This window comes from Phaethon aethereus, assembly GCF_964289735.1.
Source record: "Phaethon aethereus genome assembly, chromosome: Z".
NCBI lineage: Eukaryota > Metazoa > Chordata > Aves > Phaethontiformes > Phaethontidae > Phaethon > Phaethon aethereus.
In genome coordinates, this window is record NC_138577.1 from 59,203,034 (window position 1) to 59,347,212 (window position 144,179).

The window sequence follows — 144,179 nt, forward strand, 5'->3', positions numbered from 1 at the left end:
TATGTATGTGAGTCTGTGTATGAGCTAGCAAGTGGACATCTCCAGTAGAACTTGGCTTATCTTACAGTTATGCAGTACCTACAGTGCTGTATTGAGAAGCCCTCTGTATCTGTGTCTGGGAAAGGCAACAAAGACAATGGTGGAGAGAGACATCATCCCACCCTACTAGCATCAAGGGATGCCACACACTGTTATAATATTAATTAACTCGTGCACAGGACTGGGAAGCATTCTCACTTTATGCCTTTATAGTACCTAGAGACTGAAACCTACAATTTACAGCTGGAGAAACTGGGTGGGGCAGAAAAATGTGACTCCCCCAAGGCAACGCAGTAATTTAGCATGACACAGAGCAGGCATACTCAGGATTTCTGGATCTCCAGGGACCATGGCTAACATTCAGGCCACCACGCTCTCCCACACATTGCAGGAAGGGGTGGGAAGGACACAGCTGCAGCCATATCCTGGAACCTAAATGTCCAATCCTGCAAGCACTGCTGGGAATGGGACAATTGGACATGGCACTGGGCAGAAAGAGGAAGGTTAGTTAATTAGGCTGTGTATTTGGTCATTGGCTTCAAAGGGGCCGGGGAGGTTCTCTATCAGAACATCATGCACTGTCCTGTGGTTTCAGCAACCGTCTGACTAAATCTGCTCTCTCAAGTTAAGTGTATGGCTAATTCCCAAAGTAACATGACTCTTGCTTAGATTCTGAGGCATTTAACTTCTACCCAGCATCTGAGGGCAGATGACTCACTTCCTCCACAGTTTTGATTCATGTCAGTTTTGTAAATCATGCATGATTTACCTTCCAAATGGTCTCTTATTTATGTCACTGATGAAATTAAAACAGAAAATCTCTGTTTCCATGGGAGAACTGAAATATCCCTTTGAAGGGCAGATGTGCTTAACAAATGGCTAGTGTGAGCCAATCAACAGGAACACTAATAATAGAGACTAATAGTTATTATCAACAATAATAAAAAGAGAATTAAAGAAAATTAAAGAGGCCACTGTTCACACACAGTGAACGCTCCTTCCTGCTTTGGAAGGAAATGCATGTGAGGTTGTTCCTTTTTTATGCTTAATATACAGTTGCCTTATTTAGCATACATAGTACTATGGCTTATAATAAAAGTTGTGTAGTCTGCAGCTTTTTAATCTTTACATCCATTCAGAGGCATCTACTGGATATGACTATGTACAAAAAAAGGAATGGATGAGTCTTGGGGTGGAGGGAAGGGAAAGAGGCAGTCAGAAGGGAAAGGGAAGCAAAGGGACTCCCAGTGAGCAGTAGAGGACAGAGGTGGGGAGGGCTGCGTGATGGATGGCAAGATTCTAAATCCCCATTGGGCAAAAGAGAAATCCTTTGCAGTACTGTTTATGCCCATCTAACAGTCTGCAGGTATTACTTCTTGAACATGTCCTGCAGGGGCCCTGGTAGGTATTTGATGACTGTGTCTAGAATGCTCTCTTCTTCCTCCTCCTCCTCCTCCCCACAGCCAGGAGGGATTGCCTTCTTTGGGCGTGTCAGACTCCCTTCAGCATTAGCTTCCAGTGCAGCCTGGGCCTCTGCTTCCTTTTCTTCCTTCTTCTTTATCCCATACTGCAGGGGAGAGACAACACATTGTCAGTCACCCACTGAACAGGATGGCTGATGAAGCCAGCCATCACACATGGCTGCAGTATGAACATCACTGTTAGTATTCTGCTTTTTCTCTTTCATACAGACACCCAAAATATCAATCCTAACAACTCCCCCCTAAGTTCAGCCCAGTGGATGGACACCTCTCACAAGAGAAGATGGTTAGATGCTCAGATCACTCAAAAACAAGCACGGGAGAGACTTTCGGACTCTACATCTGTGGGCCTAGCAAAAACAATACAATCTTTATGTTAGTAAAGTTTTGGGGTTGTATTCTGCTGGTGTTGATCCTCCTCTTTTCTGTTAACAAGTCTGATGCTCAAGTCCATCACCCACAATGATTTTGAAATTCCATCTATAACATTTTATAGTAAAAGCTTATGGATAGGGCAAAACTTCAGGAAAAAAATAATTATCAATAAAAGAAAGCGAACAGGACAGGACAGACAGGCAGACTGCAGTGAAAATGACAGTTTTACATATTTTCCTGCAGGAGATGATACCCTACACAACCCCATCCCTGTTCTTTTGGTATAAGTGGGACAGAAAGACCTCTTAGTGAAAATAAACCTTCATGAGAAACTGTATTTACACATTGAACTTTGTACTTCTGGCAGTAATGTTGACCCATACTGTCTGAAAAGAAAAATCCTTAAGTCTGTAAGTAGAATGAATACCTGAAATTTGCAATTCACATTAAGAATTAAAGGTATGCCACTAAGACTTTACATGAGTAACCAGAATCTCATTTTATTTTATATTCAAAATTCTAGATCTAATAGAAGAGTAAAGATATGCCTTTATATCTTTATATAAATCAGACTAGGGAGAGAAGTGCTGTAGTATCTCAGCTCCCACAGTAACTATAAATTTCTTTCCAACTGCTAGTTTAAAGGCATGTCCAAGGAAAACAATTTCTGCACCACCAATCCTCATGACTCCTCAGCCTTCACACATTTCAGTAATTCTCAGGTTTTGATGCTATTTCCTTAAGTGTCTGCACAGAAATTTTGGAGATTATGGTGATACAGAATTTTAAAAAATAAACTCAAACTGTCACATGCAAATCTACAGCAACAAGGATACCTGCAAGCTACCCTCTTTATTATAGAATCATAGAATAGTTTGGGTTGGAAGGGACCTTTAAAGGTCATCTAGTCCACCCCCCTGCACTGAGCAGGGACGTCTTCAACTAGAATCAGGTTGCTCAGAGATCTGCTCTGTTTATCCAAGAGCAACTCAAATTTCCCAGACTGTTTCCACTTTTTCTGGCAATAAATGGAGGTTAAGATTTCTTGGTTTTGTGATCATTGATGCAATCTCAGGAAGTGTCCCATTTCTCAGTGCCCAGCTGTGCTTCAAAGAGGCCAGCTGCATGTTTTAAGGATGCTTCGGGTCCCCAGGGTCACAGCTCTGGGATTGGCAGGAACATTCTTCTGCTCAGTCATTTCCCCTTCTAACCAGCTACCTTTATGGTTGCTCATACCCTCCTGCTCCTGCCCTATCAGGTCCTCAGCCACCAGTGACCGCACAAGCACCTGCACAATTACTTACAATCTTTTCATTTCAGCTATATTAGGGAGGCATTTGACCTTTGTGAGGAAGAGGAAAGGTATTCAGGTTTGCTGTAGCAGCTATATGAGCTTCAAAATTATTGCTTTGTAAAAGCCATTCCTTTATTTATACCTAAATTTTAATTAAAGTACCAAATGGAATTAAGATTGCTCTCAGTACACCAGAACCATAAAGTAACTAACCTAAACCCATGCAAATGCCAGCAAACCATTTTGCATGAATAAGCTTGAAAAGAACTTCAAAAATAAAATTAGATATGATTTCAAAAACATCAAAGAATTATGTTGGTGTAAAGTACTCACTGTTTTCTAGTATCAATAGTATGGTACTGCTGAATAGACATCAAGTAGATGGTCTTTTCATAATTTTCTTTTTTCATTTTTTCCATTAAGAATAGAACAAATTGTTTACCAGTAAAGCAAAAAATGCATTGCTGCTGTAATGACTTTCTTATTTCAAAGGGCTCTTCAGTTTGACAATAAATTCCTAAACACTTATAAGTAAAGACAATATTTTTGCTTCCTTTCTCCATCATCATTAAGAATTAGGATGACAGCCTGCAAGGTTGAAACAAGTAACTTCAAAGACCCCTAGTTCTCTAAATCAATACTTTCAAGCCAAAGTGTTCATTATGGACATTTGTCTTATGATTTTTATACCCAGTGGATGCCAGTCACACTAGATTTCACGGCAGAGATGTTCAAGACAAATGATGTCTCTAGTCATATCTGAGGTAAAGGAAGCATTTGATCAACTTGTAGTTACAGGGCTGAACACCACAAAGAAGATCCAACATAGGACCAGCAACCACTGCAGGGGGAATGACATACACTGCTAGGCTGTGGACAGTCTGTATGGCTGGCTGTTACTCATTCTCCCTCTCAAATCACAGGTAGATGTCTCTAGGTGATTCCCAGTGTAAATTATCTACAGTCTTTACCTTCCTTTGCTAGCTAGAGAAGAGCAGTAGTGGAGACAACACAAACCTAGTAACACAAAGGTCCCCTGCATGCTTTCAATCCTCTATCTCAAAACAAGTATCAGCTTATGGTAGGTTGATCATCTAGCTCATGAACTTGTTGAACAAACATAGATAGGGAAGATCAAAAATTATATGAAGGAATTAGCTTTCCTTAGGAAGCCTCTACTGATTGCCCTCAGAGAATCGCACAGTGCTAGACAGACCTTAGCTCTTACAAGATATGGCCAGTCTTACAGGGCAGCTGCAGAATGGGGATTGCCCCATTCATGGGGCATGACTTGGAAAGAGATTTTTCACAGTAAAAAGGCATTAAGAAAAACCAGATACTATTGTATCAGCTCACTCACACAAATGCCAAGTACAGAAATTAATTTTTCTTGGTTCTTACAAGTAGTGATGTTACAACATGCCCATTTCCCCCAAGTATTTATGTAACACACAACACAAATTTATTTTGGACAAAAGTATACTTCTTTTGGAGAAAGATGACATTGCATCAAAAGCAATTTTTATAAGAAAGGGTCAGCTTTGAGAATTTAGGGTTATAATTTAAACCTGGTGGTATTTTGTAATGCTTTACATTAATCAAAATGTAATGCTGTGATAATTCATAGATGAATAAAATTGTGGTTTTCAGGTTTGAAAGTGTTTCAGAGGAAATTAAATTATAGCAAAAAAGTTTTAATATAAGCAAAATTTTTAAAAAGCATCTTAACGTCTTCACATGAAATCTTTTAGGTGAAGTCAAAATGAATTAAAAAAAACCCCCAAAACAATGAATCTTTTTGGTGCTCTGGCTTTACTGAGGATGGGAAATACTGCATTATCTCAAATAAAATTGAAGAGTGAGAACAACTTAATTCTTTTCAAGGTCCAGCCCAAAAAAATTTAATATCGGAGGCTGTATTTTTATCATTATCTGCTTGTCCTTCACTCCTGTCACCATATATTTAACAATGTAGAATTATGGACCTAACCCAGCAAGATACTGAAACATTTTAAGTAAGTGAACCACCTTGCTGCTCCTAAAGTCATTACTATGCTGTCGTATGAGAATTGTTTTCAGTGGATCGTATGTTGGTGAAACACTGGTGGCCTGGAGTCCTCAGTCACCAAATGGAAAGAATAGGGAAAAGATACCATGGCCCTTGGTTTACCCCACACTCACTGACTGCAAGTCAGGGAAAGACCAGAGTAACAATGCTGCCATCAACTTCCTCCCCATCTCTTTCTTTCCCTATTCCTCTGCTTTCTACAGGAAGCCAAAGTAAGTGCATGAACTAGAAACATGCTGGAAATTCAATCTAACTCTAATGGCAGTAAGAGTGTCTAGGAATGGGAGACTGTTGAGCCCAGGTGGATCTGCAGCTACAACGTCAACCCACCACAAATATATTTACCATTTCTTACAACAAGCTAACCATTGCTTACTAAAAATGAGCATATCTATCTAGCAAATATCTAGGCCACAGAATAAATAAAGCAGTAATATCACAGTTAAAACACTTGCAGAAATAACTGCTTATCTCTGGGTCAGTTGTGGAACTGACTTTCCAGGAAGACAGCTGCAATCAAGGTGCAAAAGAATGATTATCTTTAGATCAGATTTGGAACTGACTCCTTAGGAACAACAAGTGATTTATCTGGAAAAACAAAAGAAATGCAGAAGCGGTTTTGCGGGGGATACAAAGAAAACTCAAAGACAGCATGGTGGGGCCATCAGAAGATTATCAGTGCAGAGGATCGTGGAGTCTGCTGCCAAGATGAACCTCTTTCCCATTGACATGCCAGGCAGGATGCCCCTAGGACTCCCATACTCTGGATGGGGATTCAAAAGACCAACAGAGTGGTCTTCCTGACCTTAAGAGGTTGGGTTAACCGTAACACAATAACCATATCATTATGCTACTCATATTTACCATGACTGTATGCTGCTAAGATTATTATAGTTACTCATTAAGATTATTACAGTTACTGACATAATTGTATCTGCCATGGTTGAACTATCATATTTTACAGTCTCTATTAAATATCACTATGTAGATACTTCGTATAGTCACAGCTTCTTTCATCACTGGGTATTTTCACTGAACACTTTTTCTCCCTCCTAGTACCTAGATAAGCAGGGAATGAAGACTGGTGCTTTTGGTACTACACACTTGTCCTGCAGCCCAGACTTGCAGCATCAGCTGCTGGGAATGTAAAGAAGATAAACAAAGGCATGTTTCAGTCCTTGGAGCAGAGAAAGGAACATGTTTCCTCAGCTAGCCTGACATATTTACAAGACTGACTAATAGAAGGTTCAGCTGACTTCAGGTGGGCATGTGAAGCCTACAGCAGGCAGTGGGATGCAAGTAAATGTCATGCCTCACTAAGATAAACTCATACAGCTCTGGATAGCAGGAATTTTGTCATGGAACAGCATGTCCTAGGTGGACGTGTCTGGCCAGCACTTCTTGTGGTTGGTAGCAACTGTCAACCAAGTCTCCTCCACTGTGGCTGCAACTGTGTGATTGAAATCTGGAGGTATGCATATAGGAACCCCACAACACAGCTGTGCACCACCCATGGTGCTAGGAATTGTTTATTGCTGGTTGTTTTCACTGTGGACAACTGACAATATTGCTGCTCTTTCACTCAAGAAACACCTCTTCCTCCCAAGGTGCTCTGAGAGTCTGAAATTGGTCTTTGGTCTGCATCCCAAGAAATAATACTGCATATCAATTAACACTGAGTTTTAGTTTCTGGAAAAAGTTTGGTGTATGAATGATACTGGTTACATTTCTCTTCAGAGAATTTTTCTACTCAGTGGTTTTGTGCAGGCGCAGGTAGTACTGAACCTGTGCCTGAAAAGATGTGACAAATTCAGCTATCTCTGGAATTACTGTTTTATTTACCAGCTGAGCTTTTAAAAGCTACCAAGAGATTTCAATGCGTGTTCCTTATCTTCCTTCATATATAAATTAGGGGAGACCTTTTTCTCTTCTTACACAGCCCTGTTTGTTAGTTTGTTAAACTTCATTAACATTCCAACCCACAACACAACAAAAAAAGAACAAATTTATTAACCAGTCTTGAAAGCATATAGTTAGAGAAGACACTGAAAGGGCAATTTGCCCACCCTTCCACCTCAAGGGTTAACTTGACTTGAACAAGTCTTTTTCTTAGAGATCTCAGTTGATGAAGAACTCTCACCGGCTCTGGAACTTAACTACCCTTTACAATTAAAACATTGCTCCTCAAGTCTAACATGATTCTTTCTGAAATGCCTTTATAAAAGAAAAAAAAAAAAAACCCTGGAAAACTGAAAAGACAAAGCTAGTGCAAAAAGATTTATACTTCTCCTGTCCTTTTAGGCTTAATTTATTATATGTGCTAAGTTATTTTTTTTCTCTTCCATTACCAAAGAGAACACGAGCCAATGAAGATCTTCCCATCATTACCTCATGGAACCTTCTCCTAGGACTATATGTCTGGACTAGGACTGAAATAAATCAAGAGCAATAGGTAGCGTTTAGTACTGAGCTTTAGTTCCACAGCTGTGAGAGTCTGGAATACAGAAAAAGACTCTACGTTTATTTCATTTTTACAAGCCTGAAGTCTGTCTACATGTTTTCTTTGGTCTCTCCGTGAGTGGACAGACTGCCAAGCACATCTTTGGCTTTATCTTTCAGGTGAAGATGAGGCAGTTTTCAGCAGAGGCTTAGGAAAGTATCTGCCATTGTGATGGACTATGGTCTGGTTTTGTCTTTTTACTGATGCTACAGTATTGCTTACAGATCTTCCTGTGGTGAGAGTGCTGCTGTGTGTTTATATGGCAATGAAAACAGCATATTTTTCCTCCCCTATGCCTATTCCCTCCAAGGCTCTGAGCTAGGGATGTTACAGAATGAGAGAAGGGCTTTCCTACAGGACATGACAGTACTGAAACCCAGAGCCCTGAGTACTCTCTTCTCAGCACACAGACCTGCTGATTCAAAGAAATTCAAACGTAAGAAATTTAAACTCAATAACATCAAAGTGTTATTAAGCAGACATCTTTATTGCAGTGCTGGACGCATGGGAGATATCTCCTCCTAACATGGGTGCGTTGAAACAGAAGGTTGTCCTTTATATACCTTAAAGACATGAATACTCACACATTTTCCAAGAAATCACCGCCTCCTTTCTTACCTACTACAATTACATAATGCTGGTGTTGCAAAACTACACTACGCATATATTGGGGTCTCAGGTGGCCGTCGGTGGTCATTTGGGGAGTTAGCGCCCTACTCCTTTTTCTCTTTTATGGTCACAGATCTCTTGAGTACAATTTATTCTCCCTGGATGTTTGCCCCTTCTGTTGTTCAGCCAAGCAGTTCCTTATCATCCTTGTTAGAGCACTCCTGCTAGGATGTTTCTATTCTCAAGGTTAAGATACCTTCTCTGTACTCATTAATTTCTCAGTCCTTGCTCTTAACTATTTTCCTATTTGTTATCTCCACCTGTCTTCTCTGTTTCTACTTGTGTTTTAATTTTCATGAGCCCTGCTTTCCCGGTGATTAACTGTTTACACATAGTTACAACATTGGCATTGAGGCAAACACAACCTAAGGACTATGAGAGTAGGCTGTTAAACACAATCACATGGTTATTAGGCTAAAAGTTAAAGTAAGCCCCTAATCAATAACCTTCCAAAGTTAAACTAATCCTCTAATCAATAATCTTCCAAAAAGTACATATATTGAGCCTTGTTTCACTGCTGTGATGTCTATCGAGCGCAGCAATGTGCACTGGCTCTTCTTCCACCTCAACGTTAGGGAATTTTTTATTTCATTTGTGTGTGAACTTTGAATCTTTATTTGTTGTTTGTTTTTATTGGTCTACTTGTCTTTCTGATCTGTTCATTTATCCCTCCTGTCTTGATGTCCCAGGAGTTGCTATGCAGAGGGGGAGAGGATTAGTCCCCAGAAAACTTCTGAAGCCTTTTAACACATTTGAAAGGAGGACACTATCTTTGTCCTCAATTTATCCATTTCAATCTAAGCCATGCAATGTTAGAATTACCCAGACTGCCTCAGGCAGCTCAGCCATCCTGACCCTGGATAATCTCTGTGCTTTGTGAGGAGTGATAAACAAAGAATCACAGCCTGCCACATGGGAAACTGCGCAACATTCCAGTTGTGGTAGAGAATGAAAGCTAACAGAGAGTGCTGGTTGTCTCAATCCCTGTCCCTTGCTAGCGGTGTGTGTGAGTGGTGTGTCTGAGTGTTCTTGTCACCACATGCTGCTGCATAGATCTGCTGACCAGGACACTGTCACTTTTTTAGTGGAAGAGGTCTGATTAATAGTGGAAAAGAACAAGGCAAAGTCTGATAACTGCAGTCCTAAATTACGTTGTTCAACTGCATGTGAGCAGCTTGCACCACATGCACAGATCAGATGTGGATTTCAAAGGTCTCATCTGATATTCATCTGCCTCCCATCAGTATCTTTTTCTGGTGGCGTTGGGGGAATCTGACAGTCACTTCCTTCTCCCCCACAGCAACATCGCTGCCCGAGAATCACAAAACTGTTTTCCATTCTGATTGGCTGTGGGATTGCAACACATTCCTATGGAATACCCATTTCCCCCAGCATCCACAGAAGTGCTGCCCAAATCAATAGATATGAAATTTGTTTTTCTGCTGCCCCACAATGGAGATAGTGGAAGATAAAGCACTGCTTTCCTGAGCAGATTTGATCTGTACTCAACAAGCCTTGCTGCTTTACCTTGCAAAGTAACATCACATCTGTCCAATGCTTTTTTGTTTGTGTAACTGTGAGTTAAAAACAACTCCATCTGGTTCCTGGCTGCACGAGTCACTGAATTTGCTGCAAACTCAGATCAAGGGGACTCTTTCCATTGGTCTCAATGAAGGTGGGACCAGACATATATGGTTAAAGGACACAGATCGGAATTATGTTTTGCCTTGATCCACTATGGATGCTGACTCTATGTTGAAACAAATTGGCCATTCTGCTCACTGCTCAACTGCCTGGATTATGCTAGGTTGCCCTAGCTTCTTTGTCAAAATGCTTCTTTCCCATTACTACATCCAGGTGGTGTGAACTACAATTTGTGAACACATTTACTCCTCTTTTGGAAGAAAGATCCTATGAGAAAGAACAGACATAGGTATCACATAGCATGATTTTTTTTGAATATTCAGCAGAAAACATGTTTTCTTTTTCTCTGCATTTGCAAATACATTAATTTTGCTTCCTCTTGTGTATGCAGCATCCATATTAAAACAGTGCCTTAATGCATAATGGTCAGCCTCAGTGAGAGGGAATGAGGCTTAGAAAGTTTCAGGAGTGGAGGTAATTAAATTACTGCTGAATAGCAAAGACTTCCATCTTGTAATCAGAGAAGAAATATCCAGCGTAAGCAGAGAATATCTGACTCATGAAGAAGAGCATAGGATCAGAGGCTCTAAAATATTGATTTTAGGTACCTGGACAGTTGACTGAAACCACCACACTGACTCGTGACCACAGAGCCCAAGATAAGTACTATACAAGTTGTACTCCTAAGCCTGTTAGGTGCTTTAGAAAATCTCTCCCCAAGAACCTGATTTGTGGCTTCAATTAGGAAAATCTGAGTCAATTCTATTCTTCAAAGCAGCTAAGACAGAATTAAGAAAAGTTACATATTCCACAGTAACAATTACAATTGTTTATATGTTACAGTGAAAATTTAGTTTCGCTGCATGATCACGAGGATGGGGTTAAGCTGCAAAAGGTTCCCATGAGAACAGAGGGATTTTCCAGTGATGGAGAGCAGATGTGTTCCTAGCCAAAGTGGGATATGATTTCTTGTGTTTCCAATGTCTGCATTTATTTTTTTACAAGAAAAACTTCCCAGAAGCCAATGGCTGGGAACTGGAAATGCACAAATGCAGTCATTTGTATAAGTTTAGAAAAAATTATGTTACAGCTATATATCTCACAACATAATAAATACGTAAGATGTATCTGTGTTTATGTGTGCTTTTTCCAAGATCAGAACATGGAGTATAAGCTGATCTTCCTCCTTCCTCCCTCCTGCAATTTTTTGCTTTGCCAAATGAAAGTCTACCTTGTAGTACAAGGCTGGTAAAATTAATTTCCCGGGATGCTGCAGTAATTTATATTAGATATAGCTATTTATTTTCCATAGCCTTTTTTTAACATATGTGAAAAACTAATTTTTCTTAAAAAAAAAGTTTTATTTTTGCATTATTTAATCTTATTTTGAAAGCTCTAGTCCAGTCAGTGTAGCTCTGTGCTTGTTTTTCTACAAGAACCTAATATAAGTGCTCCAGTGGATGAGGAGTGGTTCAATGCAAAATGAGTAGTCAGTTTTGTCTTAAGGTGAAAATGCAGGTAACTGCCAAAAGAAATATTATTTATCCTCTCCAGGGGGATAGGGAACTCGTTGACTGTTCATGAGGCTTAGAAATTATTATTATCCTGCATTGCTAGGTTTGTGCTTGCCAGAGTTCATAATTTCATTGCCTTTTTGATCATAAGCACTTTGGCATACTGGAGGTTGAAGCCAGCAGAAATTCAGAGGCTAAACCCTAAATGGCTGATTTGTTTCAAGTTCTCATGTGAGCTCTCTGCTTCTGATCACTTTGCAAATCTCTGTGAGGCCACTAAAAGTAGATATAAAAAACCCCAGTTTCTGGGTGCCAGTTTTTTTTCTAGTATGTAGCATTAATTTCTCTGTGCACATGTCAGCTATTATGAACTTTAGGTTGTGCTTCACATTTTGTAATATGCTAAAAAGTGCTCTTGAATATGTAGGAGTGTGTTACCAGCAAAGAAAAGTGGCAGGTAACAGAGCTCATCCCAGCAGATCAAGAAGGAACTTAGAAAGCGTTCTGGAAGTGATATTGTTGTACATGATTGGAAATATGCTCCAGCTAAATTTATGTTCCCTGCTGTAGTTCAGCACTGTGATTGACAGTCACATTCAACTGTACCCTTCTATTACATAGCAGAATTGAGGGAAATGAAAAAGATGAAATTGTATCTAAACAAAGACAACAGATCATAAACATAGCTTAATTGTTACACAAGCAAAAAAAAAATATTAGCAGAGAGTCAAGTAACAGTCCCAAATATAAAAGGAGCACTCATATCACCACTGCTGAGAATCCTGGGGACCAACCTGGAAGGAAAATAGTCCACTAGACTGGCATTTAGGTATGCATCTACATTTTTCCCTAGCTTTCTGTGTGACCTGTGTGGGAGAGAATTAAGTTCTTCTTGGTGGACTGAGAATTTAAATAAGATTTACCCTTCCATAGGGGCTGTAGTGAGAGCATTTGCTCTGATCCACAGTCATTGCTTGTAAAGATGCCACACTGAATATAACAAGTTGCTTCCATGCCATCCTGATAAGGTTATTCTGTCCTCAGTAACTCCCCTGGATTGATAGGATGAGTTTGTCAGGACATTAATCTCCCTCAATGTTTTCACTAAGAATTTTTTTTCCTTTAGTAACCTGCACCAATGTTTTCAATGCTGACTTTGCTGACAGCACAAGACAACGTAATTCTGCAACAGTAAAAACTCAGGAAAGGTTAGTTAGGTGATTGATTATCTTTAGTCCTTGCTGTGAGAGTATTTAATTTTTGTCATCAACTCCTTGGGGATTCTTTTGTGGAATAAATCCTGCCATACCCCATGTGGTTAGTATCTAATTAGCACACCCACCCTGATAGTACCTCTGTGAAGACCAAGGCATTGCCCACAAGCTCAGAGCCAAGATTCTGATTTTACCAAAGGTAGTTAGTCAATTAGTTTCAAACCTTTGATACACATTTCGCTCTGAAGTACAAAAGTGCTTCTCAATCCCATTAGCTGGCAACAGAGAGAAGAACTCTGATATCAAAATGTGAAGTACATTTTTTACACCCAAAAAGTTCAAGTAAGAAAGTGTGAATGCTTATTCACATGCTGTAGCCCTTCACAGGGACATGAAAAAATGAAGGGCATGTCACTGGTCTTTCCCCAGCCCTTTTTGATCTGGCACACCAGCATTTCCCTTTTGTAACTCAATGTAGTTTTCTTGCTCCCCAAGAGGCTGTAAAGTCATGTTTGTAGCGAGTGAAAGTTAGTAAGGGAGAATATCTGGTGCATCTTAACAAGCCAACAGAATAGCTGTAATGGTGTTACAGTGCTAGAGGGACCCATTCAGGCTCTAGGGTGCTGCAAGGTTGGGTTGCTATTACAAATTTGGAGAACTGTTGTCACCTGTAAACAGCCACCGCATTATAAAGCTCCCACCACCGCAACAGCCTGCAATTAGCTTGGGCCGATAGCTCAAAGCCCACACAAGAGATGAGGTACATATTTCACATTTCTTCCAGATGGAATCAGCTGTTGACCTTTTCTCATTCTTTCTGTTGACTAGCCATCAGCAGAGAACAGATGTTTAGCATTGTCAGTGATATGTAAGCAGGGGAAGATCCCATGAAGCTCACAAACCACATCAAGATAGGAGCTAAAGGGAAAGACAAACTTTGTATAGAAGAGTTTTCTGACTCTACTGTACATTTTCCATAGGCATGCCTATGTTTTATGGCAAGAAAACAAAGGAGTTTCATTTCACTCCTAGCAGCTTCTAGTTACTAAAGTAAGAAAAGGATCCTTTTCAAGGGAGAACAGTTACTATAATAATTTTCAAAGGTTCTTGAGCTCTTGGTTGTGACCTGAAGTTTTTCTTGCCCTCTCCATATGCAGGGCCTCATAGCAATTGAGACAGGAGGGAATGGAACAACTGAAACGTTAACCTCTCGCTGGGTGGAGGCATTCATCCTCCAGACAGTGAGCCAGGAAAAGAGTCACAAGCCCATCTAGATTCTCTCCTTGACCTGATTGGGTGTTTTTTTCTGACACAGCAACAAATGGGATCTTTTGCAGTGGCATGTTGTCTTTTCATCGTGTCCATTTAAAAAAGTAGCAGCTCTAAGTACTCACTTATGGGATAAGTAATACCCTGCCATGATCATGTTATCCTCCTCAAGCAAGGCAAATGAAGGCTGGCTCTCTTTTTCACATTGTCTGAGCACTTCGGCATCGTCAATGAGACTTCCAGTACTCTTGGGGGTGGGATGTGAGAGAGAGACCTTACAATCACATTGAAATTGGGCCTTGGATGACAGGAAGTGGCAGAGTGTCTTGGAAGGAAACATATTAATTACTAACTGAGCCTGCACATGCCTGTGACCATGCACATCAGAAGCATCCTCAGCTGACCATGCAGTTCCATGCCTCAGACCACTATTTAGTACCTTTCCACAATTTTCCCATCATAAAATATCTACATGTGCCTAACACGGGCCATGAACCAGTGGGAATGCTGTCATTTCAGAAATTTCCATCTCTCAGGCTATTAATGAACAGTTATTCTTCAAATGTAAAAAAAGTAATTAAAAGAACAACTAAAAAAACACCTCACTGAAACACACATGAGCTTTTTTGGATCAGCTGGGTTTTTTTTAATAGGCAAAACCTCAGACATTTGGGTAAAGGCCCTAGTTAACCAAATTGCTGCTAAAATATGGAATCTTTTAATGTAATAGCTTTTGCTGAGAAGCAGGGAGAAAAACCCTTTTAAATCTCAGTGTTTGCAACCACAAAAGAAGTCCTGTGTTAGTGGAAGTATCTCTTTCATTAATAGTAGAGTACTTCAAAAATTACTACCATGCACATACACACTGAAGAAGATAGCACAAATGCAGTGAGGAAAATGGAAACTCTGACATTGGAAGAAGAAACACTGTTGCCTCTGAGAAGCACTAAAAAGAAAGGGCGCTCTGGTTTCAAAACAGAGAAGCTGGCAATCAACTCAGCCCAACCTAGAGCCAGGACAGGACAAGCAAAAAGGACACATAGAAATTATGTTCTGTATCTGAACTGGCTGGGTTGCAGGACTGAAAGATGTTGTGTCATGCGCACTGATAGGCAGCTCCTGGCATCATGTCAACAGGTCAAGCAGATATATTACCCTCCGATTACCTTTCAGGTCTTGCTTAGCAGATGCTGAGGTATGTGTTTTGAGTTCTGTCACTTGCTGCTCTTGACCTGATGTGTTCTGAGGGTGGAAATCCCTCATCTGCAGGAGTTCTGCCAAAGGGGTTTGTAGAGTGTGGGAGGATAGGAAGTTTGCATGTTAGCAAAAAACTTGTGTGCAGATTTTTAAGCAGGGCACAAGCTTCTAATTCTGGAGTTCTTTCAAAAAGAGTGGGAAACATGGTATTCATTTTCTTGCTGATTGATAGAAAATTTCCCTCTTATTTACATACTCATGCATTCTGGGCATCCTGACTGGTAACAGCTTGCCTGTCACTTTCCCAATGTAGCAGGTTTCTCAGCCCCAGTTCCTGCTCTTGTTTGACTTGGTTCTCCCTCCATAAAGAAACCAGCCTCTCCCACAGGTGTGTCAAGAGAAAAAAGTGGGAGCCTTAGAAACACACAGTCTCTGATCATCTGAAGGCAGAACCACTCACTGCCAGCATGATCATAGCTGGCTTTAAAAGCACCTACTTGCTCTCTAGATTACCCATCAATATTCCATCAAATACCTGCTTCCCAGCACAGCACAGCAAGCCTGAGGACACTGTATTATTATTCAGTAATGCTGTGCAAAAATGTCATTTGCCTGACTATTCAGGCTTGTATTTAGAAAATTACTTTTCTATGGCACTAACTTCATCAGCCTTTATCAGAGCAGGTGTGGAGCTCCCAAGAGAAGAAGGTGCCAGCTCATGCAGGAGGAGGGATAGCAACACTGCAAACAATGAAGAACGTAGGAAGCAGGAAGCTGCTTTATTTCAATGAAATTAATTAGAAGACATTAACACTATTTTTCCGACTTTGCCCTGTGGCTTTTCCCACTGGGATATAATCTGGTAAGTATATTCAAAACAAAAAGTAAAAACTCCAGACACTACAGCAATTCCCCTCTGCACCATACTTTAAAAACACAGGGCATTTCTACAGCACAAAGGACAAAGACTGGGAAGCGACTCTGTATTGGGTTTACACGTCCACATGCTGGCAGCAGCGGTCTACTAGGGTGGCCTCTGTGACAAGAGGCCAGGGGCTGCCCTGTGCCAGACACTGCCAGTTCCAGCTCCAGAGAGAGAGACATGGAGTGCAAACTGGTATCTGATTTAAGGCCATGATTAAGAGGAACTAAGCCAATTATTTAGCAAGATGTTCTCCCATTTGGGACACTCCTCCATTTAGCAAGATGTTCTCCCATGTGAGGCTTTGCAATGAGCCTGGTAATAGAAGAAGAGGCTCCCCATGAGAACCTTGCTCAGTTTGATAGCCAAGTTAAGCATCTGTTCGGAGCTTTTCTAGTGACTGGGGAGACACATACACTGTGAAGAGCAATACATCCTGTCCCAAGGCAGGTACCTAAGACATCATCCTGAAAGGGGGTTGTGGCGACATGGGTGTTGGTGTCTTCTCCCAACTAACTAGTGATAGGATGAGAGGAAATGGCCTCAAGTTGTGCCAGGGGAGGTTTAGATTGGGTATTAGGAAAAATTTCTTCACTGAGAGAGTGGTCAAGCATTGGAACAGGCTGCCCAGGGAGGTGGTGGAGTGACCACCACTGGAAGTGTTCAAAAAACTTGTGGATATGGCATTTCGGGACACAGTTTAGGAGGCATGGTGGTGTTGGGTTAACAGCTGCACTTGATGATCTTGAAGGTCCTTTCCAACCTTAATGATTCTGTGATTCTGTGAGGCACACATTTCTCCCTCCTGAATACTGAGGAAGAATTGACTACCAGCTCAGATGGAGACAATGAATAGTTTCATAACTAAAGCTTAATAAGGCACTTCATGAACCTGGTTATCCTTAAAATGATAGCAAAATATTCCCAGGGCTTCCTCCTCAGCTGAATTAATTTCCCTCTCACTCTGAACTCTGTAAGTGCCCATTGTGAAGTTGGTTTTGTTTTTTTTTTTAATAGATACTTAATTACCTGTTCTCATTCTGACCAATTCACTAGAATCAGAAAGCATTTTCTCTCTCTCTCTCTCTCTCTCCAATTCCCTTCCCTTAGGCATAATCAATTCCTTCTGCAGAAATGGAAACAGCCTGGGAATACATTTGGGTTCTGCTAATGAAAGCTAGCAATAGCTATGAGATTCACCATAGCATGTCCCAACTAGTTCCGATGCATATTATGTCACACACTATCATTTCACAGCTAACAGCTAGCACAAAGAAAAAGAGTCTTTTAAAATGAAGGCCAAACTACCTTCACTTAGTGCTGACTGAATATACTTCTTGGCTTATACATGGATTCAATCTAGATGTGGTTTCAGGATAGTCTTCCTGCAATTCTCGTTTCCTTACAACAAGACTTTTTGTTGCATGCTAGATCTTAGCTCTTTTTAAATGTGAGGCCTATCTCTTTGAGGAACCAAAGATCAGCTTCACCAGGTCCTGTTCTTAGCCTCTTTGGAAGAAAGAAGATGTGTCTCCCCTGACCGATATGAAGTTATTAACTCTTCCACAGAGTTAATGGCTTCCCAGTCAGGATGGTAATACTCGCTACCTGCCCCTCAATTGAGAGATCATGCGCTAAATGATCATTTCAGCTGTGGAATGCGCAGCAGGAATAGGTGAGTTCTTGAGATGTTGAGACTGATGTCCCACCTCACTAACTATCTGTTTCCCTCAGTGACCTGTGGACCTTTTCTAGTGATGCTGCTAAGCTGGACAGTTCCTGCATGGAAAAGTTCAGGGAACAAGCTTTTGCTGTTTTTCTCTCCACATCCTGAGCCACAGAGCAGTAGGGTGATCTCCCAGCAGATATTTTCTTTAAGTACTGGTCTGCCACCACTACTCTCCTGAAACCTGAGGCCCTCCCAGACTGAATCCTTGAAGGGAACTCATGGGTCTTAACATTTGAATGGTTGCATAGTACTAAATCTCATCAGCCTAACAGAGTTCTGGAGAACACTTTCCTTTCTGTGAAGAATTAAGATTTTGCTACAAGAATGAGGTTTCATCGGGGAAGGGAAGGGAAGGGAAGGGAAGGGAAGGGAAGGGAAGGGAAGGGAAGGGAAGGGAAGGGAAGGGAAGGGAAGGGAAGGGAAGGGAAGGGAAGGGAAGGGAAGGGAAGGGAAGGGAAGGGAAGGGAAGGGAAGGGAAGGGAAGGGAAGGGGAAGGGGAAGGGGAAGGGGAAGAGGAAGGGGAAGGGGAAGGGAGGGGAGGGAAACCACAGAGCAAAATGAGTAGAAGGATTGCAACGGTACAGCAGAACTGTAATACTGTTTTAGATCAGGAATCCAGTTAGCTGGGCAGAAGTTGCTGCTTCGAGAAGGACTGTAAAAGTTAGGGTAATATTAAATGATCCTGCCTCTGGTATCAACTACTTTAAATCATCAGCAGTTCAGGGATATTGTAAAACCAAGCTTGCATTTGGGCTGTCATATTTCTCCATATCTCTCTTCTCCATGAATGGATGTAATGTTTCTTCTTTTTTAATCCAGTTAAATTTTTGCATTTGCAGGTTGCAAGACTTCAGACATTATGCTTGAAAATTGATGCAATCTACATATAGAATACTGCAACACACCCAAAACCGTGAATCCTTTAACAAGGATTTCATAATGCCTGCAAAACTCTACATCCATCCCTCCACCTTCTCTGATGAGTTGCTAGAGTGGCTTGCCAAATCCCACCCTTACTGGGAATCTCTGTGAAAATTTGTTGAGATGGATGCAAGTGTTGCACATTCTTCTGAGCTTCCATGTTGCAACATTATACCTTCGGTGCTCTTTCAATCACAGCTAGAGACTGAACTACTGGGTTAAGACTGAATTCCAGACAGCATGGAAGAGAGAGTGAGTGTTATGTGTGGACGTGACCATTATTTAGTCTGAAGGAGCACTTGTTCACTAAAAAAAGTTTCAACAAATTCAACAAATGGAGCACAGTTAAGATACTCTGCTAATTGTTTATTATATATATTTAAAGACTTAGGCATACAGATAACTCTACAGCTACATGGAAATCAGAGGTCTACCTTTATTTGGACTCAGCAAGGAAGTCTGAGCCCTAGAGAACATGCCTGCTAACTGTCTTCTCGTTCAAAACTGTAGTGCAGAATTGGGACAACATACGCTTAGAGGAACACTTTTGTGCACAGTCTTCCCATTCTGTGTGTTTTCAATTTTCAAGGCTTTTTAAAAAATCAAGTGACTCTTTAATAGTTAGGGAAATCAGTTCTTTACAGTCCCTTGTTTGGCTTCTGTGTCTCTTTTCTAGGCAAAACTGAAATGTGCTCTGAACACTTTTCCAGTGTGTCCTTGTCATGACTACTGGTAATTTACAGTCGGCAAACAAAAAGCTCAGAAATGTGTCACCTCTTTGTCATGTTTTGGAAGCGTATAATTAGAAAATAAAAAAAAAAGATCTTAACACTTCATGAAAAACATACCAGATAAACGTAAAATACATCGTGTATTTTACCATGCTAGTCTTTAAGATTGAATTAAACATTGTTGTCATAACGAGACTTTACTGAGCTTATTTACACTGGTCTGAAGATACAGGTCAGAGTTGACTTTCTAATTTTACATTCTGTGAATGTACCAGATGTACTTATTTCTAATTGCTATGCTTACCCCTTTCTGAGTTAAGCACATTCATTCCCTTTACAAATTTACATTTTATAAATCTTATAAAACTGTATAAATCTTATAGGCACTGGGGCCATATTTTATTTATTACTTTGTGTCCTCTGATCATAACACAAACTTACATTTCTTAATATAAGACTGTTTTTTTGACTGTGATTTCAAGCTAACTCAATGCTCCTAAAAAGATCAAGTCATTCCAATCAATAGTAATGAAAGTCTCTCACTGATTTTTCTGAGCAGGGGATTAGGCTTGGGGCTCTCTTATTTCTTCTTATCTCTACTAAATTGAATAAATTTTGCAAATATTACTCTGCTAATCATTTCAGTGCGTTTGCACAAGGGAGTCTGTTTTGCCAAGTCTGCCAGGGTACAAAGTACATGAGCGCTTTGTTTTTCTCCACACCACATGAATACTGTGGTGTTATTTTCTTCTTACAGTGTTGGAAATCAATGTGATTACCTTCTCATGCTGAAAAGCTATACAGTTAAGCCACAAAAATTATCAGAGGGATGGAACACCTCTCCTATGAGGACAGGTTGAGAGAGTTGTGGTTGTTCGGCCTGGAGAATAGGAGGCTCTGGGGAGACCTTATTGCAACCTTCCAGTACTTAAAGGGAGCTTCTAAGAGAGATGGGGACAGACTTCTTAGCAAGGCCTGTTGCCATAGGACAGGGGGTAATGTTTTTAAACTAAAAGAAGGTAGATTCAGACTAGATCTAAGAAAGACATTTTTCACAGTGAGAGTGGTGAAACACTGGAAGAGGTTGCCCAGAGAGGTGTTAGATGCCCCATACCTGGAAAACTTCCAGGTCAGGTTGGACGTGGCTCTGAGCAACCTGATCTAGTTGAAGAAGTCCGTACCCATTGCATGGGTGTTGGACTAGATGACCTTTAAAGGTCCCTTCCAACCCAAAGATTCTGTGATTCTATGTTTCTACGATCCTACATACAGCATACGGGAATTCAAGTGACATGGATTTTTTTCAGCTTTGCCACTGAATTGCTGTGTTGTTTTGATGATGTCACTTAACTCATTTTGCCTTCACAGAATCACAAAATCACAGAATCACTAAGGTTGGAAAGGACCTTCAAGATCATCAAGTCCAATGGTTAATCCAATGCCACCATGTTCCCTAAACCATGTCTTGAAGCACCACATCCACACGTTTTTTGAACACTTCCAGAGATGGTGACTCCACCACCTCCCTGTGCAGCCTGTTCCAATGCCTGACCACCCTCCCAGTGAAGAAATTTTTCCTAATATCCGATCTAAACCTCCCCTGGCATAACTCGAGGCCATTTCCTCTCGTCCTATCGCTGGTAACTTGGGAGAAGAGACCAACACCCTCATCGCCACAACATGCTTTCAGGTAGTTGTAGAGAGCAATAAGGTGTCCCCTCAGCCTCCTTTTCTCCAGACTAAACAATCCCAATTCCCTCAGATGCTCCTCATAATACTTGTGCTCCAGACCCCTCACCAGCTTTGTTGCCCTTCTTTGGACACACTCAAGCACCTCAACATCCTTCTTGTAGTGAGGGGCCCAAAACCGAACACAGTATTCAAGGTGCGGCCTCACCAGTGCCGAGTACAGGGGCACAATCACTTCCCTACTCCTGCTGGCCACACTATTTCTGATACAGGCCAGGATGCTGTTGGCCTTCTTGGCCACCTGGGCACACTGCCGGCTCATATTCAGCCGGCTGTCAACCAGCACCCCCAGGTCCTTTTCCGCTGGGCAGCTCTCCAGCCACTCCTCCCCAAGCCTGTAGCATTGCATGGGGTTGTTGTGACCAAAGTGCAGGACCCAGCACTTGGCCTTATTAGACCTCATACAGTTGACCTCAGCCCATCAATCCACCCTGTCCAGATCCCTCTGCAGAGCCTTCCTATCCTCCAGCAGATCAAGACTCCCACCCAACTTGGTGTCATTTGCAAACTTAGTGAGGGAGCACTCGATTCCCTCATCCAGATCATCAATACAGATATTGAACAAGACTGGCCCCAGAACTGAGCCCTGGGGAACACCGCTTGTGACTGGCCACCAGCTGGATTTAACGCTGTTCACCACAACTCTCTGGGCTTGGCCATCCAGCCAGTTCTTTACCCAGCAAAGAGTAAACCCGTCCAAGCCACGAGCCACCAGTTTCTCCAGGAGAATGCTGTGGGAGACACTGTCAAAGGCTTTACTAAAGTCCAGGTAAACAACATCCACAGCATTTCCCTCATCCACTAGGCGGGTCACCTGGTCATAGAAGGAGATCAGGTTGGTCAAGCAGGACCTGCCTTTCATGAACATGTGCTGGCTGGGCCTGATCCCTTGGTTGTCCTGCACATGCCCTGTGAGCACTCTCAAGACAAACCGCTCCATGATCTTCCCCGGTGTGGAGGTCAGGCTGACAGGCCTGTAGTTCCCGGGATCCTCCTTCCGGCCTTTCTTGTAGACGGGCGTCATATTGGCAAACCTCCAGTCTTCTGGGACCTCCCCTGTTAACCAGGACTGCTGATAAATGATGGAGAGTGGCTTGGCAAGCTCCTCCGCCAGCTCTCTCAGTACTCTCGGGTGGATCCCATCAGGCCCCATAGACTTGTGGGTGTCCAGGTGGTTTAACATGTCCTTAACTGCTTCCTCCTGGATTATGGGCGGGTTATTGTGCTCTTCATCCCATTCTTCCAGCTCAGGGGGCTGAATACCCTGCGGATGCCTGGACTGGCTATTAAAGACTGAGGCAAAGGCGGCATTAAGTACCTCAACCTTGTCCTTGGAGACGATGTTCCCTGCCATATCCAGAAAGGGATGGAGATTCTCCTTGCCTCTCTTTTTGTTGTTAATATATTTGTAGAAGCATTTTTTATTATCCTTTACAACTGTGGCCAGACTGAGCTCTAGCTGGGCGTTTGCCTTTCTAATTTTGTCCCTGCTTGACCTAATAAGATCCTTGTACTCTTCGTGAGTTGACTGCCTCTTCTTCCAGAGATGATAAACTCTCCTCTTTTCCCTGAGTTCCAGCAAAATCTCCCTGTTCAGGCAGGCCGGTTGCCTTCCCCACCAGCTCTTCTTACAGCACATGGGGACCGCCTGCTCCTGCACCTTTAAGATTTCCTTCCTGAAGACTGTCCAGCCTTCCTGGACCCCTTTGTCCTTCAGGACTGTCTCCCAAGTGACTCTCTCAACCAGTGACCTGAACAGGCCAAAGTTTGCCCTCCGGAAGTCCATGGTAGCAGTTTTGCTGACCCCTCTCCTTACTTCGCTCACAACTGAGAATTCTATCATGTCGTGGTCACTAAGCCCAAGACGGCCTCCGACCACCACATCTCTCACCAGTCCTTGTTCTTTGTCTTTTCTCTGCTGTCCTGAGTACTTTATGACCAAGTATTTAGACTTCATCTTGCACCACAGAAGTCAATAGTAGTTTCGCTATTGGCTTTAAAAAAAACTTAAGGGCACAATACTTTTGCTGTATTGGAAGAAACTCTCTGTGTTTGATTTTTTTGTCCTTCACTAAAATTGTTCTTTATTTTAAAAAAAGTGAAGCTGTACTACATGAAAATCAGTTCCAAACAGAGGCTGAATTGATCTGTTTTCCTAAAATTAAGACATTCCACTTACACTGGTCTTTTCACTCACTCTCAACAATGAGGTCTTGTTTGAAGAAGTATTGAAGAAAAACATTTCCTGAGATAGGGCTGTTTCATCAGGCCAGAAACATTTGGTTCTTCTATTACTAGATGAAATGTCTTTCAAATTAATGTATTTTCTTCAAAGGTCTTCAACATCAATGTTTTCAGCTACATTTTCTTCTCTGACAATTGGTTGATGGGACTTCCAGAGTGGCCCACGGCACACATTCTTCTCACTTAACAGTGATTTTGTTTCAGGTCTATAATGCTCCATTGATGAAAACAGAGTTACACTTTAGGCAGTCAGCATAAATTTGTCTAAAATTCATCCTGCAGTTGTTTGTTCCTCTGGGAGAGGGGAAGAATTTGGTGCAGGGAGGTTGCAAATTTTTACCCCCTTCCCTCTCCTCACTCCTGCCAGGAAAAAGAAAAGAAAGCAACCTGAAATCCATTCAGATTTCAGATAATGGCGATTCAATTCTGGCAGCATCAATGGTTTAGGGGTAGCTAAGTGAAATGGAGTCATTTCCAAGCAGAGCTGTGCTCCTACCCTAACATCATCCAAAGCACAATTAAGTGTTTCATTCTTGCCTTTAATTGTCTAAGAGAATGCAAAGCAATTTCCAACGCTAGAAAAAATATTTTTATTATCAAATGCCTTTTTCCCTCGTTTGATTTTTTTTTTAAGTATTATTTCAATAAGGTTCAACAATGGTTCTGAGTAAAGCTGCAATTTTTGAAAGAATTGGATTTGCCTTTGTTTCCATTACTAAACCACAGGCTGGATGGCTCCATTTCATATATAGTGAATATTTCTAATCATGTAAGAAGATATTACATACAATATCAGGGTCTCACATTTTCTTATCAGTTGACATTTAGTGATACTGTTTCAAGAAAGAAAAACCACCTACAGCATGTGTGAAAAGCAATCATGGAGCAGAAAGGCTGATGTCTTGGGTCAGCTAAACCATAAACAACTATCCCATGCACACATACACCAGCGAAACAAGTTTAACTATCCACACAGAAAGCATTTCAAAGCTTCCTGCTTTACAGTATGTGCAATATCTACAGCAAAACAGCCCTGCATTTTTCCCAAAGAGTATTTCCATGAGTTCAGAACAAAGAATCAGAGCACACCAGCTCTTTCAGAAGCAAAAGAAAGGGAAAATCATCCTTTAGTGGAAAAGATTTTAAATGTTGTGATTAGCATAACAATATCATTGTTCCTGTATTAATCTGTAAATTTGCATTTACACAAGTTAAGTACTGTAGGACATTTCTCTGCAGTTTAAGAGTTCCAAATAAAATTGTCTGTTATTTTAATTTGCAGCTAATGTTTTTGGGTTTTAAGTGGAAAAAAAAATCCATGCATATATTATCTTGTTTAAGCTTATAATCAGCAACCTACTGTGACTCTGAATTAATTTGAATTCTTTCTTTTTTTTTTTGCTCTGGGGGGTGGGAGGCAGAGGGTGGTGTGGAATCCAAATTTGATAAGGGACATAGACTCAAAAGAAGCTTGTACATGTTCTTGCTATGCTCTGTGATGGTCTTCACAGTGGGATGGCTCTTTAAATGAACAGTGTAGCACAAGTGATAGGAAGCATGACAAATTTAAATTCTGCTGCCATCATGAGGATAACAATCTATAGCTGAATCATTAACAACACTTCTCTACCACAGAGGATTTTTCTCCTAGCTGTGGTATCATCCTCCTAAAATGTTCTGCCCCACAGCTAAAGGCATCTGGCTGAGTAAAGGAGTTAGAAAAAGGCCTGTAGTATCATAAACCAATTTTTCAAGCAGGATGGAGGAAACCACCCACCAATCTGTAACCCAGGCCCTGTCACACACCTAGCCCACACCACATGGCCTTTCTACATCAGCTTTTCCTTTCACTTTGGCACACTGGTCTAATTGTCCTCAGGACAGGGATAACTATGACACCAAGTGCATGCTGCCCTTCCCATGCAGGTCTGTGGAGACCAAATGAACCGTCTTATAGCCCTCACTCAGACAATCACTCAAACAGAAGCCAGGCTGCTTCTTGAGACAGAGATCTTCTTCTCTGGGCTGCACTGGAGGTGAATTTATCCCTATTCTTATGTGTCACTTCACTGTTCACCATGTCACAAAAGTACTGCCATAATTTCTGTTTTAAAAAGCATGAGGCTTCTTGCTGGGGTGGCATTTATTGTATTTTGCAGATTATAAAGCCACTACAACTCTCGGATTTTCCCAAGCACTACCCATAACTACAAATGAGGTTCTAGACTTCGAGTTCTACTTTTGTAAACCATGAACGATCAGAAGTTTTAGCCACGGTGATCAGGACTATGCTGCATGGAGGACTGGAGGTTTTTACAGGAGGGGAGCTGCATTTAAGAGCATGATCACTAGGAAAGTGCATAGACTGCCTGATTTAATCAGACTTGTGAAGGCAGTGTTGTGTTTTATTAATCAAAATCGTGATAAATCAGTCCAAAGTATCCTTTTGTTAGCTCTGCACCAACTTATAAATTAGTCTGTTTCCACAGGCATGCCATTGTGCAGCTTCCAGTTTGATTTTTCATTCATATTGTGAAGTTGTTCAATGTGCCCTTGAGTACAGTAAAGCCAGAGACATGGCATCTCCTAGCAAGACCCAGATGCTTTAATAACTATTACTCCATTTAGCCAACATTTCAGAGCTTTCACATTTGATTTGAATTAGAGGAGCTGTGTCATTTTTTAGTATCTTTTAAGCAACTGCCTTACTTCACAGTCATGATGCTCTGATTACAAAAGACTGGGGGAACAGAACTATGCAATGCTGTTACAAATCATCTGCACTAGGAAGAGGAATACTTTTGTCATGCGGGATTCTTAACAAACTCCTTCAAAGCTGTGCTTACCTAGTGTTGAAGCTTTGAATTTTTTATTTCAGGCTTCTTTGCCAGAATCATGTACAAACTTGTATGTGCACAACAGTGCAGGGCTTACCATGTTCCTTCTGAGTCACCTCTGCGCAGATGTCAAGAAATGCTTCTAAAAAAGCAGAGTTATATTTTGTGTTAAAAGCTTGTAGGCTGTATGTGTGAGATGTGGGAATGGATTTCATGCTCTTTGGTGCTATCAGGGCAGACAAAGCACTTTTAGTGGTCTCTCCGTACCTGCATTACCCCCCCCGCCAGTAAATCTGTAAACCAGTAAAGCTGGTTTCTCAACTCCATTTCACATCAGACTTGGGAGAAATTGATGGATTTTTACATTTCATTTTTTAATAGAGATTTCAAATTTCTTTCTAAACTACTTAGGCCACTAGAGGAAAACAGTCCATATCAGTCAAATAAATCATTTCACTAAGCCTGAAGTATGCTTTTTTCACTCCTGGACATCCTTACTAAAAGCAGACCACAAATCATAGACAATCTTTCCTAGAGCTACTGTGGTTATGCCAGTGCTCATACCCACACTGATCAGTGGCTAAGACACTTGCACATTGTAGAAATAGGCAAGGAGGAACTTTGAACTACCATCTCCTGCCTAGATTTCAAATATTATCTCTGCCTGCCTCAATAATATATACGAACAATAAAAGAGAAACACAGGGGTGCCTAAATCACTGGGACTGGAAACAAAGACGTCTCAAAACTGTCCCAGTGGTGAGACTTCTTCTTAAAAAATATAATATCACTGAGCCTAAAACCTTTCACCAAAGAAATTTTATCAAATGTATGGATTCATAATTGTGTTAAGCAGATTTAAATTCTTTTAATGCGTTCAAATTCTATGTTACTGCCGGATATTTGCTCTTCTTACCTGTCATGTGGTACCTCTAACATTCATGTGTTCATGTGGATCATTAAATTGAAAAGAAGAGACAGATACATTTTAGGCAGGTCAGTTCCCAGTTCTGATACAGTGTGGGATTGCTGAATCTAAGGCAAAGGACCCTGCCTTCTCTCCTTTACCTGATGCCTCTGTAAGTGCTCTTGGTATTCAAAAATCCCAGGTTTGCTCTTGAGAAGTAGCTGTATTTTGCAGGACTCAGCCTTTTGGAAACTTAGCACCAGTCAGTGGAAGGAGAAGAACATAGTCTTGTTTGTTAAAACCTGATTATGAATTTGTGAGGCAGGCAGAGATACAAAGCGGTGCTGGGAACATGAATTGACCATTTTATGTAAACAGCACAAGTAAACACCCAGAAGGTGGAAGAGAAAAATCAATACAAATGTTGGTGTGTTGAGTTCTTCCATAATCTGTGATTGCTTCTGCCCCGTCACTGTGATTGCTTTTGCCAACAAATTCACTCAAAGATTCTTGCCAGAAAACATCAGTGAACAGACCTGTGACTCAGCCTGTGGAAGGGCCTGGAGGCTGCAGAGTGCCTTTTATGGCAGGCTCTAATGTGACATATCAGAGTGAGAGGCAGATGATGACTCATGTAAGTGACAGGCCTTTCTCCTTGACACTCAGTGAGCCAGTCAAACGAGGCTGAATGCTAAATCTCTGAGAAAATGGAAGCTTAAACAAGGGACAACATTCACCTGTCAAGGGAAAGAGCCTCCAGCGCAGTTCTGAGCTAGTTAGACTCCTGCTCCTTCCCTCAGTGTCAGATGCCCTGCAGGAGCAGGGATATCCCTATCTCTGGGCATAGGTTGCAAGCTTCTCGTTTGAGATTTCCCCACTAGTTGTCAAAAGTGAAGCCCTGATGATTCAGGGCAACCCCCTACTTCTCTCCACCTCCAAATCAACATCTAAAGCCTATGGCAGCACAGAATCAACTTACACCACTTGCCAAACACCCAGTCTGAATAACCAAAGAATGGCCATTCATCCAAAAGCAGATCAGTGCTTTTCCATTTGTTTCCTTCTGCAGATCACCCTTCCCTAGCAAATCTTTTGGAGGAAGGAGGGAGTCTTTCACCATGCATTGAAATTTAACAACAACACATTTTCTTTTGCAACAACTTGTAAGAACCTACATTGAAAACCATTGGTTTTGCGATGGGATGACCACTTTTCAAATGCCTGTAGACAGATGAGTCCACAGCCCTCTCACTGTTCAAGTTAGATTTCCCCAGCAACAATTAAACATAAAGCTTCCCTTGCAGCTCTCAGCTTGATCTGTGGTCCTCAGTTCCTCTTCTGGAATCTGCCTCCTTTCTCAAGACATGGGAGAAAAGTAAATGAAGAACAAAAGCACACATCAAGACTGAGAGACTGTTTCAAGAGCACATACAGGTTATTGCCTCTTTTATTGAAGGAGACTGCATAGTTAAGAGTGAGAATTGGCTCTCTAAATTAAAAGGGACAGACTTGCAAAGGCTCAAAGACCAGCTGGCACATGGATAGAAGGCATTAGTGTTGTACTTCCTGACTTACAAAGCACTGTCAAACTTTTAGGAGTTAACTAAAGTAAGCCTGCTTCTGTTAAACAGAATCAGACTGACAGGGCCCTGTGTGAAGTCAGGGAACTGTTCTCAGATTTCCAGAAGGCTCTGCATTGTGTCCAAGGCTTTGTGGAGAACTGAGCATGCCTCAGAAACATCTTTCTCTGCTTCTGCTTTAAATCTTCTCACTCATCTCTCCTATAAGAGCTGGTCAAGAGCAAAAACACTGTAGAGAAGAGTTTTAGTAGTAGTAGCAATGAGGTATGGATGGATAATATTCCAGAAGCCTTTCTCTTCTAAAACTCCCAGCCTCAATTCCAGATCAAAATTCAGCTAATATCAAGCCACAGATTTGAATTCCTACCTGGAAATAAAAATCTGTGATATATGAAACTAACTTGAAGTGGGAAGGAACAAAAAATTCTTCATTGTCAGTCAACTAGAGATTGACTGCAGACAGTGGAGGTGCTGTCCTTCAGCTGATTGAAGGCAGTTCACTGGCTTCTTCCCTTCTAAGCAAACCTAATACCCACTGCAAATTACAGTGCATGGAAATCTGTCATTACATCAGAGCACAGGAAATGTGAAAATAGCAAGAGAGAATTTTCTAGTCAGATATGCAGTTGGACCAAGCACACAGACATGATGAAGCTGATCCTCTGCTTCTCTGCAATACTGTTTTGCCACTTTTGCCTTTGCTGGCCAGGTTTATAGTTTAAGTTGGCAGGTTCTGCCTATAGCATCTTCAGCAGTACAAGACAGTCATTAAAGAGAGGAAAGAAATGCTTTCAGCATCACCCACAAGTCAACAACCAGGGATTCATCAGAAACACCAGAATGTGACAAAACTTTCTAGCGATTTTCAAGAGAGGTACACTGGGATGTCTCCATCCCCCAAACTCTTTTGCAGCAGCTGGAATAAACTTCCACGAAGGAAATCAGGCATGCAAGTCCTAAACAAAGCCAGCTACAAGCCCCATTGTGCTTTCTGCATTTGAGTGGACAAAGTTCTCTTCAAGGAGAAATTTGCCAGCAGCCTTTCCCACATCAGGCCTTTGTTTGGACTCTATTTCTGTTTTGATCTCTGGCTGAAGAACCCTTCCTCTAATTTAGGGTCAGCCTGTTTAACAAGGAGATAGAATTTACATACCTATTACTGACCATGACAGAAATAATCCAGCAGCTGTAGAACAGCTAGTGAGATCCTATAGATCTATATGGTGCCAGTTTTAAAAGTCATTCCAGCCCTATTATGACCCTACATTTCTAATGGGCTGCCTGGAGGTCTGGCTGGGACTAAGAGCATAAAAGCATTGTACCTGCTCCACAGTACTTGATTTAGGCTGATGGTCTTGTGAAGACCATGCCAACAGTTCCAGGCAATGCTGAGAAATTTGAATGTGGTACCCTGCAGCTGACAGACTGCATGCTTCCTCCTTTCTTCCTAACTGAGGAAAAGCAATTCCTCCATGAAGTCTCCCTCTCAGCAGATAATGAATGACCTGAGTCTTGCTTCCTGGCAGGACTAGGAATACTTACATGCTATTTTGGCAAAGAAGGAGGCCTACAGCAGAGACAGAACTCATGGTTGTGCTGAAAGGAAAAGGAGGGAACCCTGGAAAACCACATCCAGTGGAAGTGATGAAAGGGCAAATGTTTCCCCATATACCTTACTTCTCCCTCAGCAGCAGCCAGTCTGTCTTCCCCAAACTCTGACATAGTCAAAGGAAGGTCACAGCCCTTCCCTTGCATCAGCAAGAGGGCTGCCCTGGCCTGGAGCCCCAGACAGGGCATCTTGCACTGGAGTCTTGTAAGATTAAGTCAGCTCTATTCATGACTGCCTCAAAGCTGGCCACTGAGGAAGCGGAGTGGACTCCTGAGGCCTGTCCCAGACCCTCAGGAAGGCCATATGAAATGGCACTGACTAGAAATGGAGTCATGCAAACCCTCCCTTCTTTTCCCAGCTTAACCATAAGCAACAAGCATCCATGGGGAACAAAGAAACACAGCAGGCAAAGGCTACACAACTACCACAACGGAAGCATGCCCCAAACTTTATCACCCTGTACCACGCATGAACTCAGATCTGGCTTTGCATCAGCCCTTCTTCTTTCAGGCATATGGGGTGACTAATTCTCCCTGACAGTCTTAAATCCCACGCTGATGAAACTGAAAGCAGTGTCAGAACAGATGCAGAGCTTCGTGGTGAGGCCAGCACAAAGTCACATCTTGCTCTAAGGAAGCAGCAGCATTTCAAAGGCTGAGCCTGGCTCTCATGACTTTTAACAGAAAAAAATGATGCAACCATTAGCTGAGCCATGAAGGCATCAGGCTGCATACATCATATAAGTTATAATAAACACAGATCATACATTATGTATAATAAAATAAAATAATATTTTTTTTTTAAATAGATGTTGGAGACCTTTTGGAAAAAAGCCCTTCCTCTGTGCAGTTTGATCTTGCTCATTGATGTGAACAAGAAACATCATTTGGCCACACTTAAAATCACAATGAAGCATCAAAAAGGCAGAAAGAGAGCTAATTTGTATTTCAGAGGTGAATGCATATTGTTACCTTTATGTTTCTCACCAGGAGTCCAGGCAGAAACCCACTGAAAAGACCTGCTAATGTTTTCTTCATACAGGTTCTTAGTTCCAATTGTACAGACTTGGGCAGTTCCTGTTCTGGACAGCCAACATGAATGACTGCAGCCAAAACTCAGGTAGACAGTGGACTGTGCCTGCTCTGCTGGAGAAGTCATCTAGGACAAGTCTGCAGCCTTTGTGAAAAGAGAAATCTGGATCCAGCATGCATGGAGGTAGTTTTCCTTCCTTCCTCATGTAGTGGATTTGACCTGTCAGTGCAGGGATGACTGCGAATGCTACTACCCAATAAGTTATAACTCAATAGCCTCTTTGTACAGGTGTGTGGAGTAATTGCTGAGGGGTACTTTGGAAATTTACCCCCTAAGAACAGCCTTGAAACCAGGTGGAACGTAGCACTCATGTACAACGGGTCTGTGCCATGGAGACACCCTGGACAGCCTTGGATGTTGGCAACATCAGGGGCGCCTGGTGTGCTGACTCTGGGAGAGATTACATGGAGGGTGGAGCGGAGTGGAGACCTCGCGGCCACGCTCTGTGAAGAGGGTAGTTTAGGGATGCACGGTATGTACATTAATAAGCTGCGCTTGCGATGCCCTGGGCCAAGGACCTGTCAACTTTGATGAAGTGCTGTACTTGGAGTGAACTTACTAATTATAATATCATTATAATACTAAAACGCACACCCCTCTCAAAAGTTACCACCCTCCCAAGGTGCGACCCCTCCTCAATGAGCGTGCGCACTGAATTTTTCCTAGTCTGTACCTTTAAATGCGAAGCAAGAGAATTCTGAACCAATCCTGATAAAGGTATGTATGACTAGAGTCACTCAAGCTCCACTTGCAAAGTAAAACACTATAAGATAATGTTTTAAGAGCTGGATGTTAGGGAAGATACCATTGTCGTGTACTATTCTAACTTCTGGGATCAGTCGATGGGCTGAGCCTCTCTTCTCCCCCATCGGGACGCCATTGGGTAAGATTCGAACACTTGGTCATACCAAGTGCCTCCCCAGGAAACTTAGAACTCTCTATATAGAGTCACTTTACATCTTTTAACACATTTATAGCCAAGTAGTATCACTCCATTTTTAGCATTTACATGTGCTTTATAGATAGTGAATTTATCACCAGCAATCCAAAGAACCTGTGTATCTGTTGCTTCAATAAATCACACTATTGCTTGACTCAGCCGTGTGTGTGTTGTCCCTGAACGCAACCGTACCTCTGAGTGCGGCCGTGTTAGTTCAGGAGGTGTCCAGCTGAGCAGGTAGTGTGATGTTAGTAGTGCATCCGGACCCGTGATAGTCCAACAAAGGTGTTGGGCGCGACCGGACTACTAATGCTGACTTTGGGCATCACTCAGAACCTAAGCTCAGCCGCCCCCAGTCCCTTTGATATCTGAGGATCGACTGGAAAGCAAGTTTCTGCCAGATTGCTCTGCCTCTTAACGTAACAAGGTATTAACCATTGCTAGGCCCCTGACGAAGGCAAGGTCCCTCACAGACTTCCTCAAGCTGTGGACTAGACATGGTGAAGAGTGAATGCAGACTGCCATTGAAACTGGAATGAAGTAAGGTTTTGTCTATTATGCAGACATTCCCTTTGCATTCATCTTCTCCTATATGCAAAGAAAAAAAATCTTTCTGATTCAAACTCTCTCTGTATACATTTCTCTCTGTATACACGCACACAAGCTTGGTAATATACCAAGTGGTTGTGTGTACTGTTGCCCTATAGTAATGATGTTCTCCAGAAAAAAAGGATTGCTTCATAGATCATACATTCTTGCTCTGCAATGTAGTCAATCTATCCTGGCTCTGAAAAAAGGAAAGCTCCTAAAACAGAAATTCAACCAGGAAAAAAAAAAAGGCACAAGGGAAAGAGAGGGAGGATGTATTATGTGATCACACAATAAATTAGAAACAGTTACTGCTTTTCTACCTTTCTTGTCCTCTGGGTGATAACATAAATAAATAACTGATGGGAGTGCTTACTAAAGAGTTCCTTACTATGAATACAGAATAATTTGTCAATTAAAATTGTTGGATATTAGTTTCCAAACAGATCTTTGGTAACGGGGAACCGTGGTATGAGGGCCAGAAGTGTAGATTGGACTGTGACGTGGCAGAACAGCACCCCCAGCAGAGTTGCAATGTCTGGCTGTTCAGACACAGATGCTTAGCTGCAATGGTACTGGAAGAGAACTTGCAAAAGGCCATTTGTTGGGGTCCATATTTCTTGTCTTTCCAAGTAGGCAAGCCAAATACTTGGAGTTTCAATAAGTTGCAGCCAGGAAGGCTTGAGACACCATTCAGATGTCCTACCTAGCTAAATTCCAGCATAATCACTGTATGTCATCTTCTTGGGTTTTGCACCAAGTCCTGAGTGGGTGAATCTGCTCAGCTGTGTGCATAGGTTTTCCCAGCCAGCTCAGTGAGACAAAAGTTATTAAAGTGAGGATTTCAGCTGAATGACTCTACAAGACACACTAGTCAGTAAAAAAGTAAAAAAGGCTGCATTTCAAGAGACATTTCAGTAACTGCAGAAGCATCACCCAGTGGGATCTTGTTAGCAAGTATCCAAAGTGACATCTACTGGTGTAGATTTGGATTGGTGTGAAACATAGAAATTAAGTTAGAGCAAGGCAGAGATGCACAAAGAAGCTGAATAACTAGCTCCAAAAGCTACCAGTGGGGGAATCAGCAGTGAATCTGAACCTGCTGAGTTCTGCTAAATAATTGAACCTCTAGCTATTATGGAAGGAGAAGAAAAAGATGTCAGTTTGCTTCCAAGCTCCAATGGTTTGCTAATGTTGCCTCCCTTTTCTGAAATTTAAAAATGGCCTACAGCTACAGTGCAGGAAGAAAAACATGCAGCTTTTCCCATCAGGGAAGCTCAGCTAGTTTAATGCCAAGAGATAAGACCTGGCAAACACACTTTCATTCAAACGACCTAGAGATTTCTATACATGTAGGTGGCTGGATTCACAAAGACCAGGACATGTTGCATACCAAGATGAAACTACAGGACCTAGGTAGGAACCGATTCCCTAAAATCACTGTGAAGATGACTATGTTTAATAATGGCCTTGGAGGTCCTCAGCAGGTACACTGACCCCTGCTCCACATTGAAAAGCACATCTGGGAAGGCACCGTTCTCTCTCTCGACTTTCAAGAGAGACTTCAGCATATCCAGATAACTTTGTTAACCTTTAGCTTTCTAGTTGTGCTTCCTTTTACTGGAGGAGACCAGTTTGTTCACCTTCTCACAAAAGACAGTTGCTGCCTTGCAGACAAAGGGACTTTTTTTGAGATACAAAGCAGAAAATCAAATCTGGTTGGGATTTCCAAAGGTTGAAAGTGTTAGAGAACAGTAAGTGATTTAGTAAATTGCAAAGGTCTATAGTCCAGAAATAAGTCTGATGCCAAAGATCCATACTCTAAGCTATGAGAAAACTGATATGGAAACTCAAGAATCTGAGGCAGCACAGGCCAGTCAGGACATCCTTGCATACAAGGATGGATACAATTGGTTGGAGAACAAGTTCTGGCAGGACGTCAGCAGTCTAGCCCAGGTCAAATCACTTTATCCTCTTGGGTACCTCCAAATACCAATACGAAAATGATCTGTGTAGTTATGATGCCCTTCAATCACGCTGCAAATATATTTTCCATCTTCCGAGTCTTTTTGAGAAGGTCCTGAGTTGGCTCCAGCTTCCATGGTGTCCTCAATAACTAATGAATCAAATGTATCCAGAACACAGTAAACACCACAGGACATTGCCCTTGCAGCCTTCTTCACCCAGAACAGCCTGTGATTTAATTGCTGCAAAGAATGCTATTCGGTTGTCATTGTTACTGGCTTTATGACTGTTCCCACCCACCGCAGAGCCCCCTTCTTGGAAGGCAAAATATAATCCCTCTCTTGTAAAGCATCACACTGGGAGTGTCATAGCCAGGCCTACTGCTTTCTCATAGCTGGAGGGCCAGTGACCCAGTTGTAAACACTCTGGTCTATAGCACAAAGAGTATCTGCACTGAACTAAACTAAGGAAGGAATTTTTTTCTTTGTTTGTTTTTTATCCTGAATTATCAAAAGGCACTACAGAAGCAAGAGAAAAGTCAAGTTCATGATACCTCTCCATCTGTGCAATGCATACACATCTTTGAAAATCTATTTTAAGGTCCAAACACTGAACAGTAGCCACAACTTCATTAGATCACAAGTGGTGGATACAAATTCACATCAGTGGTTTAATATCAATGATTTAAAAGGGAAGAGATCAGACAGAATGTTTCTGTTCATTAAGATAAAAAAATTTTACCATTTGAACTACAGAACTTGATACATTGCTGAGGAAAATCTTTTCTTTCTTTGAGATCCTTCACCTTTTGACTTGCAAAGAATATAATTTCTGCACTTTTTTCAGTTATTAATAGTCTCCAATGAAAAATGTACTATATATTTCTTCCTTGCAAGGAAGACTTCACCTTCAAAATTGCATTTTCAGGCAGTGAAATTTCATCCCTTTGTACAGGAATTTTTAAAGCCCTTGGCAATATCTGCATCTGAAGCAAGACAAGAATGAAACAACCCATAGATGTACTAACACTGAACAATTTAGCTAACATTGTGAGGCTGTTTTATAGAAACAAAGTTTTACGAAAGCTAAGTTTGCACTCCTGATCCTGGAGCTTAGCTTCAAAGGTCTGATATTGCTGGAGAAGAGAGTAAAATCACATTCCGGCATTTTTCCTGCCCTAAGACAGGATTTTCACAGCTATGCACCAGTAACATATGAAATTATGCAAATGAAATATTAAAATAAATAATTATATTATGTTACATGTTGATTATCTCACATAAGAACCTAGGTCTGCAGCTATTAATCCTGACTGACTTTTTGTCTGAGTGATTTAGTGCCAAAAATGAGTTCAGCAATCAGTTTTAAAAAAAAAAAAGAAGGAAAAAAAAAGCAGCATTATGAGAATGCTTTCCAAGTGGAGAGATCAAAGACCCTAACTTAGAACTTCTCCCATTGCCAGCAACCTGAATGTTCTCGCTTTTCTAGAATTAAATTCCAATACCACCTACCTAAATCCATGGGAGACCTGGAAATCATGTCTTAAATATCTACAAAGAACTGAATAGTTTTTACGGCTTTCCTGGGACATGGACAATTCCAAATACTGCAGAGAATCTTACAGCCTAACCACTGAAAGCATTTAACAGCCCAATAAGAAAAATGGGAAGAATTAATGTCACACATTCAGAGACAGAGGGCTCACACTTAAACAGAACAAGGACTGCACATTCTCCTGCTGTGTGATACGCTGCCTGCAGAAACAAATATCAAACCCCAGACTTCAACTTCACCATTCCGCTATTGCCAGTAAGATGAGTTAGACTAGATATTAGGAAAAATTTCTTTACTGAGGGAGTGGTCAGGCATTGGAACAGGCTGCCCAGGGAGGTGGTGGAGTCACCATCACTGTAAGTGTTCAAAAAATGTGTAGACATGGCATTTCAGGATACGGTTTAGTGTTCTTGGTGGTGTTGGGTTGATGGTTGGACTTGATGATCTTAAAGGTCTTTTCCAACCTTAATGATTCTGTGATTCTGTAAAGGGACAAAGAAGTCTTGAGCATTTCTTACTGTGCCACAGAGGCTCGCTAAAGCAACAAGATGTTAACATTCTTTCGCCACCAAGGCTTTAATCACATAATACTCAACAAAACTCCCCCACCCAGATAAATCTCAAAAGAAACCATGCTTGGGATGAACTCATCAACTATGTTAGTGAAAGCATAATAAACAACAAAGAATTAAACCCTCAGATGAGGAAATTTATTATATTGCTGTCAGAATTTTGATACTGCATAATAAACGAGCCTGAGAACACACATTGTAAGGCGTGGCAGAGGTGAAATACTGAACATCTGCTTATTAAGTTAACCTCATCTTGTGCAATGGGAGAGGTGAGGTTTCTAGCAGCATAAACATATGAACATGCAATTAAGCACTGTGCCACAATCTTTATACAGCACCCAAGAGGGTCAATTACAATTGTAGAGACAACATTAATTCGTCCAGCACTTGAATCTTCCATTTGTCACCTTTCCATAATTCTCATGCAGATTTCATGCTCAATTTGGATGGCAGGAATCCTTATTAATGTAACTAAACTTCTGCTTTATTCCCCACGGCACATAAGGCTGGTCAGAAAAAAGCTGGGACAGAGATACTTCCTCCTTTCACTCTGAGAACTGAGTATACAATAGCCACTAAAGCAGTTAATGCTCTAACATCTCAAGCATGGCCTAAATTCAAACCTAAGTTCTGCCTTGGAGCCAAGCCACTTAGGCAGTGGATCATGCTTACATCATTTTTGGTTGAAACCCACCGTTTTCAAGAGGGATATCCTTGAGCTCTTGCTACTTTTCAGGATGGATTCAGCCATGCCAACTCTCTAAAGTACATGTAAGATTTATAGGAAGCCAAACTACAGGCAAAAAACTCACTAGCAGCCAAGACAAGTGTTAATTACAGAGCATGTACTAGAGCTCTCTCAGGCCTGGGTTCTACCACAGTGGTGGAAATAATTAATTATGTAAATAGGTAATTATGGATCATTACACAAAGAAAGTAATTAGCTTTCACTGCTGAGGTGTGCAGGTATATAACACAAACAAGGTTATTTGTTTATAGAAAGAAGTATTCCACTCAAGAGCACTGAAAACACGATTGCTGCTCTAGCACGGCAAGCTGATAGCACTTTGTATTACTTGCTAGTAGCAAGGTAACAGGAATATTAACTCTCCACAGCTTCACCTCAGCTTCACTGAGGCACTGGTAATAGACCCTGACCTGCCAGGCACAGGGGCACTGAAGGCCTCTCAGTAGTCTTGCCTCTGTTGGTCAGGTGTGGCACCTCTCCCCAGAGACAGCTGTGGTATGGCCCAGAAGATCTGTGAGGCAGTAGTGTTGAGGTCAAGCACAGATCAGATCAGAAAGCAAGCTGTATACATGCACTTTGAGATAGAATGAAGCTGCAGTATACCTCAGTAATGTTCTTTACATCCTTTCAAGCCATTTTCAGGTCAGATTCTGGACTTTAATATTGGGTAGGAGCTGGGGCACAACTGGTGGTCCAGTTATTTCAGAATGTCATGCCCAAATGTCATCCTTAAAAATTAATTTCCAATGAAAATGCTACATACTTTTACGAAAAATTATTTAATTGCTCCATAATTCATTCTACCCTTTCCCTAAGTCATTTCTGTGCCCAGCTGCCATTCTGGGCTGAGGGCATATGTATCTCAATGAAATAGACTGGATTTAAAACCTAAAGCTAGCACATGCTGGAACATATCTATGGTATCTGTCATCATTCCTTTCAAGCTCTGCCATAGAGCTCTGCCACATTTCCTGAAGCCTAAACAAGAGAGTGTATTCATTACACTTGTTGAAGAGCAAAGGCAGAAAGTCCAAAACAACAAACATGATGAGCCTGTCCTTTCTGTAGGTCTCACCTAGAGCCATATTAACTAACTGATGAAGCCATGATTCCCTGGTTTGTTTCCCTGACATCCTGCAGCTGCATTAAGAGAGTAATTCTGTGACTGTGGGTTCATGACCTAGGACACACACTTTCAAACTTGTATTCTGCATAAATAATCTGTTCCTACTCACTCACTCAACTCGTGTTATGACTCAAATGTCATCGGGGAGATCTCTAATACTTAAAACTTCTTGGATTTAATTTATATCTGCTAACAACAACTTGTGTATGTATACATACTAGACAAAATCTCTGTTGCAGTTTTCTTCTTCTCTACATTTCTGCTTTTACTGGAGTTGGTGAAGAAATTAAGGTAATCTCTAAATAAACAAGTAATGGAATTAAAAATCCAGGCCTTTTTTCTATACTTTAAACATTTGTTTCACATTTCCAGCCACCAATTCACAATACTTGGAGACAAAATCTCTTATATCATCAAATCCATCTCTTTGTCAAGACAAAGTAATCTCTCACAGAACTCTCAAACTAAAAAAAAAAAAAAATCCCAAAACCAGATCCTTTCTACAACCTTTATCCACCTTTTCTACTTCTGCAGAAAACAGCTTCATCTTTCAAATGCATGCTACCTGGGATTATCCCCAGGAGAAAGAAAACCACAGGAAACAGCTCCTGTGTTTTCACAAGCCAGATGCACTTCCCAAAGCAGGACTTCCTGTACCTAATCTCAAAGGTAACACACCGCACCACTAGAAAAGCTGTAATCCAGAGCTTTGGCTGGAATCAAATAACATTCCTCCAAGTATCCCTGTTTATGCTTTCTGCAGAGCCAGCCCCTTCCTGTATCATTCAGAAGTCAAAGCGTGTCCAAGAGACTTCACCACCCAGTACTTAGCCTGACTCATCAAAGTCAAGATAGCTGACAGTATCCCAGGGAAATCCCTGTTGGCTGGATGTTTCATCCAAGCTCAGGATGTATGCATCCTACTCATGAACGTGTCAATTCTAGTCTAGATCACCTTGGGTTTGTAACAGAGCGTATCTCAGATTTCTTAAGTGCTTTTACACTAGTTTCCCCAATAGCAAGAAAAATGCAATCCCCATCTACCTCTGGGAACACTTCAATGGTCCAGCAGAAGAAACAGCAACCAATGAAAACAGGGTATTAGCCCATCTGCCTGCAACTCAGAAATTCATTACTCCTTTTTTTCACCACTTGTATCCAATACAGACCAATGTCATTGCTTAGAAACAGTTCCATCTACATTAAACATACACTGAACGCACTGATATATTTATATTAATACATTATGCTATCTAGATATATATTCATTAAATACATTACAAAACCAACAAACTCTGACCAGTTGTGGATTAGGGGTTCTGAATCTGTCTAATCTAATCTAATAGCCTTTTCTAAATGATCATATGAATACCTTTCTCTGGCAGTGTCACAGGTAGACAAGACCCTCTAAGTACTTTCTTTTCTTAGAAGCCAAATCCCAAATTTCTTCATTTGCAGAAAAATTTTTGATACCTTCTTACAAGATGCACTATGCCAACAGAACAATTCATCTTTATCCATGCTTGCCTCCTGAATCATAAGCATTGGGTCAGAATTCTGGCCCAGTGTGGACATAGCTTTGTTTATAGACAGCCGCTTTCAGCTCTTTGATGAGACTTTGAAGCTTTCTCCTAGACATGTTCTTAGGGCACTGTAACCTGCACAGAGGTAGACATTGAGGGAACACCTCTTATACTGAGCAGGACTTCCTCATTCTGGCTACAGGTATTTTCTATTGTTCTTTGTCATGTGATATAAGTCAACATGCAGGCCTTCATCATCAGAAACCCCTCCTCCAACCATTACCCACATTTCTTTCCAAGTTCTCTGAGCTCCAGGACCTCTTCCTATAAAAGTAAGTTATTCTAAAGAAACAATTTTGACCCAGTCTTGCAGCAAAACTGTCTTCTCCACAAATCAATCCCTAAAAGCTAATGAATGGTAGCAATGGGCTCAGCTACCTTCAATTAAGCTAATTTCTCTAGTAAAGGTATGTTTTGTATACTCCTTTTCAATCTCATTCTGAACCTTCACAATTATTGGTTCCTTTCTCACACCAAATTGTATCATTATAACAATCAACTTAAGCAGAAGAGAGTGCTTGCTAATGGTCAAGTCTCTCAGAAAAATTAAACTCACTTTCTTTCAGATGAATCCCCTGTGAATAGTGGAAGTCTAAATATGAAAAGTAGAGTAGATTTGTCCAATTTCACCTGCCAACACAAAGAAAGCCTTGGAAGCAATATAGAAGATGCTTGGACTGTATCTCTCAGAAACACTGTATTATGACCCTTCTCACAAACCACAAATGCAAGCTTAGAAAGTACCCACATAGGGACAGAGAAACCTCTAACATTTAAAAGGAGGTGAGCATTTAACATAAGAAAAATAGACATTTTTCTCCCCTCATCTTCACTCTCCATTTGAACTTTGCAGAATTTTTCAGTCTGGAAGGTGTGTTTAAACAGGGACAGAGCTCAAGGGACAGTGCACAAGATTAGAAAGTTCATTGTCGGAAAGTAACCACCTGGCTCTCTCTAGGTGCTCAGGGAACTGGTCACAAGTCAACTAAAAACAGTAGTGTTCCACTGAGCATTATGAGTTGTCCAGTGTGTGCTGAAGGACAGATCCCTACCTTGTCTCGAATCCCTTGTCTCATAACTTCTCTTTCAGCCTCCATTTTGGCATATTTGGCTTTCCTCTCTTCTTCTTCTTGCCTGAGGGCTTCCTGTCGTTCTTCTTCTTTCTTGGCAGCATCTGGGTCTTTCTCCTCATCCCCACCCAGCATCTTCCCCATGTCTTTGGTAGCCCCTACCGAAAGCAAAAGAGAAAGTCAGCCCTGTAAGAATGTGGAAAAACCACCATGATGCCAGCCTTCTCTTTCCCCCCAGTCAGGACCTCCTTCCACTCCCTCTGCCTCTGGAATGGTTTCTCCTTCCACTGAGGAGGAGGCATATTTCCCACAGAGGCAGGAGGTGGGCAAACCACTCAGCCTGACCAGGTGGATTACCTGGCACTGGTGGGAGAAGCACGGCAGCAAGAGGAAGACACTACATCTGTAGACTTGCATGATGGCAGCACAATTGGTTTGCAGTCCTGAAAGGGGCAAACTGCCATCCACACAATGTTTTCACTCGATCAGCTCAGTCAAGTGACTGAAGATTGATTTTGGAGGGTCTTTAATACGACAGGCAGGTGATACATCCAGAAAGGAGTAACACCAGGTCTAGGAAAGGAATTTGAAATCTTGGTTGCAGGGATGAGTAATCACAGTCTTAATTGTTGTGAGAAATTACAGATCCCATGACAAAGAGCACACAGCATTAGCAAACATTTGGAATTGTTGATGATTTCTAGGCTCCTACCATGGATCAGAAAGAAGTAGCATCTCTGCAGGTTTCTTATCTACCCTTGGACACCAAGCCTCTAATATTTAGCATATAGGTAGGATCCTGCCTCTGCCTGGTCCTCTTTCTACCCTTGTATGCACGTCGGTCCCAAACTTTCAGTCCCTGTGTGCTCCTGAGCCAGCCCTTTGCTATTGTGCAAATCCGTTGCACAACCATGCAAATGGAGAGGCTTCTTGCATGCCACTCTGTCCCCACAGAGCTACATAAAGCCATTTACCCTGTATTTCAGGAGCATTTTTATTGGCGAATGACTGGCAATCATCCATCTAGGGACGAAAGTGGGGCCTGTGGAAAGGGAGAGGTCATTTCCTGTGATACTTCATCATTAGAGCACTGGAGGACTGCAGCAGGATCAAGCTTGGTTACACAGATGAAGTGAAGAACACACACCCTTTGGGAGTTGTTTTGGACTTTCCTTGGAGCAGGAAAACACCCTGCATCATTTACTAAAAAAGGTACTTTCACCCTGGAAGAACGCTATAGGTGACTGGTTACTGTTCTTCGCTCCTTGCTGGCTGAGACTTAATCTGAGACAGCCTTATTATAACACATATTCACATGCACATACAAGTATACATCGTCAACATTTCTTGCCTTGCATCAGGTAAAGTTACCCGGCCTTTTCAAAGTCTTAGGCTGTAAGGAGACACTGTTGAAGTCCTTCCAAACAATCGTTTGTTGGCATTATTAGAGGTTAAGTGAAGGGAAGAGGTTTTCACAAGGAGAAAGACATCCAGGGATCCCAAACAAACCCAAGCTGGAATATGCAGGGTCCCTAGCTACAGGGAAGCCCCAGCCTTCCTCTACTGTCATTTTGCATCCTCCTTTGTAGGGTCAGAGTAATACAGGAACTCTTGCATTTTGAGGTCAAATTTCATAGAATCATAGAACCACAGAATCAAAGAATAGTTTGTGTTGGAAGGAAACTTTAAAGGTCCCCCACCCCAGCAATGAGCTAGGACATCTTCAACTAGATCACGTTGCTCAGAGCCACATCCAACCTGACCTGGAATGTTTCCAGGGATGGGGCATCTACCACTTCTCTGGGTGTTCTCTTCCAGTGTTTCACCATCCTCATTGTGAAAAATGTCTTTGTTATATCTAGTCTAAATCTACCCTCTTTTAGTTTAAAACCATTACCCCTTGTCCTATGGCAACAGGCGCTGCTAAAAACTCTGTCTCCATCTTTCTTAGAAGCCCCCTTTAAGTACTGGAAGGCTGCAATAAGGTCTCCCCAGAGCCTTCTCTTCTCCAGGCTGAACAACCCCAACTCTCTGAGACTGTCCTCACAGAAGAGGTGTACCAATCCTCTGATCATTTCTGTGGCCCTCCTCTGGATCTTCTCCAACAGCTCCAATAGCTTTTCTGTGCTCAGGGCTCCAGAGCTGGACTCTGGAGTACTCCAGGTGGGGTCTCACCAGAGTGGAGTAGAGGGGCAGAATCACCTCCCTTGACCTGCCAGCCATGCTTCATTCGATGCAGCTCAGGATACGGTTGGCCTTCTGGGCTATGAGTGCACATTGCTGGCTCATGTACAGCCTTTCATCCACCAGTACCTCCAAGTCCTTCTCGGCAGGGCTGCTCTCAATCCCTTCATCCGCCAGCCTGTATTGATACCAGGGGTTGCCCCAACCCAGGTGCAGGATCCTGCACTTGCCCTTGCTGAACCTCATGAAGTTCACATGGGCCCCTTCCTCGAGCTTGTCCAGGTCCCTCTGGATGGCATGCCATCCCTCAGGCATGTCAGCTGGACCTCTCAGATTGGTGTCATCTGCAAACTTGCTGGGAGTGCACTTGAGCCCACTGTCTATGTCATTCATGAAGGTATTAAACAATACTGGTCCCAGTATGGACCCCTGAGGGACACCACTCATCACCAATCTCCATCTGGACACTATGGTCATGGATACGATCATCCAACCAATTCCTCATCCACCCAACAGCCCACCCATCAAATCCATCACTCTCCAATTTAGAGAGAGAACGATGTTGTTGGGAACCATATCAAAGGCCTTGCAGAATTCCAGATAGACAACATCGGTAGCCCTTCCCTTGTCCACTGATGCAGTCCCTCCATCATAGAGGGCCACTAGATTGGTCAGGCAGGACTTGTCCTTGGTGAAGTCATGCTGGCTGTATCAAATCATCTCCCTGTCCTCCATATGCCATAGTATAGCTTCTAGGAGGATCTGTTCCATGATCTTCCCAGGCACAGAGGTGAGGCTGACAGGTCAGGTAGTTCCCAGAGTCTCCCTTTCTACCCTTTTTAAAGATGGGTGCAATGTTTTCCTTTTTCCAGTCTCCAAGGACTTCACCTGACTTCCATGACTTTTTACTCAGACCATCTGGTTATTTCTTTCCTAGGATGAAAGGAAGAATAACTGAAAATGCAATCAAGCTAGAATTTCATAGCAAGTGGAAAGGCAATGCAGACTAGTTGGGTCACATTGCAGGGATCTCTCTAAGCAACCTTACTGTATATAAATCATTGATGACCAATGCCAGTAGCACCGTTAACTTCCAGATTCCCCTCAACAAATACTTCCAAGAATGATCACAGAACCGTAGAATCATTAGAGTTGGAAAAGACCTCTAAGATCATCAAGTCCAACCATCAATACATTACCACCATGCCTACTGAACCATATTCTGAAGTGGAACGTCTATATATCTTTTAAATACCTAGGCAGCCTGTTCCAATGCTTGACCACTCTTTCAGTAAAGAAATTTTCCCTAATATCCAATATAAACCTCCCCTGGTGCAACTTAAGGCCATTTCTTCTCTTCCTACTGCTTGCTACTTAGGGAAAGAGACCAACACCCGCATCACTACAACCTCGTTTCAGGTAGTTATAGAGAGAGATAAGGCCTTCCCTCAGACTCCTTTCCTCCAGGCTAAACAAACACAATTCCCTCAGATACTCCTCGTAAGACTTGTCCTCCAGACCCTTCACCAGCTTCATTGCCGTTCTCTGAACACACTCTAGCAACTCAATGTCATCCTTGTAGTGAGGGGCCCAAAACTGAACACAGTATTCAAGGTGAGGCCTCACCAGTGCCGAGTACAGGGGTACAACCACTTCCCTACTCCTGCTGGCCACACTATTTCTGATACAGGCCTGGATGCTGTTGGCCTTCTTGGCCACCTGGGCACACTGCTGGCTGATATTCATCTGGCTGTCAACCAGCACCCCCAGGTCCTTTTCTGCCGGGCAGCTCTCCAGCCACTCCTCCTCAAGCCTGTAGTATTGCATGGGGTTGTTGTGACTGAAGTGCAGGACCCAGCACTTGGCCTTATTAAACCTCGTACAATTGACCTCTGCCCATCAATCCAGCCTGTCCAGATCCCTCTGCAGAGCTCCTACCCTCCAGCAGATCAAGACTCCCACCCAACTTGGTGTCATCTGCAAACTTACTGAGAGAGCACTCAATCCTCTCATCCAGGTCATCAATACAGATATTAAACAAGACTGGCCACAAAACTGAGCCCTGGGGAACGCCGCTTGTGACTGGCTGCCAACTGGATTTAACTCTGTTCACCACAACCCTGGGCTTGGCCATCCACCCAGTTCTTTACCCAGTGAAGACTACACCTGTCTAAGCCATGAGCCGCCAGCTCCTCTAGAAGAATGCTGTGGGAGAAAGTGTCAAACACTACTAAAGTCCAGGTAAAGAACATCCACTAGGCGGGTCACCTGGTCACAGAAGCACATCCAGTTGGTCAAGCAGGACCTGTCTTTCATGAACCCATGCTGGCTGGGACTGATTCCTTGGTTGTCCTGCACATGCCCTGTGAGCGCCCTCAAGATGAACCCCTCCATAATCTGCCCTGCTACCAAGGTCAGGCTGACAGGCCTGTAGTTCCCCAGATCCTCCTTCCGGCCCTTCTTGTAGATGGGCGTCACATTGGCAGGCCTCCATTCATCTGGGATCTCCTCTGTTAACCAGGACTGCTGCTAAATGATGAAGAGTGGTTTGGCAAATTTCTCCGACAACTCTCTCGGTACTCTCGGGTGGATCCCATCAGGCCCCATAGACTTGCGGATGTCCAGGTGGCATAGCAGGTTGTTAAGTAGTTCCTCCTGGATTATGGGAGTTTATTCTCTCTCTCCATCCCTGTCTTCCAGCTCAGGGGGCTGACTACCCTGAGGATACTTAGTCTGGCTATTAAAGACTGAGGCAAAGAAGGCATTAAGTACCTCAGCCATTTCCTCATCTTGGTGACAATGTTGTCCCTACATCCAATAAAGGATGGAGATTCTCCTTGGCTCTCTTTTTGTTGTTAATATATTTGTAAAAACATCTTTTGTTATACTTTACGACCGTGGCCAGATTTTCTGGTCTTTTGCCTTTCTAATTTTGTCTCTGCACAACCTAATGAGATCCTTGTACTCTTCTTTAGCTACCTTCCCCGTCTTCCAAAGGAGATAAACTCTCCTTTTCTTCCTGAGCCCCAACCAAAGCTCCCTGTTCAGCCAGGCCGGTCATCTTCCCCACCAGCTCGTCTGGCGGCACATGGGGACAGCCTACTCCTGCACCTTTAAGATTTCCTTCTTGAAGAATGTCCAGCCTTCCTGGACCTTTTTGCCCTTCAGAACTGTCTCCCAAGGGACTCTCTCAACCAGTGTCCTGAGCAGGCCAAAGTGCTTTCTGGAACTCCATGGTAGTGGTTTTGCCAACTCCCCTCCTTACTTCATCGAGACCTGAAAATTCTATCACGTCATGGTCGCTAAGCCCAAGACGGCCTCCAACCACCATATCTCCCACGAGTCCTTCTCTGTTTGTAAACAGCAGGTCAAGTGAGACACCTCCCCTGGTAGGCTCACTTCCCAGCTGTGTTAGGAAGTTATCTTCCCTACACTCCTCCTAGACTGTTTCCTCTCTGCTGTGTTGTATTTCCAGTAGACGTCCAGTAAGTTGAAGTCCCCCGTGAGAACAAGGGCTAGTGATTGTAAGACTTCTGCTAGTCGCTTGTAGAATGCTTCATCTGCCTCTTCATCCTGGTTGGGTGGTCTATAACAGAATTGCAACAGGATATCTGCCTCATCGGCCTTCCCCCTCATCCTTACCCATATGCACTTGCCTCTTCACAATCATTGAGCTCTATGCAATTGAAATACTCCCTAACATATAGAGACAACCCACCGCCTCTCCTTCCATGCCTGTCCCTTCTAAAGAGCTTACAGCCATCTATTGCAGCACTCCAGTCATGAAAGTCATCCCACCATGTTTCTGTGATGGCGACTAAGTCATAGCTGTCCCTCTGCACAATGGCTTCCAGCTCCTTCTGATTGCTGCCCATGCTGTGTGCATTGGTGTAGAAGCACTTGAGCTCGGCTATCGATTTCACCACCAGCACTGGCATGCTACCCTTAGGCTCATCTCTAGTGAACCTGGTTTTATCCTTTTTCCCCCTCAAACCTAGTTTAAAGCTCTCTTGATGAGCCCCACCAATTCATAAGCGAGAATTGTTTTTCCTCTTGGAGATAGCTGAACTCCATCTGCTGCCAGTAGGCCCAGTGCCATGTAAACCTCCCCATTATAAAAAAACCCCACAGATTCCACTGTTTGAGCCTCTCATCAAACTGATTTGTGTTCAGCAACCTATTAACTTGATCTCTTTTTAGCTTCTCTCCACTTAGAGCTACCCAGACAGTGTAATATACTAGTTACTAATGAAGCAGAATTCAGCAGGAGATTATTTTTTCCCCCTCTAAGCACTGATTCAAGGCTATCATTAAATTATAATGTCATCTCAGCTCATCATGTAAAGAATGAAATTGCGTGGACTTTCTTTTATCTCTTAGACAAGACCAAGATTTTGAGTACTTTAGGGATTTGCTTTTTGCAGCTATTCAGCACACAGGACACATATAAGAACAGGAATGTAGTTTCAGGATCCTCACAGACTTTCTTAATTCACCCCTGATTTCAAAGCCACCTTCTAAATGTGCACAGTGCTGCACTATGATATCACTGTTAAATAACTGGAAGGAAATGTATTATGAGAAGCACAGTTTTACACTATATTTTCACTCCTATCTCTTGTGTTGCTTTTGGCTTAGAAAAGTTTTTTCTGTCTTATTTGTTCTTCATTCTAAACTTTAGGCTTTGTGGTTAATATTCCCTGGATAACAGCTTCTGTTTTTAGCAGTTCAGCAGTGGAGGCTCCAGAGAATTCATCTGCATGCAATTGAGATGCTGCAGTTACAGGCACAGGCAGAAGGAAAGAGCAGAACTTCTGTCCTCAAGCCTACTTTTGAAGCTTGCAAGGAAACAGAAGGGAAGGACACACTTACTGAACCTGGTCATATGAGAAGCCTGGGTCTTCCTGTCCGTTTTTACACCCCAACCATAATATCTTCCTTGACATAAAGAGAAGACAGAGAATGCCAAAATAATAATTAATCAGTAAGAATCTTCAATCAACATTATTTCCAACATCTCTAGACAAGGCCAGAGGAAGAACACAGAAATGGCTAAAGCTCCAGGACAACATGTGCAAACTGTCACCTTTCTGGCTATAATAAACAGCCCTGCCCCCGAAGGATAAAAAAATTCCATGAGGGAAATCATTTCAGCAGCGACCTGTTTAGAAGATAAGTGGCATGGCAGGCATCCCAAACTAATAGTCATTCCCTTGATCCCTATGGGCTAAAGAACTAGGCAATCAGGTGTTAAGCCAAGTAGTTTGGGTGCACTCAGATACACTTTCATGTGCAATTTGCTGGTTTGAGTTTTCAACAGTGGTCTGAAAAACAGTAATTTTATTATTATATATAGTTATTTGGTGTCATGGTTTAGCCCCAGCCAACAACTAAGCACCATGCAGCCACTCACTCACTCCCCCATGGTGGGACAGGGGAGAGAATCAAAAGAGTAAAAGTGAGGAAAGTCATGGTTTGATATAAAGACAGTTTAATAAGTAAAGCAAAAGCCGCACACGCAAGCAAAGCAAAACAAGGAATCCATTCACCACTCCCCATGGGCAGGCAGGTGTTCAGCCATCTCCAGGGAAGCAGGGCTGCATCATGCGTAATGGTTTCTTGGGAATACAGACACCATAACTCTGAACGTCCCTCCACCCCTTCCTTCTTCTTTGTCCCAGCTTTATATACTGAGCATGACATTATATGGTATGGAATATCTCTTTGGTCAGCCTGGGACAGCTGTCCCAGCTGTGTCGCCCCACCAGCTTCCCATGCACCCCCAGCCTTCTTGTCAGCAGAAGAAGCTGGACTGTCCTTGAGTACTTAGCAACAACTCAAAAGATCAGTACTTCATCAACATTTTCTCATCCCAAATCCAAAACATAGCCTCATGCTAGCTTCTTGTGAAAAAAATTAACTCTACCCTGGCTGAAACCAGGACATTTGGGAACATGTGGGAGACATTCCCCAGTGAAAGAGCTGGAAAGCAGGTCAGCCACCCAGAAAGCAGTTTTACAGTAAAGGCCTTGGGGTCCTTGTTGACAACAAGCTGACCATGAGACAGCAATGCATCCTTGCGGCAAACATCAACAGTCTCCCAGACTGCATTAGGAAGAATGTTGCTAGCAGGTTGAGGGATCCTTCCCTCCTACACAGCCCTGGTGAGACCAAATGTGGAGTGATGTGCCCAGTTCTGGGCTCCCAGATACAAAAGAGATATGGAGTTACTGGAGTGAGCCAGCAAAGGGCCAAGAAGATGATTAAGAGACTTGAGGATCTCTCATACAACAAAAGGCTGGGAGACCTAGGACCATTTAGCCTGGAGAAGGGATGGTTTAGCGGGGTCTTAGTAGTGTGTATAAATACCTGATGAAAAGGAATGAATAAGAGGGGGCCAGACTCTTCTCACTGGTGCCCAGTGACAGAAGAGATAATGTGTACAAACTGAAATAGGGGAAATCCCATTAAAACATAAGAAAAAAAAAATTGGTGTTGCAGAAAGAGGCTGTGGAGTCTCTGTCTGCAGAGATATTAAAAACTTCATAGGCTGCAGCCCTGAGCAACCTGCTGTAGGTCACCCTGTTTGAGAATGGGATTGGAACCCCTGTGGATCCCTGCCAACCTCAGATATTCTGTGACCCTGTGAGATCTCACAAGTGAATAGTTTAAATGGCAACTGAAAGTGACTGAAGTGAGTTTTGCAAGGAAAAGGATGAAGAGCACATATGCAAACAGATCCTGTATCTGAACTGAAGGAAATTAAATTCTTAAACTGCCTGACCTCTGTCACAGGAGCACCAACTTCCATGACCTAATCTGTCAATAGCTGACTGACATCAATCCAGCTTTCACACAGAAAACATAAACTCACAGAATCAACTTGCAGGAGCAGTGTTCAATTTGTTATTTGTTTAAAAAAAATTCTCCTAAAATATTGACATGTAACCCTATTTGCCACAAAAAATCTATGGAACAGGATTAGGATTTTTAAGGATGATTTACAGAGAAAGAAATTAATAGGAACATGTTGGGCATTCTTAATTAAACAAAGAATGATGGAAATCTGCACACACCATTGCTTCAAGTAAGGCAAGACGGCACTTCAGGTAAGTGCAGTCAGAAGAATTTCTTTGGGCACAAATCTTACTTTGTAGTGCAGACAAATAGCACCCGATACCTGTCTTTCAAGAGGGCTGCATATGTGTGTGCTTAGATCTCCGAGAATGTTGCAGAAGTTCCCCCTCTCAATCACAGGTGTCAGAGGAAGCAGTGAGAGGTTTACGTGAAACAGACATGCCCTGAGGAAATTCTGCAGGGGTTTTTTGGTAGTACTATTTGTGGCTGAGCCGTATTTAAGATTGAACAGGCAGGACAACTGATGTTGTCTCAGAGTTTCTAAATCACAACATGATATTTATCACATCATCCAAATATCTGGAGCTAATCACAAGAGTACTGTCCTGGAGAGGTATGGGTCACTCATTTTTGCAGCATCGTTTGAGAACCTGAACAAAGAATGATTTATTGATACCACTGGAGAGAGACCTTTTTCATCAAGGCCATAATGCAAAGTTTATGTCTGGTACACAAGAAGTCCTTTCCTCATTTTAAGGCTCATTAAAAAGGTGAATTTGCCATTAAGAAAAAAGCCCTATAGCAATCATTATGGGACTCCTTACTCTGTCCAGAAGTAAAGATACTTAATCACTAATTTGTCAGGAAAGTGTAGGCTGGCATTTATATAAAGACTTCACTAAACAAAGGAATTGTACATGCAAATTTTCCCCAATATGAATCTTATCTAAAGGAACCAGATCTTGTCAAAGTGTTTGTGTCCAAATCCCTTAGATGTTACAGAGATGTTTTCAAATTATTCTCCCGGATGCTGTGATATAATCTTTGCTGTCTGTTGTAGCCAAAATACACGCCAGCAGGTGAGATTCTTTTACACAAAATACAAACTGAGTCTCTGTTCCCCCTGCCCTCAAAATCTGGTCACCTTCCTCCAGCAAAGTCATTACATCTGCTGATTACCCCTGAATGAACTAGACTGGCTGAGAGAGCAGTACTCACTACCAGGGTGAATATCCACTCCCCAACAGGGATGGCTGTGTTCAAGTTTCTGCTCAGAGATGTGCCTATCTGTACTGGTATCTGGCTTCCTGTTACAGTAAATGGAAGCCCACTGTGACCTTCAGTTGCCTCTGTCTACCACTTAAGAGTGAGATTTCTTACAGAGCATGAATCACAGCCCAGCAAATAGAGTCCAAAGTAGCATCAAGCTTCACATAAAGCACTTTCCCACCTTTGCTGGGTTTAGATACCTATTTGCTATGTCAAGACCTCACACAGACTCTTTGGCCTATGTGTCTTGCACAGCAGGATGCATCTCCACCTATTCTGATCTAGTAAACAACTAAGCACTGGGCTGATATAAAGTTTTATATACACACATGAGTCAGAGACAGACTAAAAATGCAAAACTACAGCCTACAGGAGCAGAATGGGTGGGGAGGTAAGTGTAACTTCTCCCTAGCACAAGAAACAGCAGGCTCCCAAACATGTTATATTTGGACAGCAATCCCATTTTAATGCACCTCCTTTCACCCAACAGCATCTTACAAAGAAGCTAGTTCAGTCTCAAATAGAAAGTAAGGAGTATGCATTCTAGAGCCAGACCCAACTGACTGTCCTCTAGAAGTTGTTTGGATTTTTTCAGTGCTACTGCAATAGACTACCATTCCACAATGCCTTGCAAAATCAACTGAATCATCCATGAGTTTTTGTGACTCCTGAAAATGAAGCTGCCCCAAACTTACTACTCATAGATCATTATCTTGTACACAAATAGCTCCTGTAACTTTGTTTAAACCCGGCAGGAATGCAAATTTTCCCTCTTAGGACTGTCCTTGGGACTTTTAGCAACCAGATGGGCCAAGCAGGAAGGAATAAAAACCATGGATGATGGATGGGCTGCACAACTTAATTTTTGTCTTTCACTCTGAAAGTTCTTGACATTAAAAGATGACTTGCACTTTCCCACAGTTTTTTTTTCTCACTCCTCTTTGAAAACAAGACTGGGAAAGAATCAGTAAACTGAGTTCTTCAGGATCTCTGCTCAGTAAGATCTCCTGTGCTCCCTTCTGGGTTCTCTTCCAAGACTTACGGTCTGTATATTGTGAGCTTTTCAGACATATCCTGCTGCATCTCCTATCTTCAGTCTCTCCATCTGTAAAGCAGCAACAAATCTAGATGCCAACCTCACTCCAAGATTGTGTGTTCTGCAGAGGTGCACAACGTAAAGCAGCTTCTGATTTCATAGTTTTTTTGAGTCAGCTTCCACCAGGTGATGCCTGTTTCAATGCAGAGTTTGGTACTGGAAAAGTTATCAGAGTTGACATGAGCAAATCAGGTTACAAACTACGTAATCCAAAATCACTATATTCATACTAGGGCCAGTTCAAGAACCCTTAATTGCATAGACACATTTTTTCTTGTCAAGGATGAGATCAAAGTAACTCATCCACAAAGAACCAGTACATACTGTCAGCACATCAGAATAAAGCCTTTGACTTTTCCACACAACTGGGGCAGCCTGCTTGCCTGCCTGCTCTTTCTGTCCCATTGACAAAAACAAGGGCAGAAAGGGGCCTGACACATAGTGATCCAGGCTTTCACACCTGTTTTAGAAGCAAAAAATCTTCCTTGAATCAGTACAAGAAGACAATAGCCAGGAAGGATTGTGTTGCCTGTGTCCACAATAACCTGTTGCTCTTTGCAAGTACAAAAGGTAGTCCTACCTCTACTCTTCATCCATTTAGGAATAGAACAAAACAATGCTTTTAGGAATGTTTTGGAAACAAGAGTACAGCTCTAGCCTTGACATAGAAAGCTTTTTTCCTGCAAATGTTTGCACATTTCTTCACTGTTAAGAACAAAGATGCCTCCTACTATCTGCCTCCTACTCCTTCAACTGGGAGATAAAGGTGCGGGGTCTTTTCCTTCTGCAATTTTATTAGCCACCAGATTTCTATTTTCCATCAAAAAAGTATATGCCACACCAATCCTTTCAGCTGAAAAAAAGCCCTGACTTCCTCCTGTTAAAAGTTTCAACAAAAATTTGTTTCAATTAAACAGCCCTTCAGCAGCATATCACATGATACTCCAAAGTGGTACTTGCATGAATGAAATAATGTCTTTATACATTAGTACTGAATAGCTCCAAAGGAACCCTCACAATTTATCAATTAACTATAACTAATACACCTACTGAAATGCATAATACTCTTTCATAAACAAAGAACTGATTCCAAGTTCACTTGAGGAACTCACTTGAAAAATTATCTCTGAAATGCCATTTTCTGGTCTTTTTGGTACAGTGGGGATCTCTGATAAGGATCATTAACATTTTATTAATGAAGAAGTTCTTAATGAAATTCAAAGCTGGAACTTTTTCTCTGTTTACTCTTCAAGATCCACCCAGCACAGGTATCTTACACAACTGAGAAGGGGCATATTTATATGCATTTCTGCTCCCTCTGCATCCAGCCAGACATTGCTCAGAGATTGTCTTGTTAGGAAACAAACTGGTAAGTTGAGCAAACTCTGTGTAAAGGTACTTGAAATATTTAAGAATATTTAGAGGTGTTTGGAACTCCAGCTATTTGGAGATAAACGCCTCCTCTCACCACTACGGTAATGTTTCATTTCCCTTACACACCCTGAGGCAGACTTTAAAGGCTGATGTTGAAGGGCCTTTTTCAAACTTGGTACAAATCCATGTGGAGGCACATAGAACTTGCCAAGAATGATTTTTTCTGCATTTTTCTGAGATACTAGTAGGTTCTAACATGTGCAAAAGCAATGTTCCACTCTGCAGATGAGTGCTGAAGCCCAAAACTGAATGAGGTGGATAGCCATGTTAACAGAACATAATGATTTTCCTACTTTATGAGCTGCTGGAGGGTCTCCTTTGGCAGACAAAAGGAAGTATTCTTTTTAGAGCAAGACCCTGCCAGCCCCATCAGCATCATTTCCTTGGCTGGCATCTTAGTCTCTATGCTTTTTCCTCTGCAAAGTCTCCATCTCTGCACAGTGACAGTTTCTCTCCAGCTGTGTAGAACAGTGCAGTACTTGCACACAAACCAACACCTAAACTTAATGGTATTTGTGTAACAAATGGATGTTGTAAGTCCCTCTTTGATTTTTCTCTTCCCAGCTTACAACTATCAATTCATGTATTTGAGTGAATTCTTCAGTTAGTATTTACTCCTTTGCACTAAGTCCTTTTTACACGGCTTTAACTAGAACAATAAAGTTGCCTATGCAATGCATGTGGAGAAACCATTTTCAGGTGACATTCATCTAATCTGATCTCAGACCCATAGTGACACTATCCTGGACATATGAGGCTCTCTCTTCTTCTTTTTCATAGAATCACAGAATCATTTAGGTTGGAAAAGACCTTTAAGATCATCGAGCCTAACCATTAACCTAACTGCCAAGTCCACCACTAAACCATGTCCCTAAGTGCCACGTCTACACGTCTTTTAATACCTCCAGGGAAGGTGACTCAAGTGCTTCCCTGGGCAGCCTGTTCCAATGCTTGACAGCCATTTCAGTGAAGAAAAATGTTTCCTAATATCCAATCTAAACCTTCCCTGGCACAATTTGAGGCCATTTCCTCTTGTCCTATCACTTGCTACTTGGGAAAAAAGACTGACACCCACCTTGCTACAACCTCTTTTCAGGTAGTTTTAGAGATTGATAAGGTATCCCCTCATACTCCTTTTCTCCAGGCTAAGTGAACCCAGTTCCCTCAGCCACTCCTCAGAACACTTGTCCTCTAGACCCTTCATCAGTTCTATTGCTCTTCTTTGGACATGCTCCAGCAGCAAAATGTCTTTCTTGTAGTGAAGGGCCCAAAACTGAACACAGTATTCAAAGGTGCGACAATTCAATCAGTGCCAAGCACGATCACTTCCCTAGTCCTGCTGGCTGCTATTTCTGATACAGGTCAGGATGCTGTTGGCCTTCTTGGCCACCTGGGCACATGGCTGGCTCATAGTCAGGAGGCTGTCAACTGACACCCACAGGTCCTTTTCTGCCAGGCAGCTCTCCAGCCACTCTTCCCCAAGCCAGTATCATTGCACGGGGTTACTGTGACCCAAGTGCAGGACCCGGCCCTTAGCCTTGCTGTTTGTTGTTGGATTTGTTTGTTATTTTTTTAATTGCCAATAACAATTTCCATTTCATGACAAACTAGAAACAGTCACTGGGCTAACATGTGTCTGTTATTCAGAATGACCTGATAGGGCATTTTCCAGGTTGAAGTAGGTACTGTGTTTTATAATCAGTTTGTGAAAAATGTCAGACACTGTTGGTAGCCTGTCAGTGGTATCTCACTCGTTTGCATCAGAGTCGTTGCATCTCTCTCATAAGATGAGATCAGAAAACCAGCTCAAAGAATAGAGTTTTTCTGCAATATTTCAAACATAATTTATACTCCAGTGTTGTTACAAAAGGTTTTACTACAGTGTGCATATGTGTTTAAATAGCACCCCTGCAACTCCAACCTGGTCATACAAGGGAACATCTGATGATGCACATACAAAGCTCAGTGTGAGCAGGGCCAATGTGTCTGGGTCAGTCTGTCCCAGAAAGATGCCTTGAGTTGGGGACATGCCATCAGACTAATGTAGCTCATCACCTTACTGGCCCAGATCCCTCCAAAGGTAAAAGTTAGGCTCCCACATACTTTTCACAGACATTTTCACAAAAAAGATATCTCAAAGGACCATTCTCCCTTCCCCATCCCACACTGATGTCTGTGTCCATTACTGACGAGAACCAGATCATGAGCCTTCAAGGTCCTGCAGCTGTGCAAGGAGGGGCCAGGAGGAGGCATATTTGTTCCTGAGACCAACACACACAGCAGGCAGGCTCCTGAGCCTGCCTTTACCTAAGTCCTGCCAGCTAAATCCTGATACAAGGCAGCAGGAGGAAAAAGAAAAAAGCTGGAAACAAAATCATCAGCATTCAGCACCCAGCACTAAGAAGATATTCAGCCACTGTGCCCCTACTGGATACAGTCTGCATAGGAACAGTAATGAAAATTATGAAGACATGATGGGGAGTGATCCTGGTATACCATATTGAGCTGCCAGCTGAAGAGTGTAAACCTGACTGCTCATTTGGAGAGACATTATTATTCCATGATACCTGAAAGGCCATAGACTTTAACTTAAGCTGTAAAGCATGTGCTCTCCTGGTTAAAAAACACTTTCCCCTGCCTTCAGACATTCAGATATTGTATTAATATATGGTTTCAGCTGCATTACACCAAAATAACAAGCCATTCACTGTGTGAACTGTTCTTTTAAGCTATTATATTATATAACATTTTTCCCTAAAATAAAAGATGGGTGCCTTTTATGACTGAGCAAGGGATTAAAAAACAGGTTAAGATTAACAGAATTAACAGAGATTAAGGTACCAGGAAGTTGCCACCTCTGTTTCAGAGCTGCTATATGCACCTTTGGGAGGTATCCCCCATTTCTCCTCAGGAATTTTTTTCATTTTCACTGTCTGCATTGTAAACCCTCTGGAGGCAGGCATTTCTGAGCCAGATCTCTGTAACTACACCTGGAGGGGTGCAGTCCCATTCTCAGAAGGACACTCCATGAAATCCCACAATCAAAAAACACGGACAAATTCCTGTATACCATAAATACAGTGCCTTCTGTTCCTGTTCTGATCAATAATCCCTTGCAAATGTTTGTCTTGTCTATAGCTAGGGTGCAACTATAATGTCTGCTAGCCAAATGTCACAAGCCGACTGCCTAGGTTCCCCTGGAGATCCATGGAGATCTACTCCAGATAGTCACAGAGCTTGGGATGGCATTCTTCTGTTCAGGTGGAAGCATCAACTTTTGGAGGGGAATTCTCCTCCAGACTTGCTGACTGGATATCTGCTGATGGAGAAGAGGACCTAGACACGTTGTTCACATGAGCCCACCTGCACTGCAGCATCCTGGCATTAGTCATATGAAGCTTGTAGTTGTAACAGAAAAAAAAAAAAAAAACAACAACAACTTGAAAGCAGGTCTGTTTGTCACAATATTAATTTGCCTGGGATTTATGACTGTTTCAGTCTTGTTTCCCTGCTTCACAGAAATTATTCACTCTGGCATAGAAAGAACAGCTGAATCAAAAAAAAAACATTGCTAAGTGTGCAAACCTGTGCTGCTCTAATAGATTTCCTAAATTCATGCTGGTGACAGATTCTAGACCTTTTCCGTTGCCTTGGAAAATTACAGTCTTCCCCATGCTTTCTGACTGACAAGGATGAAAAGCTTATCCAGGAAGCCCAGACAACATCAGACTGTCAGACAATCCTGCTGACTGGACTCTCCCTGTTGTTTTAAAGAAAAGCTAACAGAAACTGGACCAAAGTTACAACAGTAACTTTGGTAACGTGTTTAGTACATATACATACAGTGTTTCACAACTGGCAGCAGGCTCAAACCCATCTAAAGAGAGCAGTGAGACTGAAGGAGTCAGACCTCTCCCTCTGGTAGGAGGCAAGTCACCTATATCTGCTGCCATGGAGGGGCATTAAATGCCGCTCCCTGCATAGACTTTTGTGTTCCAAGGTACTCAGATTATACCAGTTAGCTTCAAAACATTCTGCTAGCACCAAAGTCAGATGAATTTGTTTAATAGTATTAAGAGCAAGAAAACAAACCATTTTTTTAATGTAAAAGAAAAAAAAAAAACACCACACAACAGAAGACCAGAAATTTAAGCTAGATGTTATGGCTGCCTCAGTTGCTTCCTCAGTGTCTGTGGGTGGGAGATTGCAGCTGTTTCCCCCTGCCCAACAGATTTCCCAAGTCATGTTTCCTTGAAGGAGACTCCTATAGGAGCTTATTGGCAGGAAGAAATGATACCACATAAGGGCATTGGGACTATCCATGAGCTAAACCATCACTGAAATACAATATCCTCCCACAGCAAAGTTTTAAAGGGACTGCAGTCAAATGTTCAACAATTATTATGAGCCTTTCCCATGCAGCTGACTTCTTCTGATGAGATATCATTGGGAACCTCTTTACAGCAGCATGAGATGTTTAAACAGCTGTAATACACTCTAACTGGTGAAATTACTTACTTATCAGAAAAGGTAAGAACTCCTCAGAAATAATTAATGCACCTTCATTTATTTTCTTAATTTACTTCAAGAAATGTGGATGCTTGATAAGAGTAGCATTGACAAAGGGAGTTGTATGGCACCTTTCACAATCCCTATCCTTGCAGAGCACTGCCAAAGCTGGCCCAGAGTCAGGAAAGGCGTACACACACATATCCCTGAAGAACAGGAACAGTGTAATTTGCAATGCCTTTTGCATGGAGGTTCAAACGAGAAGTCCCAGGCTGCAGCGCCTCTTTGGTGAAACAGAGGCAGAGAGTGTGGTTTTGGCTTCACAGGAGAGGTTCTTCAATGCCCTGCATCTGCACTGAGTGACTACTCATCCAGGAGTCTCTGTGTCACCTGCTGCAGAGCCTTAGGCCATTCCTTCCTCTGGAGTCACTTGACAAGGCAGTCCTGCCTGCATCCTTCCAGCAGCCATGCCCAGTCTGACCCTTCCCTGCCACTCATCCCTGGGCTGGCCCATCACTGTGACTTGAAGGAGTTGCCTCCATGCTACCATTAGGCTATGCTGTCCTGGCAAAGAAGCCCTGCATATGCTCCCAGCACATTCTCACCTCCTGCTTTCCACTGTCTTCGATTCACACAAAAGTTACACAGCATGAACAGTCTCCTCTCCCCCCACACACACATTGTAGTCTTTCCAGTGGTACAACAGCGAAACTTTAGGACACTGATTTCCTGAAGCATGTTGACAACATGCTGCTACCTGCAGGCAAGCTCAGAATGCAGCACTGAGTATCCCAATCTGCTGAAAAGGACAAGCAGTGGATAAACTTGCTTTCCTGGCCACCTGTCTCTACAATTTAGAGCTATCAGCAATTGTAGACAGAATCAGTTCATGAAAGAACTAGCACATTCCAACCAGTATTTTCTAAACACTGTTGCTGTCCAATGGCCTTGGGTCTGGCTGCTACTATGGAACTTAGCAAGATGGTTGCCCGGCCTTTTCAACTATTCCATGCAGGTCATTAAATGGATTCTTTTCAGAAAGTTGCAAAACCAAAAAAAGATCCCCAAAAGGTGGAGAGGAAGCAGTGCTGGAGCAGTTGGACCCTGCTTAGTTCAAAGCTTTCAAGAAATCTGAGATGCCAAAACTGTCATGAGAAACAAAGAACTTAAGTCTCTTTCAGTCTGAGACACATAACTTTATTGGTAAACAAGTCACTGGGCTAACATGTGTCTGTTATTCAGAATGACCTGATAGGGCATTTTCCAGGTTGAAGTAGGTACGGTGTTTTATAATTAATTTGTGAAAAATGTCAGACATTGTTGATAGCCTTTCAGTGGTATCTCACTTGTATGCGTCAGAGTCAGTGTTCTTACCTTTTATTGTTCTGTGCACATTCAATTTAGTATACTAGCACTTGGCCTTGTTCAACCTCATACAGCTGGCCTCAGCCCATCAATTCAGCCTGTCCAGATCCCTCTGCAGAGCCCTCTTACCCTGAAGGAGATCAACTGTTTTCTTCTGTTCCATCTCATTTGCTGCTGCCAAAATACACAAAGCTTTGAACTTATTCTGGGATTGACATACAGGCTCTTTTTGTCATTCTCTGGCACATTTCATAATATATTTGTTCTTACCAAACTCAGCAAAAATCACAACCTTCCTTCTTGTCCAAACTGTGTAATGAAAGGATTGCCCGTGATATGCCCCAGCTCCCATTTTTACTAAATAAACATAATTTCTGTATCATTTCATTTAGCTGACAAGTTCCATCAAGCTTTCTGCTGATATTCCTGCATTGTCAACTTCCTTTTTCTCCCTCTGTCATACAAGCTTGAATTTTTCTTGTACATAATAATAAAACATGAATAAGGTCTCAGAGTGACTTGGCAGCAGCTTTATTTACAGTGTAGGTAAGACTTGTATGCAGCCATCAGAGAAATCTATTCTGATTATTAACCTGATGTTGCTAAAAACTAATTTATTGGTACAGCCTATTTTAAAGCTGTGGTACATATTATGCTCAAAAAACCCATGCAATGAACTTGTCAACATTTGTTACTGTAAATTAACTGTCAGAATAGTTCTAAATATAACCCTCTCGCTGGGTTTTAGGCTTCATTCAAGGCACCAATCAACATTTGGGAGCACTAGAAGGTATTATGCTGCATGCATGGCCAGAGTCACACAAGGTGCAAAGAGGTCTTGATGCGCTCATAGAACAGCTTTTAATCACTATTTCTCATCTATATCCCAGCTCAACCATTTTTCTTCACACATCTCAAGAACAGACAGAGGCTGAGATTTCATAGTACTCAGCAGGAGGTAATACAGAAGACATTAGCAGAAAATTTGATCATGTCCCAGAACCTTTTAATTGCACTGGGGTTTTGGGAAAGCTCAGTTAAAGACTGATACCTCTAGTCTGTAAGTCTAAGCATCCAGCCTCTGACAGATCAGACCATCAAAGTTTTTCAGTTTGGTACTGATAAACCTCTGCAGTCCCTCGACTTCCTACTGCCTTTTGAGAAGTGAATCTTTCTCAAAACATAAATCCAAATCCATGTTCTATGTCTCTGCCTTCCTTACCCGATAACATGTGGATGACAGCTCACTAAATGTAGACCTTCCTTCTCAGACAATCCCGTTTTACTTGTTTGGCCTGAGGTACTCTAGGCACTCTAGGTAGTCCATGAATTTATGGGCAGCAAGGAGAAAAATGTCAGCATTCCTCATCCTGGCTCTGCACACTGGATCCACAAGACCACATCCCTGGGATCCTCCCCAGGATTATCTACAAAAGGAGGTAGTGTTTACTTTGTAGGATGATATAGGCAGGAGGAAATGCAACCACATGCAACCAAGCTCTGCAGTGACAGGAAGAGATTTTCCCAAGGAGGAGGGGAAAGTGTAAAACGTTTCCAGCAATACAGCAGAAAATTGAGTTAGATTGAAACCCAGGCTTAAGAGATGACACATCTCAGAAGGACAGAGGCAGGGGAAAGGTGTTTATAATGGTTTTATTACCTATTCATTTTAAGTACTCTTTTTAAAAGTTGCTCATTCAAGAGAAGGGAGCCATCTATTTTTAAGTTTTGTGGTCCACATCTGAAATGAAAAAAACACACATGGTCTCCATCGTGCATTCAAAGTCATCCTGTCAACCCTGCAGGGCTGAAAAATATCCTCCACAGGAGAATTTAAGCTTCAATCTCCTGCTTCTGTGGCTAATAAGCCACCTAAGAGTGATCTCAGCTCCTGCTGAATTCAATGCTGTGTCTCCACCAGAATAAAGTAGCATGTACCCAGTGTTTACAGTCAGAAGAGTAAATGACTGACAAAATCAGGGCTCCAGAAAAATAAAAATATGCCTAGTTCATGTTTTCAACTATAGACCAATATTCACGTCTTACAATACACATAGCTTTCGCCTTCTCCAAAATGCTTTACAGTTTAGAAGACTCCTATGCCCAGTTTATTAAGCAGGAGACAATACTGTAATTTAAAATCATTAAAAGCAATGATTCAACACCGTCTAAGTTTCTCTGACAACCCTGTTTTAACACAAGTAAATCACTGCTGTGCTTAACAATTTAGCCTTACACATTAGCCTTGTAAATATCTCTGAACAAGGACCTGGCTACCCCATACCCTTGAGAGCATTGGCTTTCCACCAAAGATAAAGGTACAGTTTGTACAACGAGCCCCAGTGTCCTGCAATCCACATCTTTTCTGTGTTCAATATTTCAGCTCAGATGTCGTGTGAGAGGTAACTGCCCTTCAGTATTCCCCTATTGCACTTTGGTAGCTTCACAACCCATTCCTCTGCAGTCCCAGTGTTTTTTTTTTTTTTTTTTAATTGAGAAGGATATCCATGAGAAAGCCAGGGGCTTCCAACCATGGCATCTGGGAGTAAGAGACACAGGAAGAAGTCCAGAATACCTTCAAATGGCTCTGACAAATATCGCTCTTAACAGGCTAAATCACAGAACACTTTAAGCTGGAATGGATGTCTGGAGGTCTTTAGCAAAGCCTTCTTCTCTAAGCAAGGCTAGCTACAAAGTTAAATCAGGCTCCTCAGAGCCTTGTCCACTTACGTTTTGGAAATCTCCAAGCAGCTGGGTACCACAGCCTCTACATTTAAAGTGATTTTCTAACTAAAGAAGAGCAAGAATCATAAAAGCTTTCAGAGGGTGCTTGCTAACCCAAAATAAGTGGAGGGCAAAGCCTTTTCCTCATCTAGATGTCTGGTATTCTCGATCATCAAGGGCCCTAACTTCCATGACCAAAACACAGAATCATGGCAAGATCCTCAATAATGCTTTGAGACACTTAGATCTGCCAGCTTTGTATCATGCCCCCTGGAACCTTGCACATCTTTGACTCCCTTTGGGGAAGTAGTGTGAAGCTCTGTTTTGAAATTATGACAGACTGGCTGACTCTTAATCTTGGTTTATTTCCAGAACTTCACTCTTCTGTGCAGCGCTGTGCTTGCTGCTGTCTGCCATAATTTAGTGACACTACTTGCCTCCAGTTTGCTTTTATACTATACAACTGTTTATCAAACTTCAGACAGTACTGTCATCCAATGTGTCCCCAAACTCTGGCTCTGATGCAACTGGTTTTTTCTCTATGCTTTGTACATAAGTTAAGGACTTCAAAGAGAAAAGCTAGGAAAGGGATGGCGGTCTTTCTTTTCAACTTTCCCTTCTATTGCTGTCAGATCTGGTTTCATGCTGACACATGCATTCTGCCATCCCCCAAACATAATAAATAATAGCATATTAACAGCAACACTCTGGTGCTTGCTCACAGAGTCACTTAACTGCCTAATGCCTCAGAGGCAGTACTTGTTTGGGAACTCACAAAAAGTCTCAGCCCTGCAAGAGAGCTTCCCACTCCTTCTCCAGGATCCTGGCTTCTTTGCAGGCTTTTTCTTTCATCCTTGCATAAGTACTGCTAGTCCACCAACATAAAGTCTACCTGACCTCCAATCTGATGTTTAACTATCAACAGAAAAGTCAGATTTTCTTCCCTTTTTAAGATTCAGTGTACCCTGGAAGGACAAAGAAAAATTATTTTACTTGATTCTGTTTAAATAAATAGGTTATTTTCTCAGCAGCTATCAAGGTCGTTGGGTTTTTTCTGACAGAGCATACACACATGCAGCCATATTCACAAAAATCATACCTGGCACTGAAGAACTAACCCTTAAAATCCCAGAAATGTGTTAGACTCTTGTCTCTCCATCTGAAATTTGCTGAAGTTTTTCTTGATGAAAATATATTCTGTGCTTCAGTGAGCTTCCAAAAGCTCTCATTATTTCATGGTCCACACAAGAGTTATTCTGTGCACTACCAAAGTCTCCTTCCCTGGGAGTCAGTGATTGAAAATACATTTTGTTGTACGGTTTCCAAGAAAGAATGTCTGTACAAGCAGTTAACCCCACATTGCATCATACTGGTTATGAAGAAGGAAGCTGTTACAAGTGCACTGTAGGTCTTCCATCACATTGATGCTATTTCTAAACCATTCCTGCAGTCATGTGATGGGGAATTGAATTTTTTTTTAATTGTGTACTGAGAGAATGATATTTTATGGCTCTGTAACTAGTAAGCACAATGAACAAAAAATGACCTAAGTATGACTTCTACAGTACCTTTACAATAAGTTGAGCCATATGACTCAGCCATCTGCAGTCCTAAACTGCCTGCTGGAGTGATTTGGCTCCTGTTATCAAGAGACACCTGCCCTGCTGCTGTCACAGCTTATTCCACAGTTTTGGTGGGACTCTAGGAAAGGACTAAGCTTTTAAAGTGTTGGGGAGGCTGTAGCAGTGAGAATTGCTACCTTCCTCCCCTCACATGTGTCTCCTTCCTGCTGCAGAGCAGGCCCAGCTAACATAGAGATTAGCAAACCATTTCCAACACAGATAGAGTCAAGCTTAATATAAGGATTTCTGCTCCTTATGAGGAGCCATACAGAAATCTTGGGCGGGGAGTGAAGGGTTCATCAGGCCAACCATATCTCCCATCCTTATAGCATTCAGTCTTCTGCACAGACTGCTTTGCAGCCAGGCATAACCCATGCATCTCAGATAAGGCAGTACAGATCTACCGACAGAGGCACACTCTCTGGCCTCTCGAATTTGGCTACTAACAATAAAGCAGCAAAAGCAAGTTTTGAAGCCCTCAGGGTTCAGCCAATGGAGAGAGCCCTGGCTAAGCAGAAAAGCTTTTAACTCAAGTCATTCATGTCCACATATTTTCCTTCTGCTACTCTTATTTCTTCTTTATCTTGCATATTCTTGGGGCATGACATGAGGCTATGAAGACTTTGCTACATAAATAATGACAGAACAGCCTTCAACAGAGACAAAGTACAAGGCAAAGGTGAGGATATCTGAGGTCCAAGCTTCAGCATCATGTCTGCAGGCTGGCCTGTGTCAATGTCCCATACACTCACACAGTAAGTAAGCTGGTGGATCACTCAGGCCTGCACACAGCTTAAGGTGTAAGTCAGCACAGTGGACTTACCCATACTTGCACCACTTAGTCTTCTAAATACATTGAATTTACATCCTAGCTGTGAAATCCTAGACAGATGCAGAATGCATCTTGCAGAATGGAGAACAAGCTGCTTTTTTATCAACAGTAGATCTCATGGGAGGTTTGATTTGGAGAAAAAGGTTTTCCAGAAAAAGCCTGGCTTTGGAGTGCCCTGTGCTGATCAAAAAGACGGTGAGAGAAGGTGAGCATTGCACTAGCATTTTGCAGCAAGAACCTAGGTGTTCCTTTAGCTGCCAAGCAAGCAGGCCCATAACAGCTCTGTTCTCACTCAGCATACCTCCCTTCAAAATCTGAAGGAAGATTCCCTGTATATACCAACAAGGTAGGAATAGGTGGGAAGGTATGACTCATTTGAGTCTTCAGCATTGGTAGAGGTCATCTGGACTCTAGAGAGCAGCACAAGGGCATGAGAAGAGCAGTTGCTGGAGATGTGCTGTTATTTATGATGTTTGGGGGATGGCAGAATGCATATGTCAGCATGAAACAAGATCTGACAGCAACAGGAGGGAAAGTTGAAAAGAAAGACCGCCATCCCTTTCCTAGCTCTTCCCTTTGAAGTCTTTAACTTATGTACAAAGCATAAAGAGAATTGAGTACAAATGAATGCAGATATACTTCTACCCCACAGAAAAGTCCACATTGCCACATTCTTATAGTTTAGAATAGGATAAAGTGACCTGGGTATGACACTAGGTCTGTTTGGCTTTAGATCTTATGGCTTATTTTAAAAACCAGCCTTGAGTTTGAACCAGTGCTGTCTCTGGAGGTAGCAATAAGCACCTTCTGCAAGTTTTCCCAGCACAGGAGGTTGCTAAGGGTTCGCAAAGTGAATTGCCATTTTATATATGTAAAGAAACACACACAAAACAAAGATGCAACTGGAAACCAGGTTACTACTTTTGCAGAATCTTGTTTGTTCATTAATGCAGACAGAACAGACTTTGATGTTGTTTTGACATGCAAGTGGATGACCAGGCAGCCTACAGCTCAACCGTTTCCAACTCCACCTGGCTTCATATCTGCCAGTCCTGCTCTCTGGCTTATTAGCTGGGCAACACACCTGACATTTACTCTTCTTCTTGACAGAAATCAGGATTCAGTGAAGATACTGACCAAACTTGAAGTTTTGAGCAAGCTCAGCTGATTTCCTGGTTAGGCCCTGAACCTCTGAAGTGCTTTTCTCATTATCTTCCTACTTGGATTTCAGTCTCTCCCCCTGTGGAAACCAGATATGAGCATCCCAGAAAAAAAACTAACTTCATTCAAACTATTGGACACAATTTCCCTTTCCCTGTTTTAAATGAGAAAAAACTTGAAAGAGATAAGTAAGGTTAATAAAGAAAACTTTGCAATCTAATCACAAAATATTTCTGTATATCCAGATGTTCAAAGAACTATGGCAAGGGCCCTGGTTACCAAAATACAGCAAACCCCTGCAAAAAATGATAATATTTCAATCAATCAGGGTTCCTTAACAAGACATTCATAAACCAGCTGGTTTATTCATCTAAAGGCATTTTCACACACAGAATCACTAAGATTGGAAAGGACCGTCAAGATCATCAAGTCCAACCATTAACCCAACACCACCATGTCCCCTAAACTGTGTCCTGAAGCGCCACATCCACACATTTTTTGAATACTTCCAGAGATGGTGACTCCACCACCTCCCTGGGCAGCCTGTTCCAATGCTTGACCACCCTCTCGGTGAAGAAATTTTTCCTAATATCCAATCCAAACCTACCCTGTTGCAACTTGAGGCCATTTCCTCTCGTCCTATCGCTGGTTACTTGGGAGAAGAGACAAACACCCACATCGCCACAACCCCCTTTCAGGTAGTTGTAGAGAGCGATAAGGTCTCCCCTCAGCTGCCTCTTCTCCAGACTGAACAAGCACAGTTCTCTCAGCTGCTCCTTTCCTACATCTTCAAGTGATTACTTGCTACAACAGCATTACTTTCTGGGGGAATCCTGACAAACAGTCAAAACCCAGTACATATTCAGTAAAAGTCTCTGGACTAGATGGAGCATTGTCAAATTTCTCTGAAAGACCTCCTTTGGCAGGGCTACAAAGGACATCTTCATCTCCTCAGAAAAATACCAACTATGTTACCTACTGCATCTTTTGGTTTGGTGTTTTTTCCCCAATTTTTAAGCTTGCTTCCTTGGAGGATTATTTATATTGTACCACAGTGTGGTGACATAGATATGATACACTGACCCTCCCTCTGATCTCCCACTAACAAGGGGACATGCACAGTTTCAGCCCTGTTTTCCAGTTGCAAACAGATTAGATGGAGCAGACTAGTTTGAAAGCTCTTGTTATGTTATGTAAAAAGCAGAAGATAGGGAAAGGTTGATGAACTGAAATTAGCACCTACAGGGACACAGATGATGACCTTCTCTATCCTAAGGGTCAGTGATTAGAAGATCAGTCAGTGTTACATTAGCCACCAACGCTGGCCATACAGATGGGCAGTACAGGAAAGAGCAAAGAAAACTGTGGAGTGGGAGCAAAGAGGATATGAGAGGTAGATGGAGTACTGTTAGAAAGATAGTGCCCAAGGTGGTGAATTGAGGGGATTGCAAGGAAGCAGAGATAGGTTAGCTATGAAATGAGAGACAAAAACATGAGTTCATAAGAGGTGAGGCTTTACTCTGCTGATTCCCAAGCCATTTTGATGACCACATACACTCAAAAGGCACTGGACTTTGCATATTGTTTAATTAGTTTTGTATCCCTTCAGAGTGATCAACAGGTCTTGAGAGTGCCTCTGGTTTTCCTGAAGTGGTCAGATGCCCCCTCAAACCTACAAGGAATGATTGATTCTAGCACTGCAGAACTTGTTGGGGTAGGGGTGACTCAGTCCATGGAGTAAAGTCTTTTCAATATCCAGTCTTCAGTGTTTTATAAGTGCAAGAAAGGAAAAGAAAATCACTGGAGGAATTGAAATTGATTATTTCCCCCCAGTCACCTTTATGTCACACTTAACTGGTGATATTTTTTCATTCCAGCAGGCAAATTGCTTGATTATTGAAATGAGTTATATCCTCCCCCTTTTTTTTCCAAAGAGATAATACAGATGACCAAGATTCCATTGACTCTGTAAGCTCCAGTGTGGTTATCTTTTAGTCTCCGTTATAGCAAGGAGCTGGGTCATAACAAAACCCTGAAAAGAAGTCAATGCAGGTAGGAAAGTTGTTCCAGGCAAGTCAGACTCTGACCAATGCCAGGATACAGTCTTGCTCAGGTAGTCTTTGTGGCCTGGCTGTAGCTTTACCTTCCTATAGAAAGCCACAGGCCTGCTACCCACAGCTGTAACTGCAAGGGAAATACTTACACCAGAAGAAAAGTTCAGAGTGTGCATCCCTAGCAAAATTTTCAAAAGAAGGAACAATCCCTGAATCATTTACCAGTCAATACCCCTCCATAATCCACTTCCAGTTGAAAGCTTTTGCACACCAATTCACTCCCTTGCAAAACTCTGCAGGGACCTGAAATATTCTTGAAGAGGCAGGTAGTTACATACTCATTGCTTTCCCCAGTGCTCACTTGGCTCATGCTCCCTTACAATTGGTTCAGACAGCAAAGATCTGAGGCGTAACTCATGTTACATCTTCTAAACAATGACATAATTGAGCAGTATTACTATAACACATGGAGGCCTTGTTTTGAACAATTGTACTTTCATCAGCAAGTACTGCCTAAGAATGTCAAGGAATTATGTGCTAGGTATTGCCTTCCCATTTGGGAATAAGGCAATATGAAATCTATTCAGCAATGGAGGAAGGAAGTATTTCCACTCTCCTCATAATCAGCTGAGCTATGCGCCTGGCGCTGACTTCACTCACTGCTGCACAAACAGCTATGACAGGAGTTAAACTGGACTCCTGATCTCACATCATGACAATTTACTAATCTTCACTGAATAATCCTGGCCATGCACTTATATACTGGGCATTCAAGAGTCTTGGAGATGGCATGCCAAATCAATTCACAGAACACTGTAACCATTCCAGCAGAACTGCAGTCTACTGAAGAAAAAAAATAACCAACAGCACGCACACACACACACCCCCCAAACCTTAAACATGCTTAAAGATAATAAAAACAATAAAAACCATGTGACAACAGATGCATTGTATGGCAGGACTCAGGCTAACTCTACACTCAGGGTGAGAGATGTCCTATTCACAGGGCTCTTAAAGCCATGTTTGGAAGTCATTCCTCATTTTTACAGTCAGACCATCATTGATTCATACTCCTTCTTGCACCCATGACCCATCTTATCAGAAACAAAAGGGCCAGGGGGAAGAAACTGACTGTAACTTGAACATACCAGGTGAAAATGCATCATCCAAACTGCATTATGAGAACAAGAAACACATCTGAAGGAACAAAATCAATGGCAAAAAAACAACTAGAAAAAAAGTACCATAATTCCCAAAGAACATGTTAATTATTACTGATAAAGTAATTAACATTTTTTAAAACCTCTGAAAAATGAAATTTGCTATGCAAGTTTAATTAATACTGTAATAATTTATCACAACTTCAAATGAGAAATCTTTGCTCCTCATTAAAGCAATAATTCAGTAGAACTGTATCAGGAAAAACCAACCATGGGAAATAGGGCTGGAAAGATCTCAGATAAATTATATACTCCATCCTCGTACCATGACTAGGAAGTGGTTTCTGCATCACTTTATCTGATAGGTTGTTTTCTCATCTGTTGCTAAACCTTCAGAGGAAGAAACTCTACCCCAGCCCAACCCTAAGAAGGAACTTAGATTTTCTCTGCCAGGTATATGGACCCTGGACACTTTTCCCTTATGCTGGTTTTGGCTGGGATAGAGTTCATCTTCTTCACCATAGCTTAGTATGGGGCTATGTTTTGGGTTTGTGCTGGAAACAGAGTTGATATTATAGAGATGTTTTTGTTATTGTTGAGCAATGCTTACACAGGGTCAAGGCCTTTTCTGCTTCTCACATCACCCCATCAGTGAGCAGGCTGGGGGTGCACAAGAAGCTGGGACAGCTGACCCCAACTGACCAAAGGGATATTTCATACCATATGACGTCATGTTTAGCACATAAAGCTGGGGGAGGAAGAAGGAAAGGGGGGACATTTGTAGCTATGGCATTTGTCTTTCCAAGTAACCATGATGCATGGTAGAGCCCTGCTTTCCTGGACATGGCTGAAAACCTGCCTGCTGATGGGAAGTGGTGAATGAATTCCCTGTTTTTCTTTGCTTGTGTGTGTGGCTTTTGCTTTACCTATTAAACTGTCTATCTCAACCCACAAGTTTTCCCACTTCTACTCTTCTGATTCTCTCCCCCACCTCACCAGGTGGGGAGTGAGCAAGCAGCTGTGTGGTGCTTGGCTGCTGGCTGGGGTTAAATCACAACACCCCCTCTCCCTCCTTAAGTCAGTATAAACCAGTACTTTGTCATCACAACATGCATGGAGAACAGTTTCTCTCTTCTCCCAAGAGTATGTATGAAGATATTCCAAACCTGACTGCACCGTCCCGAGCAGTCCAAACTGACCCTGCTTGAGCAGGGGAGTTGAAGACCTCAAGAGGTTCCTTTCAATTTCAGCTATTCTGTGCTTCTGAGAGTACTCCTGCTAAGTGTAGGAATTAAAATACAAAGAAGCAGGCACTATCCTTCAGGTAAAGATTTGGTCCATCATGCTTTTCTGGGATGGAAAGAAGCTACTGAAGACTTCATTACTTCACATTCTCTAACACTCATGATAAATTCTGTCAGACAGATTTGTCTCTATTCACAGACACCTCATCCTGGAATCTGCCTCAGTACAAGATATTGTGGTGGTATGTGAGCAAAAACTGAGTTCTAAAAGGCAACCATCATCTCCATGTCCACTTTGTGCAGCAAGAGATTATGCTGTCATTGCTATGACATCCCACCTCACAAAATGAACACAACACATGACCCAGATGACAATTATGCTCAGAACTGAAAAGACAAGAGACACAGAAGGACAAAGATTCACAAAGCATTTTCCTGAATGCTAAGGAAATTCTGGACTGTGTCATAAATGCCCATTTGCTGTGTGCCTGCAATAACAACTAAAGCCACACGTTCTCCTAGTAGTTTTCCTGATTTCAGGAGCACTTCAGGACAGATTAGTTACCATGAAAAAGTAAAAAGCAGAGGAAAAGCAACATTCCTCTTTTCTATTATTATTTTACCCCTTGCCTTCCTGTAGGATATTTTTCCCTCACCACTGTAAATTATAAGCAAGTTCACTGTCTAAATATCAGAAAGGGATTTTAATATTTCACGCTGCAAAATTTCCTCAGGCATGACACATGAAAAGTTGGAGGTCAGGATAATCTGTACTGTACAAGGAAGCCATGAAATGTTGGAGGTTTCCTCAAATCTCTTATCACCTTCATGATCCCACTCACACCTGCTGAACATCAAATCTAACTCATGCTTGCTTTCCCTTGCAACCTGGCAATTGAACTGTAAACTGACACTTTTGTATCCAATCAAGGCATCCTATTAAATGTACTATAGCACCATGTCAGGAGAAAGAAACTCACAGTTCCCCACCAAAACTACTCAGATGAGGGAAATGGGTAAAAGAGCACTGCTGATAGTATCATCTGCCAGAACTCATACGCACAGGCAAAATATTAAGGCAAAAGCTGGAATCTCTTTGCATCAAAAGAACCAGAAGCCACATTAGTATTATTCCCCACAGAAATTACCTTTTGGCTGTGACATACATACTCACAAAAATAAGCCTTTAGTCAGGACACTGTGGCCTGCAGAATAATGTGTCAGTAATGCAGTAATAGGATTTTCTGTGCAGGAGCATACTAATTCAAAAGGCACAGCCACCACAGTCCCCCTGAGACTCTCCAACAGTTTGACAAAGACAAGTGTGGACTACAGACTGTGGCTGTTTTATATGCAGACTCCATCTGTGCTTATCCCGCAGAAGCATGCTAGCACCTCTAATGAGCTAAATCTCACCTTGCAACAACTCCATGGAACATGTGTCTTATATCTGGCGAATTTAACTCAATGAAATTCATTTACACTGAAATATTTCCGTTCCCAATAGCAGGATGTACTGGGATGTACAGTATTCCCATCCTGGGAAACCCTTTCTAATATACCTTGGCTAAAGGAAGGCGAGAGAAGCCAGTTCTACAACCTGCACAAAATACGGATTCCTGGCAAAAAAAAAAAAAAAAGCGCACATGTGCATTACACTTTACAGACAGAGTCATTATTTTTAATGTCAGAAGTATTCTTACAGCTAGCTCAGGCAAAAAGGCAAGACTTGGTATGCCCCAAACCCCATCCTTATACTGACTGAATGCTTTACAAATATCCAGCACTAAAATTGTTATACTGAGTTGGAGAAGAGAGCAAGTCTAAATTCCCAGCCCAAGGAAATATTATTGGCTTAATGGAAAGCCCATGGAAATATTATTGGCTTAAGCTATTATTGGCTTAAGCTATGATTTCACCATCTGGAGAGTTTCTTTCATTGAGAGTCTCAATCATTTGATCTACCCATCTGTTGTCAACACAAGAGTACATCCTTTCTCTCCATTTTTTCACTGATGCTAATTTCCCCAGATAATTTAAATATTTAAGTAACAACAACAACAACAGCAGTAACAGTTTAAAATGACCAAGAGGGAACAGTTACTTTCATCTTGAGGCCAAAAAGATGGAGATAACTAATGTATCTTCTTTCTTTTCTTTCAAGCACCTTCTTTCTAACCATATAGGTGGGGCTGTGATCTGGGTTTTTATCTCAAGCCAGGCTTAGGCTTATATTAAATAAGGTCATCCTGCCTGAGCAAGCCAGGGAAACAATAAAAAAGTGAGCCCTAATCTAATTATTCCCGATACATCCTTTTTACTGCAATCTTAGCAATATCACTCAATCTTTTTTTTTAATTTCTGGAGGTGCTACTGTTAATTTTTCACATTGCCAGCAGACCATGGGCAGAAAATTGACAAGTGGTGGAGCTTTCCAAACTGTTCATTCATAGTTATGCTGCTGCTTCTTCCTTAAGTGAGAAAGGTAATTATTTGCTTAGATCACACAGCATTTTCTATCACTCCTCAACTGACCTATTGAATAATTAGAGACACTTTTGCAGAAGTAGAAAGGTTTCTGGTAGGTATACAAATATCAGTTCCAACTGTTTACGAAGGCTGAGCTTGCTCTTATGTAGCAAGAAAACTGTACAGAGGTTGTGCTCTTGATTGATCAAATTCAGTTACTGCTCAGGATGAGAGCTAGTCCTTTCTGGAGTCCTTTATTACAGGAGACTTTCAAGAGTCTTTGCAACTCTGCTCCAACGGCACAACAGTGCTATCCCTCCCAAGATTACCCTGTTCTTTTCACAAGCCTTCTCAGACTGCTGGAATACAACGTAGATTTTGTCAGTGAGAATGTGATTTCCAATTTTGATTATGCAATCATCTTCAGCAATAAGTTCTTGAATACTTGAGATGTGCACGGGGAATCATGCCTCTCAGAAGAATTCCTTTAGGTGTGGGGTCATGGGAAACAACAGACCTCCTCACTGCAGGAAAACACAATGCATAGACTTAAAATTCCAGAAAATCAGGTGACAGAGCAAATGAAGATATGAGGAGCAAGATTCAAGCCATCAGAAAGAGCTGGATCTTCATGCAACCCGTAGCAGGCTGGTGGAACACTTGCCGAAGTGCTGTGGACACTAGAAGGGGCCACATGTTCAAGCATAAGCTGGACAAGCTCATAGTGGATAATTCCACTGAGGATCATTAAATACAGAGAAACTACTCACAGCCCAGGAAGCCCCTGGAGAATGAGAGAGATGAGAGAATATTGGGGGAAGTTATTGTTTTGTCCTGTACTTATATTTTCATAAAGTATCTACCTTTGGCCAGTACTGGAGACCAGATACGGAAAGAGGCAGGTTATTGGTTTGACCCACTGTAGACCTGCCCTCCTACAAATATTTCTGGCATATTGGATCCCAGAACAGTAAAAAGGCCTTACTGTGAGCAGATGATGTGAGACACTGGTGAAACAAACAGTGTGATCTGCCCACACCACACATAGGATCAGAAAGGTCTGTGGGTTTTTTGCACAGCCTTTTCAGAACTTAAAAAACCCCACATTAACTTCAATGGTGCAGGATGTAGGCAGAAATCTGCCTACCTCTTTGCAGAAAAGGACAGCCAAAGCTAGCATTTAAAGACAGTACGCAACAGCTTTTGGTAAGATTTTCTAAATATTATGTATCCTAGTTACACAAATGGACAGCCAATGAGTTGCAAATTCCCCAGTAGAGTCTGCCTAGCACAAGATCTTTCAATTCCACCTTTCAAGTTAGTGATTTCCAGAAAATATGCTAGAGATTTCAATGCTGACTGCATTCAGGCCCCTTATCTTTACAATGAGCACGATTTATAGCAATTTTATGCTGATAGCCCTCATCCATCATTATCACAACAAGAGAGAGTATACGTCAAAATTCTTTATTCACCCCAAATCATATACCACGCAGGCTTTCCATCCAATGGCTTTGAGTCTTTGATTGGGACTTACAGAAACAAAAGGCACAGAGTGCTCCACACAATGACTTTCAAGGCCTTTTAAACTCTCCTATTGCTTTAGACAGCCTATAAAATGGCAGAGCTTTTTTTGTTTTGAGTGACAAACAATTCAATACAAAATGCAGATTTGGGGTGGAGATCCAGTTTTAAAAGACCAATGAACAATAAATTATTGTCTCTATTCAAATCCCATATCAAATTAATTTTTGACATAAATACTCCCTTGCACCCAAATAGAGAATTCTCCTGTTTATCAAATATACACAGCAGTAACATGTCTGGATCTGAAAGCCACAGCTACTGGAGGACAGACAGTGTTCTGGGGTACATTCCCACTACACTTACCCAGTTGCTATCTTCCCAACACATCCACTGTTGGAGGCAACACTGGGCTAGATGGTCCTTTCATCTAATCTGCTAAAGTCCTGCCATCTAATAGCCTTTTGAACTTTATAAACTTGAACTTGAACTTTATAAACAACAGTGAAACTGATTCCACATACTTCCAGTGTGTCCACTGGTCAAAAGAAAGAATTAAAACTTACAGCATGAGGGACTACAATAGGAATTGAATCTTGAGGGAATTTCAGTAATGGTAGGCACAAAGCAGCTGCTCAGAACTAACAAGAGCTAGGGCACAGAAACAGACTTTTAAGTCTGTATTAAGCTTTGCCCACCTCATGCTTATTCCAGCAGGATTTGTAGTGAAGATTTTCAGCTTACATGACTGCAACTGTGGTGGTCATGTCATCCAGGCCAATCCCACAGCATACTGAGCAGCACTGAGTGCCACAAGGCAGTAACTTGGTCAGCACTTTTTCAGTTCCTATCACAATCCCCTCTGTGTTCATCCTAGGCTTATTTATAACAAATGCTTTGCTATAGGCCTGGTAAGCCAAATACCAAAAATTGCTCCCACTCACTGCAAGGCAGAAATTCTGTCCTTCTGTAATTTACTCTGTCTTTACATTTCTAACCTAGAGTACAGAGCAGATTCAAGCCCTTTGCAACCCTTCATCATTTTCAGATACAATGTGTGTAAGATACTAATCTTCTCCCACATACATTAGTCAGCTTGCATCACCAGTAAGTGTGTGTAAGGGGGACGGAGAAGTTCCTGTTCTGAGAGCTACAGGTAAAAGTTGAGTTGTTACATTCTGTGAACTAGCCTGCAATTCTGTGAAGTCAACATCAATGGAGAGTATGCCCTAGTGATTAGAGATGTGTGATCTATTTTGGTACATGTCAGAAGTAGTGCAGGATGGGTAACTTAATTGCACAGTGAAAGCAAATTTGTAGCTCATCCTCAGAAAGAAACCCTGTCTTCAGACATGTATCCATGTTGCATAAAACCTTGGACTAGTTCTGGCTGACTAGTAACATACTTTGTGTTTAATCAAGAGGCTATGGATATCCTTCCTGCAATAGCATTCTTGGACATTCATTATCATTGAATCACAGAAACTTTGTGTTGGAAGGGACCTTTTAAGGTCATCTACCTCATGCATCAACCCTCATGCAATGAGCAGGGACATCTTCAACTAGATCACGTTGCTCAGAGCCACGTCCAACCTGACCCTCAGAGTTTCCAGGGATGGCGCATCTACCACCTCTCTGGGCAACCTTTTCCAGTCTTTCACCACCCTCGTGAAAAATTTCTTCCTTAGATCTCAGCAAAACCTACCTTCTTTTAGTTTAAAACCATTACCGCTTGCCTTATGGCAACAGGCCCTGCTAAAAAGTCTGTCCCCGTCTTTCTTAGAAGCCCCTTCAAGTTACTGGAAGGCTGCAGTAAGGTCTCCCGGGAGCCTCCCCTTCTCCAGGCCGAACAACCCCAACTCTCTGAGACTGTCCTCAGAGGTGCTCCATCCCTCTGATCATTTTTGTGGTCCTCTTCTGGTCCTGCTCCAACAGCTCCATGTCTTTTCTGTGCTCAGGGCTCCAGAGCTGGACACAGTACTCTAGGTGGGCTCCACCAGAGCAGAGTAGAGGGGCAGAATCACCTCCCTCAACCTGCTGACCACGCTTTGTTTGATGCAGCCCAGGATACGATTGGCCTTCTGGCCTGCAAGCACACATTGCCAGCTCATGTACAGCTTTTCATCCACCAGTACCTCCAAGTCCTTCTTGGCAGGGATCCTCTCAATCCCTTCCTCCCCTAGCCTGTACTGATACCCAAGGTTGCCCCGACCCAGGTGCAGGAGCCTTGCTGAACCTCATGAGGTTCACATGGGCCAATTCCTCTAGCTTCCAGGTTCCTCTGGATGGTATCCCATCCCTCAGGCATGTCAACTGCACCACTCAGCTTGGTGTTGACTGCAAAATTCCTAAGGGTGCACTCGATCCCACTGTCTATGTCATTGATGAAGATATTAAACAACGCTGGTCCCAATACAGACCTTGAGGGTCACTGCTCATCACCAATCTCCATCTGGACATTGAGCCATTGACCACTATCCTCTGGCTGGGACCATCCAACCAATTCCTCATCCACCAGACAGTCCACCCATCAAATCCACACTTCTCCAATCCAGAGAGAAGGCTATTGTGGAGGACCAACCATGTCAAAGACCTTACAGAAGACCAGGTATCAGTAAATACAAATATCAGTAAAGATATTTGCATCCTTTCTATTGCCCTCCATTTTTTTTCTTCTTTTTAACCCTTTCCAACTAGATTTTGGATTCTGCCTGCTCATGCATACATAAGTTTTCTTCTTCGGTGCTCTAAGTTTCCACATGATTGCTGGGCCCCCTCTCAAATTCATAGCAAGCTGTTGTAGGAGGCACCTACCATGGATCGCCTGAGATGAGGTTCTGCTGCATCTCACAAGAAAGTAAATTGCAACAGTAAGACAATGCAACACACACATTTGATTAATATGGCACACACAGAATCCTGCAAATGCTACAGAACTCAGTGGATTGTTTACTACACAGTGTAATGTATTGTGCTTGCCCCAGGAGAGTCTCCATAGTAAGATCTTGGTAACAAATACTGGCAGATTCAAGTTGCTGTTGATTAAGGCAGTTGTGCAACAATTCTGATGTGGCTTTTCTAAGCATTAAAAAACACATCCAAAAAAAGAGGAAAAAAAAAGGAAAAATCTGAGCCTTAGGTCACAGGTACGTGGGTGTAATGCTCATCTGCATGAATGATAAGTCAGCATGGAGAGGTCAAGGCATTGAAATGCAAATTAAATTAAATTTGTAGTAGAGCTAAAATTTCCCTCAAGAGTTGAAAAAAGAGTTATAATGACACTGTAAGAGTAGGATGTCTGCATTGTACATTATGCTATATAATAGCATAATTGTGCAGCTGGAGATGGTAAACCTAAGAAAACAGCCCAAGCCATCTTGCTGGAAGGTGAGAATCAGGTAGGCACCCACAACAACCAGAGACCATGCGTCCCAGTTTACCTTGGCTAAAGATACAGCTGACAGAGGCAGTTTGCAATACTGCCAGTGTGAGTACCAGAGCACAAACTGTGTAGTGAATCTGCATGGCCTCACGGCTGAGGCTTGCCAGGTCTTCTTTGTTTGAACTGGTTTTGAGTTACATTTATGCATAGTTTAGCTCTAACAGCATTTTTTCTAATGACCAGATGGCTATAGCTAATTTCTCTTACTTTTGCTTATCTTTCTACAGTAAAATCATAATTTTTTAAAAGGTAGCAGGAGCAAGCAGTTATTCTGTGTAGTTGTATCTATGATTCTAGCATAATTTGGTATAATTTAGGAGAAAGCAAGGGCCTTGAGAAGTGGAGACACAGGACATTGTAAAGAAGAGCTGATGTGAGCAGCCACAAATGTGACCAAGTAAACCTACTGACAAAGACAAATATCTACTTAGCCAGGGCCCACCCCCGTCCCTGAGGCCTCCCTGATGAGCTCAGCCCTCTGGTGAACTCAGCAAGAGTCTAAGATATTCCCAATGAGCTCAGGAAGAGCCCAGGATATCCCTGGTAAGCTCTCCAGGAGCCAAGACATACTTGGTAAGGTACCGCTGGCAGAACAAAGAAACTGTGATGATAAAAAAAGCTTGGAACTATGTCCTGTGCCCATTTATGTGTCTACACCAAAACGGTATAAAAATTAACTGGCTATCTACCCAAGATGAGCTTCCCCGTGGGAGCTTCTCTGTATGAACTTCTTTGAAAAAACTTCACTGCATGACATCCCCCAGACTGCACCAACACTGGGGATGCCTGACTGACTCCAAACTCTTGTGACATGGACCATCTATGAAGAGACACTTTTCCATCACTGATAAACCACATTCCTGGGAATGGTTTGGTGAGTTCTGTACTGGTAAGACCTCTCATAACATGTATAGGTGAGCATAAAGGTAAATGATCATAAGTATATACTTCCTTTTGGTAATTCTGTAATAACAGGTTCCCCAGAGAAGCTGTGGATGCTCCATCATTAGAAGTGTTCAAAGTCAGGTTGGATGGGGCTTTGAGCAACATAATCTAGTAGAAAGCAGAGGGTTTGGAAATAGATGATCTTTGAAGTTTAAACACAAAACATTTTATGATTCTAACTACTTGTTTTACATATATATCTATTTAGTAGTGGTCATTTTGTAGTAACCTATAATATACACTTGCTTTACTAGTAGTAATTTGTAGTACTCTATAATAAAGAAATTCACAGAAACCCAAACCTCCATGTCTCTGTGCGTTACAAAATCCTCATAACCTCACAGTAGCAATCTCACATACCCACAGGGTGGGTAAATCCTTGTAGGTCATTTCTGTGACTGCTACAAGAGCATGGGATAAAAGATGTGGCACAGGTTAGGACTGGAGATCCTGCAACTTACTAATAGTCAGTTATAGTCAGTTAAAGAAAGCAGACCTGGAGATGTACAAGAACAGCTGCAGAGATAACAGAACAAAGAATATACGGGTATGGCATCATACATAGTTTATCTGAATACAGACTAAAAGAAAGAACAAGGTGTAAAAGTGTGCTAGAAAACATATAAAAACTACCCCATCTAGATCCTTGAGTAAGGAAGAAGAAATCATTAACATCACCATCGTGTTTGTCCTGCTGACAACTCCCAAACCAGTGACTCAACCCCACTCTCAACTAGATTGAAGCTATCCTCCTTAGGACCTCAAGGAGCAGGGGAACAGCAAGCATACCATTACAAATGAGGTAGGAAGACAGATACTAGAACTCGTGAACAGCAGTTTTAACTGTATTATTATTACAATTGAGAATTTTTTTGTATAGCAGTATTTCTGCTTTTTTGTTTCTGTAGGAACTAAATCTGAACTAATAATATGTCTTTGATTAGATAGTTAAGTTTTCAATTATAGTAATAATACATTCTTTGCTTTACCTACATAACATATGTTTCCTTTGTCCCCATAACAAGATTTTGAGATTAACAGAAGGGCATGCTGGATTTCTACTCAGGCTGTAAAACAGCACATCAGACAAGAGACAAGTTCTCATATCTAGTTTGTCTTCACTGAGTGCTCTCCAGAACGACTGCCATGAACCAGCACTGAGCAGACTTCACACAACACAGGATCACAGAACCACTTCAGTGGAAAAGGACGTTGAGAGGTCTCTAGTCCAACCCTGCTATTAAAGCATATTTGCTTAATTTGAGTTCCTACCCAAAGAAACGTCAGAGTATCTCCATTCTTGTCTCCTTCCCTCACATGATGTTCCCATTTCCTTCCCCGCTCCTTTTTGCTTGCTACAGACTCTCCTTTCCTATCATAGGGACACTATCCCAGGTGTCTTGGTGACTGAGTTCATTTCAAAGCCAGTCAGTCTACCAACTGCTGTTTCAAAGGCTAATACCTGGGGCTGAACATAGGAGCAGAAGAAAAATGTCTTCCAAGCCTGTGTCAGCCCTCTATCACTCCACACAGACAAGAGGAGAGATGAGCACTGGGGACACAGCTGGTTCTTAGTCAGGATAGCAAGTTCACCCTACTCACATCCCAGTGATTGGGCTTTAACTTGCAGTCTTAAGTCTCTCTTCTGTGAAAAGCAGTAAAGACCTTCCCATCCTTCAGAAAATACTTTACAGTCTAGTGAGTTCTAAAGAAGTAACATCCATTGTTGTTACTGAAGAGGTGTCCCAGTGCATGCAAGAGGGATGGGGAGGGTACTACCTCTATGGCTTTTAATGGTACAAGAAATCTAGCTGCTGTCTAAACAGATGGTTAATTTTGCTGCTATTTACCAAATAAGCAGAAAAACAGTGGCTACTCAGCCCAGGAGAATGGAGAGCCTTCAAACATTGCAATTACAGGGTATCATAAGCTCCCCTAAAATGCAAATGAATATACAAATGTTTCTGTGAGCTAATGAGCCCCTAAGACTCAATTCCAACTAGTAGCTGCTTACCACAGTGTTAAATCTGCTATGCAAAAATAATCCAGAAGCACAGCTGCACCTAAAACAATACTAGAGACAGAGAACTGTTGCAAAGAAAGATGGGACATGACTCAGAAGAGCGGCCAGAAAAGTTTTTGACTGCACACTCTTCAAATGGGCCAAACACCTAATGTTTAAAAATGAGGACCGAACAGGGCTTTCTGCTGCCAAGAATAAATGCCAGTGGCTGCAAGAAACAAGGCTTAAAGACTGTCTTATAAAATAAAGGGAGGTAACAATTGATGGCTGTAGCCTGGGTCTCCTCATAAGTCTCAGCACATCATGGTTCTCACTGATGTTCTTGCCAGTTGTCAATAGCTCTGCACTCATGTTCAGCTTTCTGTCATGCACAGATCTCAATCTAGGCCAAGACAACAAATAAAGAGTGGCTATAAAGGCTGGGCAAATTTTAGTTTTCTTGTTGTGTACAGAAAATGAGAGATCCTTAACATAGCATAGGAGCTGCACATATGTTTAAATTTTAGCCCATGCTTTTTACCTTACTGATGACAAGTTTGAACTTTTGAAATGCTTTTTTCAGCTAGGGACTTGTATATATTCTGACAGACCGAAATTTAAAGCATCCCCAGATTAAAGCCACAAATCATCAGCTGGGATCCCAGGAATCCCATTGATCTTCATCCTCTTATGCTATACATCCCAATTATTCAGCTTGCAGAGAAAGTCATGCCTTAATAATGAGTTAAAGCTTACACTGTTAAGACAAGAACACACACAACTGTTGAAAGTTGATGCTTCCCCCCCTCCTTTAAGTCTGTAGCAAGGTTGACAGACAGTGAGTTAGAGACAGACCGAGAGATAAGGGGAGCTGGGGAACAGGTAACAGCACCAAAATAGCTCTTTGAAGTGTCTTTTTTGCTTAGAGCCAAAAACAAAGCCCCAGCTTCAAACACGGTGAAAACAGAGAAGACCACTACAGAGAACGATTTGAATGCTCTTGAGGCACGCCTTTGTTGAGTGCCATGCCTCAAATATGACTACCACTGCTAATAGGACAATCTTCCTTTTTTTTTTTTCGTTTTGCGAACACCAACAACAAATTTCCAGTTATCCAATTTTAAAAGAACAGATTCACTTGTTTTGTGAACTCGGTGCACTGTTCTCCAGTACAGAAAGAACTCTTCTCCCACCCCCATGTAGGCAGTCTACTCACAAGGGGACACTACATTGGCCACAACTACTGGGAAATCACACCTTGTCCTAACAACTGGCATGAAAAAAAAAATAGATTAAATGCCAAAGCTGCTAGAAGAAAGTTCAAGTGTGGTCCCAAATCAGCACACACTAGAAGTCTGCCATGGGTTTAGATGCTTTTGCAGACTGGAAGACAGAATTAAGAAAAGCTGCCTGCCTCTTTAGGCTGGAAACTTGAAGTGCTGTTAGACTGGTGGGCATATTCAAAACCAGTGTGTCACTTACAAGTTCATGCCAGTTCAAGGAAAGCGCAACTGTGATGGATCACCAAAAAAGAAGGGCTGCATATCTTATTTACAGCAGCTTCAGGCAACTGTTCAAGGGATCTACTCCCGGTGCAAACCACTGTACTCTTTTTTTTCAGGTCCTGTAAACTATGCTTCTCTTCTTGTGAACATGGCATCTCAGCTACTTTCCCCCATACCCCCACCTCTCACCTTCATTATGTGGCCCCTGTATAAGATCAACCCTTTGTTGATTCTGGCAAGAGTTCTTAATTTCTCTCAGAGGAACAACTGATGATGCAGTTGGGAAGCATAAAGCAAAAACAAGACTACCACCACTGTTGCTCCTACAGACCAGCTACAGGAACACCCATCTTCAGCTTGCCTTGTCACATAACTTGCCTTTGCATTCACACAGCTGAGAGAACCAAAATAATTCAACCATATGACACCTCATTTTCATTCCTGCCCTGGGGGCAGTTTCTAGCTGTGCTGCGCTGTCTCCCTGTGTGGCCACACTCTCAATGGGAAAGTGTAAGTACCCAGAAAAGGGCAGTAGGGATAATGAAAACATAAATATACTTGTAGGAAACATATCCTTGAACTGCTTTCAGTTTAACAGCTCCAATCCTAACTCCAGTGTGGGCCTCTTGGACATACCATGGAGCAGAAAGTCTGCTGCATCTCTGTGCTTTCAGTTTATCACTGATTTGCCCAAATGGTGCGACTGTGGGAGACAATTCCCACAAGAGAGTCTGAAGACTTACTTCCAGCTTTGGAAGTGAAAACTGTGTGAGAGGTGTTTTCCTCTCATTTCACCTACCTCAACTTAAGGTGTCTCCAATGCAGAAACACTCCCTGTACTGTTTCAGAAAAAACCTCTCCTGCTTGTTGCTATAATTTCTCCAGGTGACTAGTATACGTATACAGCACTGAAAAAGTTAAGGGAATGTCGTGGTTTAGCCCCAGCTGGCAACTAAGCACCATGCAGCCACTCACTCACTCCCCCTCCCCCAGTGGGACAGGGGAGAGAATTAGGAAAAAAAGCCTTGTGGGTTGAGATAAACACAGTTTAGTAGGACAGAAAAAGAGAAAGAAACAACAATAATAATACCAACAAAGGAATGTACAAGAACAAGTGATGCCCAATACAGCAATTGCTCACCACCTGGCGATCAACAACCCATCCCCGAGCAGCTATTTCCGCCCCCGGCTAACTCCAGTTTATGTACTGGGCATGATGTCGTATGGTAGGGAATATCTCTTTGGCCAGTCTGGGTCAGCTGTCCTGGCTGTGTCCCCTCCCAGCTTCCCGTGCACCCCCAGCCTCCTTGCTAGCAGGCCAGCACAAGAAGCTGGACTGTCCTTGACTACTTAGCAACAACCCAAAACATCAGCACCTTATCAACAGTTTCTCATCCCAAATCCAAAACATAGTCTCCCACTAGCTTCTGTAAAGAAAACCAGCCCTGTCCTGGCTGAAACCAGGACAGGGAATCACAGCACATAGAAATGGCTCATGCTGATTGTCTTCCTTTCTATCAAAATAAAAAGGAACATCCCTGAAATATATGTGAGACTACATCCATGATGTCTCTTGCATACTGAATTAAGGCTTAGATGCCTCCTGCTTTAAATGCTACACTTGATAAACACAGTAGTCCTTTGAGAGGACTTCCATACTGAAAGAAGGCTTTAGTTTGCTCAAGAAAAGAAGGCCAACAGCCATCAAACCAGACTGAAGAGCACACAGAGAGTAATGGCAACTGTGCTAACATGCAATAACATGTCCCTTGCACCTATAAGGGATGCAATACATTAGAATACATAACACAAATAACAGCTTGGTTTACTGGCTTGAGTGTAACACCAATCACAAACCTTATGGATGCTTTGCCAGCATTATTATCTAAATTCTAGAAGATTAGGAGTAAGTCTCAGTTCCAGGATACCCACAGCTCCAAGGTAGCTAAAAATACAAGACCGATCAGACTCCAAATCCTGCTGGCAGGATAGCTCCTCATTTCTCTCAAAACCTTCTTTTAGTCTCACAGCACCCTTCCTTGTTCCATTTGTCTACCAAGCTTTAACAGGGGCAAGCAGAGGAATGAAAGAGTAAACTGTTGCAATGAAGCTATAAAGCTGACTGCTGGTTAGCAGGTATGAAAGCAAGAACAGACCCTCTTCTTTTTGCAAACATTTCAAGCCAACCTAAATTGGGTCTGTGACCATTTAGGGCTTTCTCCCAGGAAGAAAATCCTAATAGGATCCATCTCAAGTCATTTGGGCCTCCAGGTGATACAGTAATGGAACATTGCCTGTGCCGTCTCAATTCTCCTGAAGGGAAGGCAGTGCCTCTGGGAGATCCCTTAGAATGTTGATTCTTTGAGGGGACCTCAGAATCTGCTGTTTAGGTCTGTTAGTTGTATCCATCAGCATGTTTGCAGAAGCAACAATACAAAGGCTCTTGGACACCACTTGTATCACTTTGTTAAGTCTGGAAGCCAATGCACAATTGATTTGCTGTCAGGTTGGAAGGGAGAGGTCTGCAAGGTCTGTTCCTCATTTTAATTAATTACTTGAATGACTACATGGACACTTATCCCATTGTTGCAGTAGTGCAAGTATAAACTGGGTAACATAAGGAAGTAACAGATGCATGGCTTGTTAGGAGACAGAATACTTTGCATTACCAGGGAAAGAAACAGTAGCTTTCAAGCACACCAGCCTTTCTGCAATTCTTTATCCGGATGATGGCGAGCTAAGTGCCTGCCACACAGGGCAAAATTAGCATTACAACTGCTGTCAAATAATGGCATGAAACAGACAGGCTGCAAAACCAAAACTGTCTACCAAAAGAGGGATATTCAAGTGCACAAGTACAAGTACATTCCCTGTAAGAGAGCGGGGACTTACTGGCAGTTTTGCTGAAAAGGAGACGGCAGAGATCTGAACTACTGTCATAGTTAAGACATGGAAGACACTAGAAAAATGAGACTAGATTAGGTTTTTTCCTGCTTCTACAATTATTGCAAGTTCATCAATGTAATATGCCAGGAAATAGCTCGAGAAGAGCTACTAAATACAGCTCTCCCTCATGCTGACATAGTGTATCAGACAGCAAATAATCCAGATGTTCTGAGTGACTGTGTTGTGCTGAAAATGTTTAAATCACCTTCACCCTGTTTCTTTTACTGGTGGCCAGAATATATGCCAATGCTATATTTCATCCTTCTCTAGCAAAGCACTACCACAGACTGTTAAAGACTGCATTATCACCTTTTGGGCCAGAGAAGGAACACGTACTTACTCATAGGAAGAAGTTGTAGATGTTCCCCAGAGGTGCTGAGATCTGCTTGAGGAAAGCACATTTTAAAAATGTTACATAATGAAACAGTCTGTAGTTAAAATGATTTGTGTTACTTTCCATTGTCAGGCTGGTCTATCCATTTGAGCATTATAATGAGCTTCTGCACATACTTCAGTGCTTCATCTGGAAAGTCACACGTCTGTCACAAGTTAATTAAGCTGAAGTTTAGATAACAAAGAACAGCTTTTCACAACAAATATATTCTTCGACCAAAACCAGTTCAACTCTCTGCATCCTTCGATGTCATGGTGGCTGACTGGTTTGCAACACACAGTCATGTATCTGTGCTTGTGCTTATCTGTCTGACAGAAATCCTGCAGCAGTGAAACCATAGCACCATTGTTTTTTGGATAGATCATCACAGCCGAAGTCCAACCTACTTCTGCCATGACACTGCGCTGGAAAACTAAAGGCCATGCCCCAAAAAACCATAACAGTGCCACTGCCTGTCCAGTTGTTTCCTCTCACATATTTGTGGCTACAGGCACAATCTTGGAAAAAAGGCATGTTGGGTTCAGGCATACACTCTGCAAATGACTAAATATAACCATAGTGGTACACGTAAAGGTCAGTGTAGGTATAAGCCATATTGAACTTGGTAAAACCCAGAGGCCTGCAGGCAGTACATGGACAGTGTTAAGAAAATGTATAACAATTAACTGCCATTTGGGACCAGAAGTTAATGACATGCCAAGAATGAGGTTTAAAGGAGAGGTAGCTCTGCTTCTGATAGCAGGCTAAAGTGATGGTGGACAGGGAGAAGAAAGCCCTTTGCTCACAGTTTCTGTTCCCCAATATCCCCCAGGGTCCCAGAATATGCTGTGAAACAGACAGGACTTCCCATACTCCCTGTGAAAAACCGCATAGTCCAACAGGCCAGAAATGGAACAAAAACCCTGGATAGGCAATTCTGCCTCATTTACCAAACTAGCATGTGCTTAAGACTAGAGAGCCAGCAAAAGGTCAGCCAGGTCTCCAAGTGGCTGATTACATGTGTTGTGCTCTCTATCCTTGAGCAAGAAAGGCTGCAAGGGTAGGACAGCTTTTCCAAGGATGAGACAAATTATGCCAGTACTCTCTCCTCTCATTGCCCCCGTGTGTGCTTCTTGGTTTGTTTTTGAGGGCATAGGAGTGCATTCGAATGAGAGGAAAAAAACCACCAAACCCTGCTCTGCCCAACACAAATAATTCCTTATTTTTTTACGAGCAATTATTTCCAGTTTTAATACACGTCTTAATAAAGACTGACTCATGAGTTGGCTCCCTACAAAGGCTTTGCAGTTAAAGAGAATAGTAATAGGGACCTTATTAAAATTAAAGCTCTATTGAGTATTTTGCATTTCAAGCCAGTTACCACTTTCTCTATTTGGTTCTCTAATTAAAAGGTCAACAAAGATGAACAGTGAGCATTTGCAAGAACATAAGGAACCTCAGGTCTCTCTGCTTGCGCCCTGAACAGAATTTAACTACTCAGAGACTGTCAGTGATATAATCATAGCAAGTCTGTTTGACGGCCTGGTACAAACTTGCACAAGGAATAAAAATTATGGGGAATGGTGGATAACAAGGATTGTTCCCCTATCTCTGAGCCTACTATTCTCATATTATGAACACAGTTGAGGTAGGGTTCCTTCTTGCTCATATTCAATGCCCTGTACAATAATGGTACTCTGCAGTTACTGCATGCACACACTAGTGGGAGGCACAGAGAGGTCGCCTTCTCAGCAAGGCTAGCAGTTTAGCAAAGCCAGCTGGTAGTTTTTCTGTGTGGTAATGAACACATCTAACAGATGGGGAAGGAGAGGAAATACCCTCCCAGCATAGAATGGCTCTTGAAAGGGTGCAATGGGCTTTCCAAGAGGAGAGGTCTGCTGTAACTGAGGTTGTGAGCGGGCTCCATTGGTTGTGGTCCATAGTGCAATACACCCAGCAGCAGTACAGGGTACCCTACCACCATATGAACAAGGTCCAGCACTTACCGCTGGAAGCTCCAAAGCATGTCCCATCCATCAAGGAGCTCATTCTCTCCCCATCCTAGGTCAGGATGCACATTTCTGCCACAGGTCACCATGCTTTCTCATTAAAGCCAAGGCCAGGTCTTTCTCAGGGAGAGCTGCACATACATTGCCCCAGTATAAACTGCTACAGTTCCACTGTGAGTCCAGTTCATCTCAAAATTACCATGTCATCATGAACAGAGACAGAACCAAAAATCACTGGATGAAAGTCTCAGATAGCATTAACTCCTGCATGTATGCTTCACTGGTGGTCCACACCAGCTCTTTCAGCAGCACTATGTGAATATTAACCCTGTAATCCAGACAGCTGTGCTGTGTAAATTCACAAGGAAACAGGTTTATTGGTGGATAACCAGAGTGCTGAGCCCTTGAACAAGATTTGTTGTTTCATTTCCTCCCTTCCATTGTTGTCCCAATAAGAGGCTGTTCCCATGAAGAACAAACTCCAGCATTTCTATGAAACACAGGCAGCAGCTCTAGTCATACCAAACAGCATTAGCAAAATGTCAGTAGATTCATGCTGTTACCTCCTACCAGCTGCACCATTAAAAAAATGCCTGCTCCTAAAGAGTACATGAGAAAGGCATCCCCAACAGTATCATGTAGGTAGACAAGGATGATTTACTGCTCTGTGCAGGTTGATAAGTCAAGCATTGGAACAGGCTGCCCAGGGAAGTGGTGGAGTCACCATCACTGGAGTTGTTAAAAAAATGTGTAGATGTGGCACTTCAGGACATGGTTCAGTGGGCATGTTGGTGTTGGGTTGATGGTTGGACTTGATGATCTTAGAGGTCTTTTCCAACCTCAATGACTCTATGATTCTAGAACCTGGGCATCAATCACCAGGTGCCTTTGGAGAACAGCTAGACAGGAGCATGTGTGACAAGGAGGACAGGCAAGAAAACGTTATCAGGGCCAAGGCTTGCGGATCTTTCTTACATGGACTATGTAAAGTATCCCTGGTCCTGTGGGAGTGACTAAACAAACAGATCCTCTCTGTGCCTCCTCAGGGCACATCAGCAGTCCTAAAGCAGCTGAAACAAATGATGCCAATTAGATCCTTCTGCTAGGCACCTCATATTAGATAAGGAATACCACACTGATAGTCTGGTCATGGTGGATACATCTCAAGAAACAATTCTTAAGCTCTCCTGTTAAGTGGGTTTAGTGCTATCTTAGCACCAAAGTAAAATAAAGAGAGATAACATCCTGACAGGAGTGTTCATGAAATGAGGAAAAAAAGACAACTGTAAGAAAGGCAATGTTCATCTCCATGTATGTTAGCTACTAATAGAAGACAGAAAATTAACCGTGAAACTCAATATAAAAGCACAACATGGAGGAAATGCAAAAAACATCAGAAATCATGTGCAAGTGTGTCTCAGATTCTTTCAAATTTCAAATGGCACTCAGACCATTTGAAATTGAGAGTTGCTTTCCCCATGATGGCAGTCATCTTTAAGTCAAGGCTTTCTAGGACCTTCAAGGCCCTCAAATTACACAACTAGCTTTTATCTTCTGTGGTATCACTGATTAATCCTTCCCAATGGAGGAAAATTTCCCTATAAAGAAGAACAGCATATCATTCTTACAAACTGTTTGAAGATAGAAGAATGTGATCTTTCTCGTTTGCTCTAAGTGAGCTGTACTTGGAGCAGATCTAGCTCTTGTCATAACAAATTAATTCAGCCATCCGCCTGGTATAGTGTCTCCCAGAATATTTGCATATTGCTTCCTTAACAGCCCACTCCTCCCTGATACTGCGAAGTTCAGCACAAATACAGGAAGAAGGTTTTCCCCAGGCCCTTCTCCCTGAGCTCTTTTCTGATCCCCAAGGAACTTCTTTAAGTCTCAACGTATCAAAGGCAGATTTTGTCACAGACAGATACTTTCCTCATTTGCTGCTGAAGCCAAATGGGAATCCAGGCAGGTAAGGAGAGCATCCATCTCACACTGTATAGAACAGACTTTGCAGCTCTAGGACCACTTCCCAAGCCAGTGAGCAGTAAGACAGCACACTACAGCTGAACTTGCATAATGGGACTTTTCAGAGGAGGAATGGGTAGGCTTCCTCTGTCCTGCCATCAGGAAATTAATTTACAGCATCAGCTTTCCATGGTATCACAGGCAGAAATAAAAGCAGAATGCCAGTTTCTTCTTCACCTGGCAAAGTTGTCATGTTTGAATGTGCAGGTGGCAACAGTGTGAAGGCAGGCTGCTCTTGCTGTATCATTGCATGACCTGCAGCTGAAGTCATGCTAAGCATGCAGCCCAAAGAGACAGAAGGTACTCCTCCCACCACTTGGAGTTCATGCATAAATCTGGTGTTAGGTTCCATCCACAGCTTCATCCCTGCTGCAGATATGTACCTAGAGGCGCAATTTGACTCTATATGTCTTCAGGGATCAGAGCGCTCATTGGATCCTTTCCCTCCTTGAACTTCATAGGAAGAGGAATTTTACTTTCAAGGTTGTCCTGCACTAAACAGATTTGCTTTTGTTCTGTTCCCTGAGCTTCAAATGAGAGGAGAAAATAAATGAGGGAACAAACACAATACATGCAATGTCAGTTTCCATTAAATACAGTATTCTTTAGCATGGACCACATGTTACCTGGCCATCATGTCCTTAACCTAAAGGATAATTCTCTTACCAAAGACTACATAGGATGGGTTGTTTTCAGCTGGAGTTTGGCCACCTCCTTTGCAAACTCTGACTAGATGACTTATTTACCCTTCTGATGCCTCTGATGATTTATTAGAGAATTTGCAGGTGCATTACAATTACAAATAATGCACAAGTATCAATGTGTTTTACATATTCACTTCAAACCAAATAGGAACCATGCTGTCACTGCATTTGCTGACTTTGGGCTTATTTTGCATTTAAACATTATTTCAAATCTTTTATAAATTAGACCATTACCTTTTTTTTCCTACCATGAAATGCACAACTTTTCATTGAATCACTTTTGCATTCCCTACTTCCAGCAAAGGCTGTTGAGACATCTGTTGCCCAAAAGCTACTAAAACTAATGCTTGCCACTTAATACCAACCATAATTTCCAGCTAACCAACAAGGCAAAAAATAAATTACTTTATCAACTCCAGTCTCTTTACATCTGCTTTATTCTCAGATGTAACACAACCGTTTATAACTGAGTCAGAGTTTAATGAACTAAGTGGGCCACCCCGTGAGGAAAAAGGGGGGGGGGGGGCGGGAAGAGATAAAAAAGAAGAGAGAATCTAGGTCATTCTGTTCTTAAGCCAACAAAATAGATAATTGCTTTACTCCAAAGCATCCATAGTGCACTTGGGGTATGTTTGAGCTCTTATGTAACTAATACCACCTCTGGGTTAGTCAGCCCCTCCCTAATAATGTGCCACAAATGCCTCTTCCATGCAAATCCAGCAGTAGAGATGGTAGATCTGACCCATCCTTTTCAGACTGTATGGAAGCAAGAAATACTCCAAACCATGACATTTTGAGGAAATTTTTGTGAAGTTTTAAGGAGAAGGGAAAGAAAAACCCTGTGATTATTTTACTTGCATCTGAAAGAAATTAGTAGAAATGCTGGTTTTCAGCTGCTGTAGATTGACAATCTCTATCAAAAAAGCCGTTTAGAACTGCTGAAATTTTTAAATTACATTATGCTGTATCAGAACAATGCCTATGAGGCCACAGGACCCTGTTGTGCAGAATCAAGCCCTGGGTTTCACTGGTCATCCAGAGCTTGTCTTCGTTGGGCTAGATTAGTCCAATTGCTGTCTTTTAATTAAGACTAATTTTTTAAGCACATAAAAAGGACCTAGTCTTCTAGAGTACAGAGCAAAATACACACTAAAATGAACCCTAAGTAAATATCAGACAAATAACCACATAAGAACCAGGAATAAGACAGCATGCCTACAACTGAGAGAAAAAATAATGGATGTTCTTAACTCAGGGTGACCAATTCACAATAGTTGGCTAGAGTTAAAACAGCACAGAAGTTGGCATACCCTGCACTTAACCTGGGGAGAGGATTCAGTATGTGAAGCAGAGTTAAAACTGCACCAGCTTTGTCTTCACTTTAGCCATTGCTGAACAAGAACACTCTTGTCTGTGGTGGTGGGGAAGAGGATGTGATTTACCCACCTATTTTAAGCAACTACCAGCATGGCAGGAACATATGTAAACAGTCTTGGAAGAGAGAAACTGAGGTCCAGGCAGAAGCAGTACCACCTGAAAAGTTTTACCAGATGAGAGTTAAACAGCAAAACCAGAAGTCCCAATCAAGTGTCTTAGCCAGGACACAAATTATTGTCTCCATGACAGAAGAACTCAGGCCACATGACAAGAAAAGGGTGCATCTTGACATGGTGTTCAGAGAGATGTGAATTGCACTGGGATCTCTGCCTGGCAGAGTGCTTGCTAGCAGTATAAGAAGATACACAGCCAGCAGAAAAGGATGGCATGTTCCTCTTCTCTTCTGGAAGCCAACATCTTGCTACAGCAATGATCTGGTATCCTACCATCTGCCTGTGTACCCTTCCTGAAGGTTTTCTTTGGGTAGGCACTTCTGAAGTAATCAGGCAGTTTTAAGGAGACTTGGGTGGAAAGTTATCACCCATGGGGACAGAGCCTCACAACGCTAAAGGAGACATTTGAGCACAAGGGATTCAGTCCTGCATATAAAACATGCCTCTCTTCCTGGGTGTTAAGCCAGCATAAGGCACCCTCCTAAAGTGCCTACGTGAGTCCAAGATAATGCCAGGGTAGGAAGCAGGAGCATAAAGTGAGGAGCATAAACTGAGTCTAACAATCTGCCATCACAAGTAAAATAGTAAATACTGGTACTGAGGATGACAGAATAGCTTCTTCCCAGACAACTGTTGAAAACTGTGAGGAGATTCCAGGGAAACACCTAGTTCTGAAATTATTTATTTCTCCACTGTAGCATAAAACAAACGTATAAAGAAATGTATTGCAAACAGCTGCTTCCATGTGAACTGCAGGTAGAAGTTACCATGGAGGGAATTTCAAGCTGTGCTTGTTACATGAAACTCAAAATCTCTGCCTGGGCTGAAACACCACAGTTGGAAAAATATCCAGTGTAGCTGTGAGCTTACTTTACAGAAGCAACTTGACCAGCTATTCTAGAAATGACTGCAAATCCACCAAGTCCTTTGAAATAAAATCACTTTCAATCTGAATCTGATAGTCAATTTCAGATCATCCTTGAAGAAGTGAGATAATACAGCTGGCAGATCTCTCCTTTCTTGCAGACACAACAGGGCTAAAAAGTTTTCAGACAAGGGAGAATTAACAACAGCTCTGTGACAACCAAGATGGGCACACTGCTGCTCCCCACTAAGTTGGGCTAGACCTCGGGACCTTGTCAGAGACTGTCACATATTGTAAAAACATCAAAATTGAGTGTAAAAACTAAAGCTCTTTTAAGGCTGATTTTGTTGTTATGAACAGTCTTACGAGTGAAGAGCCAAAGAAGTTGTCTGCTTTCTATAGAGCTACTCAGGATAGAATATTATTTCCTGCCTTACTGGCCCTACCCCTCTGGGCATGCACAATTACACTGATAATTTATTTGAAACCCACCTGAAACCAAGCTTCCATTTCTCCCCACTTCCCCAGCACCTCTCTCTTCTTCCACTAGTCAGAAACACTCTTCTAATTCCTGACTCAAATATGATCATGGACAATTTATTCAGATTATTCTTTTACCAATATTGTCCTTCATTTTAAGTAGCTCTTCCTTCACTGCAGTGTTTACTTGTCTCATGTATTTAGAGAGCGCAGTTGTGTCCCTTCTTAACCTTTTTCCTCAGCATTTTAATGCATCTCCATGTAATTATAAATTTCCTCTTTCATGCTCCTTTTAATCTGTCACTGTGCAGCTTAGCTAACATGGAACAGAAATTGCTGATATTTAAACTGTGCAGTAAGAAAAATATGGAGGAGAAAGTGGCAACTGTCACATGAAAAGTGCTTTAAATATACAGAATGCACACACTAAAAGAGAGAAAATTTTAAAAGACTTGTCTAATGGAGACAGGGTTTTTTCTAAATGCTTTCCCAAGTGGTTTTATTCTGAGCTAGAACTATGCACAGGAGCAGCTATGTTGATGTTAACAACAATGTAGCAGTTAACAAAACCTCTGAATATTTTGTCATTCTCCTCAATTTTTTGTTTGTATTTTGTTTGTTGGGGTTTTTAACATTAAATTTATTCTATTTAATGAAAAAAATAGTTCTGAAGGAAACTGCAAGGAGAAATTGGTTGATTCGTAAAGAACAAAACACTTCATTCAGTAAGAGCCACAGATGGATTCTGGGAAGAGTGACACATATACATTTAACTCCAGCATAAAATAAATGGTTGTCATAGAATAAAAATACATCTGTTTGGATATGATGTCTTAGTCTCATGCAGTCTTTCAGGCTTGTGATCTTACTCTTCTTGATTGCTGAGGAAACACAAACTGTGTTTTTAAACAGTTTTTCATGTAAAAAAAAACATGTTCTGGTAAAACCTTTCCAAATTCTTCTTGCAAATTAAAATTTTAATTTTAATTAACACATGTATTTTCAAGGAATTTAATGGACACATAAACTTAGGGCAGGCACTGGAACAGAGACCAGGCAGTTCCACAGTTTCTGCCCCTTCAGGGGGTATGCAGAAAACCTCACACTACATGCAGTAACGTGGTGGGACGGAGCCAGCATGAGCAAGAAAGTTTCACTGCCAATATGAAGTCAAGGACAAACTTTCAAGCCCATTAAGTATGCAAGCTCAACTCTGCCAAGCACCAAGAAGCAGGAGGAGTGACAGAAGGAAAAAGAATTCTATTCCCTCCCCATGAAGAGAAGGGCAGTGTTCAGCTGCTTGTGAGTCACATTTGACTATGTCCTGCTCTTGGAGTAAAGGAGCCACATACTGCTTCCTATGCAAGGGGACTAGGAAAGACACCATCTAACCTAGAGAGCAAGTGACCTTCCCAAGCACACCCAGGGTTCTCCCACAGATGAGGCCAGCAGTTGAGACAACCATCTCCCATTCAATTACCTTATACACAAGGGTCAAACTTCTTTTCTGCTGGTCAACATTCCCTGTGCTCACCAGCAATAAAGAAGAGGTGGATCCAGGGACACAGAGACATGGCAATACAGTTATCTGTCAGCCTAAGCATTGACACACATTTCTTTGCCAACACTAAGGCAAACAAGTAGCTTACATTTTCAGAGTCCTATTTCACCAGAAAAGTCTGAATAACTAGTTTGTCATGCACTAGACTCCTGCCCAGCTCCAAATCAGCTGCTTGCAGATAGTGTTTCCTATGCAACACAGACCAAAAATTCAGCACTGACAAACTCTATTTGTGCAAAAAGTATGCAGCTGGCAAGAAACCATCATGTTTCTCTGCCTCCGTGTGAACCAACTTCAATTATGAAAGATACAAAAAAAGAGAAGCCAGAAAGATTCAGGTCTACAGCAATAGATGTTCAGATGAAAAATATGCAGAAGTTCCTTCGAAGTAGACAGAGAATCAAAGAGAAGCATCTTTTGTTCTGCCATGAAGGAATCCTAGACAAACTCCCTAATGCATGTGAAATTTCTTTATTTCTCCCTCTCTCCTCTCTGAGGGAAAACTTCTGTTTATCCATGTCACTCCACTCTAAGAAGGCTCTTGGCAAGCAGATGCTCAGCAAGAGAAATCTTAGTTAAGCTTTTTGTGGTGTACCTCTACAATCAGCAGGCTGAAGGTTGCTTATTTCCTCCAAGGATACTAAATAAGCACACTCTGCTCTCAGTGCCTGCTTACAAATAAGACAACAGAAGTAAGATCCCAGCAGACACAAGTGAGAGCATTTGTATGATTTTATGAGCAATAGACCCAACAGAGGCAAGCAAGCATAAAAGGAAGGTTTCTCAAGAAAGGCAGAGGCAGAAAGGACCTGGCTAGTTTTCCTCCTCCTGGTTTGGATCATGGATGGAATAAATCAGCTGACCTTCATTGTACTTGTTTCATTGTCATCATCTCCACAGTCAACAATCTGCTTCCTCAGAAGACATCTTGCTCCTTGGTTTTAACACGAATTCCTGAAGAACAAACAAAGCCTTACAGCTTGCCATTGGAGGATCTGGCATCAAATAAATGAACAAGGAAGATCCAAGGTGGGTATAGATTAATCAGCCTTGAACAGCTATAGAATCTATGTTTCTTTCGTTTTTCTGGAAGCACAGAGACACCTACATGGGATTTTCCTTTCTACCCTTGTGTCAGCTGCAAACATCATAACTGCACTCTATCCAGTTTCTTGAAGAAAATCCTTTGCCAGCAGTATGCATTAGTAGAAGAATAGGCCTATAAAACCATTCCTTGTGAAAAATGTACCCATCAGATACCAACGCTACCTCTTCACGTTCAAAATGTCGTTAAAAGGCATATACTCAAAGCATTAGACAAAGAAAAAAAGGATTCAAAAGATAGTAGATCTTCAACACAACCATACTAAATAGTATAGAATAGTGTAGTTCAGGGGAAGGGTCCTACAATCATCATCTAGTCCAACTGCCTGACCACCTCCAGGCTGACCAAAAGTTAAAGCATTGTTAGGGGAATTGTCCAAATGGCTTTAAACACTGACAGGCATGGGGCATTGACCACTTCTCTAGAAAGCCTGTTCCAGTGTTTGACCACCTTCCCAGTACAGAAATGTTTATCAATGTCAAGTCTGATCCTCCTTTGGTGTGTCTTTGAATCATTCCCACGCATCCTGTCACTGGATACCATGGAGAAGAGGATCAGCACCTCCCTCTGTGCCTCCCCTCCTCAGGAAACTGTAGAGAGCAATGGGTGACTTTTTCTCCAAACTAGACAAACCCAGACTCCTCAGCTGCTCCTCGCAGGACATGCCTTCCAGCCCTTTCACCAGCTCTGTTGCTCTCCTTTGGATGCATTCAAGTGCCTTAACATCCCTTTTTAAATTGTGGCTCCCAGAATTGCACACAATATAGGCAGAAGTTGTCTGAGAACAAAAGGTAGATAGGCCTGCAACATCTACCATATGGTACAGTGGGCTGGAGACCTCCTGTCTTATCTCAGATTCTCTAGTCTTTGTGATTTGTAAGCACCTGACTGCAAAATGAAAGACCTCGTGTATCACAGGTTTCAAGGATTACCGGCAAAAGAGACCCCAGAAGTAAATACCAGCACTACTTGTTAGCACTACAAGTTGCAGTTCTGCATTACAGTTTTTGTCCTGCTCCATGATTTCATACATAAACATAACCAGTGGAGCATAGTCTAACTGTGCATGAGGTCCCAGAGCAGGAGAGAGGCTCAGCAGAGAACTGCTAATGTGAGAAACAAGCGGAGCTGGCAGAGGAGAACATAGAAACCACTGTGTTTGTTTCACCGTCTATAACATCCTGGACAGGTCTGCATTGGGCACAGTTAGAGGCAACCTCACTGACTTCTCCAGGCAAAATCAAGGACTTAATCCCCACATCACAAGCAATGAGGCAAATGCAGCAGCAAAATACACACTTTGTAAACCACACAGAAGGCCACCACTAAGGCATTGTTAAACACTAGTATAGTTTCCATTCAGGCTTATCTGGCATTCACACACACTTACATCTTCACTAATGTAAGATTAGCACAGGAGCTGCTTTTTCAGAGCTTATGGACAGTGACTTAAATCCCATTATCTTCAGGACAGCTTAATCATCTGCCTATGTTCAAGAACAAGGGGAGTCTCTCTGGACTGTGTTTTGTGGTATACCTAGCTGAGCTACAGCGGCTGGTATGGGACATGAAGTAGGCAGTCCCACCCTGCTGACATATTCCGGATGGCAATCTGGTTGCATTTGTCTTCTGCCTATAGTGTTTTAAGACTCCTTATGAACAAAAACAAGTCTCTACTAAATTTCAACAGAAAGAAGTGAATGTCAAGCAGCAGTCCTCACACTAAACTGCCGCCAGAAAAAACAGAAAACCATGCCTGTAATATAGCCCAGTGAATATCCATCCAGAATCTCAAATGTACCTTTCCTCCTGATGAGGTTTGCATTGTATAATAAGTGCAAGGGGTACTGGTAGCATGAAGAAATTCAGACAGTACCATTCATATGCATCATTATATGAAATGAGGTTTGGCATTAGGAAAAGTGACTATTTTTACATATATAAATTATATAGTAATTTAAAAATATAAAAAATATTTTTATTTTTAAATTATTTAAAAATAACTTAAATATAAAAAATATATTATATTTTTATATATATATAATGGGCAGGCATCGCAGCTAGACATTTTTGCTATCTGTGGCAATAAAAGGAGCACATTAAAAGGGCCCTGCACACCACCATATAATAGAGAGTTAGAGCTATTGTGGCTGTTCTGCATATCCATATCTTCCCAGCATTCTGGTCAGAGAAATCTATCCCTCTTCAACCACATCATGATCCCACCTCAGACAAATCCTCACTTTCCCCTGGTCTCTCCCCTTCTCTTTTTCCAAATGAAATTGCCTAAGGCCCTTGGTCCTCGAATCTCCCAGTAATAGAATGACAGCCAGCAAGCTTCATGAAGTTTATTGTCTTCTACTTCAGTCCAGTTTCCTCATTTGTCCAAGCCACCAGTGACAGTGGAAGTGAGACAGTGTAGTATGACATGGGAGTGGGGTGTTAATGCACACCTTGCTTTCACACAAACCTATGAAGAAATAAACAATGCCCAGTGAAAGACACTATGGCTAAACTCCTCCAGGGATCATCTCAGGTCCTCCACTTCCAGCTTTTTCCTAGGTTGGAGGTGGATAGAAGCCTTGCAATTCAGGCAATACACCTTGGTCATGACAATAGTGCTCCAGAGCTCTGATCTAGCTTGGTAAAGAGCATGCCTAATATAAAATGCAATCATGAAATCACTCTGGTTGTCTTCATTTAGTGAACTTGTCACAGGAACAACCAAGTGACCAATCACCCTGGCTACACACCTATATCAATGTCTGCTGGTGTGGCAGGGTCAGAGGTTCAAAATATCCCGTTGGTGCCTCTGTTACTTCTGTGGAAGAAGCAGCAGCAATTTTAAGCCTCTAGGTTTCCCCTTGCCATTTTATTCTTCTTGTCCTACACAGTTAATCAGCATCATGACTGCATTTGATCTCTATGGCTTCTGTCACGGTCAGACAATAAATGGAGCGACTTCCACAGAGTGCTTTAAGATTTGAAGAGCACAAAAAAAAGCCACAGAAGCAAACTGACCAAATAAGCCAATATTTTGTACTGCTTTTCCTAGACCACAGTCCCCAGCACTATCAAAAAGTTCAAGGATTTTTACCTTGAAGAGGCCACGGATTTGCAAAGACACATTTCAAGCTTGTCAACCACCAGGCAAAGACTCTGCTGCCAGCACTAGCAGCAAAATCCCAATCCTGGCAGCACAGCAGAGGATGGCCTTCCACTGCACAGAAACAGCACGCTTCTGCAGACCCCATTTAACAACAAGTCAGAGAACAAACACATTCTACCTCAGCAATACGATAACCTGCCAAACTGATTTCACAAAACCTAAATCCCCTAGTCACAGACTTCCAAAAAAAGCAAGTCTACACAACATAACCTTCCCTTGCTTGCTAACTTAGCTAACTTAACCTTTCAAAACATCGTGATGTCTTCTTCTCCTCTGACTGGCAAAACTCCAAGGAAAAACAAATCTGATTGTCCCGTGCTATTAGAGACAAAGGAAATGTCTTCACAGATTTCTTCAAAGGCAATAGGAAAAATCCCACAGGAGTGTTCTGCTAAGGCTACTGTTTATTGTTAATTAAGCAAAGTGTGAGACTTCCTCTTCCTCAAGGTGAGTGAAGAGGTGGGAAGGCAGTGATGTTTTCCTTCAAGTACCTCCTCTGATTACTCCAGTATGATGAAACCTCGTCCCAAAATCCTCATATACTTCAGAGTCCTGTACAGCCCTGTCCAGCAGGAAAAAGGCAAAAGCACCACATCTGCAAACAGTTCTCAAATCCAGGCTCTTAGCTACCATAAGCTCTGGCCTGAGACCCATTTTGGTGCTGGATGCTGGGAAGATAAAATGCCATGCCCATAATACTCAGACAAGGCAATCCAATTGGCCCTGGGTCTTTGTGAAGCATCCCCAGCTGACATAGTGAAAGGGTTAAGTTCTCATAGCTGTGGGTGGTTTGCAAGCAGTATCTATAGCAAGTCTGATTCCTTGTAAATTGGAGGAGACCTTACTGACAAAATTGAATTTTTTTTTTTTTCATTCTTCCAGAAGTGACGTAAGAGATTTTGAGGATGGCGTAAGAACATCTGCATCCTTCAAAGAATCCCAAGCAGCAGCAAAATTAATTCAGAGGTGTTCTGGGAAAAGCCACATTAAACTACATTCAAAAAGCCATGAAATCCATGGAAGTTTTAATATCCCTGAAACTGGGGATATTAAAAAAAGCTGACTAGCAGATCACACCACACATCCTAGAGAAAGCAACACTGTCTCCCACCAGAGGTTTGCTGCTTTGCTGAATTTGGGCATCTCCCTCTGGATGTCAGAGCTGGTAGACAAAAAGGGGTTTTGGTGCCATAATTAAGGAAACAAACAAACATTTAGTCCTTGTCTTGCAGTGTGGCCAGATTGCATGCTTGCATCAGCTTGGGCTTTAAGTCCAGTGGGAAACTCCAGTGTCCAAAACCACCTTTATTGTCCATATTACATTTGCTCTGGGAGATGTTGTTTTTCCTCTTTGAAACTATTTGTAATTTAAAAACAGATCTCTGCTCAACAAATTAACATTTCCTGGATTTTACCACTCTGCAGAGACTTCTCCTTTATTGAGTAAGTGGACAAGTCCCAGACACATTTTGCTAATACATTAAGTCATCTGGCAGAAGAGCTGGTGCCCTGGGCAGCATCTTTACAGACGTCAGAAACTCAGGCTTCAGCAAAAGATGCTTTTTGAATTTGCCTTCTCAGCAACTACTATTATAATGCACATCCTAACCCTGGCATGCAACATTATGTTAGAATGAATGTCTCCCCAGAGTAAACGCTGCTAAGCACAGACAGACACTGCTTCCAACTCAGGTTTGTCACTAAGCTTCAAGGAAAGGCATGCGTCTCAGCTGTTACTCCTTTGCTGCAACCCTCCTCCCCTTTAACTGCAGTCTAAGCAGTTACTTCCCTTTAGCGAATTCACGTATCTCCAGTTGCAATGGCTAGATACCCAGTTTGCAGGCACACTTGTTCATTTCTGTGCACTTCATTCACACCATAGCAAATTGCAAAATCTACTCCACTCCTTCAAAGCAGGCACTGAAGAGTAATGAAATGGAACACTGATAGTATACAAACCATTATCTTCTCACATAGATACCTTCATATCTTGCTGCTTTGTGCAATCAAATTAGACTCCTTCTTCTCCCATTTAATCTTCCTATTCAAAACTGGGGTTGCTTGCTCTATTCTTAACTGTGAGAATTTTGCTCCCATGGTAAAAAAACACAAACACAGTTCCTTTTCTTTCAAAGGTGAAAATCATGTTTCCATGACATGGGAAAGAATAAGTGTTGAAGCTACATATAACATCAGTAACATCGTGCATGAAAGACCCCACAGTCCCATGACTCTACAGTTTCTCCAAAGGAAAATTAATGGAAAATGCACACATGAGATACAGTACAAAAGAGAATTATCAGAGCCACCTCATTGACTTCTTCTGAGGCAAACTATTCCAGTTCCCAACAGCAGCCAGCATCGTCTCAGGGACAGCCTTGTTTTGTTCAGGCCAAGCAGCCAAGAAAGGCAGCATAGCTGTGGCAGAACGAAGGAATCTCATTCCCCAATACTTCTGCGTTGTTTTCAATTTCTCTCCTGCACACAACTGCTTTTTCTATTTTCCACCATTAGGTTAAAACAACTCATCATAGATGGAAGGCAATATGCTGAAACCGTATAAAAGGTTGGTCTCAAATCCAGGGGGTGTGGATACTTTATTACTGTTTCCCTGCTTATTCCACCAATATTCTTATTAAAAATAACTCTCCAAATACCACGTACAAAAATTTCTGCGCTGGCCATTTTGTGGTGAAGGTCTGGCCAACGTTTGGAGAGGATGAAAAAGGGGCTCATACGCCTACACAAAATGCTACTCTTTCTTTGGGTTTACTCTAGCTAAACCTGTCTGCAGCCTTTTTAATACCTTCCTCAGTGGCACGGCATGAAGCAAAGCAAGACCTGCACACCACACAGCAGGATATGCAGCCAGCTGGTAGAGTACCAGATTAGGTATGACCCAGGGCCTGCATACCTTGTGTGGGAGGTTTCTCCCCTGACATGGGGCTTTGGTCTCTGCTTGTTGCTGCCCTCTCCTGCTCAGATTCTTCAAACACTTGACTCTGGGACCATGAATCAGTGACAGGGTGATTCTCGCTCTTCCGGGTCCTCAAACAGCTGTTTCAGCTGCAGACTCTACCAGAGGCTCATAGCAATCCAACTCCTCTTTTGCCAGGTACAAAGGGGAGGCGGGGGAAGGGATATAAGGTCCCTCATGTGCCAACCGCACTTACCTCCTAGAGCTTGTTTCATAACAAAATCCATGGTGACGGCTTAGGGGTGCTGCCCACCTCACATTCACAGAGACCAGGAATCCTTGGTGGGTAGCCTGCAAAGAGGCACAATCAAGAGAGGAATGGTGTCTCTAGGAGGAGAAAAGGCTGATAAGAGGCTGTCTTTCTCAGGTCTCTCCCCACAGCTTTGCTTCCCTTGTCTGAGTGCTGGCAGGTTTCCAGCCCCACATCCCTGCAGACCTCGGCTTTCCAGGACACGGCACCTGGGGAGCAGAGCTGCATGCCGGCAGGTGGGCAACGAGTGGAAGAGAAGGTAAAGAGGACACGGTGGTTCCCCCAGGCAGGGCAAGTGGCCGAGAGTGATCCTGGAGGAGCAGTGCGGTGCTACTCCCGGCTTGTCTCCTGCAGATGGGCAGGAAGGCACCAAGGCTTAAGCCTTTGAACTTTCTCATCTCCCCGCCTGTCTCTCGCCCTCTCGGTTTTTGGAGAGCTAGCTCCGGAGTGGCAGCTCCGCCGGGGACCGCCGAGGGGGCATTTGAAGGTGAAGGGCTCTGCAAGTGCCAGAGAGGGCAAGCGGGGAAAGCTGAGCGACTCGGGTGCAGATGCAGCCCAGGCGGCGGAATGGAGAGCACGGATGCGGGGCAGGTTTCCCCACCCTAACCCCTCAGAAACCTCACCCATTAAGCCCCCAGCCAATGCCAGCGAGGGCTCCACCTCGGCTCAAGGTTGAGACCGAGCGGCCCCAGGTGCCGCACAGCAGCCTCGCAGCGCAGGCTGCTGCGTCTCTCTGCTGGCCCCGCGGCGGAGAGCTGCGGGCTCGGGTCCGGGGCAGGCTGCCAGCCCCGCCCGGCACCGGCTCTGGTACCGGGTCTCAGCCGTGCCGCAGGGCTGCGCGGCCCACCAGGACCTGGGAGAACGAGGGCCTCCCGAATCCCTGCGTACCCACACCCCTCCTTCCCTCGTTGTCCTTCCGCACGCCGGCCGGCACGGCAAAGCACGGCCCGCCCGTCCCGGCGCCGATACCTCGCTGGGCGGCGGGAGCTGTGCTGAGCTGTGCCGGGCCGGCGGCAGGTGACGGCGGCTGCTGCTGCTGCGGAAGCGGCGGCTCCACTCCTAGCGGCTCCGGCCGGTGCCCATGTGCCCGAGGGCTGCCGGGGAAGTTGCGGGTGGGGGATGCGAACGAGAGAATGAATCCAGAGCTTCTCTTTACTTTTCCCCCGCGCCCCTCTTTTTATCACAGCATTTCCGGACCATCCCACCGACACAGTCCCTCCTTCCTCCTCCCCTCGTTGCGGGAGCTGGGTTCTCTCCCACCCCCTGCCTCCAGCTCCCCCGCCCCTTCCCTGCACCGCTCTCGCCCCCCGATGCTCGCCGCGGAGGAGGCCCCCAGCACTCCCAACCACTTGGAGGGGTGCCTGTATTTGCATGCATGTTCCCCACCCCATCCCCGGCTCTCTGCAGCAGCCAGGTATCCTTGCGCTTTGCCGTGGGGGAAGGAGGGGAGGTTGTCAGCCTGCTGTTGCATTTTGTAATTCCTTTCTTGCATCTCCTGTGGAATCAGTGTGTGTGCGAGGGGAAATCTCTGCAAATACGTCTTCCTGCAAAAGGGGGAGGGTGAGAGCGCGACCCGCGTCCTCTGTTGTAGGTCCTTGCCGGAGATGCCCTCTCATCCCTTAGGTCGTGGAAGGAGTTGAAGAGGCAAGGAAGAAGACAGGGAGGGAGCAGACCTTTCTCCTTCCCTCTCCTTCGCCACGGATTTTACTGTGTCCGGACAAGGATCCCCGGCTCAGTTCTCCCGCTAACTAGCGGTGTTTGCAGTCCAGGACGAGGCTGGGGGGTCAGAGGGAGGGAAGAGGGCAGTCCCCTCCCTACCGTTGCCGGCTGCAGGGCGCAAGTGCAACGATCTGTTGTCCAGCTCGGGTTCGGGACGGCATCTGAAGGTGAGGAGGAAGGAGCTGCGTGCGGTGCGACCGCTATGTGGCAAAGCAGAGCAATTTAGGACCCCGGCATCCTACTTGAGGCTGGATGGGGAGGTAGCGAGCTCTGCTGCTGATCCCTCTGTCGCCAGCAAGAGGTGGGACAGCAGGCCCCAAAGCAACCGATGTGAGGCTAAGGAGGGGGGGCGGTGAGGCAGGCGCGGAATTGTGCTGGCAGAAGTGGGAGCCCGGGGGTGGGGAAGCAGCGGCGTCGACATCCTGGAGAGGCGCTGGCACGGCCCGTTGGGCGACCTCATCTGAAGGTGAGGGAGGGCGCCGGGGCCGCACCTGGCACCGGGGAAAAGTCATGAAGATCCAGCAGGAACGGCAGGCAAACCAATCCCTCTCGGGGCAGCAGTGCCGGCCACGAGAACTCCGCAGGCTGCAAAGCTCTCGGGTGCCAGCTGCAGCTGTGGGAAGGCATGCTTCTACGCTCCAGACGGTGTCTGCCGACCTGGGTCTGGCTTGGTGCCACACACCTGCCAGTGTTTAAGAGGCAATTGAACAATGCCCTTAATAACATGCTTTAACTTTTGGTCAGCCTCAAGTGGTCAGGCAGTTGGACTAGATGATCACTGTAGATCCCTTCCACTAAAGGGGAATATGCTATGCCGTGCTCTGCTATGCCATGCCATGCTATGCTATCCTACCCTATCCTACCCTACCCTACCCTATCCTATCCTATTCAAACAGCTCCCAGAAAGCCACTTTTGCAACAAACACTAGTATCAGCCTAGGAAGCTCAGCTGGGTAGGCACGTGCTGCACTTCTACTAACAAAGTTCTGAAAGGAAAAATGAATACCAAGAGGGGGTGGGGAAGCCCCTTATTTTAAGCCTTAACTCACCCACAGCATTTCCAATCCAAAGGGCGTACTGGTACCCTTTTGATGCTCTCCTTTCCATACACACCATAGCAGTGGCTCAGCAGAGATGGCTGTGCCCAAGAAACGAACCTGGGAACCTGTTGGAGTTGTGGGCCTAGTTTCCTATGCAATTAACACAGTATTTCCAGGTCTGTGTTGCCTCCCCAAGTGCCCATATAATTTTGAGCAGGACTTATAGTTTGAGTCAGTCATACAACATCTCACATTCTTCCTTCATCATGTGATTGCTCTTGGAAAGGAGAATAGTGTGCCTGACCCATACTACTAAACCTCCAGGTGCACACTTTGCTCTTGTATCCTGGAGTTGGGAAGGAACAATTCAGATTCCCTCAAACACAGGGGTCAGAGAAGTGTGGAATAGTAGATAAAACACCTAATTGTCTAAAACCAGGTTTCTCCTCCCTGCTTTGGGGATCTTGGACCATGCTACATCAAGGAACTCCTCTAGCAGCCAAGGGTCAGCACAGCCAATTGAGTTTGCTGAGAAATGTCATCCCTCCTGTCCATAGGCTCCTTACAATCTTTGCAATGGCAAATGTCCTCCCTTGTGTGCAGACAATAAAGTGATGTCATCCACAGGGGCTTTCATAAGCCAGTCAAAACAATAGGCACATCAAGAAGAAGACCCTCAGTGGTCCTTGAGCTTCTTGTTGACCTGTTTAGAGCTGCTAGGCTGCTCTCAGAACAAGCTGACTCTCCAAAGGTTATGTACCCCTGGTTCTGTCCCCAGACTAGTCCTCCATTTTTTCCAGATTATACAGCTGCCACAGAAAACGACTCATGAAGCAGTGAAACATGACCCCAACACCCACTATTTCACAGCTCCCTCTTCAGAACAAGGCATACAATCACCAAACCCCAAACCCCACTGAGATACTCCTAGTCACAGCTTCAGCGTCTCTTCCCTACCCCAAGTACCAACTTCCAAGCAACACTTGCAGGATGTACCTTCAAGATAAAAATGCTTGTGCCTGATTTGGGTACCTCTTATCCAGGTGGTACCCTGACCTATCAGTCACGAAAGATCACACCAGTACCCTCCTCACCACACAGGGTTCAGGCACAGAGGCGAGAAAGGACATGGTCAAAAAGAGGTGATGTTGTCTAAAGATCTGTGTCTAATAATGGTCTCAGAAAGGCTTCTGGAGAAAGCTTTTACCTTGGAAATTGAACAGGGATTCTGTCACGACCTTTCCTTTATTTGCTGAGAAACCCAGCTGGATGGATGGACACATGGGGATCTCTTATGTGATTTACCTGAGAGATATGACTTCTGCTACAAGACAAATAACAGCTTGCCCAGCCGTGGCAATGATATAAGCAATGCCCCATGGATCAAAAGAAGAGCAGCAAGTCTGATGAAGGGTTTCTAGCACAAGTCTTATGAGGATCAGCTGAGGGAACTGGGTTTGTTTAACCTGGATGACAGGAGTCTGCAGGGAGACCTTATCGCTCTCTACAACCACCTAAGGGAGATTGTAGTGAGGTGGATGTTGGTCGCTTCCCAAGTAACAAGTGATAGGACAAGAGGAAACAGGTTTAAGTTGTGCCAGGGAAGGTTTCAATTGGATATTAGGAAAAATTTCTTCACTGAAAGGGTTCTTAAGCATCGGAACCAGCTGCCCAGGGAAGCGCTTGAGTCACTTTCCCTGGAGGTATTTAAAAGATGTGTAGATGTGGTGTTTAGGGACATGGTTTAGTGGTGGACTTGGCAGTGTTAGGTTAACAGTTAGACCCAATGATCTTAAAGGTCTGTTCCAACCTAAATGATTCTATGATTCTATGAATCTATGATCTTCTTTCTGATGGCATATAAGAGTAGATTATGTCCCGAGTACTTTACGAATATGAATCGGACAGCAATGCAATTTCATAATGTATTTACTGGACAGCAACAAATCTCAGAAATAGCAATGTTTTCTGATCATGGCAAGGGATAGAGATTGGTATCTGTATTTGGTTCTATCCCAGCACCATGGACAAAAGGAGAACTGCTGCACACACCAAGGCTACAGCTGATACCTCAAACACTTCCCAAAATTCCAAAACCAGTTCTTAGTCAGGTTTGCACTGTGTGACTGATATACCTGTTCCTGACTGTGGGAATAGGCTTATTCTTCCTTTACAGAACTTGCCGTGGGTTATCGCAGCTGGCAACTAAGCACCACATAGCTGCTCACTCACACACTTCCAGAGGGATGGGAGAGAGTATCGGAAGAGTAAAAGTGAGAAAACTCATGGGTTGAGATAAAGACCATTTAGTAAGTAAAGCAAAAGCTGCGCATGCAAGCAAAACAAAACAATTAATTTATTCACTACTTCCCATCAGCAGGCAGGTGTTCAGCCATCTCCAGGAAAGCAGGGCTCCATCACATGTAACAGTTACTTGTGAAGACAAACGCCATAACTCCAAACTACTCCTCTTTCTTCTTCTTTCCCCAGCTTTATATACTGAGGATGATGTCATATGGTGTGGAATATCCCTTTGGTCAGTTGGAGTCAGCTGTACTGGCTGTGACCCCTCCCAACTTCTTGTGAATCCCCAGTTTACTTGCTGGTGGGGTGGTGTGAGAAGCAGAAAAGGCTTTGACCCTGCATAAGCATTGCTCAACAATAACAAAAACATTTCTATAATATCAACTCTGTTTTCAGCACCGAAATTTCAAAACCGAAAATATAGCCCCATACTAGCTACTGTGAACAAAATGAGCTCTATCCCAGACAAAACCAGCACATTCTCCGCCCCTTATTCCATACCATTTACACCACGATCAGGTCCCACACTATGCAACAGAATCTCATTAACCACCACCTCCCTTCCCATCCTTTGATATAATACACAGATATCATTCCTTTAGTCTATGGACCACCCCTATAAAATGTCTTTAAAATGTCCACAAATGTGCACAAACTGTCCACTGAATTCATTTAGTCCATGACTTTGGGCTCCATCTGTCATAATGGTCCATCAGGGCAGGAGAGATGCTGTGGATTGTTGCATGCTAAGCCAGTTCCGGTTCCATCACTGCTGCACTTATTCAATTCTATGTGGCATATAGCAACTATATTAGTGATGACATACAGTGTCACGGTTATATAGCAATTAACATAATACAGTTTAATTCATTGCCTATTCTCACCCAAGAACAAATTCCCTTAGGTACACATTGCCTATCGTTCTGTATTACCCAACAAGTGCACCCCAGTCCTTGCGTAAAAGCAATCCCATGGATGGGTTTGCTGTTTCCTGAAGCAGGAATAACCCAGACTGTCATCCCCAGCATATACTTTATGTGCGCTACACAGACTTTATCCACTTCTACAGTATGTAAAGCTTTTGATTGGGCAGGGCCAGCTCGATTGGCAGATCCCCTAGTGTTGACTGACCAGGTGGCTTTTGCTAAATGTGTATCCCAATGTTTGAAGGTCCCATCACCCATTCCTCTCAGTGTAGTCGTTAACAGTCCATTGTATTGTTCAATTTTCCCAGAGGCTGGTGCACGACAGGGGATGGGATACACCCACTCAGTGCCATGCTCTTTGGCCCAGATGTCTATGAGGCTGTTTCAGAAATGAGTCCCACTGTCTGACTCAATTTCTTCTGGAGTGCCATGTCACCATAAGACTTGCTTTTCAAGGCCCTAGTGTTCCAGGCAGTGGCATGGGGTACAGAATATGTTTCCAGCCATACAGTGATTTCTTCTAGCATTGTAAGCGTATGGTGCTTGCCTTGGCAGATTTGTGGGAGTGTGGTATAGGCAATCTGCCAGGCCTCCTCTTATTTATATTTCAGCCATCATCCTCCATACCAGAGAGGCTTGCTTAATTGCAGCACGTTTCACATTCATGAATAACCCATGCAGTAGTGTCTATGGTCAAGCCCACTCCTTGGTCACAAACCCATCCATATGTTATATTTCTTCCCTGATGGCCTGAGGTGTCATAGGCCCACTGAGCTATAAATGATTCACCCTTATGTTGCCAGTCCAGACCCACCTGCGCCACTTCGATCTTAGCAGCCTGATCCACCTGATGGTTGTTTTGATGTTCTTCAGTGGCCCAACTCTTGGGTATGTGAGAATTTACATGGCGTACTTTTACAAGCAGATTCCCTAGCTGGGTGGCAATATCTTGCCACAATGTGGCAGCCCAGGTGGGCTTGCCTCTGTGCTGCCAGTTGTTCTGCTTCCATTGCTGTAACCACCCCCACAGGGCATTTGCCACCATCCATGAGTCAGTATAGACATAGAGCACTGGCCATTTTTCTCATTCAGCAATGTCTGAAGCCAGCTGGATGGCTTTCACCTCTGCAAAATGACTCAATTCATCTTCTCCTTCAGCAGTTTCTGCGACTTGTCATATAGGACTCCATACAGCAGCCTTCCCACAATATGACAGGACCCATCAGTGAACAGGGCATATTGCTTCTTGTCTTCTGGTGGTTTATTATACAGTGGGGCCTCTTCAGCACGTGTCACCTCCTCCTCTGGTGATATTCTGAAATCTTTGCCTTCTGGCCAGTCCATGATAAATTCCGAAATTCATGGGTGACTGGGATTTCCTATTCAAGCCCACTGTGTGATCAGTGTGACCCACTTACTCCACATAGCATCAGTTGCATGATGCGTAGAGGAGAGCCTCCCTTTGAACATCCAGCCGAGAACTGGCAGTCAGTGTGCCAGGAGGAGCTGGCCAGTTCTGAAGCAGCTTGAACCCTTTCATATGCTGCAAGTATCTCTTTTTCATTTGGAGTATAGCGGCCCTCAGATCCTCTGTATCCCCAACTCCAAAACCCTAAAGGTCGACCTCGAGTCTCCCCTGGTGCTTTCTGCCAGAGGTTCCAGATAGAGCCATTCTCCCTGGCTGCGGTGTAGAGCACATTTTTAACACTTTGTCATGCCTGGACTGTCCCAAGGGCTACTACATACACCATTTGCTCTCTAATTTATTCAAAGGCTTGTCATTGCTCAGGGCCCCAGTTGAAGTCATTCTTCCAGATCACTTGATAGAGAGGGCTTACAATCAGACCATAATTCAGAATATGCATTCTCCAAAAACTCACAACACCTAAGAAGACTTGTGTTTCCTTTTTGCTAGTTGATGGAAACATCACTGATGTCTTATTGATCACATCCATAGGGATCTGGTGAAGTCCACCTTGCCATTTTATTCCTAAAAACTGGATCTCTTGTTCAGATCCCTTGACCTTAATTTGTTTATGGCAAAACCATCTTTCAGAATAATCTGGACTATTTTCTTCCCTTTCTCAAAATCTTCCTCTGACAGCCACTCTGTGGCCTTGTTTAGTGCAGGTGAAAAGCACAGAAAACTCAGAGCAAAGATCTGGAGCTTTGTCCATAGAACTCAGATTCCTTGACCACCAGCTGGGAACCTGTGTGTTTACTGTTGTCTGTGTAAGAAGGCAGAATAAGCCAGTAATTGTTTTTTGTCACATTTTCCACAGCAAAATTAATATTCAGGTCTCCAAAAAGAAGGAAAAAGGTCTGTTCCCAGAAAAAAAATATTAAATTAGTCAAAATGTTTCATTTCAACATCTTTAAATGCAATGTTTGATTATTCAATCCCATATGTTTGGAATGTTCAGCTGTTTGACCGCTAAACTAAAATCAATCCATGTAAAAATGATACTGGTATGAAAGCTCACAAATCAAGTATGAAGGTTACAGAAAATACTTAAGCAACTGTCCACAATTAACCTACATTGTTTCTTTCTTCCCCCTACCTTGTTATCAACTCACACTGATGTAACTGCAGCACTGTTCAGTGTATGGCAGGCAGGACCTGGACAGCAGCAAGATGATTAACTTTTAGTCAATGCAGCTACTGAGACAGAGTCGTCAGACATTTGCTAAGGGTAATGTGTGGACGTCAGTTGCAGTCCCCCCAGCAGTTTAGTTCATTGAACACAAATTTACTGCATATTTCTGTTTGCTCTTCAGTTGTCAATTCTGGCTGTCAAAACATTTCAAAATTCAAGCATTTTTGTCTCTTCAAAAGTATGGCTTTGTTTATAGTTTGTTCCGCTCAACTTATAGCAGGTTTTGAGTAAGTTCTTTATTTTTCAATCAAATAGAAAAAATACATATATTCTTTTAAAGAAATGTCTGTTTCCCTCAAGTCAAAACTATGAATGGGCTTTTCAATGATTTCTGCTAGCTCTGAAGAAAAAGTCACTTCAGATTTCTTGAAGATGACCTTTCTGGATGAGCACTTGCTGCAGCTATCACAAGACCAAATTTTAGCTGCCTGGGCTTATAAAACCTGAAACAAACATGTATTGATTGCTCTGTCTCCATGACATGCAGACACAAGCATGCATATTATATTTTTTTTTTTGTAAGCATGGGTGTCCAAGCCTGGGTTATGAACAAGCCCCTTGATAAGCTGCCATTTACAGCTTCTTGCTCCTAGGCTGGTCATTTCTTGTTTGTACTCTCCCTTTTCCATTCCGCTTACCCCTGTAGCTCCATCCTTTTCTCTGTTTCCCATTCTCTGAACAAGCTCTTGTCTTGCTAGACAAATTAAGAGTCTCATCTCAGCAGGGCTCTGATTCCTGCAAAGAGGCATGATGAAGATCCCGTAGCTCTTTTCTCCAGGATTTGCTGCTCTATATTGTAAGGATTCTCTGGCAGACAGAAGTTGTCCACAAAGCTGAGAATCCATCTTTATCACTTGGGTGATCAAATTATGATGTCTCTACAAAAAGTATATCAAGTTTTTGTTGTGAGATTACTATTTCAAGTATTTTTGACAGGAATTTTTCCAACAGTAAATAAGAGTAATCAAAATTGGTGCACTCTATGGAAATCTGTCAGTTTATACAGAAGGTTAAAGGCAAATAAAATAAAGAAAATATTTTTATTTCATTGTATTTAATGTTATTTAGACATTCTGCTTTGATTATGACAAAAATGCTGCACTTTGTCAATGACTAAATCATTTTACCTTGATTCTTCTAGCAATACATGCCTGTACCAAAACTAAACACATATGTGTTTTTACCTCTTTTTTCAGATTTTCCGTGTCATGAAGGGGGGACAGTGAGAGGTCACATTTTTCTCTTTATTGCAATTTGAAGTGGAAGCAAGATTCAAAATGTCAAAGATATTTTAGAACAGAATTTTCATTTTCCCAGCTAGTTCTGTGCCTCACCTTCTTTTACTGCTCTACTTCTTGGCAAAGGAACAGAGAGAAACAGCATATTCATCTGAGGCACTACCTTGTTATCAGATGCTGTGGCCTGTAGTTTTTTTCCTGTGTAAAACATAGTCCCAAGTTCTGAACTCGAATTGGAAGGGAGCTATTCATGTCAGTAGGCATAATTTCCCAATCATAACAACAAACTTAATTGTTTATTATTTTTAACTTTTCATTAGGCATGAAGTGAATGTGAACATGTCTCTCTAGATACCTCAGATAGTTGCAGATCAAATACTCTTAGGTGTGATGTGTGATGCTGGCAAATTAAGCTGTTAAAATATTATGCTGTTTACACTCAGATGTCTCCAACAGACAATAATAGTTAGGTGTGTGAAATATGTTTATCTGATTCGTGTGATGAAGTGTAATCTTCTGTACTTCCATGGATTTCTCCTGCATCATAAAAAGGGGTATTTTACAGGAGAAAGTTAAACTACTTTGCTGGTATATCAGCTCAAACCAGTTTGACCACTGACCGCATAGTATTGTGTAAAGAAAGTGCATGCATAAGGTTTGGGGTCATCCTGGGGGCATGCCGAGGAAGATTCGAGAAGACTCTAGCAGAAGAGGGCATGCGCTGAAGAAGACACGCCTGTTCATTAATATGTATTAGAAGACACGCCTATTCATGAATATGTATTAGCGAACAGGATCATGCTGAGGAAGATTCAAGAAGATTCTAGAAGGACAAGAGGGCATGCGCCGAAGAAGACACGTCTATTCATGAATATGTATTAGCAGACAGGATATAAACCAGGAACAGGAACTGTGCCGCGTGCGTCTTGGTGGAGCAGAGACTCCCGGCGCACCCAGCACTGTTTGCTTGCCTCTATTCGCTTAATAAATTGTAAATTTGAATTGGAATCCTGTTTGGGACTAAATCATTTATAACAATTGGGGGCTCGTCCGGGAGGGTCTTGGTTCCTGAATTCTGACTTGATCTAGGAGGGGCGCCCCACCTTTTGGTGGCTCATGATCAGGTCGGGTCGAGACTAATGCCATCCTGAACCTGAATAGGGGCAAGCAAAGAATTTGATTTTTTATGAGCTCCCTTGCTGGCTGCAGCAGTTTATTTTGCCCGTAATTCTGCGCATGAAGATCTGAACGAAGACGATGGAGTCGTAAGTATTTAAGGTGTATACCGTTCGGTTGGGTAGGATTTGGTTGCCTGTGTGTGTAAGAGTGTGACTGAGATGGAACCTAGTTCCGAAGCAATTGTGGAGGTCTTCTAACCGCGGTTCCAATCTCCCGCGAGGGACTTGGCCGGTGAAGGACCGAAGTGATTCTTAGAGGATTCGTGGGTGGGTGATAGGTCCTAAACCCCCTGCAAGACGCTCTTACTGGTAGCCAAGGGCTGTAGGAATTGCCACAGTAAAAATTCCTAGATGGGTCAGACAAAATCGAGAACCCAGGACCAGAAGAAAGGGAGCGAATTACTAGAAATACCTCCGGAGAGTCCATTAGGAATAATGATTGAAAATTGGAATGATAGGGGCCCCAGAAAAGGAAAAAGTAAATTAAAATTAGTTTAATATTGTATGGTAGAATGGCCAAAAGAACCTTTGAGACCACATGTCTTTTGGCCCGTTTTTGGATCTTTTGAAGACTGGGTCTGCCAGGCCTTAAATATATATGTTAATTCAAAGGAACCTTTTAGCCAGGAGGAAAGTGATTATGCAGGATTATGGAACAGAACTTTACGTTCTTTTCCAGCCTCAATACTTACATTAAAAACAGATGAAAAGTTTGAGGAAGAAGAATAGGGGAAAAGTGAAAAGGAAAAAGATGATAAATGGGAGCCACTGGATAACCTACCACCTCCATATTCTAATAATCCATCTCCGGTGGCAGCTCCCCCTCTGGTGGCCGTAGTACCTCTATCTGTACCATCGTTGCCCCTATCTCCACCACCAACAGCACTGGAATTAGATCGACCTCCAGCTGCATGTACAAGAAGTAGGACTGCTGTATCTGAAGGAGCTTCTCTATATCCCTTACGAGAAGTACCCCTCGGAGGCAATCAGGGAGGCATCGGGTTTGTGGCAGTCCCATTAAATACCACAGATGTAAGAAATTTCAAGAAAGAAATAAGGACCCTATTAGATGATCCCCTCGGAGTAGCTGAAAAAGTGGACCAATTCCTAGGCCCCAATACTTATACCTGGGAAGAAATACAGTCCATTTTAGGGATCCTATTCACTGTTGAGGAAAGGGGAATGATTAGACAAGCTGGAATGAGAATTTGGGAAAGACAGAATCAGGCAGGACCCCTGGGAGATCAGAAATGGCCAAATGTGGATCCCCACTGGGATCATCAACAACCCTAAGGAAGACAAAATATGAGGGATTTGAGAATGTTAATCATACAGGGAATAAGGGAAGCGGTTCCCCGAGGGCAAAACATTACTAAAGCATTTAATGAACAACAAGGGAAAGATGAATCTCCAACAGAATGGTTGGAGAGGTTGAGGAAAAACCTACAAATGTATTCTGGAATTGATCCGAATACAGTGGCTGGGACCGCACTCCTTAAAACACAATTTGTAGCTAAATCCTGGGGGGATATAAGAAGGAAATTAGAAAAATTGGAAGATTGGCAAGAAAGAAGATTAGAGGAGTTACTTAGAGAAGCCCAGAAAGTCTATGTTAGGAGGGATGAAGAAAAACAAAAAGCAAAAGCAAAAATTTTTGTAGCAGCAGTAAGGGAAAGTCAGAAAAATAAGACGACTCCTGGAGAGAAAAGGGAAAAAAGAATAGAGCAGACACCCCAGGGACAGCCTTATCGAGAAAGATTTACAATTCCCGTCTGTTACTACTGTAACAAGAGGGGACATGTTCAGAAGAACTGCCATAAGCGGGAACAAGATGAGAAGATGTTCAAAGAAGACTAGGGGTGTCAGGGACTCTATCTTCTGGGGACTTCAACATCAACAGAGCCCTTGATAAAATTATTAATTGGTCCCCATAAAGAGGAAGTTTTATTTTTACTGGATACAGGGGCCGAAAAGTCAACCATTCAAAAACTTCCAAAAGGAATAGAAAAAGGGAAGAGTTACGTGTCAGTAGTAGGAGCAAAAGGAGAGCCTTTTAAAGTAAATATATTGAAAGATGTAGAAGTAGAAACAGAAAAGAAAATTTGTCTTAATGATTTACTTTTGCTCCCTGAAGCGGAATACAATTTATTAGGAAGGGATTTGATTTTGAAGTTAAACTTGAGCATTCAGAGTCAAGGGGACAAATTGCAGATTAAATTATACACTTTAACACAAGAGGATGAAGAAGCTATTAACCCCTCAGTGTGGTATAAGGAAGGGGAAACTGGAAAGATAAAAATGGACCCCATAAGGGTTCAAATAATAGATCCACACCACCCAATTAGAATCAAGCAATACCCTATACCTATGGAGGGTCGAAAAGGATTAAAACCTGTTGTTGACAGACTTTTGGAAAAAAGAACCCTAGAACCATGTATGTCACCTCATAACACGCCCATTCTTCCTATAAAGAAACCAGATGGGTCATACAGGATGGTGCAGGACTTAAGAGCTGTAAATCAGCGAACAATCACTAAATTCCCTGTGGTGGCAAATCCTTATACTTTATTGAGTCATATTATCTCCCAAACATACTTGGTATGGTGTAATAGATTTGAAAGATGCTTTTTGGGCCTGTCCTCTGGATGAGGGATCCAGAGATTATTTTGCCTTTGAGTGGGAGGACCCCGAAACAGGACGAAAACAACAATTAAGATGGACTGTGTTACCACAAGGGTTTACAGAGTCACCAAATCTATTTGGACAAACTTTAGAAAAAATTCTACAAGATTTCACAATACCTAAGGAGGTAAAATTATTGCAATATGTGGACGATTTATTAGTAGCAGGAGAAACTGAAGAGGGGATCCGAAAAGCCACCATTAAATTGTTAAATTTTCTAGGGGAGAAGGGATTAAAGGTGTCCCGATCAAAGCTACAGTTTGTAGAACAGGAAGTAAAATACTTAGGACATTGGCTGAGTAAAGGAAGGAAGAAGTTAGATCCTGATAGGGTATCTGGGATTCTATCCTTAAGACCCCCACAAACTAAAACGGAAATTAGGCAAATACTGGGATTATTAGGATATTGTAGACCATGGCTTGAAAATTATAGTGATAAAGTAAAATTCTTATATGAAAAATTAACTAATAACCAACTTAAATGGTTTATGGAAGATGATCAGAGATTTGAGGAAGTAAAAAAGGCATTAATACAAGCACCTGTACTGAGCCTCCCACATCTAGAAAAACCTTTCTATCTCTTCGTGAATACATCAAGCCAGACAGCATATGGAGTTCTTACTCAAGACTGGGCAGGAATCAAAAAACCCGTGGGATATTGTTCTAAGTTACTTGACCCAGTAAGCAGAGGATGGCCTGCTTGTCCCCAAGCTTTGGTTGCTACAGCATTATTAATAGAAGAAGTTAGGAAGACTACCTTTAGTGCTCCTTTAGAGGTGTATACCCCACAAAATGTCAGAAATGTTTTACAACAAAAAGCAGAAAAATGGTTAACGGACAGCAGAATCCTAAAGTATGAAGCAATACTAATAGACTCCCCTGACTTAGAACTGAGGGTGACTTCTGCTCAGAGTCCAGCACAATTTTTGTTTGGAGAACCACCAGAGGAATTACAACATAACTGTTTAGAGGTAATTGAGACCCAGACAAAGGTGAGACCAGATTTAAGAGATGCTGAGTTGGAAAATGGAGAAGCGCTGTTTATAGATGGCTCCTCCAGAGTGGTAGAAGAGAAGAGAAAATGGGGTTATGCAGTAATTAATAAGGACTTGGAACTTGTGGAATCAGGACCTCTGAGTCCATCATGGTCAGCTCAGGCTTGTGAACTGTATGCCCTATGTAGGGCCCTGGAATTATTAAAAGGAAGAAGTGGGACTATATTTACAGATTCTAAATACGCATATGGGGTGGTCCACACTTTTGGAAAAATTTGGGAAGAAAGAGGTTTGATTAATACTCAAGGGAGGGATTTAATACATCAAGAATTAATAGTAAAGATTTTGAAGGCATTAAGAGAACCAAAGGAGATAGCAGTGGTACATGTGAGGGGACACCAAAAGGGATTAGATTACCGAACTAGAGGAAATAACTTAGCAGATAAAGAGGCCCAGGAAGCAGCCTTGAGGACTAAAGTTGCCAAAATTAATGTAATACAAACAAAGGAGGACACCAGCAAAGAAGAACGAGAGGAAAGAGAGAAGAAGTTTACCCCAGAAGAACAAACAAAATTGGAGAAAATAGGAGCCAAATTAGAACAAGGAAAATGGACACTGCCTGATGGGCAAGAAATGTTGCCAAAAGCCTACACCAGGTGAATATTAGAACGTTTGCATGCGCAGACACATTGGGGTACAAAAGCGTTAAGTGATCATTTTCTTAAACAATTTGGTGGTATTGGAATTTTTGAAATAGCAAAGCAAATTACACAAGGTTGCTTAACCTGTCAAAAGGTAAATAAGAAAGTGTTTCGACAAGCAGCCACGGGAGGGAGAAAAACAGCTTACAGACCTTTTGAGAAAGTACAAGTCGATTTCACTGAATTGCCTAAGGTAGGGAGGATAAAATATTTATTGGTAATAGTAGATCATTTAACACAGTGGGTAGAAGCGTACCCTGTAGCACGAGCTACGGCACAGATGGTGGTAAAAATTTTATTGGAACATTTGATACCTAGATATGGGATAATCCAGTACATTGATTCTGACCAGGGCACACATTTTACTTCTAAAATAATAAAACTATTATGTCAATCATTAGGTATACAGTGGGAATACCACACTCCGTGGCACCCACAAAGCTCGGGGAAGGTAGAAAGAATGAATCAAACAATAAAACAACAATTAGCTAAATTAATGATTGAGACGCAAATGCCCTGGATGAAATGTTTACCATTGGCACTTCTAAACATAAGAATGAAACTATACAGTGAGACTGGATTATCGCCATATGAAATGTTATATGGCATGCCTTATTTTCAAGGAATGCCTCTGGGGAACAATGTAATTGAGGATCATAGTATCCAACAATATATAATTACCATTGGAAAAAGATTAAAAGAATTAAGAGAGATTGGGACGGTGGCCCAAACACCACCTTTAGGATTTGCAATTCATCAGTTAGAACCAGGAGATAAAATTCTGATAAAAACATGGAAAGAAGGAAACCTATCTCCCCTCTGGGAAGGACCTTTCCTTGTTTTATTAACTACAGAAACAGCTGTGAGAACTGCTGAAAAAGGATGGACACGTGTCGCGAGTGAAAGGTCCAGTGAAGGAGTGGAAGGTCACACCTGACTAAATTGCTGTGGGAATTTTATTGCGGCTACTCCTGTAATAAAACAGGAGTGAAACATGAAATTCCCACAGTTGCTAAAAATCTATTTGTAAAGTCATTGAATATAACTAATTGTTACGTTTGTGGTGGAACAAATCAAGGTGAACGATGGCCATGGGAAGCTATGGAGAGAAATGTAAGTAATCCCCAAGTTTGGAAAACAATGGGAAAGGGTAATAGGAAACAACAATGGGTACTCCAAACGAGTATAATCGGAAGGAGTTGTTGGCAAAAGAAGAACAGGAAAAAGAAGCTGGAACTAGAATTTGTCCTTTGTGTAGAAGGTGGTGTGTATTTGTAAGATTAGTGTTGCAGGCTAACTGGCAGTTTTCTGTAGCCATAAAGCCTTGCAAATAAAGAGGATTGCCAGGCTCGGGCAACTACTCAGGTCTGGACAAACCACTGATCTATCAAAGCTCTGCCCCTCACAAGCAGTGCTCAATTAATTTGGGTACTAAGAAAACACCCCCTTAAAGGAAAGAAGAGGGCAAGACCAGAGGGGAACTGGTGTTGCGGCTTAAAAAGGGTCTGCCAAGGGCTGCAACCCCTTCGGGCTGTGACCGCCTATCACTATGGCCCTGACTGGACCTCTTCTAGTTCTACTTGGGGGTGAGTTCCTTGGACTCTGACTATGGCAAATAACTGTAGTCAATATTGGAACAAGTCCAGCTGGGGTTTACCCCAGAAAAATGGAAAAAGTGAGGACCTTTTCTAATTGTACAGCGCATAACTGTAATCAACAATAAAACCTAGTTTTTTCCTGTTATCCATAAATTAGGGAGAACGAATGGCCTCCTGAGAAACAAACTTGGAATGGAATCAATCTAGGAGGATTTTGGGGAGATTTTATGGGTGGTGATCGGCTTACTAAAATGGGGATAGTTATATTGAGGATATGTGGGGGATTGTTACTAGATTAATCTACTCGGTTATACTCAATTGGAAATGAAAACACGAATCAATACTATAAAGAAAAAGATGAGGGATTGTGAAATATGTTTATCTGATTCGTGTGATGAAGTGTAATCTTCTGTACTTCCATGGATTTCTCCTGCACCATAAAAAGGGGTATTTTACAGGAGAAAGTTAAACTACTTTGCTGGTATATCAGCTCAAACCAGTTTGACCACTGACCGCATAGTATTGTGTAAAGAAAGTGCATGCATAAGGTTTGGGGTCATCCTGGGGGCACGCCGAGGAAGATTCGAGAAGAGGGCATGCGCTGAAGAAGACACACCTGTTCATTTATATGTATTAGAAGACACGCCTATTCATGAACATGTATTAGTGAACAGGATCACGCTGAGGAAGATTCGAGAAGATTCTAGAAGGACAAGAGGGCATGCGCCGAAGAAGACACGCTTATTCATGAATATGTATTAACAGACAGGATATAAACCAGGAACAGGAACTGTGCCACGTGCGTCTTGGTGGAGCAGAGACTCCCGGCGCACCCAGCGCTGTTTGCTTGCCTCTATTCGCTTAATAAATTGTAAATTTGAATTGGAATCCTGTTTGGGACTAAATCATTTATAACAGGTGCTATCCAAGAGCTCAGGAATTCTCATACCTTCCTATTTCAGTCTTGAACTTGCTCTCCACCACTTCACTTTGGTAAGGAACCTAAGAAAGTAATTTTCTAGGTAGAAGGTATTTGCTGAATCAGGATGAGGGGAAATAGCAGTACCTGGAAATAACAGGTCTATGTAATCCACAAAATATAGACATACGTTTCACTTTAGAATGAGTATTTTTTCCCTCAGTGGAAAAATAACTTGTAATGTCATATAAATAAATAAATGTGTCCAACAAACTTGTTCCCTGCCTTTACTGGCATGGTATTTGTTGCACTAGTCCATTCAGTGTCAGTCAACCTGCAGCTCCACAGGTGGTGTTGGAATAAGGTTAAATGCATATAGCAATGTTGGAGATTCTGTCCCTTTGAGTTGCACAACCAAACACTAGGTCCACCAGGCGATGAGGAAGCCCACCTACAAGGGTGGCCACAGCCTTATACAACAGGCTGTTTTTCCATCAGCTTCTCTCCAAGATGCTCCCAAGGACATCCACTACCATCCCTCTTCCTGCTTTATCCTGTCTTGCCAGTTGATCATATATGTCATAGTCCCTATAACTGTTTTTTTCCTTCTGATATTTTTAAAACTTCCTCTCTTCAGTAAGTGCCACACTCTCCTGACAATACTGTAAATTTGCATTTCATCTCTCTTGCTCTGAAAGTATCCATACGTGTGCAAATCAATGCAAGTGGAGCTAAAATGTTACATCTCTTCTTGATTCTTCTCTTACTAGCATGGCTTTTACATCACATCTACTAGGCCTATAATATTATCCCACCGTCTTCTTGGGTTATAGCAACTAGTAAGTCAGACGCCAGGGATTTATTCTGGTACTGTAATAATTTTTATAGTTAAAATTGATGTAAAAAAAAAGAGGTAAACTTTTTATTTTTTCCATTTTCACATTTTCCCTCTGCCCAATGCATGCAAGTAAATCCCTTAGCAAAAAGGAAAAACGTTATCTATACTATACAATGTTAGTGTCTGTGGAACACATCAGCTGTGACCCTATTGAACAGGCATGAAATGGATGGCTGACTACTGGCTGGATGAAATGAGACTTCAGTAGCCATAAAAAAATTTGTAAATCTAAATGAGATGAGTATTAGACAAGAATGGCCAAAGCACAGGTTCCGATTTAAGCTAAAGCACTAGAGAAGGAATTTGATTTAAAACACCTCCTTAAACTACACTGAAATAGCTGTACTTAAACAGATACTTCCATTAGTGCACATGTGTAAGTGCTTTGCTGAATCCAAACTAGCTCCTCTAGGCCTGAACATCTCAATTATGTGATTTGGAAGCATGATCTGTCATTTTAACTCTTACACAGTGCCTTCCTGTATGATTAGTCTTTGCTAAAATTAGTTACAGCGTAATTAAGAAAATTCACTCTGTTTAGTGAACCTTCAGGAGATGCAGATATAAAGAGGAAAATGTCCTGTGTTGACAGTCAAAGCATTTCAGGATTCAATAACTCAAATGCTTAATCATTAATATGCTTGAATCTCTGTGAAATACAAGCATTGTTCCATACACTTGCCTGCCTTCTAATTTCACATTTCTTGCCACTAATTAGTTATGTGCCATTTGTCATCTAATCCCATTTTGTTAAATTTAATCTTCAAATAATAACATTTATCAAACAGATAAAGCCAGCTGATTCACATCAAGCAAAGCAGATAATTAATCTTGCAGATAAAAATGTATGCCCCTGCAAGCTCCCCCTTCCTGTGCCAGTTACAGTTTAGCAGTGTGAGGTCATTTACCCACTTTCTGAAACAGCTAACATGCAGGGGCAGGGCAGGGGGAGCTCAGCTGAAGAGGTCTGATTGATTGATGTTGCATTCATGCTTGGCCCACACAAGACAGAAGTGTATGTTCATAGCAAGTTTAAGCAACCACACAGGAAATTTTTTTCTATTCCATTTGTGTTAGTTCTCATTCATGTGTCTAAGTTGTCTGGGAATGGTGGCAAATTCCCTGATGGGGCTTCCTCTACAAATTGTTGTTTCACCTCCACTCAGTCTGTATCACAATTATACTTTGGACTAAACCACTCACTTTGGAGAGTTTCTTGCTTCAGTACCATGGTGGAATACTGATAAACATCCATTTTAGGACTCAGTGGTTAAGCACACACTTGAGCAACCTGCCTGAAAAACAGCTGTGTCTTGATTCAGATCCCAAAGGAGTAAGAAGGAATCAAAGATTTTAAGGTGGGAGTAGGACTTATAAAACACAACTGTGCATTCATTTGGTATTGTGTACCTGCTCCATAATTTTTTAATCCATCAGCAAGTTTCAACCTCACATAATACAGGAGTTTTGATTAATTTCTTGGAAATTGTTGGCTTGATAGAAAGAGTTAAATTTATTAAGTTTCCACGAGGCAAAAAGTGTAGTAACAATCCCTACTGGGCAATAGAGAATCTACTCAGGAGAGTTTTTAAGGAATTCACATTGTATTAGCTTGGTGGTATGTTGGTTTTGTTTTCCTCTTCAATTTGAAATGGTGAGGGACTCAACTGAATTCATCTTTTCCACATTCCATTTTTTATTTCCAGCTACCTCTGTCACAAAATGACTCTATAAGCTAACTTTAAATGAATGTGTGCACACTTGATCTGAGATTTGCCTTCTGCTTCATGCCATATGACACTGCACTGACACTAGAAAATTAAATAAAAGCTGGAAATTGCACTTTGAGAACCTCTAGTAGTCTGCTACCTGTTACTTTGAAAGAATTTCAAATTGCCCCACTCATTTATTGAAAATTCATTTAATATGTATTTCTTTCACTGCTGATAAGGACATGGCCCATGAAGCCATCCTGTCTGCAAAGAGAGAAAAGGTAAGCAAAACAAGAAAGGCATCAGCTTTCTGCAGGAGCAGAATTCGAACACAAGTTTCCAGAAATGAATGTAGAGTGAACTCTTACTCCTAATATGAACCAGCAGCTCTAGTATTATCATTGCTTGATACCACAAATATGGATATCTGAAGTTCATCATCAAAGTCAAATGGAAGAAATGTTGTGATAGTTACTAAAGGAGGCCATGAAAGGAAGTTTGACCCATGAGAACCACGGTAGTGTATCCAGAGGAAAATCTATCCCAACCCACCCTAGTAACAGAGGCAGGAACAATAGCAAAAGTGAGCCTTCAAGCACAAGACCAGGTTTCTCTGGAAGTTTCCTTTCAATTCCAAATGATAAGTGTGATTTTCAAGGTCCTAGCTCTCAAGAAGGTGGCAGTACCATAGCACTCCCTTATGAGTTAATTTATACAGAGCAGATACAAAAATACTGATCATGCATGGATAGAGTCTTCTTCATGAACAGACAACTCAAGGAGTAAGTGTGATTCCACTACCCATATAAGGCCAGACCAGAGTCAGCCACTGAATTTTGGCTTGTGTCCCGAGGGAACTCTAGATTAAATCATGTTCATTCATTGGCTAACATAACTGATGTGGCTAGCTGTGTGCTGCTGCCAACTCAGAAGTGTGTGGATACCCAGGGAAGACCCCTGGTCACAAAGGAGCTGATCACACTTCCTGAGACCATGCAGAGCAGGATGCTGAGACAGTCAGTATTTGCTATGGTGGATAATGGTGGAGTGGGGTTAATTTGCAGATCAGAACTAGTTCCTTCTCATGTAGCTTCATCTTTACAGAAGCTTGGAATTTTTGGGGAATCTTTTTGTGAGTCTGTATTCACCAGGGACTTCTTGTGCAGTGGAGTGGCTTCATGCTGGTGTACATGTGCACATCATTGGGAGCGCATTCAGGGTCCTGTGAAACACAAGCTGAGGTGTTATGGATGCAGGCTTTTTTGTGCCAGAGGGACAAACACTTTCCAGTAGGAACGGTGCCAGGATGGAGGGGATACAAAACTCACCTACAGCCAGGAATCCCAACTGCACATCCTTGCTCTGTGATAAGCAGGCAGTGCATTCATCAGGACTGATAGCTGTTCCCTTTGAACATGGATGGCTTATGCTGCTACAACCCCAACAGAACAAGAGAAGCCGAGTCAGGGATAAAACCTAATTGGCAGTAGGGTGGAAATAAAAAAAAAAACCCACCTTTAAATTTGAGAGATGATGAAGGAGGATTTCCTGAGGTGTTGCGTATTGCAGCCCACAAAACGTTTTGATTCTTTCTGGTGTTTGTATGGTCATTACTTCCAGTCACTCTGAAGTCCTTGCTCTCATCAGTGAATCACAGAAGCATTTAGGTTGGAGGAGACCTCTTGACATCATCTAGTCCAAGACACCTGCTCAAGCTGGATCATCTGGACTAGGTTACCTAATTAACCTGATTACTATGTATTACTGCACAAAATCTGTACAGTCAGATTTTGAATACCTCCACAGATGGAGACTCCACAACCTCTCTGGGCAATTGGTTCCAGTGTTCAATCATCCCCATGGTAAAAAAGCATTTTCTTGTGTTGAGATGGAATTTCATGCTTTAATTTGTGACTACTGCCTCTTGCCCTGTCACTGGGTACCACTGAGAACCATCTGGCTCCCTCTTCTTTATTCCCTTTCATCAGGTATTTATACAAATTGAGAAGATCCCCCTGAGCCTTCTCCAAAGAGGCTGAACAGTCCCCAGTCTCTCAGCTGCTCTGCATATGCTGTGTCCCTTTAGTCATCTTTAGGGCCCTTTGCTGGGTTTGCTCTAGTAAGACTATGTACTTTCTTGTACTGGGGAATCCAGCACTGCACCCAGCACTTTCAAGTGTAGTCTCACCAGCACCGAGTGGAAGGGGAGTATCACCTCCCTCAACAGACTGGCAGTGCTCTTTCTAATACAGTTCAGGATGCTGTTGACTTTCTTTGTTGCAAGGGCAGATTGCTGGCTCATGGTTATCTTGCAGTCCACCAGGACTCCATGACCCTTCTCGGCTGAGCTGTGTTCCAGCTGGTTGTCCCCCAGTGCTTGCTGGTGCCTGTGGTTATTGACTCTTCCAATAAAGGAGTTTACACTTCCTGTTGTTGAACTTCATGAGGTTTCTCTCTGCCCACTTCCACAGACTGTTGAAGTCATCAGTCAGCTGTCATGACCCCTCTTCTCTCTAGGGCTGTATCCTTTGGGATTCTTCCAAGCATATTTTTGAAGACGTTAAAGTGTGATCTCCTGAAGTCCAGGTTTGTGGTCCTGCACCCTGTTCCTTCCTTGCAGAACTTTTCACCATCTCATGGTCACTGCAGCCAAGGTTGCCTCTGACCTTCACATCCTTGACTAGCCCCTATTCATGGGCACATCTCCAAATGGCAGAATCTACCTCTAAGACTATATTTTCTACAGGATTGCTGGAGCCATCATGTGCTGACTGTTGTCAATTCACACTTAAGACAGAGGATTTTCTGAAGGGAATGTACATCCAGCGGAGGCATTTGCAAACAGAGTAATTTATGCAGCAAAGGAAGAAAAGTCCAATGATGCAAAATAAAGAGGAGGTGGCAGTCTGGCACTGTCACATTGGCACCCAGAGTGTAATCAATGGGAAAAGAGGAATCTGAGTTGCCTACTGCACCCACAGTTGTATGTGAAAATACATGTTTAGTTAAACTGCCACTGGACTGGACCACAGTTTAGGTACTAGAGGATTACGTTATTTGACCAAGAGGATTAAGGAGCTTGGGGAACAGAATAATCTTTTTTCCATTTGAGTCTTTTGCACACATTGCCCATGTAGACAGAGTCAGGCTGTTATGAGGCACCTAATACCAGTGATTGCAGTGGAGCACCCACACCTGGCATTCTTCCACAACACCTAATCTTTACCCTTAGGTGCACCGCCATTTTCTCACTAGTCCATGCAATTAAAAGTATTGCTTAATTTGGCTAGTCTTTAAAAGCTCAGTGTCTCTCGGAAGCTCTACTTTTTCTAGAGCATCAATGTCAAATGTTTCATGTGTGTGAATCAGAAGTTTAACTCATCCTGCTTCAGTCTGTGGGGCACTTAGAGATTCACTGCAACACTAGTGACCATGCTACATCATTGTAGATTTAGAAAGAAGAATAAGGGGTATTTATTCCCCTTCTCTTTCCCCCACAACCACCTTCCCATCACATCAAACAGTCATCGCCTTCCAGCATGCTCAGAAGTCAACACATCATCATTCCTTAATCTCTAGAGGACCTTTGCTTTCAGTCTTGCTCTGTAGAAACCAGAAGGTATCTGTTTTCCAGTCTGCATGAAGAGAAGATATCATTGACTAGAGGAGACTGCCTGGGTTCCTTGCCTGGCTCTGCCAAACAAATCCTAAAAGACCTCAGATGAAGCACTTCACTCTGTATGTATGTTATTCCATCCTTTAGTGTTCCTTGGATTTGAAATGGATTGTTTTGAGACACGTTTTTAGCATGTATTCTCAACCCCATTGCTGATCAGCAGCTCTTCCTCAAGGGGAAAAAATACTACACCACTACTTTTGTTGTTACTGTGTTCACAGTCACCACCCAACCTGGCAGGTCTGCATCTGAGTTGAATGTGCTCCACCCGATGCTCTTACACAAAGGTGCTGGAACAATTTTTGAGACAATGTCAGTGGAGTAGCTCTTCAACCACTGTGCTGCTTTTCTGCAGCTGTCTGTTCTGACTAACCTAGAACATCATACAGTCATCACCCTGAGACCATAGCCATAGTCTCTGGGTGAGGAAGATTTCAGAGTTAGCAGTTACTTCATACCACTGTATTTCCCATACAGATTTTCCCCTAAAATCTGACACATTGTAGTGATTTGGATTTTTTTGTTAGAAATGGCATTAAATTTCTGGCATGGCCTCAGCATCATGAAGTTCATCAGCAGATTCATGTAAGTTGTCTTCTAATTTTGATATATTTTATTGTAAAATAAATGTGTCCTTTGAAAATTGCCAAAGAAACCCATGACCTCTGACAGCAACCCTGGGGAAGTGACACTACTCAGTGGCTCAAAGATTCAGAAAACACTCATTCAAAAGTCCTGATGCAAGTTAATAGTTTCCAAAACATTAAGAGACATTACTCTAAGAACATTTTTCAGGGGACCTGTTTCTCAAGGGGCTCACTAGGAAGGCATAAAGACAACTCTTTCCTCACTGCATGGGACACAAAGAGTTTAAGCCTTTTTTCTCCCCTTTCTGGGACACATCTTCCTCGGAGTGTGTGACCTCTTGGTGTGATGGCCATCACCAGTGTGCCTCCTAGCAACTCCAATTCTTGCTGTAGTATGAAGAGCTTTTATCTTCTGATTACCATGAGCCAAACAGGGCGCTCCTGCAACATGAGTAATGATAGAAAAGGAAGAAGTGAATGTCAGAGCAGGAAGTGTAGCTATTTTAGCCAGCCTCTTCATGTTTGGTAAACTCTCCCCTGTAATGGGACTATGACAGGGTACAACCTTCTAAGCTGAACACACAAGGATCATAAGACCCCTTTGGAAACGTACCCTGAAAAGGAAAGTTTGCTTTTTCAGCCTCCTGCAACTGCAGTAAAAACATAGTATGACATGTAAACAGAGTTCACTCAATCAGGTAACATCAGTGTGAAATATCAGGAAACCATTACTCTCCATCCCTTAGAGGTGCTCACAATGAGGGTACAGGAGCAATGTAGTCCGAAATAACAAAATAAGAGTGTGACCTGCCACAGCCTTGAGCTGTACAGCTGTTGCTGGATGATCAGGCTTTGAGGTTGTTCTATAAAGATTGTTAACAGAAAGAGAACAATTTGTCTGAAAGATGAACTAATGAAAAAGTGTGTATTTGTGTGTGTGCATGTGTGCATGCACCTAAAAACACCACAAGAAACAGTACAGTAAAATTTACAAGAAGAGATTGTATTGGTAACCAAGGACATAAAGGCAACAATCAAACTGCTAAACACTGGCAAACTGGAGTTTTTTGCATTGGCCTCAGAGGTGAGTGCCCTTGTAAGGTCACAGCCCACGACTTGTCACTGACACCTTTCTTAACAGGAAGATGACAACATGGCTATAGCACAACCTATGCTGGTCCTCTTCCTCCTATCTCAACAAGAAGACAGACCATACTCTTAAAATGATCTAAAAATAAGGAAACAAGGACAACAGGCTTATCTTGTTGTATTCATGGAGGATGGAGTAAAGAAGTCTCAATGCAAAACAGCTGATGATTCCTGAAGGGTATGAAAGGCCTATCCAAAAAACAATTTGTTCAAGAACCTATCAAGACAAACCTAAGAGATACAATGAAGACTCAGCAGTGAGCATCCATAGTCCTCTGTGTCATACATAACTTATCTTAGTCAGAGCAGCTGGGCACATTCATCTTGATGCTGTTGACTGAATGTGAAAGTGTAAGTGCACAGCTCTAACACACTTAAAGATTATTTAAATAAAAGTCCTTCCACTTTCCAGAAGGTCTTGCACTGAATTCTGTTACATTTATCTCCTACATAAGAAGTACATATTAGCAGAAAATACAGAATAATATGGTGTAAACTTCCTGAAGACCCAAAGAGAAGATTAGTGGGACATGGGACAGCAGCAATGTCATGGTTAATTAGTTCCCTTGTTGGCCCCCTGCATAGAATAGAACTTTGTAATTAGCAGACAAACAAGTTTGGGAAACCTCATTACAGTTCTGTCACTGAATAATTTTCAGGCTAGAAGGAAATGGGTATTCAGCAAGTAAAGGTCAAGCTTTCACAATTTACATCAGTCCAGACGGGATGGAGAAACTCATCCATTCAATTCACAAACCCTAGATGAAAATTCAAGTCATGGTGATGTATTTAGCTGGCTAAAAAGGGCACTCCCTGTGATGAAGCTGAGATAAGAGCTCTTCTGACTTCATGGAGGTTGCAGCTTAAAATATCACAGGAGGCATAAACTGAAATCAATAAAGCAGCATTTGCCAAGCAAACACTAATGAGAGCTTAACTCCAAAGAAAATAAATGCAACTTGTGAGAATAGTGTTAACCCCCAGCCCTAGAAAACAGGATTGAAATAAAATCCACAGGATGATAGCATTTTTCATGAGCGTTTCTGCAGAAGGACTATATTGCTTTTGTTTGGTTGTGCTTTTTTCCTTTGTTTTTGTCAAGTTTTCATTCAAATTATTTTTGCTTATATTTTCAAAGAGTTCAACAAATGTTACACTAAAAGAAAAAACACTACAAAAAACACAGACACAACTTCTGTTTTTCAAAACAAGTTTTTGATTAAGAAAAGTAGTAATTTAATTTCTGAAAACAATTTTTGGTGTTAAAAAAAAATTCAACATCATGCATTTTCATCAGAACCACCTGAGAACCAGATTTCAGCAGAAAAAGTTACAGACAAAACCTGATGTTTTAAAAAGTCTTAACTCATTTCTGCTTGTAGTTTCTAGAAGAAAAAATACTTTCAACCACAAAAGAAAGTTTGCTTCACAAAATGTTTCTCTTAAACAAGGGGTTACTTTGATCACAAAAAAGTCTAAAACTCCTTTGTCTTTGTAAAGGAATTCAATGGAGCAAAAGGTAAGAATTTGATATCTTTTTTCCTAGGAAAGATTGCTAAAATACAATGGTAGGACCCTTTTGTAAACTTCTGAGACTAGATTAGCTTTTATAGAGGAAAAAAGGACAGGAACACAGTGTACTTCATTTTAAAATAAAGGCTTCCAGAGCAAAGACACGGACACTGTCAGAAACCCAATTTCCATCAGACTTCAGGGGAGATATGAGATATATATTTTTTATCAGGAGATAAAAATGTCTTCTACCGTTCCAACAATAAGTAAGCCTGAGACTTACCTGGAAAGTAGTTCTGTCTTCTGACAGGATATTTAAACATTGCTTGGCTCTTACTTGAAATTCCAAAATTGAGTGGCATAATAACTAAACTACTTTTTCCACATGATTACCAAATTGTACACAGAGCTGTGATTGAGTTATTACTTGATGACACTACGATTTCATGTAGGCCCCATTTTAGGCTGATTACTTGCATTGCTTAATTATAAGGTACATCACTGCTTGCACTGATTAAATGTTTTGATTATTGCATCATGTGATTTCCTGGTTCACAAAAATAATTATGCTTAAACAAAATCACTACCAGAAGCTTGGAGAACTGAACTCCCGCAGTGAGCAAACTGTATCTTCCCATGTGGGTTTTGGTTGTTGTGGATTTTTTCTTTACCATTTTTAAGCCTTGTGCTTCTTAGGAAAGACAAGTATGAAATAGAACATTGATTATTTGCTCTGGATTGATTGTGTGAGCTCATCTTTTATGGTACATAAAGCAGCATAGGTGAAAGATAATTTCTCTCATCTGTCAGGTTAAATCAGATGGTTCTGACATCCTTGTCAATGTGTCAGGTACAGGTGGTAGATGACAGCACTTATAGATGGTCATGTTACTACCCCTCCTCACAGGAAATTTGCAGTGATATTTTCACATTCCTGCACTCAGATAAGAAGAGATAATGTATAACAGAGGAATTATCACAAAACCTCCAAACATAGGTTTCCCTTATCCCAATCTCCACTGAAAGTGTGCTATTTTTTTAATTTAAAATTAGGAAATTCCAGGGACTTTTTGGTGAAAAGTCTTCCCTTGAAAAATTCCCTTCCCTTCTTCCCTTCAAAAAATTTTCCAATACGTTAGGAAAGGAGTTAGTGTGATGCATATTTTGCCTTTTTTTTTTTTTTTTTTTTTTTTTTGAGAAAAAAGAAACCAAGAAAGGTGAACATTTTCTGTAGGGGGAGGCAGGCAGAGGTAAGCCAGTTTTTCAACCACAAACACTTACCATAAGAAATTGCCTCCTTTGTACCCAATTCTCAAAGGTTGAGAGGAGCCTGCCTTTGGGGGGTGTTGAAGGGAGGCTGGAGCATAGTTTGGAAAGAATTTGGCCTAAGAAAACTGAAGATGAATTTATGACTCAGGCCAAATGTGATGTTGCACACTTCGGCTGTGGTGGACAGATTTCTGCATTGTCACATCAAAGGTTAAATCCAGTCTTAGCACCAGATCCCTTCTCTTATTACGGAAGGAAGCCACAGCAGGGGAAGGAGGGAATGAATCACTGAATCCTTTGATGTTACTGAAATGGAAATACATTAAACTACCTCTGGTACTAATCTTCAGGAAACTGCCTGTCTCCCACATCCAGGACTGCTCAAGCTGCCTTGTCAGCAGCATTTCAACCAGGATTCACCACTGCAGCAGCTAGGGAGGAACATTGCCGTAAAAATGCCAGTGGAAAGGGGAATAGGGATTCAAACAATACATGCTACAAGCATAGCCTTCTTTAACGAATCCCCCTTTCAATTTGCCATCCATCCAAAAAGTGCTGGGTGGCATGTTCTCAGGATGGATTATTTCTGGCACAGGTAAAACTCTGAATACTTGACTGATAATACTGTCTACTAGCAGGTTTTCCATCTAGACTGTTAGCCCTGATGCTGTGGTGAGAGCACATCAGGCATCCAGAGGGAAGAAATAGCAATGCATTTATACGTTACAGGGTAAACTGTCCCTGTGATCTCGGGAGACGTTGCTGCAAGGCATACATTAAGGCATATGCAGAAACCCGATAAAATCTTCAAGTTAAAATAAAAAAAGAAAACACATATTGAGGGTGATGTTAAAGGGGAGAAGGCCTGTCCATACTTTCAAGAAATACTGTTCTTGGACTCTTGATATCTGGGCTGAGATCCACGCTGCCAGTACTAGTGTATTGGTTTTGTGTGGGATGGAGTTAATTTTCCTTATAGCAGCTTTTATGGCACAATGTTTTGGATTTGTGACCAAAAAAGTGTGGATAACATAGGGGTGTTTTAGTTATTTCTGAACAGTGCTTACACAGAGTTAAGACCTTCTCTTTTTCTCATGCTACACCACAGCAAGCAGGCTGGGGTTGCACAAGAAACTGGGAAGGGATACAGCTGGAACAGCTGACCCCAACTGACCAAACGAATATCCCGTACCATATGACATTACACCCAGCAATAAAAACTGGGGAAAAGAAGGAGGAAGATGGGGATGTTCGGAGTGTTTGTCTTCCCAAGTTACTGTTACATGTGATGGACCCCTGCTTTCTTGGAGATGGCTGAATACCTGCCTGCTGATGGGAAGTAGTGAATGAATTCCTTGTTTTGCTTTGCTTGCATGCATAGCTTCTCTTTACCTGTTAAAATGTCTTTGTCTCAACTCATGAATTTTCTTTACACTTCTCATTCTCTTCTGCATCCCACTTGAAGGGGAGTGAATGAGTGGCTGTGTGGGTCTCAACTACTTACTGGGATAACCCTCTACAACTAGTCATGTAAATGTGGACAAATCACCTAACCCTGATGTTGTGAGGTCCATTACTAACCCTGTTGCTTTTGCCATGCACAGTGCCATTTGTGTAGGCTATGTATGACCTGCATGAATGGAGATAGTCTTATGTTGGAAGTCTGTTGCAGGTTCAAGGCCAATGCATCTCCACATCTGCAAAATAACATGTTGCATTCCGCCCCTTCACCTGTCTTCTCTGTTTCTGTAGAAAACTCTCTTGTGTAGCCAAAGGGAAACTCTCATGTGCCATGTGACACAAGATCACACAGCTCCTGACACTGCTGGCCAAGAGAAGCAAAGTATGGTGTATTTTGCCCTATAATAAGAGCTGCAGTCATGAAAGAATCTTGTCTTATCGCTTGCTGAGTTGACCTCCATCCATTTCTGAGTTTTTCAACAGTGATGAAAACAAGCAATGACAGCATGAGGCTCTGCCCCTCTGCCTTGATATAAAAGCAGCCAGCTTGCTACTTGGATGAGTTGGTGTTTTTCACACAGGGCCTGCATAAGGCACCCATGAGCTAGTACCCATGGAAGTCAAGGTCCCTCTGAACCATCTGGTGTATCAGCCACTCCTCCCAGTTTGGTATCATGTGAAAACTTGCTGAGGATCCACTTAGACCCTTAGTCCCAGTCAGTATTGAAGAATTTATAGTATCAGCCTCAGTAACACATTTGCAAATACTTAAAATGAAAACTTTCCACAGTCACTAGGACAACTGAGTTGTCCTATGACAGCCATTCCCTTCCTTGGGCCCACCTAACTAGGACCTTGCTGAGATTCAGAGATACCAACATGTAAACTGATGACATTTGCTATGCACACTGCTCTGAGGGATGTCACTAAACTTTGCTGGTGCCTCTTGTCGTTCCTGCTGAATTCTGTGTCCAGGACAATGGGCTGGTTTTGCAGAGGTGCTCAAGTGAGTCCTGATTAATGACCACACTGAAAAAAGCTTCTCTTCATGTACCATGGCAACACAGATCTGCTGCTGCTATTTAGTTACTCCTGTACTCATCCCCAAAACAGTCAGGTCAAATAATGCCAGATACTCTGACACACCAAGAGAAGATGGAGTAACCAGAAACACTGACTCATTTAAGAACTTTGCTAGTAGCCCCTCCTCCAGACACATAAAATTTTTCAAGCACTTGTGTTCAGACAAAATTCCTGAAAAGATTTCTTTGGGGAAGACACAGTGTCATCAACTTACTGTTTCTTTCACAAAGCCTCTCTCCCTGGCATAATGTGACTGAGAAGACAGAGACAATATATCTCTGTACACTTCTACTCTTAACATGGCAGTGGGAAGCATGAGACTTATACTTGATTCACCAAGGCTGAAGAGAAATTAGACTGTGTGCTTACGACAAAATGTTCCTGAATGGGGCAAAGACTTGTGATGGGAGCAAAGCTCAGATTCTCTTTGTTTCTAACCCTTTCAAAACTTCACCAGATCCTGTTTGATTTGCCCTTTCTTGCAACACTGTCTCCTCTGCATTCATAGATCCTATTCCCATGAACTCCCTTCTGATAAACAATTTGAAGTGAGTAAATTACTGAGATTGTACATCTTCCCTTTCAAGGATTGTACAAGGAAGGTGACATTTTCTTCCAGCTTCATGCAGATAAACAAGTATCAAAGATCATCACTCAGCTGTCCAGATGGGGTCAGCTAAGACCATGTCTAGGAAAGCATATTCTGGTCAGTTCATTTTGTATTTATTTGATCTGGAGGAGAGGCAAAGAAAAAGGCCAATTCCTGTTAATTCCTTCAAGGAACTTCTGTATGAGTTATTCCACTGGCAAGCTTTAGTATCCAATTAACTACAGGTAAAGAGTATTTTTTTAAAGAAAATCTCACCTTTTACAAAACAAAACCAAAAAAATGCTTGAGAATTTCTCCACTCTTTGAACGTTTGTTAAATCTAAAAAGATATATTTATTATAAAACTGGAGCAAGCAGAGAATAAATACATGAAGCTTTGATCATTGCCAGGTTACTTAGGGTTTTGTAAAGGTGACTTTTCCTCTCAATTTGAGTTTCCCAAAGTCTATATTAAAGCAGGGTTTTGGTAGCTGTGAACTTAAAAGCTAATTAAAATGAAATCACTTGTAGAACTGAAGACATCTGGCTTTGCCAAACAAAATTACAAAGAAGGTTTTAACAAAGAGGAAAAGAGCTGTCCCATGACTAATCACCAATTGCTTTACAATCTTTTCGCATTTTGAGTGGGTTTTTTTAAGGATAGTCGCTAACAGTATTCTGTGTAAGTTTATCTCAATAAACCTACTTGAGGTAATTCCCATAACATTCCACTACATACTTTAATGTTATGCAGAAGGAAAATGTCTGCTCCTTTAAGGGTATGTGGTCAAAGAAGCCATAAATAAGAACATATAGAAACAGAAACTTGACTGACAAATGGTAAGGGAGGACATGATAAAACCAAATCTGGTCAGTCACACTAATTGGTAAGGATATGTAGAGTGTGAGAATGTTTATTTTCTCAGCTGTGACAATAAGGAAAGGCAGGGAGACAATCAGAGTCATAAAATCTAAGCAATTAGTGTTACTGAAGACAACAACCAGAAACAAACTTGTTCAGTCACACCAACTGATGGGCTATCAAGAAACTGCAGGCAGATAAGGATGCAAACCTGAGGACCCAGGATGTTGGAGGGGGTCAGTGGGACTATGCCAGCCAAGGAGGCAATGTGCAGGGGAAGACGGAGCAGGCAGGAACAAAGAGGTGGGGTAGAGAGACAAAGGTACAAAATGGGCGAGTCACCTGTCAGCTGTGGCTGGTCAGTACGCTTGTCTGTCTGAGCCCTGTGCCTGATCACTGCAGTCAGTGTTGTCTGTTCTTAACTGCCTCTCTGCATAATCTCACTCTCTATCCCATGCATGAGTGCTGCAGGGACTCAGTGCCAGCTGCTGGGGCATTGGCGTGAGAAGAGTAGGTGCCAGATGCTGGAGTCAGATTGCAAGTGTGGGTGCCCCTGGCCTGTGGTGTCTGCTGCTGGAGTGAGTGGGGGGTCTCAGTGCCAGCGATTGGAGCAAGGGGGGTCTTTAACCTCCAGCCACTGGGTCAGGAATGGTATGTGTTCCCAAAACCAGCTGCTGGGGGAATCAGTGTGAGTGAGGGGCTCAGCACTGGCAGCTGGAGTGGGACCATGGGTCACAACCCATGTGCCTGGTGCCAGGTGCTGACTGGGTAACTGACTGTATTTCCCCAAGTCAGCTGTGCAGCTGTTGCGGGGGGGCTGTATTTGCTGGCAATCTTCAAGCTGAACCAGCTGGCAAGCAGGGGACCCTCAGGTCTGGGCTGGGGTATGAAGTGGGCAGAGGATCTGTGCTGGTATTAGATGGGACCTGAGAGTGTGGTGTGCCTGTGGGACAACTATGTGAGTGCTGTGTGTCTGCAGTGAGCATCAAGCTGGACCAGCCAGTGAGTCAGGGTCCCGTGGGGCAGGTAAGGGGGCCCAGGGTCCAGGCAGGGGTGTCGGGTAGGCAGAGAGGCAGAGGGGCCACAATGGTACTTGGGATATTCACATACATGCATGTGCTTGTGAACCTGGAGAATGTCATGTGTGTGCCTGCACTAGCAACCTTCTGTCTCTGCCAGCCCATGAGGAGAAGGGGACTTGGCTGTCTGTCCGTGGGTTTATGTGCATTCTCTGTGCGGGTGCTGTTGAAAGCAATGCCTTGTCTGTGACACTGCATGTGACCAGCCATATCAGTGTTCTCTGTGGGTCGCTATGTCTGTGTGGGCATCTGTGTGTGTACCTATGTCTCTGGTACATGTGCTCAGCTTCGCTACTGGTTGAACCTGCAAACCGGCAAGAAGAAGCCGTATCCCTCAACCTGGGCAGAGACCCTAGCTCCTCAGGCACTGGGCTGTGCTCCAGCAAGGCCTTGGACAGGAGAGCACAGGGCCAGAGCAGCTGAAAGAGGCAGCCACTGATAACATCCCTTAATATCTGGAAGTGTCGGTGGGATCATCCTTAGCATCCCTTAACATATACTAGAAAAGAAAACATATGATCTATTTTAACTTTATACTTAATAGTAGCAGACAATTTTGTGTCAGAAAGCAACAAGGAGGCTGGTCTTCAAAGGAAAGTGAGCTGAGAGCAGAGCACAATAACAAGGCAGGCATGAGCAGGTACCTCACCAACAAGGAGCCAGGATGTAGAGCAGAAAGTCCAGGTCAGGATCAGGGCCAGAGATATTGGTGAAGGCAGTATGCTGATCAACCAGCGTTTAGATGCTGATCAACCAGCATTTCTGTAGTGATGAAGCAGGACTGAGCTCAAAGCAGGAAGCCAAGCTGCTGGGTCTCTGTCAGGGTCAGAACTGAGGAAGTATCAGACCAGGCACAGATGTGGCTGCTGCACAGTTGTGATGTAGAGGGCAGGCAGGGGAGTGCAGTAAAGTTTCAGCTTAAAAGTAGTTCCCAAGGGAAAAGAAGGTCAGGCCTTTGTTTCTAGCTTTCCTCAAAAGAGCTCTTACCAGTGAAGAAGCTGACCTTGGACCCAGTCAACTATGCTCTTTAACTTACTGGGCTAAACTAGAAGGGCAATGTGCTCACATCAAGCTTTGCAGACCTAAAATGTGTGAATGTATTGAACATCATTGTCAGACAAAGCTTGGCATCAAAAGGAGAGGCAACTCTTCAGATCTTGGAGACAAGACTGGCAAGGGCTCTTCCTTGCATTTTCAAAGCTGCCCCCATCACATCATTTGGGAACTTAAAGGGCAGACCTAATTTTGATCCAATCAAAAAATTAACACCTAATTTGCCGTACATTAAAAATGGGTCATTGTGATATTTGGTGGTAAACCTTTGGATTTACCTCAGAATGCTCATCTCTGGAGCATGTCTGTCCTTGTTCACCAGCACTTTTGTGACCCACCAGCATGTTGGTAACCCTGCTTCTTCCAGAAGCTTTTCCAAGGGGTTGGAAAGCATTCAATAAGTGCTTGAGGATGACAGTGTTTGACTACCTCCATAGCACAAGACACAGGGAGAAACCATGTCTCTCATCCCTGCACCAAGAGCTATGCGTGTGTTTTTTCTCAGTATAGTAGAAAGTATATCAGAGGCACAGAGTTGAACAAGGACTGGCACAGGCTTCTTGGCCCAACAATTCACAGTTGGGTAATGCACAGAAGTAGCCTTTCAAGGCTACCCATATGGCTAGTAGCAGAAACAGGAGTTAATCTACTTGTTATTTGAGGTGACCACCTGCACCAGTTGATTTTTGAAGCATTTAGAGGTCTCCTGTCAGCTACAGGACAGGCTTGACTACCTCCACAGAGTACTTGTCTTTGTCTTTGCCCCCTTTGCCTACAAAGGGCATAAAAATTATTAGGCCAGAAGATGAAAATGACAATAGATGCCCCATAGATAGCCCACAGGTCTCCAGATCAGCCCTTCAGTCTAAGTAGGACCTGTCCCACATCCTTCCCAGCCCAAAAAATCTGGCAGACAAGAGGCAGAGGAAAGAGTAGGTGTATTAAAACGCACTCTTCTCCCTATCTCCATTGTCTCCTTCTATGGATTTTATACGAGTCCAGACTCTCCAAGGAACACAGCTTTGAAAACTGAAGCACCAGCTTCTTCCCTTCCAGTCAGTCAAATTGACAGCCTTAGTGTGAGAGAGTAACTCCACTTCATTCTAAAGACAGGCTGGGCTCAAAGAAGTTCTTAGGCTAAACAGCAATCTCTTTATATTCACCAGAGAAAAGATCTGAAAATCCCAAAGCAAAATCCCAAAAGGGGGAAGGGAAGTTCTAGTTAGTTTTCAGAGTCAGGACTGGCTCTGTGGCAAGGGCTGAAATTTTGTGCTGATCTTTTTTCTGCACCTGGATAGTGCTGAGACAGCAAGGTGCAGGGCAGCTCAATTAATTGTTGTTTAGCTACCAGCTCAGAAATCTTGTTATTAGGAAAGCTTTCTGAGCAGTGCTAAATGAGGTTGCAGGAGACAGACTAAGCACAGTAATGCTGCAGAACTTGCTGGCCCTCATCTCTTCCTCCAGCTGGTGATTAAAACAGATGTAACCAAACATAGGCTGTACATCAGAGGGGCTGCAATTAGTCAGTTCTCATTTGTGCAATAAATTCATATTAAACTGGAGTAATGATATTGTTCCTCTTCTGAGACTCATAGGAGCAAGACAAGAGGTTGGAAATTTTCCAATTCTGGAAGTCAACAAAATGGATAAGTACTTGGTGTAGAAATCTTTTAAAAATTAAATTACATAAAAACTCCTTTAGAGGGGTATATGAATATCCCTAATACATATGTACTAATATTTGTATTTGTGCTTTTATTCATATTTGTATTCATAATTCCTGATATATATTTATATATTTATATGTCTATTTATATATTTTCCACTTCCTGAAAAGGAAGAGACAAGCTCAGAAGACATCCTCAAAGGAGGTCAAAGATATCAACCAACCTTCAGGTGAACACAGATTAAAAATGAGAATGAATTAGTGTAAATTGACAATGGCCACAAATGTATTTCTAACTCAGACTAGTTGAAATGTCTAATTTCAACTCTCAAAGAACACTGCAAGAAAGAGGCATTTCTGTCTTGCTGCGCTAACTGCTGTGAGTACTGCAGTGGCATAAATGACGTGTTCTACTATCATGGAATCTCTTTCTTGCAGGGTGCTCAATGTAAATCTGACCATGAGCACATTTGCTTTTAACTTGTGAGTTTTACATTCCTCTTCATCTTGTCTAGTTGCAATGTGTCAGGCTATTTACTGATACCCTCTTCACCTTCAGTTTTATCTGAGATTCATAGAAATGCAAAGGATTCTTATACTGTGAAACACTGCGATTATTTCTTTAGATGTGATTTGTGGTGACAATGAGAGAGATTGTCACCACAGATTTGTAAATAGAAGGCTAAGACATTTCAGTTGCCCTCGAGCAGTCAGGGAAATTCCATCTCAGACACCTTTCCTGTGCAAGAGAGGATGAGGAACTAACACTCCTAGGTCAGAATGCTTACTTCTGCCAACAAAAGGACTTAATCTTACTGAAAGCTTTTCCATTGACTTCACTGGATGTTGGAGCAAACCATTAAAGTGATATTAGATGCTGTATGCCATCAATGTCAATAAGAACCTGTCCCCTTTACAGTATATTGAAGATTCACTCATGGATTTCAGGAAAGCAAAATATCAGCCTATCTATCTACTCTGTCTCTTTCCTACTTCATGTTCTAGTTTCCTAAATATGGTTGTTGTTGTACCAAGATGCATGGAAAGAGTCCTCTAGGATATTGTCTTATTCAGACACCTGCAAACGTGAGCTCTGTTCCCTGCTTTGCCATAATTCGAGTGAGCTTTGGAAAAACACTTTGCTTATCCACCAACAAGATAATAACATTAAAGAATACCTCCAGCTGTGTCAGGAGGATAAAAATGAAGTACTGTAGAGCAGATTCACTTGCATAACGTAACAGGAGTAATCTGGAAGAGGAGAGGATGAGTTCTACAGGAAGGACTTTTTTTTCTTGGTTCCCTGTTGTTTAACTTTGGCATTGATTGTAGCAGTACAGAAAGTTACTTTCCTCTCTGAGACTTCTTACATTTCTTGTTGCCCACCAGTAGTGACACACCACTTAATTTATTAGTAAAAGCAGCTCTGAATCTTCACAAGCTAGATGCATTTTTACTTGAGTGATGCATATCAGAAATGCACTCACATTTCCATGATATTTTTAATTCAGTCTTGCATGGGGAGTGTGAAGTAGTTAACACCAGGCCTGTGGATTCAGTCAAGATCCAGGAAAAAAACTGATAAAAATGCCATACACTGAGAAAGGAAACCAGCACATGGATTGAACTTATTTGCAAGTGATTTACAGTACAAAATAAAGCTCTCAGTAATTCATTAATTTTGAACGATGTAGCCAGGTGTAACTGGAAACCCTTTGTTACAATAACGTGGTCTCATTTGTAACCTAAACTACCAAAAAAAAAAAAAAAGACAGATATTTCAAATTTAATAAAAATTAAGCAATCATCTGTGTTTAGGACAGCATGGGCTCAATATTCAGCCAGTGATTAAATGAATCCCATTTGGGTTTGAGAATTGCACATCAGAGCCCTCACTGGACAATCCCCACTCCCATGATGTCATCAATGGCAGATGTGCACTTGAATAGCTCCCATGTATTCTTCAGTCTCTTTCCTTGGATTGATTTCTTCTATGTTTTCAGGTGAACAGGTGCTGTCTCCAGTAAATTTGGCATTCATAGAGGGCTTCATCTGACCTTGCTAGATCAATACAGACAGGTAAAGCACAGACATGTTTTGCAATCTTCTCTTTCTGAAGAAGTGCCCAACTAAGCCCTGTTCCGTGTCCTTCATATAACACTACCCACAGACTGACTTAGCTTTACAGACAAGTATGTCACTATCTTTGAAAAATCAAACAGCCTGGAGGACATAAACATAGCTACAGCAACAAGAGAAGAAATATTTTTTGTATGTGTAAGAACAGCTCCAACTGCAGCCCAGCGCCTTGGTTAATAAGCCTTCCAAATATCACCATTAAGATGTTAACTTCTGCATTTTGTCATTAGAAAACAAACACTTCACACCAATCTTACTCCCAGAAAAGGAAGTGCATGTTGGCATCTGCAGTGCTCCTCTCTTTGCAGCAATGGGACTCCATTCAGCCACACAAAAACATCTGAGTGCTCAACTCTAACTCAGGTGCAGGAGAAGGTCACCATACTGTACAGTATCAGAAAGGACGAGAAAGAGATGAGGTGGATCATCTAAGACACTGCAACTTCAAGAGCCTGAACCTTCAGCTATAGCAGGGGGGGAGAATGAGCCTGTGCCTATGAAGTAAAACTGAAAATTCCAGTCATAATGAAGGCTGGAAGCTGGTACAAGTTACACTGAAAGGAATGTCCTATCCCACCTAAAGACTTGCAGCTACAGAATACATTCACTGCCCTCATTGCTGATGAGGAGCTGGGAGTGCTGCCAAATGGATCTTTTCTTGCAGCGGAGTCTGAGTCACTCAGGACCACTAGAAGCAAGCGGTGAGTGATGGTGGTGGGAGACTCAACTGCAGTTGATGAAGGCCCCCAACTGATTTGCCACCAAGGAAGGCTTGCTGCTTACTGGAGGGTCAAATTCAGGATGATGTGTAGAAGCTACTAAGGCTCATCCAGCTCTTACCTATGGCTGCACTTCTATGTAGGCACTGCTGTGAGTGACCTAGGAGGTGACTACAGGGCTTTGGGGACAGTGATCAAGGGCATGGTGAGCCAGGTGGTGCTCTCTTCAATCTTGCTAGTGAGAGACAAGGGCCTGAGGAGGACTGGATGGATCCTACAGGTCAACAACTGATTGTTCAGGTGGTGTTGGCAGCAGGATTTTAGTGTCTATGATTTTGGGACCCTCTTTGAAGGTCAACTGCTGCTTGGAAGAGGCAGGATCCACCTGGTAAGTTGGAGCAAAAGGATCTTTGCCAACAGGCTTGTCAAGCTCATAAGGAGAGGTTTAAACTAGGAACAATGGTGTCACAGAGAGATTCCTCAAATAACAAGTGAAGGAGTTGTGGATGAGGTAGGAAAGACAAGGGCCCAGGGTGACTGCAATAGAAAGGAGATAGGAATCAACAAAACAGAGATGAAATGCAATCACTTCAAGCATAGGCATGTAAAGGAGGAACTGCCTGCAGAACAGTCTTATGGGGAAAGCTCTCATGCTTTGGGAATCAGCATGCTTGGGTGTCTCTCTGAAATGTCTCCACACTAATACATGCAGCATGGGAAACAAACAAGAGCAATTTGAAGTCTGTGTGCTGTTACAGGACATTATGGGGATGTAGTGTGATACAGGGATGTAGTGTGGTAACTCACATGACTGGAGTGCTTTGATAGATGGATACAGGCTTTTCAGCAAGGACAGGCCAGGAAGGCAAGGAGGAGGAGCGGCCCTCTATATGAAAGAGCAGCCAGAATGCCTGGAGCACTGCCTGTGGATGGGTCAGAATCAAGTCAAGAGCTAATGGGTTTAGATTGATGGGCAGAATAACATGGGTGAATTTGTAGTGGGTGTCTGCTGTAGATCTCCTAATCAAGAAGCCCGTTCACAGGCCCTGGTCCTCATGGGGAACTTTAACCACTCTGATATCTGCTGGGAAGAGACACAGCAGAGCACAAACTTAGGAGATTGCTAGAGCACATTGATGACAACTTCCTGATACAGGTATTTGAAGAACCAGCAAATAAAGGTACTCTGCTGAACCTGATGCTTATAAACAAGGAAGAACCAGTTGTGGATGTGAAAGTTGGGGGCAATCCTGGCTGGAGTGACCAGGAGGTGGTGTAGTTCAGGATTCTAAGAAGAGGGAGTAAAGCAAAAAGTAGGGCCACAGCCATGGCCTGAAGGAGGGTAGACTTTAACCTCTTCAGATATTTGCTTGGAAGAATCTCAAAGGATACAACCCTGGAGAGAAGAGGGGCCCATGACAGCTGGCTGATATTCAAGGATCCATCCTGAAACTCTAGAAAGAGTCATCCTGAAAAGTAGGAAACCAAGCAAATGCAGCAGGAGGCCTGCATGGATAAATAAGGAGCCTGTGGCTCAACTCAGACTTAAAAAGGAAGTATACAAGAGGTGGAAGTGAGTGCAGGTGACATGGAAGATGCTGTGTGATTGTGTAGGAATGGGCTTAGGA

General features: G+C 42.4%; 1 protein-coding gene across 1 annotated transcript; it reads right to left on the reverse strand.

Annotated features, from left to right (window-relative positions):
• Positions 1-1,408: 1,408 nt before the first annotated feature.
• On the reverse strand, positions 1,409-103,118 carry CPLX1 (complexin 1; the record flags this gene model as incomplete). The annotated part of the gene is made up of 3 exons (XM_082013376.1): positions 1,409-1,606; positions 41,714-41,889; positions 103,088-103,118. The coding sequence occupies 3 exons, from the start codon at positions 103,116-103,118 to the stop codon at positions 1,409-1,411; spliced, it is 405 nt and encodes a 134-aa protein (XP_081869502.1).
• Between the last annotated feature and the right edge of the window lie 41,061 nt (positions 103,119-144,179).